The sequence below is a fragment of the Ochotona curzoniae genome, unplaced genomic scaffold, assembly GCF_017591425.1.
Source record: "Ochotona curzoniae isolate NIBS_2020 unplaced genomic scaffold, NIBS_Ocur_1.0 patch413, whole genome shotgun sequence".
NCBI lineage: Eukaryota > Metazoa > Chordata > Mammalia > Lagomorpha > Ochotonidae > Ochotona > Ochotona curzoniae.
The window spans coordinates 1-105,209 of NW_024466988.1; the positions used below are offsets into that span (position 1 = coordinate 1).

General features: G+C 52.2%; 1 protein-coding gene across 8 annotated transcripts; it reads right to left on the minus strand.

Annotated features, from left to right (window-relative positions):
* Nucleotides 1-10,773: 10,773 nt before the first annotated feature.
* LOC121167650 (regulator of G-protein signaling 3-like) lies at nucleotides 10,774-95,085 on the minus strand. Of its 8 annotated transcripts, XM_040997189.1 has the most exons (16): nucleotides 95,032-95,085; nucleotides 91,427-91,508; nucleotides 90,492-90,597; nucleotides 89,421-89,772; nucleotides 88,586-88,628; nucleotides 83,864-84,060; nucleotides 81,271-81,354; nucleotides 74,720-74,831; nucleotides 68,831-68,874; nucleotides 63,208-63,330; nucleotides 21,494-22,468; nucleotides 14,855-14,904; nucleotides 12,631-12,732; nucleotides 12,258-12,319; nucleotides 11,604-11,770; nucleotides 10,774-10,987 (listed from the first exon to the last, which is right to left on the minus strand). In XM_040997189.1, the coding sequence occupies exons 1-16, from the start codon at nucleotides 95,083-95,085 to the stop codon at nucleotides 10,802-10,804; spliced, it is 2,739 nt and encodes a 912-aa protein (XP_040853123.1). In that variant the 3' UTR covers nucleotides 10,774-10,801. The 8 variants fall into 8 exon arrangements, with proteins under 8 accessions (XP_040853123.1, XP_040853125.1, XP_040853124.1 ...); XM_040997196.1 differs by lacking the exons at nucleotides 10,774-10,987; nucleotides 11,604-11,770; nucleotides 12,258-12,319; ... (1 more) ...; nucleotides 14,855-14,904; nucleotides 21,494-22,468 and adding an exon at nucleotides 59,069-59,399 and having other exon boundaries at nucleotides 83,864-84,054; XM_040997195.1 differs by lacking the exons at nucleotides 10,774-10,987; nucleotides 11,604-11,770; nucleotides 12,258-12,319; ... (1 more) ...; nucleotides 14,855-14,904; nucleotides 21,494-22,468 and adding an exon at nucleotides 59,069-59,399.
* Between the last annotated feature and the right edge of the window lie 10,124 nt (nucleotides 95,086-105,209).

Consider the following 105,209-nt stretch of genomic DNA (forward strand, 5'->3'; position numbering starts at 1 on the left):
CCTCCTGTTGCCCCAGGCAAGACGGGAAGGCACTCCCTGTTGACTACTAGGCAACCTTGTTAGGCTACCTGTGGGTTTCTGATGAGCCTAGTGGGGGACAGGGAGGTGCCTGCCAGCAGAGTCCCCATGCGTGCCACCTCTGTCACCTGCTCAGGCTCAGCCCTGGGGGAATAAGAGCTGGGACTAAGTGACCGGGATGACAAACAAGGACTGCTTGGCGCCCCTCTGGGCCGCTGTTCCGGGTCAGAGGTGGCCTGGACCCGGCGGCGAGCCGGCCGCCAGCAGCTGTTTTTGTTTACCTTCTCCTGGGCGAAGGCCGCAAGGCCTTGTGAGCCGCAGCTGGTTTTGATTGCACCAAGGCTGAAAAAAGCTCTGAGCATATTTTTAGAGAGCAGAAGGGGAAAAAAAGAGTATTTTCTTCTCTGACCCAAGACAAGAGCTTGCTCCAATTTTCCATCTGCTCTCCTGCTGGGTGGAACCGGCGGGAATTCTCTGGGCAGGAGGAGGATCCTTAGGAAGAGCAGCTATGAGCTCATGGATGGGACCAAGCCAGCAGGCCAAGCTGTGTGCCTGCCGTCCGCCCACCCTCACCGACACACAGGTACACACATGTATATGCACAGATGTACACATGTGTTAGTGTGCACGCATGTACGTGCATACATAAGTACATGTGCATACATACACGCGTGCACACTCACACAGGGTTCCAGACAGTGGTGGAATAAGAGGGACTTGGAGCCGCTGGTGACTCAAAGTGCCATGGAAAGGGGGCTGGGCAGGTGGCCTGAGCTAGTGATCTCCACGGAGGCCTGTGTGTGCAGCAGTCCCACTGGGTGGCAGGAACATCCGGAACTGAAATGCAGGCCGTGTTGAGTGCCTAGTTCCAGTTGTCTGAGACAACGCCGTGATAAATAAGACTGCATCAACTTCAGCATCGCCAGCTCCTGCAGCTGAAATGCCTTTGACGATGAGAGCATGCTTGCCCGCGGCTGGGGTGTGTGTGCATGTGTGCATGGTATGCATCTCTACGTTATGTGTGTCTACATCGGCTGTGTGCTGTGTGTGGAAGCTGTAGTCGGAGGCAGTCCAGACAGGGGGTATTCCTGAAACTGGCGGCTACTGGGTTGGGAAGAGGGTCTCTACTGCCCTCCTCCTTGCCCCCGCCCACCCTACCCCTGCATCTGTCTTATTAGGGCTGCTTCCCTGGAGCTCCCCAGAGCCATCTGAAAGTAAAGTACCACAGGTGGAAAAGTCAGAGAGAAGAAAGTGATCGTTGTTGAGCCCCAGTCCCCACTGGTCCCTTGATATCAGAACCCATGACCACCTTGACTAACACCCAGTCCTAGCCCCTGCCTTAGCCCGAATGGCCAGCATAGCTTCAGTACACCAAAACAATGGCCCAGCCCAAGAAGTTGAGTCCCGCCCCCTTCTTGAGAGCTAGGTTTTTAGGGTTTTAAGATTTATTTTATTTTTATTGGAAAGGCAGATATACAGAGAAGAGACGGGAAGATCTTCCGTCCGATGATTCACTCCCCAGGCAGCTGCAACGGCTGGAGCTCAGCTAATCTGAAGCCAGGAGCCTCTTCCGGGTCTCCCACGCAGGCGCAGGGTCCCAAAGCTTTGGGCCATACTCAACTGCTTTCCCGGGCCACAAGCAGGGAGCGGGAAGGGAAGTGGGGCTGCTGGGATTAGAACCGGCGCCCATATGGGATCCCGGGCATGCAAGGCAAGGACCTTAACCACTGCGCCATCACGCTGGGCCAGGTTTTTAGGATTTTTAAAAAGGGCCCACATTTATGGTCTTTCCAGGCACTGGGCCTTGGGCATATCTTCTTCCCTCCTCAGCTTCTTACTCTGTAAAATGAACTACCAGGGGCAGGTTTTGTGGACTAAGCCATTGCCTGCAGTGTCGGCACCTTATATGGGGCCTGGATTGAGTGCCAGATGCTTCACTTACTGTCCAGCTCCCCGAGGAAACAACGTAGGACGGTCCAAGTGCTAGGGACCCTGCACCCACCCAGGTGTCAAGCTCTGGCTTCAGCGTGGCCCAGTCCTGTACCTTGTGACCATTTGGAGGGTGAAAATATCTCTCCCTCCCTCTGTCTTTCTGTAATTGCCTTTCAAATGAATAAGTGAGTGAATGAATGAATGAATAAATAAATAAATCTTGAACAAAAAGGGGGCCCATCAGCCACAGCCTCCTGGGATGGTTGGGAGGCCCGAGTGGCAGGCATATTTGGCATAGGCACAGGGGTGGCACTAGCTCAGCGTGTGTCCTGTTCCCGTCCTGAGTTGTCCGGTCAGCCACAAGTTGCCCACAGGGCCTGACTGGTGCGAAGGTCCCTGCTCTCCGGCCTCGCAGAAGCTAAAAGGAGAAAGAAACAGTTCTTGGAATACCGCCATTGAATCCTTCCAAGAACAGGCCAGGAGTCATGCTGCCATGTGACCTGCACCATCTGCGAGGCCTAGAGGGGCACCCAGCCCTGGGCACCAGAGCTGCATAACACGTACGCAGGTCCTCCCTGCTGCCGTTCACTCGACCTGTCACCCACCAGAAGTCCTCATTCTGCGCTGGCATTCTGCCTCCGGCCAGTCCTCCTGCACCCTTCCGCCTGCCCCTGTCCCTCAGGGCCACCTGTTCATGTTACCCACAGGAAGGGCTGAATTTGGAGTCTGGCACCCAGGAAATAACCTTGTAGGCCATGACTCAAGCAACCGCCTGCCTTCCTGGGACGTATGCTTGGAATGCCACTCTCCTTTTCTGGCAAGCTGACTCACTTCAAGATGCACCCTGGGTGTTTTTTATGGTATTTATTTGTAAAGCAGCATGAAAAGAGATCTTCCACCCCCTGGTTCACTGCTTGAAGGTACAGTGATTAGAGCTGGGCCAGGCTGAAGTCTCCCAGGTGGTAGCAGGGCTCACGTCCTTGAGGTCTCACCTGCTGTCACCATTAGCAGGAGGCTGGAGTCAGATATGAAGGCAGGACTTAACCTTGGGCACTCTGACACGGGACGTGAGCTTCCCAAGCAGCACCCAACACCAGCCCAGAAAGTCATTTCCTGCTGGGGAAGCCCTAGTGGGCCAGGGGAATGGGGAGTCGACGGGACTCAGGGGTCGGAAGCTGCTGCTTCTCCATGGCTGCCAGGGCTTGCGGGCCTCTCTCCCATGACACAGTGAATTCCAGGATGGCACAGGGGCAGAGTCGAACTTCCCTCCCTCAGAGCCTGGAACCCACCACCAGGCCCCAAGCGTTTCCTGCAGAACCACTTATCCAAACGCAAGCTGTTTTTGAGTTGCTACACGCTGGGATGTGGAGAGACCCAAAGGGCATGCTTTCCTCTCCCTCAGCACTCTAGCTGTCAGAAACATGTCCGGTTTAGGGCTGCACCTGCAAAATGACACTAGACCCTGAGAAAAAGCACTTGTGGCCCACTGTACAGATGAGTTAACTGAGGCTCAGGGAAGCCAAGTGATTTGCCCAAGGCTGTCCATGGAGTCGGAGCAGCCCGGGGAGAAGAGACTGAAGCCCACAGCTGACAGGAGGGCTTCCTGAGAAAGGGAGAGAGGAAAGGCTGGGATTGGAGAGCTGGAGACAGAGCCCCTGAGTTTGAACTTGACTCCTCTTACCATGCATGAGCAGCTGTGGTTAGCAAAGGCCCTGAGAGAGTGAAGTCGGTAGGCAGGGCTGAGCAGAGCCCACTAGGAGACCTTCTGTCCCATGTCCCAGCAGCCCAGCACCTGCTCCACAGGAAGTCTGACAAGGCCAGGAAGGAAGCCTTGCCTGCCTCTGCCCACCCACCCCCACCACAGGTCGCCTGCCCCCTGCGGGGCTGCACAGGGCACGCTGAATAAAGCTCAATGGCTCATTGTTCTTCTCCAGGACCAAGGGGGCCTGGCCTGCTGGGAACTAGCAACTAAAAATAGCCCTGCCAGCCAGGCAGGCAGGCAGTATGTTGGGCCAGCTGCTTATCTCCCCCGAGGGTCAAATGCTGTTGGGCTCTCCCTGGCCACCACTCTGGACGTAGTCCAGCTGGACCACATCCCGGATCGCCCGGATCAGAGAACCAAAGTCAAAGATTGAGTGGAAAATCCAATGCCGGCTCTAAGTCCCTTGGTGCAGACTTCTATGTGTGGCAGAGTTCAGGGGTCAGAGGTGAGCCAGGCCCAGCCTGTTGTGGGTTCTGAGAAAGGGCCGGGAAGAACAAGCTGAAACTGGCTGGGTGTAGGAACAGGGAAAGGCATTCCAAGTGGCAGGAACATGGCCATGGAGGGCTGATGGGAGAGAGCCTGTGGAGTCTACTGGGGCAAGCAGGAGGAAGGGCTGGAGAGGAAGGCTCAGCGGAGCAAGACTTTCTGTGGACGCTAGAGGCCAAGCTGGCCTGAGGCAGACTCCACAAAACACCGTAGCTTCCAATGCACTCCATTACAGCACAATCACAGCCTGCAGGAGACTGGCATGGGCAGGAAGACCTGTTCTAGGGACACTCCTGTAGGAGTTAAGATCTGGCCACTTGGGAAATGCAAATTAACACTTGCGTGAATATCACCACTCACCTATTAGAACAGCAAAAATAAAACAGCAATAATACAAGCTGGCAAGGCCATGGTGAATGATCTCTCATAGTCGCCACTCTGGAAAAGAATCCAGTTATTTCTTAAACAGCTAAACATCCTGTCACCAGGCAGTTGTGTTCCTGAATATTTCTGCCAGAGAAATCCAAAAAAAGCATCCATAATAAACTCTCGACACAATTGTTCACAGCACCTTCAAACACAAGGAAGCAAACCAGCAACAGCCTTCACAGATCATTCACTAAGCCACTGCTGCATCTACATACTACAGAATAAAACTAAACACAACCAGGAACGAAAAGGATGAAACTATTGATGCACAGGTCAGCTTGGGTAGATCTGAAGGGCATTATACTGAATGGAAAAAACACAATGTCAAAACATGTTTTGAATGATTCTATTTATAAAACGTTCTGGAAATGGCAAAATTATATAGGCCAATCACAGATTAGTGGTTACTCTGGTAGGAGTGGGTGCGGCTATAAAAGGATCCTGAGGAAGACCTTTGTGGCAATGGAATTGTTCTGTATCTTAATTGCGGTGGTGGTTACACAAATCCGCACAGGCACTCAAATGACACAGATCTCTACACAAACACTGTAGCCATATCCATGTCCACTGTTGAGATGGTACTGTAATTACATGAGATGCACTGGTTGGGAGGTGTAGCCTTTTTGTACTATCTTTGTAATTGCCTGTGAATATATCCTTATTTCAAAATGTCAAAATTAAAAACCAAACCACATCTGGATGGCAATGAGAATCTTTCCCAGGTTTAGGGAGGATCCCACAGAGCACAGCTAGACCCAGGTCACAAGGCGAAGCCAGGTCCAATCTTGCTCCTCCTGCATCAGCGGACTCCAGCTTGGGTTAAGGAGTCTTTGCCGAGCTTGGAAGGTTTGCTTGCAGGCTTCATTTAGCTGGAGCTGATTGACATAGCCACTGCCCATCTCCTTCCCCACAGCCGCTGTCAGTTATGGGTGGCATGGAAGTGACCGTTGTTATCCTGCCACAGCAGTGCTTCAGAGAAATACCTAGATGGCCAAGGGTCCAACAAAGGTCCAAGTTGACAACAGAACCAGGTTGGAGGCTGGCTCTTTTTGCTATTTGCAACTGTAGATCCCATCTTCTTTCTCCTCCTAGGGAGGTTGCAAGACAAGCTCAGGCCCCTCAGCCCTCCACCCCTCCTCCCACACCAGGGCTGCCCCAGCTCCTGTGGACTCAGCGTGCTTGCAGGCAGGGAAGGTGTGGACTTTACCCCAAAGGCAATAGCCCGGAAGCTGGGCTCCAGCCTGGCAGAGAGATGAAGAACTACAGTGTCCCAGCATCGGGAGCCCTGTGAGTCAGGGCAAGTGGTAAACAGATCAAGCATCGCAGTCCTCACACACACACATGCACATGTGTACACATGTACACACACAACACACATGCAGAGACATCTTGGCCCAGGGCCCAGCCCTCCCCGCTCTACCAGCTGCACCTGTTCTGGAGGGCAGACAGGGGTGGCTTCATCCAGTGCAGTTGCTTGGGGCAGGGCCTGACCTCTCCTCCTGGGTGGCCCCAGGGGGCAGCCACCAACCTCAGTGCTGTGCCAAAAGGAGGGGGTGACAGTCACAAGAATCATGATGGCGCCACCCACAAATGGGCTAATTACTCTCATCCTACAGCCCAGACAATGAAGGCTGGCTCGGTCAAAACTGGCCACAGCACTCTGCTCTGGATTGGGTCAGCTTGTTCCTTCAGCCTCTTTCTCCCACCTTTCTTAGCATTCAAAATACTCGCTGTGGATGGTTTCAGAGAGGCTGGGCTGTGGCTGCCTGGGAGTGCAGGCCGAGGTCCCAAGGCTGGCTCAATCAGCTGTGAGTTGAAAATGAGCCCTATTTCTCCTGCTGGGCTGTGGAGGGAGAAGGTGAGGAAGATGGGAAAGCTTGAGGCATACACCGCTTCCTTCCCCCAACCCTCGCCATGCCCTCATGTTCCTCTGACCCCCGAAGACCCTCAACATCCCCCTGCCATGCCTGCATTCCCTACCCCAGGAAGCCGCACCAAGTGGCAGTGGCCCAGAGTGCCTCCTCCCCCTCCGGTCTGCCTATCCCAGCCAGGGAGGGGGACCACAGCGCCACATGTCCCGCAGATGTCACCAACTGTAAGAGAAACAACAGCACATCAGGGTCCCCATGCCTAAAGATTCCTAGGGAGAGGCGGGGTGTCACCCCAAAACTTGGAGGAGCAGAGAAGGACAGCATGGAAGGACCCAGGATGGAAATACAGAAAAAGGGTCCAGCAGGTGTAAGGACAGCGAGGCAGGGGTGGGAGGTCTTGTAGGTATTTGTGAAGGTGAATGGAGCAGGGGGACAGGGGTGGAGATACAGGGCCATGGCAGGCGGTGTCCTCAGTGGGACACCTGCCAAGGTCCCTGTTGACCTACCTCTATTCTCTAACCCCACCCCCACACCAGGACCCTAACTTCAGACAGTGAGAGCTTTAGCATCCCAGAGAGCTCCCTACACTCCTGGGAGGAGAATGAGATCTCTATCCTGGAAGGAATACAAGCAGAAACCTGTATAGTGGCTGGAACATTGGCAGCCAGAGGGTCCTTTTTCAGGCTGGAGACACTAAGAAACCAGGGCCATGCTCAGCCAGGCCATGGGGACAGCTGGTACACCGCAGGAAGGGCCCAGAACCCTCACCAGGTGCCAAGCTACAATAGTGGTGCCTAATCCCCTCCCACTGGTACCCAAGTACCCTTTTCCATCCTCGCCCACCTGACCACTGCTCCGGCCATGCCAAGCCTGGGCAGCCAAGCCAGAACAGGCCCTTTCTGATTTCACTCCATGGAATAGGTGACTAGAAAAATGAGAATTGAGTCTTAAGACTAAGGCTCCCATCCACACTGCCTGAGCCCCTCACCCTGCGACCCCACGTTAGACTACTGTTAGCAACAGTCACCATATACCAGGCACTGAACTAATCTTGCCAGACACATGGTCTCTTTGTCATGGTTACTCGGGGCAGGTACCTGTATGCAACATTCAAGGAGAGCAGGAGATGTGATTTAAACAAGGACTGAGCCCCAGAGCCTGACTTCAAAGCCTGGGGGGTGAGCCTCTCACCTCTGCATACCATGTTGCATGCCCAGCCTCTGCCTGCCTTCCCATCCTTGGGACAGGGACCTCCTTGGCCTTCTCAGCCCCACGGACCCAGGTTAACTAGTTGGGATTTGCATGCCAGAGACCAAGCAGCCTGCTCCTTGCTTCAAGTGGAAGAGAATGGAGGACAGCCCTGGCAGCTCAGAGTGGAGCCTGGGGGATGTGCCACAGTCACTGGGGAGGCTGGGAAGAAGGACCCTAGTGCCTATTCCAAGGCTGGACCCGGCAGCCACTCTGCCCAACCAGTGCTGCTCCAAGACCAGGGGCACCAGGCTGTGAGTAATGGAAACCACACAGTGAGGCTTTCCAAAATGGGAATTCCATCTGCCTGACTTTGCACTCCTGGACTTTGGTTTCCATGGCAACTTGGGGGGCCTGAAGGTGGAGGGCCTGGCCCAAGGCTGAATCCTTGGAAGCTAGAGAGAATGAATGATGACTCTCCCTGTAGGCCTAGCGGTTTCCCCAGGCAGAAGATGCCACAGAATAGGCATGGGCCTGGGAAGTCCCGGGATTCCAAGCCGGCTCTGCCTCTGGCCACCTCGCAGGGTGACAGCACATGACATCGCGGTCCTCTCGGGACCTCAGTCTCCTGTGCTGACGAGTCCTCAAGTCTCAGGGCCAAAGGTGCCTTGCTCTAGATGAAGAGGACAACTCCACTCCCTGTCTTTCTGCCCTTGGGGATGTCTGTCAAGCTCCAGGGCCCAGTGGAACAGTCACTTTGAGGCTCACAATACCCACCAGGCCTTGGGCTTGCTGGCCTGGCACAGGCCCTGGGGCCCTGAGAAGAAATCCCAGAACCCCTCCAGCAGGAGCTCTCACTCCCATGCTAGGGGAGAAGCTGCCAAGAAAAATGTATGGAGGCCCCTTCTGCAGACGGGCTCATGCGGGGGTCTGCTCATCGTGAACTCTTGTTAAGGATGTTGTCCCCGGTTTTGCAGACTCAGAGAGGGGCAGTGATGTGCCAATGTGGCAGAGTAAGCTAGTGGCCCAGGCAAGACTCAAAGCAGGTCTGCAGTACCCTGACAGGCGAAGGAGTCACCTGACTGCCACTGCTTGGTATGGGCTAACCATGGAGGGAGTCAGCAAGCAGGGATGAGAGCTGTCTGCGGGGCAGGTGGGCATGCAGCAAGTGCTTCTGAAGCAGGGCTCTCAAGCGAGGAGACAGGGAGGACAGTCCCCAGGGTCTGCTCTGGGAGCAGGAGCAAGGACTGTCAAGCTCCTACAACACAGAACGCTCAGCCCCTGGCTCTCCTGTCAGCCTCTAGAGACCACTCTTTGTGATCCTGTCACTGCGCAGAGGAGCAGGCAGGTACCCAACTCGGGGGTATGGGCAGGGGAAGAGCAGCAGGGCATCCATGTCTTCCACATTTCCAAGGGCCCAGCAGGTGGACCTGAGCCCAGGACCCTGGTAGGGAATAAGATGCGCACAGACAGTGCCCAGACCTTCCTGCACAGCCTCCAACCACAGCTCTAAGTCAGCCTGACAGAATTGGTCTCCATACCAGGCCCTGGAAGGCTGGATGTGTGGGCATCTGGAGCCGGATTGGCATCTGCATGGCCTGGGTTCTGGACCCTCTTCTGTCCTCTTGTAGAGGAGGAGTCTGAGTTTGTCCCCTCCTCCCTCAGCCCCTGGAAATGTGCCCTGGAGTCAGGCCTTTCCCAGATTTGCATCTCCTGTTTCGTTAGACAAGAGGAGAAGCAAAATCACAATGGCAGAAATACTGGAGTCCCTGTAAGTCCCAGCTCCTATCCCCCCCATCAGCATGAGCAACATCTCTGTGTTCAAATCTCCGCAAGTCTGCCTGAGATTTTTGCCCTTGTCTACCTCCACAGATTACCCCAGCACCACCTGCAAGTGGCTTTGGAAAGCAGGCAGAGATGCACACAAAAAGCTGCCAAAGGCTGCTGGGATAGCCAGGGGCATGGCCAGGCTGGGCTCTATCCTATGGTTGGCAGAGCATACGCATTGTGGCACTGAACCCAGCCCAGCCACCTGTTGATTAGGTGACCCTGGAAAATGACCTGTGCCTCATTCTGCTCATCTATGAAATGGGGATTGCGCCTCTCCCTACCCCCAGTACCAACAGGTGGGTTGAGTTTGGCACAGAGCCCCGTGTGGAAGAGGCAGCTAGAGAGCTGTTCCCACGGCTGCACCTAGCGCCAGATGGGAACATAAGCAGCGAGGAACAGCTGATCTGTGGAGTTCACCTGTAGCTGTTCTTCCCCTGCCCCCCAGAAGGTTCCAGACCAGGAACATACAGGAAGGGTCGAGATCAAGAAGTAACACAGGCCTTTTATTTGCTCCAGTACTTGGTTACTGTGCGACCCGAGGGTGCCATGCTTGCCCAGAGCCGCTGAGCAATACCCCACTGTCCAGGGGTGCCAGGTGTCCCAAGCAGGAGCTCAGCCCGTGCAGATGCCCCTCCAGGCCTCATCAGTCTAGAAGGCCCAGCTGCCACCACTGGTGCCGGATACCAGCAAATGCCCTGAAACTGGAAACTGGCAGCCACCTGGCAAGCCAGGTGGCTTTTCACAAGGCATTGGTTAAAATATTGCACTTGGAAATGAGGGGGAAAATTGATGTGGCAAGGGCTTCCTAGCACAGGAGGACAAGGCCAAGCATCCAGCTACTGTTTAAATAAATAGAACTCAAGGCAGGGAGTTGGGCTGCCGAGCGCCGGCCATCCCCTGTGGGTCCCAAAACCCGAGCCCCGGCCTCCTGCCCATTCAGCCAGCTCTCTGAGGAACTTGGTCAATGCAGTCTCCACAGTCTCTGCAGCCGGGAGCAGCTGCTCCAGATCTGGTTTAGCCTGGGGCTTCCGGCCAACCTGGCCAGGGCCCCTGGACCCCCTCGTACCAGGGCAGTGGGGAACCCAGTTGGGCCAGTCCCTCTACTCTTCCAGCGGCCTGGGTCTCCCTAGATCCAGGCCTTGCAACCAAGTGTCCATCTGTCCTTCAGGAGACAGCCTCAGCCTCAGGGGGCTTCCTCGTCCCCTCTGTCGCAGGGGGAAGGAAGGCAGGTGGGTGCAGGGCTCAGCCTGCCTGGTATGTAGGTTGCGTTCCATCCCGGTGGTCCCTAAAGTGGGGGACTCATTTTCTTCTGGTTTATGAGGTCCAGGTAAAGATCGGAGCGGAGGAAGCGAGGGTAGGAGTCCTTTTCCATGAGCCCAAAGATGCGCTTCTGGGCCAGGTCGAAGCAGCCCCGTGTGACACTCTGCAGGTTGTCCTTCGTGTGTTCCCGTGTGTAAGAGTCCAGGTTGACCTGCACAGGCAGAGGGGATGGGGTCAGGACTGTGACTCAGGCACTGCAGTCCTGGGGGCTGGTGCAGCCTCTCGCCTCCCGGCCTTGCCCTGCCACCTCGCCCCAGTTAGTGCCACCTGCAGGTTAGAGTCCCGGCTCCACCCCTTCCTGTCTCAAGGTGGCAGACTTCCCAGAGCCTGGAAACAACCAGCTGGGGTCTGGCTGCCCAGGGCTTTCCCAGCCCAGCAGTGCAGCTGCTGGTTTCAGGACCCTAAAGAGATTAGTGCAAAGCACTGGGCCTCGGCTGTCTGTGCGAGCCAGAAATGACCACACACCTCCCAGGGCTGTGAAAACCCAGGCTTCCCAATTTGCTGCTACAACCAGGGACTCGGAACACCACAAAACCAATTAGGTATGTTGTCACTGCCCCTAGCCCCGAAGGAATATAGCAAGGGCCTTACCCCTGATAGTGCCCCCTCGCCTCCCACCACCACCACCACCCCGAGTGACCAGCATCGGGGAGTCCCTCTGCCTCTTGCCCACCCTCTCCCCTTCTGAGTCGCTGGCTACCTCCCTTTGGCTGGGGCTCCACTGGTCAGTGGTGACTTGGAGGTAAGGGGCCCCCCTAGAGCCCTACCTCTTTGCACGCCTGGATGGCGATATATTCTGCAAAGATCTTCTTGGCTTTGGCTGCCATCTTGGACTGTGACTTGACCTTCTTGAAGTCCTCGCAGGCCAGCCAGAACTCCAGGTTCTCCTCGCTGAACTCCGTGCGAAGGAAGGCTTGGAAAACTGCTAACCCATCTGTGAGGAGAAGCCCAGCCCTGGGTAAGAGGTGTGGCCAGTCCCACCTGCCCTTAGCCCCTGCCCCCGGGGAAGAGCACAGGTGGAGAAGCAGTTAGACTATCGTGGCCCTGTGCTGGCCTCATTAGAGGACCGTGTGCGCCTCAGTATCCCAGGTGTCTCTTAAGAGTCCTGCAAAGGGCAGACAATAGGCACCCTGGGTTGGCTGCATGCCCTCAGTATGGGGAAATGTTTACTGCTATTCTGGGCCTGAACACACAGGTCCCAAATGGCCTCCAGCAAGCAAGGCCACCCCCACGGACAGCAAGGGGCTAGCAGCAGCCAGCCGCAAGGCCAGAGCAAGGGTATGTGGCCAGGGGCAGCAACACCTGCCTGGGCAGCAAAGAGGCAAGGCAGCCAGTGCTGGGCCACTCTATAGATCCGGACAGGAAGAAAAAAGAGCGAGCCCAGAACCCAGAGAGAAAACCAGCCAGGCCACCCCACTTACATTTGTGAAGTAGCAGCTTCTCCAAGGACTCGCTCCACTTGAGGGCTTCCTCTGAGGTGGGCCTGAGGGTGAGGGGATTCCATGAAGCAGGGGGCACTTACAGCCTTTTGTTAGCTGCCTGGGGTGGGGATGGGGGAGCACGGGCCGGGGGAAGTCCACATCCTTCATGGGGTGCTCACCACCTCCAGCCCCACCTGTGCCCTGGACCCTGGGGACTGGGCATGCTCCCTCAAGCCTCCAACTCTCCAAAGTGGAACCCAGCACATGCGGGGAGCCCCTTCTTTGTAGCCCAAGTGCCCAGCCCTGCTGCTCTTCAGGCGGGGGGGAGGAGGGGGGAGAGCAGGAAGGTCCCGGGGAGCCAGTGAGGACATACTTGAAAGACTTCATCATTTTGTCTGCTTTGCCCGCTGGCTGGGCCCCAGGCGACTCATTCCGCCTTCTGAAGATGCCCAGCTTGGTCTTCATGTCCTTGGCTCTGGGGGCAAAAGCAGAGAAAGCGCTTGGTGAGCCTGGCACCCCAGGCGGGGCGGGGGTGGAGAAGGGGGCCAAGGGCAGGGACCAGCCACCTACTCCTTCATGGTGTGTCGCCTCTGCAAGTTCCCGTTGCGGGTGAGGTACATGCCCCGCAGCATCTCTGTAGGGCCCCCAGCTTTGGGCCCCAGGACAGCTTGTCGGGAGCACCCCCTCTGGCTCCTGCTCCCCAGCCCGCTGTCTGAGCGGGTAGCTAGCGGTGTAAGTTGCGGTCTTGCAGACGCACGCTGGGAGCCTGCTCCGATGACTGGACTCCCAGGCAGGCTGGCTGGCTGGGGCCGGGACTCAGACGGGAGGAGCCAGGAAATGGGAGGGACCAGGAGGGGGAACCAAGAGGCAGCTGTGAAAGGGGCATGTGTCTGCACAGGACGGCTTCTGGGCCCCGCCTCCGGCCCCTAGCCAGACCCAGTTATTTGTCACCAGCCTCCATGGTTTCCATGGCAGCTGGCAATGGCGGGGGGTGGACAAGAGGAAGGGGGAGGGAAAAATAAAGTCAGCAAATTGCTGGGAGGGAGCAGAGGCTCTGCCCACCGGAGGGGGGCGGAGGAATGGACCAGCTATTTTTAACCAAGAACCATTTTTAGCCAGGCCACTCCCATTGCAGACAGCAGATTGCAGCTGCAGGGAAGCTGCCAGCGAGGAAGGGGTTAAATGCCCCAGACTCCAGTCACTGTCCCCCTGCAGTGGACACCGCCTAGAGGACACTCTGCTGGTAGTGGATAACTGTCTCTGAATCCTCAATCTACCACAGGTCTTCAAACTGTCAGGAGTTTTTAAGTTTGGATAATTTCCCAAAGCCAAATCCCATCCAGTTGCAAAGAACGTCACTCGAAAGTTTAATTACTTCATTTAGAACACATGTTTGGTTCGATGATTTTTGAATCAGAATAAATCGAATGAAGCATTTTAATAAATACGGTTTTTACTTTTTGTCTCCATTTGACAAAAGGTGGAAAATGCCAATGGAAACTGAGTTTAAACCGAAAATTCATTATTGAATCACAAGGCTAAGTGCCAAAGAATTTAGATCATGAACCCTTCAAATGCGTTGTGTATGCTTGTAGCTTTTGTAATTCGGAAGCCAATGACACTTCAAACAACACCAGCACCCCAGGGACACCTTATATAAGGGAAGTGGTACCAGTAGGACAAAGAGGAGGAGGAGGGAGAGGCTAGTTTCAATTCCAGCTCCAGCAGTTCCCTTGCTGTGTGTCCTTTGTCAGGCACCCTAACCTCTCTGTTTAGCTTGCTTGGCTGTCAAGCAGGGAAGCAAGTGGCACCATCTGTTGGGGCTGTTGCCAGGACTCAAGGAAAAAGCTCACATCAAAAAGCTTTCAGGCAGAGCCCAGCGCCCTAGCCTGGTGGCTAAATCTTCACCTTGTATGTGCCGGGATGCCATATGGGTGCCAGTTCGTGGGAAGAGGATCCCAGTGAACATCTGAGAAGCACTGACTCAATCTCTGTATTTTGGTGGGTACTGCGGGCTTCTAGACGCTCCCTGGAGGGCCTCGGGGCTGGGGCTATGAGAGGGCCTGAGGAGTACTCCCAAAACCTTGCTCCTGAGCACCTGCAACAAACCTCTAAAAGCATAACAAGACCTGAGCTGGACCAGAAGGGCTAGCAGCTGGGCTGGGCTAGTAGTAGCTGGGCTAGCAGCGCCCCCTTCTGGCCATATGCAAAACAGTTTGCACTCAAGAGCTCAAGAGCTCCAGGGGAAAGGAAAACTTCTAGAATAGTCAATGGAGTGTGTGTGTGTGGGGGGGGTGCTTTCTCAAGTCCTTGCCGGGCCCAAAAGCTGGGCGGGCGCCAGAGCAATCTGGCGAGTTGCCTGTGGTGCAGTGTGGCTTCCAGGCACTGAACCAGCAACTTGCATCTCTCAGAATGCTCAGGGGCCCAACAACCCCACCCTGGGGCCACTGTCTAATCTCGGTCCCAGTGTCTGGGGCTGCACAGCCCTTCTCCCTGCCAGTGTCCCTGGAGAAGAGAGAAGCCCTCGGACAGGGAAAGAGGGTGTTGGGAGCCTCCCCAATCACCAGCAGAGGGCACCATGCATCTGTCCAACGTACAGGTTTTTGCTTTTTCTCTTCCTGGAGGCTTCGTCGTCATCCCCACTCATCTGCAGAGAGAAGATAGACATGTGCAGTGAGCGGGAGGGCCTGGAACCCGACCACAAGAGGCACAGGGGCCATACTGCTCCTGCAGCCAGCCAGGTGCTCAGAGAATCCACCCTGGAAAGGACAAGTGAGGGAGGAAGACCCACCACTGGGAACCAGCCTCCAGCCTCAGGGGACCTCCTCAAGACCCATCTAGGACCCTGGCCTGTGGGGCAGAAGCCATGTGGCACAGCACTGTCATGCATCGGCAGTGGCAGCAGCAGGCAGGACGTCTGGACAGTCACTGTCCCTCTGCCTCTATTCCTTAACTTCTAAAAATGCAGTTAAGATGATTCACTTGGGGCTCAGGGCAGGACGTGCATCCTTCCATGGGTGGAGAGCACCTCTCCTGCCTTCATACTTCACACTTTGCATGGATCCCCAGTACCCTGTGGACAACAGCTAGACTCCATGCAATGACAGTGCATGCCATCTGAAGGTCTGGGGGAAAAAAAGGGCCAGGTTTCAAAATATCTATTTGTTTACTTGTCTTAAGCAGGTGGAGATGACAAAGAGGCCACCCATCTATTGCTTTACTCCCCAAATGCCCAGGATCTGGGAATCTCAATCCGGGGAGCCCCCATGGGTGGCAGAGAACTTGAACCCTTAAGCCATCATTGCGGCCACCCAGGGTATACATCAACGGGAAGCTTGGACTCGAACCCAGCACTCCAACATGGGATGCAGTCATCCAAAGCCGCAGCTTAAACACAAGGACAGATGCCCATCCCAGAAAGTTCCATTTACAAGTGTTCCAAGTCCCTCTGCTCTCTGCAGACAGCCGGCCCCTAGGCGCTCTCTGCAGCCCAGCCCAGCCCCTGGGCTTTCCCTGTAGTGGGTCTCTAAGTCCTGCAACCTGACCCAGCTCAACCTGACCCAGCTTGCAGCCCCACGGCAGACTTCCTCCACGCCTTCCAACCTAACAATGCCTTCAGGGGCCAACGGGAACTGCTCCTCTAGGTGCTTTCTGTGGCTCTCTTCCTCCCTTTGCTCCTAAGGACCCAACTTCAAGTAATACCTAGGCTTAGGGTGAGCAGTGCAAATGCCTTCTTCCCTGGAAAGCTCTCCTTGACCCCTGGAACAAAGGTGTGCCCCTTCACCTCTCTTGTGTCCCCACCACACCCACAATGGTTTGTTCCAAATTTGCCTTTGCTACTTGGCTGTGGATCCCCATGGGCAAGGTCTCTGTTGGTCGGCCAACAGTAAGAGTAAGTCAAATGCATTGATGGGCCAGATGCCTGGATTGCGCAGGGGAAGCAGACTTGGAGAGACAAATTATGAGACCACTACACTATTGATACAGAGGGCTGTAACTCCACAGCAGCCCACAGCTTCCACTCCGCCCCCTGCCCTGGCTGTGGTCAGTGCCTGGCTACCCTCTGGAAGAGCAGTCTCTCCTCCAGACCACTCCAATTGCTGCCATATTCTGCAGGCTGGCCCGCCTCCCTGGCTCGGCCTGAGCCCAGACGTCGTCCTCCAGGGCAGACCCAGGGCCCTGGCAATGCTACCCCAGCACAGGAGCCCAGAAAATATGCAGAGATGGTAGAAGATCCTGTGTCCTCAGACAGCACAGAAAGCTACCAGGGTTGGCACGGTTGACTCACCGTGACACCCACGCTCAGCGGACAGCAAGTGGAGCTAGTGGGGCACCCACCCAAGGATGGATAGATGAATGAAAGGACATACATAGAGGTAAATAGACAGATGCATGGTACCTTCTTTCATGGATCCATCTACAGGCCACACCCTGGAATGGGCATAACCCAGGTGCTCAGTCCTAGTAACTCCATTATGTGAAGAGGATCAGAGACGTTAAGTCATGTGGCCAAGGATGCCCAGCAAGGAAGCAACAGAGCAGGACTCCAGGTCTGAAGTCAAGGCCAGTGTTCCTCCACCAGAGGACACTGCTCCTCAGAGACAAGGACAGGGACAGTGTGGACATTTCTAAAGAAAGATTGGAGGATGGGGGCGGGGAAAGTGCCGCTCGCCTGAGAATGCTGCCACAGCGAAGTTATAAACACACATATGTGGACGTGCACATGGAGGCACACACCACCTGGGCGAGGCCTGCTCCAGTGACGCGAGATGTGTCCCAGGCTCTCGGCTTCCGGTTTTGTAGCAACAGCAAAATTCTGGCCATGGCCACCTTCTAAGTTGGGTGAGCGGTGTCCTGCTAGAAGATTCATCAGGATAAAGTCCCAGCCCCTGTGGCCCAGCCCTGTCCTCTGTAAAAGTGTGGTGTCCTTTGTCCAGGCGCCTGCAGCAGCTTAAAACCCCCACCCGTGGGAAAGTGCCTACAGGCACTCGGCTTCCTCCCATTCTAACCTCGGCTTCCGCACTTTATGGGCCCCACACAATGGGCCTGGGGGCCACTCCCGCCCTGCCCACCGGCCCCAGCCTAAGTTCTGCTGGGAAAACGGGCTCTTCCTTCTAAGGTTGGGAGCAGACCATCTTCAGCAGGTCCTGGCCCGAGCTGAAGCAGCCTGGGAGAATAGTCAGGCCGCAGGAATCCCCCCCTCTGGTAGCCAGGGGCGCCTGTGCACCAGGATGATGAGTGACCGAGAGGGAATGACTGAGTCTGGTTCGCAGCCCTAGGGACACGCCAGGTCTGCTAGGAGTTTGTCACCCCAGCCTTAGGAGCCAGAGGTGTTCAAGGTTCTCCCTGCCCATGGCATCTCTGAACATTCTCCTTCCACTGCTCCTCTCACTTGGTGCCCCTGGCTCACTGAAAGGCCATGGAGGGGAGCCCGGAAGCAGCCACCCGCCCCTCTTTAGGCAGAAGGCCCTGGAGCCTGTGGCCTCAGCCAGCACCGCCTCTCCAGGGACCCGGCACTCCTGGCCTCTCAGAATTATGATTAGAATCTTACCGTCATTACAACTATAATTACCACAGTGATGAGGGTGCAGATTCTAAACTGCGCGGCTTGGCATCCTGGCTCGTTCGTTAGCTAATTGCCCTCTGCTCAGCCACATGCCCTCTCTCTCTGTTTCAGTTGGAAATTAAAGCCACTCATGGCTGTGTCCCTGCCCCTGCTGTGCTCTACATATTTGAAGGCACTCGGCAGGTGCTAGCTGTTTCTGTAGTCAGACACTGAGGACTTGCCATATCTCACCTAACCCCTGCCCTCTTCCCCCACTCCACATCTGGGGCCCTGCCTGGATTCTCCCAGCTGGCTTGTGGCAGAGAATTCTGGGTCCCTCTCCAGAGCCGGGCCCTTGTGTGAGTGGGGTCCCAGTCCTCACCTGGCCACAGTGGCCACCAGCCATGCAGCAGCTGTCCTTAAAAGGGCAGACATGGAAGTAACTCCACTCTAGCTTTTAAAAAACCTGATGCTTAAAGGTCTTGAAGGTATTGGGGCTGGAAGGCATTTGGGAGTCCCCTTGTCTGACCCGACTGCCTCCTCCACCATTCCTATTCCCCAACTGTCAGAGTTTCTGGAGGTGGGGGAAGCAGAAAGCACCGCCAGGGAAGGGCTTCACTATTGGAGAATGGCCAGAAAAGACTGGGCTGGAATATTCCATGACAGCAGCCGGGGCCCTCCTGGGTTTCCCTGACTACCCAGCCCGCCCCCCCCCCCCACACTCACATTCTTAGTGCCTCTCCCAGGCTCCCCACCCCCATGCAGACCTGGGATTCCCCCGCTAGCCTCCAGGGGTCTGGCAGCAGGGGGAGCCAGGAGACAACCCAACTCAGCACCAAGGACCAGCCCCGCCTGGATGACTCCTGGTGACCTAGGGGGCTTCCTGGGGTTGAGCTCAGGGGACCGGGCAGAGCAACTCTAAGGCCTGTCTGGTGTCCAACACTCCGACTTGTGACAAGTCACTCAGGATACATAGCTCTGCCCCTGCTGACCGCCCACCCTGGTTCCTTGGCAGCATGAGGTGGGTAGGGCAGAGCCGCGGGGGTGTGCACCAAGTATGGCCAATGTCCAGCTCTGCTCGCTGAGTGGCCAGAGACAATCTTCCTCCCACTGCTGCAGGACCGCTGGTCCCGCCTTGTGACACCGTGCAGGCTGGCAGCTGGGCTGTCACCACGATGGCCCCTGCTCTCCCTGTTCCTCTGCTTCAGCAGCCTGAAGCACTGTGTGCCAGGCGCTGCCACAAACACCCCAGCCACGGCAGGTCACTTCCTTTTCCAGGTAACCTAGGAGGGAGGTACTCTGGCCACACCCTTTTCGCCAGCCAGGTGGCTGAGGCGCGGCGGGGTGTGGGGGGCAGTGGGAAGACACTTGCCCAGGGCCCACTGCTATGTGGGGGAGGCAACAAGGCCAAGAATTTGTCCTGTCCAGGCTTCCTCTGCTCTTGACAAAGGAGTATATCTTGGAGCAGGTGTTGTGGGGCAGGAGTTAAGCTGCCATGTGCAACATCCACATCACACAACAGAGGGTCTGGGATGAAGTGCCCAGCCTGTGTTTCTAATTGAGCTTCCTGCTACTGCCCACTGACAGGTGGCAGTGAAGGTCCAGCATTTGGGCCCCTGTCACCCGCATGGGACACCTGGATGGAGTTCCTGCCTCCTGGCTCGATTGCAGCTCATGTGGACATTGGGAGAATGAAGCAGTCTCCTTTCCTGGTCTCTTCCTTTGTTGCTCTGCCTTTCAAACAGATAAGCTTTTTTAAAAAAAAGTCTGGTTTCCTTGTTTAAAAAAAAAAAAAGGTTTCTTGGTGAAGCTGACAGCTTGGAGGGAGCAGGTGTGAATGACAAGGACTCTGGACCAGGTCAGGGGAAGTCACACAGAAGGGCGGCCGCCACAGAGCTAGAGGCGGCCTCTGAGGTCCCTGCCAGCTTCGCTGGCCACTCATGCCTGAGAAAGGAAGTGGCAGGCCAAGAGGCAGCAGGGGGGATGGGGGAGGGAGGGCGGTGGGAAGCTCGGTGGCCCAAAGGAGGAAGCGGAGACAGGAGGGGGCCCACTACTCTCCCAGGAGGCAGAAATATCTGTCCCAGAAACAAGAGCTGGGGAACTACACAGCAGTGCAACGGTGAATATGTGTAGACGTAGACTAGCAAGGGGCCGAGGCAGGGGAACAGAACTGTTGGAGTCCTGGGGTGGGGAGAGAGCCCTGGAGGCTCAAAGTAGGGTGGGGCCCTGGCCACAGCCACTTTCTAGAGGGCAGTGAAGCTGAGGCCTTGCCTGGCAGAAGGTTCCTGACTCCTCTGTAGCACCTGCCTCAAATGATGGCCTCAGAGGTGGCATTGAAATTTCACAGCCCCTTTCAGGAGCAGGTGTCCTCCCAAATGCCATGTCCGCCCCACTACTTGGTGGCTAAGACACCACAAAGGCTGCTCAGCCATGTTCCCACCCAGCAGGAAGTATGCCAGCACCAGGCCTGGAGCAAGGAATGGCAGCAGTGGCAAGGGTGGGTGTGGGAGTAGTGCTGGGCTTCTGCCATACCTGCTCTTTAGGGGGCTAGCACCTGCCTCAGCCTGTCTACTGTCAAACCTTCAAGGCCGCATGGCTGCGCAGCATTGGAGTAGGGGGCTGTCCCCTGGGCCCAGAACTTCTGATTGCTAGAGGGAGCTGCACCTGCTGGGCCCAACACCTTCATCAGCTCTGGCCTCACAACAGGTGTTCCAATACACACCTTGCCCCGGCCACCCTGCTGATGTAAGAGCAGGACCCACTCTGCCCCAGAGGGCCTGTGCCAGCATCCCTAACACTGACGGGCACCAGCCTCTTCCCACTTGTCCTCAACCATCCAGGGACACGAGTGCTGGTAACCCTCCCCTCTGCAGTCCCCTTTCCCAGGAAAGGCACCTAAGAAGCTAAGAAAGATGAGAAACTCGCCCAACACCACAGGGCTTAGTAAGGGATGGAGCCCACACTCCAAGCGGCTGGTGGGCTGCAGACCCCCACCGCTGCTCCCCAGCCACATAGCGCGCAGGCTCGGATCAGCCTCACACATTCCATGGCCTCTGATGCACAGGGCCTGGCACCCAGCAGGAAGGCCATCAACAGGCATCTATTTATAAAGACCTGCCCCAGGCACACAGCATGGCAGTGGCTAGGAGCTCTAGCTCTGGAACCAGATGCCGACTCCACAGCTCAGATTTATAAACTGTAACCAGGCTGGACAGAGTAAGGCAATCTCCCTGTACCTAAGTTTCCTTATTTGTTTTTTAAAAAAAAAGGCAAAGAAAAACTCTATAGCATGGGCTGCTGTGAAAATGAGTGGACAGAGTGCTTAGAAGGAACACCTGCCACTCTCCTTGCTATTGGCTGATGGGATTTTAGACTGGTTGGCCTGAACCAGAGCTAAACTGCAACTTAAAAAAAAAAATTTCCTCAGCTATTTTAAAATCCAAATGTGTGGTATCCTTGGCTAGGTCACACCTGTTCTGCTTTCTGTGGGGACCAGCAGTGGGATAGAGGCAAAACACACCATCTAGAATCCTAAAATGGTGGGTTTAAATCCAGGCTTTGCCCCCTTGGTCCCTCTAAACCTTGTTTTTTTCCTCCATCCAATGGGAAGAAGCTTCCTTGGTGAGGGGTTGGAAGGTACAGACCCCACAATCCTGGGCCCCTTGGCGTCCCTGTATCCCAGCCTTCTTACCTTCCTGTGCCCGGTGAAGAAGAGGGACAGATGGTGCATGGAACCACCATTGCGACCCAGCTCCTTCTTGAGGGTGCGGGGTGAAGGGATGGCCCAGGAGGACGTGGTGCCCTCACCATCCGAGCAGTGCAGGGTGGTGTCAGAGGAGAAGCAAGCCCCGCGAGCCTCCTGCAGCAGACTGCCCTCGCTGTGCGTCCGGCGCCGCAGCGAGTTCTGCACCCGCAGCGAGAGGCCACCCTCGGCACCCTGGCCCGTCTCGATCATGCTGCTGCGCTTGGTCCCGCTGCGTTCCCCGTAGTTGTCATCGCTGGTGTCCTCTTCCTCGTCCTCCTCACCCTCCTCGCCTTCCTCTCCATCTTCCACCTCCTCTGCATCCTCCTCCTCATCTGAGCTGCCCCCTTCGGCCCCTGCCCCCTGGCTGTAGGCGCTATCTAGCCGGACCTCCGGGATCACGAAGGCGGGCCTGGAGGTGGCAGGCGGGGTCCCAGGGGCTGCTGGTGGGTCCCCAGTGGCAGCTGCGACAGTGGCAGTGCTGGTGCTAGGGGTCTCCTCAGCAGGAGTCTCAGCAACTAGTGGGGCAAGGCTGGGAGGTGGGTCTTGGGGTGCAAGGTCCTGGGCAGGGGCTTCCTGGATTGCAGGGGCAGCTTTGCTGAGCAGAGGGTCCGGGCTGGGAGGAGGCTCCTGACCAACAGTCAGGTCATGGAGGGTTGTGGGGTCCTGGGCTGGCGGGGTGTCCTTGCTTGGTGAGATTTCCTGGCCCGGAGAGGGTTCTGTGCAGGTGGGTATGTCTCCGCTGGATGGGGACTCTGGACCAGGAGCAGGTGTCTGCCCCACAGATGGGTCCTGGCTGAGGGCTTGGTCTGGCTCCAGAGGAGGTTCCTGGCCATCCTCGCTGGGTGGGGAGGCCTCAGCAGCCGGCCCCTTGCCTTCAGCTGAGGACATCTCCCTCTTCGCATCTGCTTCTGCCTCAAACATCTGGGAAACAAAGCACACAAGAGAGGCTTAGAACCAAAAGTCCCCCCCGACAACGCTGCCTCCCTCTCCATCCCCACCCACCTCTCCCCTGCCCCGCACACGTGTAGTGACATCACAGCGGCCTGTAGGGAATCCTGCAGCCTCCACACCTGGAAGCCCATACCCCTTGGAAACACAAAGTCCTTGCAGCTCAGGTCAGCTCTATCAGCACCACAGTGACCACTTGGGGAAGGAGAGATTGTGGAACCTGCCAGATGGCCTGCTCCTGCTGTAGGTGCCAGGGAACCAGGAAGGAGGGACATGGCTGTTCCCGTTTTACAGAGAAGAGGACAGGGGTAACACTCTCTCTCTGAGTGAGAGAAGCCAGGCAGCTGGGAACCAGACGCAAACCAAACCTCCAGCCGGGACGTCACAAAGGGGCCGAGTCTCGAGCCCAGCCAAACGGAGTGTCTCCCAAACCAAGGTTTAAAAAAACTCCCGGTGAGTCACTCAAGAAAGAATTCACTCTAAATGTCAACTGTCTTTTTTTTTTTTTTTTCTGAGACTGGAAACTGGAATGAAACCAGAACTTTAAAATCCTGCCCACACCTGGACTAACCTAGACGTCACAGACACATGGAACCTCCCCCTGTAGGATCATCCACCCACGCATTTCTAAACTGTTTGGGGGAAAACTTCAAGAATTCTACAAAAAAAGCAAAGCATTTCCTGCTTCCCCACAGTCCTGGTGGCCCGGTGGGGAAGGTAGTGGTGGTATGGGAGGGGGTTGCAGGCTCCCAGTGGCAGGTTTTACTTATGGAAGAAACCCAGGGTCGCCCCCAACCCCATCACAGTGGAAGGCCCTGGGACAGTGGAGCCAACACTACTCGGAGCCCTAAAGGACTTTCCATCCTTCAGGAAGATGCAGCCACTTGGAACTAATGGTGGGGAAGAGCTACACACACTTCTGAGAAGTGATGCATGGGGGTGTGACCTGTGTGTGCAGAGATAAACACACACACACGCACTTGAAGTACATGCAGAATACAGGTCAAGAGCTCCTGCTTGTGGAGACTAGGCACATCCACTTGATGGATGGGAAAACTGAGCCCCCTCCTACCCCAGCAGTGACTTAGCCACCCTGAGGTCAAAAGGCCATGCCGGAAGCTGAGGTCGTTGAGGAGCCTGAAGCCGCAGCCAGGCCTCACAGCTGGGAGTAGGTGACCCAGCCGAGTGGTTCAGGGCAGATGGAGGGTGCTATGCACATGTCGGGGGCCACCCTGGCACCTGGGAACCCCAGGGCAGATGTGAAACAGCGTGGGTAGGAGCCAAGGCCCAGGAGTGTGAAAGTGAAAGTGGAGCTGGGCCAAGGAGGAAGTGCTGGAAGCCCCAGACCTCAGACAGCTGGGCTCCTGAACGACCTGGCCGAGGTCAGCAAGGACACATGCTGGGCTCTGGTTCCCAGGCTCGAGACAAGTGCCCACTGACCCTGTGGCTCTCCAGCTCTGGGCCTCCCCCTGTAACTGGGAGGGGATCACCAAGGAAAGCCTCAGACCCCCGTAATCACAGACCTGAAACATGAGCAGCATAGATGGGGAGGCCAGGGTCCTGAGCGGCCCAGGGACCAGCGGGGCTGGGTGGAGCCAGTCATTAACCCTCCTGGCCTCAAAGTCTCCACCTCCAAAATGGGACAATACAAAGCTCTTAGAAGTGACAGTGGTGGAGGTGACAGCCACAGCCATGTTAAAAATGGATGCTAGAGAGATGCTCTGAAGTGGTGAAAGACCTCAAATCGTGGCACATCTTCCCCATACCCCTCACCCCCACCGGAAGCAACACTGTGCTAAACTCCCAGGCTCACAGACTGTCATGCCTAATGCAGAGTCCTCAGCTGGAACTGCAGGCCTGGGCTCCAGTACCCTTGGGATGCTCTCAGGTGGGGAGAGACCACCCCCTCACCCCCACTGAACAGGTAGGAAGATGGACAGCCCACTTGGCTGGCGACCCAGGGATCTGCCCAAAACTGCCCAGTGCAGTGAGTCCACGGGCTGATCGGGCTGATCGGATCTCAGGCCCTGAGGTCAGGTAAGTCCTGCCGCTTGCCCACCACACCCTCTGCCTCCAACCCCAACCCTGCGAATGGAGAGCATTCTCCCCTCCCCAGTAAACTCAACCAGCCCTGCAGCCAGCTCCCCAACAGGGCAGATCCCCACCTGCCTGCAGAAGGACAGAAGGAAGTCAGCCGCAGCTGGGCACCCAGGAGGCCTGAAACAAACTGACTTGGGGAACACACTGCAAGGGGAGCAGGCCACATTTCCCCTTTCCTGGGCAGTGAGGGTGGGGCCCAGGCCCCTCCCAGCAGCCCTCTTAGCCCCCCGGGGAAAGTGCAGTGCAGCCCCAAAACCAGAAATGCAAGTCAGCCTGCCTGGGCCAACCCTGCCCCAAAGGCAGCCAAACCAAACAGCCAGGAGAGGAAGTGCTGCTCAGCAGGTACCTCCCCCACCTCCCCCCACCCCGCTCCCACACGCAGACCCAGAAACCACCAGACCTGCAGGGCTGTCTGGGTGCCCAGCTGCATCGGGCTGCACAAGTGGAGTTTGGCCCCAAATAGGACCACTTTCTGGCTCTGCAACTCCAATGGGGTCTCCTGGCTTCCTCATCCGGAGCACAGCCCAGGGAGAGCACACCAGACTCCCAGGATGTGGTACCACAATGGTTGTTGGGAGTCTTATTAGGAGTGGGGACACTGAGGCCCCAGGCAGGTGGTGGGGAGTGGGAGGAGGTAGATTACCTAAGAAAGCAGAGGCTACTGCAGGAGTCAGATGCATTCTCCTCTCCCATCCCCAGGGACCTTTGACCCTCAAGCATAGGGGAACTGGAGCAGGCCACCAGCACCGCACAGCCCTCATCATGAGAATTAGAGCATGGGATCCCAGGTATGGCAGTGTGAGCAGCAGCTACCCTGGCAGATGTTGGGAAGCCAGTGCTAGAAGAGGAACAGCAGAGCCAGGGGTACCAAGTGCAGGGGAGAGATGAGGGTGAGGTTCCAGAATCATGGCAAGTATGGACTGGGCAACAGGAACAGAATAGGAGTTGTGCTATGGCAAGTCTGCCAAGAGCTGGACACATGGGGCAGTGGGGTGAGGGTCATTGGGGTGTGTGTATGTATATACGCGTGCACATGCTCATGCAGATTCGGTCATTCGCAGGCCCCAAGGCAGGCACTGGTGTCACGCACAATCTATACCCTAGGTTAAGAACAAAGATTAGATGACTGGTCTGCAGGTGGGCTCTGGTGGAAGTGGTGCTGACAGTGAGGGCACCCAGCTGAGCTGCAGCTGCCATAGGCTGGGGTCGCAAGCATTTAGCCAGAACATTTCGGGGAGAGGCCAGCCTGCTACCCCAAGAATGCCGCCACTGCTACCACCCACCCTCCCTCGCCCTTCACTTGTTTGGCTTGGCGGGAGCGGGGTTAATGTTGTGCAGGTCTCGCCTGCTGGAAGCACACAGGAAATGAACCAGGCCCTCTAAGTGGAGCTGCTGTTTAGGATCTAATCAAATCCTCTCCCAAATCCAATCCAGAGCTCAGCACTGGCTAGGGCAGGCTGGAACGACCGATGCCCAGAGTTTGCGTTCCTACCAGCTGGGATCCTGCACCCCGATTCAGAGGTGCCGGTGGGTGCTGGAAATGACTTGCCCAGTGTCACACAGGCAGCAACTGTGCGGTGCTGGCCCTGCTGGCTGCTACAACAACCTGCAGCTCTCTCTCTTCGTCTGATGATTCATCAGCTGCATTGCTGGTGCCGGCTTTAGCCTCAGTATCTGCCCTCCAGAACCACTTCCTGCACCAGGGGCAGGGATGGAGATGGCGGGGCAGGGGTCAACCAGGGTTTGCAGGTTTCAGGGTGGCCCTTGGCCCCTGGGGATTCTACAGAAAGATTACAGGACATAGAGCCAGGAAGCCAGGCTGGTAGTTCACCTGGCATTTGCTTGTTTGTAGATCACTTGGCTATTTCCTGCCAAGAAGACACCTCCTGCTCAGCAGGACCAGTAAAGCAGAGAACCAAGCCTGCAAGGGGCAGGTATGTGCTTTGTGGACAAGAAAGCCACTTGAGAAAGTGGCAAGGCACTCCTGGCTGGTGCTCGGCCTCCAAGCTCCACTTCTATGCTCAGGGTTGTTCCTTGCAGCTTAGGGCATGCTGGGTCACCAGCTTCTGGGCCCTGGCTCCATGTTGACTTCCAGGAAGTCAGCCTCCCTGGCCCAGCCTCCACCCAGCTCTCCTCCAGCCTCGGCCACCACCTTAGAGACCTACTAGACTGATGTCTTTCCTGCCTCCCACCCCAACAGCACAGTTAGAGCAGAGTCTGGGAAGGTGCAGGGCTCTGGCACCAAGCCCACTTCACACTTATGGGCCGGAGGGGCCGGGGCTTAACCTTCGGTGCCTACTTTCCTTAGCGCTAACATGGGATGGACAACACCCCCCTCAGAGTTTATTAAAGGAACAAAGGAGCTAGGGTACATTCGGAGCTCTGCAGTGCTGGCACCTGTAAGCATGCATGGCCAACCTGGTACATCTTGGCTTTAACATCTCCCTGGTTTCCTCTGACCCATCTGCTGACCCCTGCCCTCTGTCACAGGCTTTACAGCCTGCCCTTCAAGACCTGCTCCAGACACCTCCCACCTCACCCCTGCATGCACCTATCCCAGTCTACTGACACCCTCTGCATCATCTAGCTGTGGGTCCCTCCAGTCTCCACTGCCAGCCAGCTCCAGCAGACAAGCATTCACTCAGCAAATCTTCACAGAATAGCCATGTACCCCAACAATGTCCTAGGCTTAGCGGGTGCTGCAGGAAATAGGAAAGACAGGATCCCTGCCTGCATGTTGCCTACAGGATGGAAGGAACGAACACACTTGAATCAAGTTGCCACCCACATAAGTGATGGGGTGAATACAAACCATGATCTCTAACGTCAAGGAAACCCCAAGATGCTGTGAGACAGAAAGGGTGGCATGTGTTGGGAACAGCCACCATGTGGAACAACACAGACACTGAAACAACAGACTCCCTGGCCATGGAGGGCACACGGGGGCAGCACAGACAAATGCCCCATACCAGGAAGGGACATGAGCGTGCGGGTGGAATGGACAGCACAGAGCTGGATATACCTGCTAGGTGTTCCCTTAGTACTCTCATTCCTGTGTCCGATGCCTCCATGGTCGCCCAAGCCTGGCACTGGTGTTTCATTCTCTCTTCCTCTCCCTTGGCCACCGAAGCCCTGGTCCATCACCAAATCCTCCTCATTGGCCACTGTAAAGTCGTAGGCACTCCCCTGCTGACCAGGCTGAATGTGCTGGGGGACAGAGTCTACGCCAGAACTCTGTATTCTCTGCTGTATTTCCAGAACACCTCTAGAAATCAAAATGAACTGAGCCCTCTCATCAAGTTCACTGCCACAACTGCCCTGCAGATGATCCTCCTCTCCCATTCAGACGACACTGATCCCCTTGGGCTGGTCCAAACCCACCCTAGTGGTTCTCTATGCAATGCCAGTGTCAGGAGAAGCTTCCAACTGCAAACCTGATCACTCCCATGCCTTAGACCTGGATATGCCTCCCGGTATGTTGGGTCAAAAGCAAATCCGGCATCCCTGGGAAACTCCTGGTGGGTCCATCTCTCTCTCCAGCTTCACATCTGACTACTCTTCTCCTTTAGTATTTGATGAGGTATAAATGGATGAATAAATGAGCAATTCAGCAAATATCAAACAATTCCCTGGACTTCCCCTTCTCAAAACGTAGCCTGTGAACCATGAGTGCAGTCTCCGCAGACAGTTGGACAAAACACAGACTCTCAAACTACACTTACCAGAGCAGAAACTGCACTTCCACAAGAAACTGGATAATTCTAGGGAGCATGCAGGTAACCATGGCCTGCGAAAGGGAGGTGATAACACCCAAGGTCACGCAACAGGATCACAACTAGAATGCTGCCCAGGACCCAGACGGGGCTATCTCCCCTCATACACACTACACCCTCTGTACCAGGAAGCTCACACATACAAGAGGCACCACCTTAGGGCAGGATGGAGCACCACAGGGCCCTCCTCATTCCTGCTCCCAATAAACAGAGGCCTGGCTGCAGGAGTAGAGGGAGGACAGATGAGGGGGTGATATAACCACAGGCCAAAACTTTGTCCCCCTAAAGCATTTCCCAGCTCCTAGGTCTATCGGGGTCTCACTGTACCACACTGGGTAGGACTGTACAACATTCTGTTGAAAGCAATCCCAACACCCAGTGAGATCTCCTGCCCTAGTTCAAAAAGTGTGGGGAGAAGGCAACACTTTGGGTGGCAGAATCCTAGAAGTGAGGTGACAGGAGGTCCCTCTTAGAACCCACTTCCCTCACCCACCCCCGTTCTCATCCCTGCCACCTGACAAGTCCAGGCCAGAAGGACTGGCCCCTGGAGGCCCGCTGGAGATACCTCATTACTCAGTAGGGGGCCCCCAAGGCCAGGGTTCTGGGAACATGCAGCCCCTGCCAGGTCCCTTCTCCCAAGGTCTTGATCAACAGGTCTTTAATGGTGTTGAAGAGGCCAAGAGAGCAGTTTCACAATCGAGGCCCACACCACACAGCACCCAAAGACCCTTCTTCTCCAGCTCTTTTGTCTGAAACACAGTAAGGTCACAGCAGGGGTGTGTGCAACCTCTGCCTTGGATAACTGATGTTTCATCAGGCTCCTGGGCCTCTCCTGCCCCAGGATTGAGTGATTGGCTCAGGCACCAGTTCACATGTAGGCTCCACCCTATGCCCCTCTTAACCTCCTCCACTGCCTGGCCCAGACACACCCACTTCCTGCTTGATGCCTCTCCCACCCTCACCCCACCCTGTGAGCCCTATTGAGCTGCTCCCTCTAGGACCCTACTGGAGGGCTCTGCCTTCTCCTGCAGCCCTGGTTTGCAGTGCTCCTGGGGTCCTGGAGGCAGGCCCTGCCTTAACTCTCAGGACTGTATGCAGAATTACTCGTATTGTCTATGGGGTTCCAGCCACAGACTCGGGCCTGTGCCAGGTGCTGAGGCCAAAGAGCAGCAGGGCACATTCCCTACCTGGAAGGCACCAAGGGAACAACGTGCAGGAAAATGGCCAGGCCCCTCTCACACACCAGGGGCCACCAGAAGCACGGAGGCAGCAGGAAAAGAGGTTCTTGCAGGGAGGGAGAGAGGTTAGGCAGGTGATGGGACAGGACACTGCAGGCTGCAGGGATATGGGAGAGCAGACAGGTGCTTCGGGCAGCAGGAGTATGGGTAGGTTATGGAATGTGAACTCTACCCTGAAAGCTGTGATTACTTAGTGCCTCAGGGCCAGGAAAGGTGGTTCTGGGGATGGCCAAGACACTCAAAGTTGGGAGCAGGGGCAGGGGGGCAACTAACTGTGCACCTCCTACACACCCAGCTTGACACAGGACGTGAAAAAGCTCTGGGATACGCATATTGTGGAAAAAAATGAAACCACATGAGTTTCAAAGATAAACTTATGCTTTAATTTCATTTTCTACAAATGTTCTGAAGTTCCCTTGTATGCGCTCTCACTTCTGACTACCCTGGGAGGGTTAGGATTACCAGTTCCATTTTGCAAATAAGGAAACTGGGGTCCAGAGAGGTTAAGTAACTGATGCAAAACTGAAAACCAAAGAAACAGAGGAAACTATGTCAGGGGTGAGGGAGCGGCAAGACAGGGACCTATCCTAAGCCTGCCCAGGGCCACAAGCACAGGGCAGCCAGGGCTACAGAGGAAGCAAAGAGCTAGCACATCGTGGGAGCATCCTATGGGTGCTCACAGGTACAGGCAGGAAACAGCTGGGGAAGCAGAGATGTTAGGGAAATGAGATGGTGCAGGCGCATGCACACTGGGAATAAGGAGTCAGTACTGAAACCAGCCACAGTTGGGCCAGACTCCAAAGCCTTGCTCTTGCCACTAGCCCAGAGCCTCCTTCCCTGCCTTCCTCACTTTCTTTCTCCCTCCATTGGTCCTTCAAAACACCTGAGCACCTCCCTGGAGCAGGCACTGAGCCAGACACTGCAGACTGCTAAGCAGCAGCGGGCAGCCGCAGGTGCAGGGATCCTGCTCTTACTCCAAAGGGCTGGAGATCAGGTGGCAGGAAACTGGTTCACCAAACTTCAGCCACCTGGCAGCTCTCCCAAACTGTCCCTACCATGGAACACTTTCAGGAGGAGAGGAGCAGAGCACGGGACTTCTCTGTAATGTTCCAAAGGAGGCTGACCAAGCAGAACGCTCTGCTGTGCTGGGAACATACTAGGGAAGATCCCAGGGTTCCTCCATGAGTGACCACTGGAGTAGCCATATAGACACAGGATCTGGCACAGTCCTATGGGTGAAGGTCACCATCTGAGGCCCCAGCCACACTGCTGCCTTCACTGCCTCCCTAAGCAGACACACCTGTCTGCTGAGGCTGGTACTGGGCTTGGGTGTGGCTGGGTTCACTCCAGCTCATCCTCCTGCCATCTCTCTGTCATGGGATCTCCTGGCACCCTGCTGGGTCCTGCTGACCATATCCAGTTCTAAAACCCTCCCATCCCTCCAGGGCAATGTCAGCCCCTTGCTGACCTTTCCATTGCTGTTTCTCCTCTTCTCCCTCCAACCAGTCTGACCCATCTGTAGTTCTCCAAATATACTCACCTCTCAGGTTTACCTGTGCTCTTGCTGTCCTACCTTCCCAGAACACCCTCCTCCTTCTCCTCCTCCTCCCTCCAGCTCCCTGGAGAGCCCCTGTCCTCAGTCTTCAGATCTCCAGCTCACCTACCAGTGCACTTGCCCTTTGTCCTTACCCTACAGTGAGAAAGGATGACCTTTTTAATCAATTGACCGCCCAGCCAAACAAAATGAGTCTTGGCCTCTATATCACACCATGCACAAACTCTATTTCAAGTGTATTTTATATCTAAATATGCAACACAAAACAATAACACTTCCAGGAGGTAACATAAGAGAATACACCTTGATAGCCTTGAAGTAGGCAAAGAAATGAGACTCAGTAAACACTCTCTGTAAAAGAAAAAATTAACAAATTGGATTGCCTGAAAATTAAGAACTCCGGTTCTTCAAATATTATCTGGAAAGAATGAAAAGGCAATCCCAGAGAGAGAGAAGACATTTGCAATGTTTATCCAACAATGAACACATATCCAGAATATTTTTACACTTCTACAAATCAATCAGAAAAAAGAATGTTCAGTAAGAATATGGAAAAGATTCTAACAGGCACTTTGCACAAAAAAGATCTTTCAAAGGCCAATCAACATATGAAAAGGTACTCAACCTCATTAGTCATCAAAGAAATGCAGCTTGAAGCCACAATCAGATATCATGGTATCTAATGTCATTAATGTTGGTAAGAACTCAGGGCATCCGGCACTCCAGCACAAGGCTCCAAAGAGGGTGGACTGGTGTCACACTTCGGAAAATTATATGATGGTATCTACTATGGCTAATTATATACAACCTTATGACTCAGCAGTTGCAAACCTTGGGTATTTACCCAACAGAAAGCACATGCAGTAAATCAAAAGACTCAGGCAGGAATGTTCACAGCAGCACCACTCATTACAGCCTTGCACTGGAAACAACCCAAACACTCACCAACATAGAACGGTAGAATAAACACTGTGGCATGGTCACACAATGAAATATCATACAGCAATGAGAACAAGCAAAACAAAACTGGGTGCAATCACACTGATGAATCTCACTGTCAAAATGCTGACAAATAGAAGTCACCAGAAAACATAACACACACACACACACACCTCTCTCTCTCTCTCTCTCTCTCTCTCTCTCTCTCTCTCTCTCTCTCTCAGGAACAGGTACAGTGGTACTCAGGTTAAACTGCAGTATGAGATGCCTCCATCCCATATAGGTGTGCCTGTAATTAAGTCTTGCATCAATTTCTGATCCAGCTTCCTGGTAGTACACCTGGGAGGCAAGAGATGATGGTTCAAGTACCTAGGACCGTGTCACCCACGTGGGAGACCTGGACAGAGGTCCTGGCTCCTGACTTCAGCTTAACCCAGCCTGGCTGTTGGCAGGCATTGCAGCAATGGACCAACAGATGGAAAATTTCTTGTTTTCACTCATTTTCTTCAAATCTTTCAAATAAACAATTTAAAAAAATTTTTAAATAACCCATATTCAGTGGTTCTGTTTATACAAAGAAAGGCAACGTTAATCAATGCAAGAATCAAGACAGAAGTAACCTTTGAGGTTTTTGGAATACTAAAAAGTTTTATTATAATTACTTGTTTTTATTTTGAAAGGTAGAAAAACAGAAATAGAAAATCTTCCATCTGCTGGTTCACCCCTCCACCCCAAATACTCACAGCAGCCAGGGCTACAGCAGGCCTATTATGCCAGGATCCCAGAACTCATCCAGGTTTCCTATGTGGGTAGCAGGGACCCAAGAATTTGACCCTTCCTCATTGCTATCACCAAGGGTGTGCATTCACAGGAAGCTGGGCTTGGAAGCAGAGCTGGGGCTTGTGCTTGTTTCACCTCTTTACCTGGATGGAGTTACTTAGGTACCTGAGTTTGCTGAAAATCCCGCAGCTGTGCTGCCTTTCCTGACACTCCTGAATATGCACTAGACTTCTATTTGAAAACTGATTCGAAAGACACATGGAAATCTCACCCCAGTAGCTCCTCCGGCATTCCCTGGGCTGAGGCAGTGGCTCTTTGCTACACCTTTCCTGCACACCTTTCACAGCTTGCAAGAAGCACACTAACTCCCATTTGCCAAACATCCTCTCTGTGTCAGACTCTGAGCCAAATACTTCCCTGATGTCATCACGCTCAGCAGTCTCCAGTGAAGCTAGGTGCTAGCCTAGGTCTTCCCACCGCTTTACTGCTTGCAGGACCTGGGGCCAATGTGCACAGAGCATGTCTCTGTACTTTACACATACCATCTCATTGAACTGCAGGGACTTGGATTACTGCCCTTGGAAATAGAGGCAGCAGACTAGAGTATCTTATTTAGGGAGCTGCTGTACAGTAAGAGCCCATGTCCCTATACAGCACATCAAATGGCTTCCCTAGACAAGGAGGCACATGTGGCTACGCACACACACAAATGATTTCTATGCCCAGGCAGGTGGACATGTCTGCACCTCAGATACATAAACCAGAACCGAGACCTGCTCCTTTAACTTGCATTTGTGTACACAACCAGGTTCAACCCCACTTCCTCCAGGAAGTTTTCCTGTGGCACCTGGACTCCTTCGAATGCTTCCCTCCCCAAGGTTCCCACAGCCAAGCAGTGCCTGTGTGTCAAAGCTGTATGACTTCTGTCTATTACCTGCCCATCACTGACACTGAGGACCAGAGCTTTAGAGACTGGTACTGGTAAACAAACGGCACACAGTAGATGTTTAACACATACGGAAGGAAGGCAGGGAGGGAGCTGGAGAGCACAGTTATTGAGCTGCCACTGGCTTCAACTGGAAACTCCACTCAAGGTCTGCACCGTTCAACACTGCTCCAACCAAGCCACTGTCCCCTGGCTCCTCCAGCCTCTCTCAGCATTTCCACTGTGGCTCTGTGTGGCTCCTTCTCTGCCTCTGCCCATGTCCCCCCACCATCTGTGAGCCTGTGCCCTGTGTCCTAGGTTCTGCTATTAGCCTGAAGCCAACCCTACCAAGAGGTGACAGATGTCACAGTAAACTCTGACTAGGGGGTGAAAAGCATGGCCCGGTTCCAAATAACTTGCTCCTTGTCCTACCTTTCTAAGTAGGGAACCACAGGCAGTTCTCCGGGCCATATAGCCAGGTGCAGGCAGGCTGACCCATGGTAAGCAGAAGAGGGGAGGAGCCCTGGGCCCTCTGGAGAAGAGGGCACACCTAACAGCCATCCACACATCTGTAGGGATGATCTAGGCCCACTGCCAGAAGCAAGGGAAGTATCCTGGGACTGGCTTTCCTCTCCTTTGTGCCTAGAAACTGACCTTCCAAGTGGCCCGTGGCCTCAGCACCCCACCACCAAGCCCTGCCCTTACCCCAACCCCATTCCTGGACTTCTGGGTGCAAGTGGTTGTGCAGGGAAGGCAGCGGCTCACTGGGACTGGGCCCAGCTGGCCTGCTATGAATGCCTCCAGCCTCTCCGGGCTTAGGGGGCTGAGCTGTAAGCAGCCTTGTTTATCCCTGGGAGGAATGATGGTTTTTCCCTGAGCAATGACATCTTGGAAACGGCCTGGCTCCATAAACAACAACAAACTTCCCAGCCCAGGCTTGGGCTGCGAGTTGCATGAGATGGCTTTTAACCAGAGGCGTTTGAGCCACAGGTTGGGGGACTATTTCCTTGCAAAGTTAGACCCTAGCCTTGAACCTGACTTCTGGAACTCAGGAATTGGAAGGGGTATACAAAGAATCAGAGTCGAAAGGCTGGAAGAGACTTGGTCCAGTCCCTGGTTGCTGCTAGGAAGAAATTGATCCAAAGAGGGCAATTTGTCTGAGATCATCCAGTGACGAGAGGCCGGAAGACGCCTTGGTCTAGCATACACCATCACTTCCAGAGAACAGCAAGGACTTAGTAAGTAAACCCAAGGGTCTGGAAAGGAAAGTGTCACCAGGGAGCCCCTGGATCGACCCTTCTAAGGCATCCAATGGTTGCACAAGCGGAGGGGGGTGGGAAGGAAGACCCAAGCTGCAGGACTTGTCGCTGCCTTGCTGCTGAGTTGCACATAGGCTCAGGCAAGTCCTCCTGTGCCTTACCCTTTTCTCCATCTACCATCCCCAGGACCTTAGAGACCAAATGGGAAACTGGGACTTGGTTGGCACGGCCATTCCCCCTTCAGCTGTGCCTCCTCTGGGCAAGTGGGACACACCACCAGCTGAGAATCAGTCCCTACTAAATCAAGCCTGAAGGAGTTTCAGGAGCTCAGCTCCAAGCCCCAGGAATCTGTGCAAAGGACCGCAAGCACTGCCTTGGAATCAGACAGAGCTCTACTGTCCACGGCCCTGGCTAGGTGTGGACACCATCCAGCCCAAAATGGCCCTAAGTCAGCTTCCCTACGGCTTCAGTCAGGCTCAAATTCCCTTCATCCAGCTCCCATTGAAACCAGCCTCAGCCCTCTGGGTAAAACCCTGACCTATAGAGACCAGGTCCCCTCCTTTTTAAAAAGAGCTGCTCACCAGGCCTTCTGGTTGTCAATGCCCACTCTCTTACCAGGCACAGAGCCAGGAGATGGGCAGGCAGAGCTAACTGGCCAGGGCAATTCAACACCTCTCTCCACCCATGCCTTGGGACCTAAGTCAGGCTATGGGGACTCAGGCTCAGATCCTGCCTAAACACTACACAAAGCAAGCACATGTGTGGACTTCTGCCACCAAAGCTTGTACTTCTTAGTTTGGGCTGTGGAAGTTGGATGGGGTTAAAGCCTGCAGGGCAGAAAGGAGAAAGGCTTCCCACCAAATGGAAGGGGGGGGGCGGTGGCAAAGGGTTGGGAGATGCAGCAACATCACAAATACCAAGAACTCGTGGGTGATCTTGGGGCCCAGAGAGCCCGAAGACTTCCACCAAGGGGTCACTTGCCTCCGCAGCCTCCATTCTCACCAGCTGCCTGCATCTTGGATGCTGAGTTGGCCCTGGAGCAAGTCTTGCTAGAGAAAACTTGGCTCCTGGGAGGGCCCGCCCTGGGCTAAGCCTTGCCACATGCCAGGGCTGGGGAAGAGGGGAGGTGCCCCTTGGCTGGGCACAGAGGACTCCAGGGGCCCTGGTGGAAACTTTGACAATGGCTGCAATGCTCTGGCTGAGATCCCATGGGCACTGGTGGGGCAGGTCTCTACAGCTCCCTGCTTCCGGAGGTGTGCATACGCCAGCCATCACAAGGGAGGTGGGGAGATCTCCCGGCCAGAAGACCCAGGGACTGCAGGATGTGGGAAGTTAGAGAGTTGCCAGGGGTAGGGGGGCTTGGTAGTCCTACACCAAGTGAAGTATTTCAAGTCGGGAGTCCCATCTTCCAAGCTGAGTTAGCTAGTGCAGGTCAGGGTTATGGCTTCCATGTGACCTGTGTTCATGGTGGCTGAGGCAGAAGTTTTCTGTCTTGATCCTGGCTCAGCCATAGAACTACTGTTGAAACTGACAAGCCATCCCCTCCCTAGGCACAGGTTCTCCCTGGACACCTTGGGACAAGAGTGGGGACATGGGCCCTTCACACTGAGAGCAGCACAGGTTTCCGTTCACTCTCAGCAGCTAGCTCTGTGAATGAATGGGTTCTCTAACCACTACCCATCTACCCTCCTTCTCTACTCTCTGCCAGAGCCAGGGAAGCAGGTGCAGGTCCTACCCCAAGGGCCCTTGAGCCCAGGAGGCAAAACATCATCACTTGTGCTTGCCCTGGACATTTCTGCAGAAGCCAAATCCCAGAGATCAGGGGTGACCACCCCAAGACCCGAGACTGGAGACCACCAGTGGAGCTAAGCAAGAGCTGCTGTCCTCAAGCGCCTGGTAGGCGGCCAACATCCCTGACACAATAGCCAACACTGCTGGCTGAGAGCTCTCTCCCCACGCAGTGTCCCGACTTCATGGTCACCAAACATTTCTCTTCTCTCCCGCAAAAAAAAGCCAACTGGCAAACTGAGGAGTGGGGAGTAGCAGTGCCCCTAGCCCTGCAGGGACCCAACACATGGACACACAGACACACAGCTATCTTTACGGAACACAACTGGCTTGCTTGCAACATCCCTATCAATGGCTGCCCTGGGAAAGAAACAAAAGGAGCAAGGGCATGAAGTAGCTAGCACAAGATCGCCCTGCCCGCCCCCACCCCTCAAACACACCCCTGCCTCCAAGGCACCTACCAAGCACCAGCCAGCAGAGACTAAGACGACTCCTGCTGCTGCCACCACCGCCTACCAGCCAGTCCGCCGGGTCTCCACCCGGCTCCTCCCGCGGCCGGGCGGCTGTGGCTGTGGCAGCTCCTGGCGGCCAGCAGTGTCAAGCTCCTTTGTGTCAGCAGGGCTATTTATGGACTCACCCAAGTTCCCGAGGGGAGCGATACCTGCCGGGGAAAGCAGAACCCAGTGGCCAGGTTCCACCTCCTACATTTAGGTAGCATTTTCAAAACCCTTGCATCACCCGTCCCTCCTCCCACTTGTCCTCCGCCTCCTTCTCGCCTTCCTCTTCCTCCTCCTCCTTCTCCAGGGCCCTTCCCAAACACACACCCTGTCCAGCCGGCGGCCGCCACTCTGAAGAAAAGCTGAGCTTCTTTCTTCCATCAAAGACAAAACTCCGCGGCTTCCCACACCACTTTCAAATGGGCGACTGAGTCTGGGATGTCTCTGCGCGCTGTGCACGAGTCCTCGCCGAGCCTGTCCTTCTGCCGCGGGGACCCAGCTGGCACCCCGGGGTACACGCTCACAAGTTCACAGACGCCGGCTCCCCTGCTGCCCGGCCCCAGTGCCCAAGCTGCCCCCCGGAGTGCCGCCTGGGAGGGCGAGGCATCCCTCCGCTGCCGGCGGCACCCCCCTGGCACCGGGATCGGATCGGGAGCCGGCTCCGCCCCGCGCACAGCACAGCCTGAGGGCTCCCGGGCTGGGGCAGCCCGCAAAGCCGCCTGCCGCTCCCTGGCAGGACTCAGCCAATCACCGAGACTTCCCTGGCACACCCCCACCCCCACGCTGCTCTGTCCCAGAGGGTGACTGCAAGTGAACCCAGGGGCCTGGAGCCCTCAGAGCTGACCACCTCGCGGGTGGGGTGGAGTGGCGGCTTCAGTACCCTCCTGGCAGCATCCCCAGCACAGCTGGCTAAGCGTTTTTTAAGTGCCTTTGTAAGCTAAACTCCATGATGCACAGAGCTTAAGATAGGCTGACCATGGTTGAAGAAGATGGTCCAATCCAGGGACCATACCAGGAAGCGAGGGTCCCCAGTTGTAACTCCAGCTCAGCACTGAGTGTCACTGAGCAACGTCCCTGCCCTTCACCGAGCCTCAGTTTCCATGCCTGTAGAATGGGCCTGAACCCCCTGAACTGCCCACCTGTGGGATGGATGGAGGATTTAGTGAGCCAGCTTTTGGCTACCCCTTTTTGGACAGGAGCGCTGAGCCAGGTTTTGCTCCCAAAGCTTTGCCTGCAGTAATTCATTTAATGCTGCTCGGTGTGGTGTGCAGCAGGACTATTATCACCCTGTTTACAGACACGGGACCTGCAGAGGGTGGGTGGCGCCCATGGTCGCGAGCCAAATGGCTATGAAGCCAGGATGGAAGAGCGATCAGTCTAGCTCCGAGCCCATTGTTCCCTGGCGAGAACCAAGCAGTCCACTGCCACAAAGCTGTTCTTTAATGCCATGAACACTGCTCCTGGAGCCCAGGTGGAGGGGGTTGTGCCCGTCCCAGGGCAAGTGGTCCCTTCAGTGGCAGGCACAGAGGAACCCCCTCTCCTGTCCTCAGCCACTTTTTCCTGAGGTAGCCCCAGCACCTCCGTGCCCATCTCCTCCCGAGTCTGAGTCCCTTCTTACCTCATGCTCTATTCCCACCTCTCCCATCTCTCATTCTACACAACTGTCTGCACACATACTGGTTCAAGAAAACACCCTTTGCTGGAGCAACTTGGCACCAATAAGCTCCCAGGGGCGTTTCACTGCATCAGGGGCAGGGCAAGGGGAGGATACAGCCACACCAGCCTGGACAGAGCCCAGGAAGGTTCCAGACTGGGAGACTGTCACCCAGTGGACTCTTGGGGAACTAGGAGGTAGGTCTCAGAAGATGGCCGATTCCTGGGGGGGAGAGGCTGGTTCCCAGGATGGCCTTGCTGGAGCCTGGGAGGAATTCCGAGGCAGGGGAGCCTGCACACAGGGCTCCCTGCTTCCATAGGTCTCCACCTGCTTTCTGATGATCTCCTGGCTCAGGAGTGGCTAGTCCATGCCCAGGCCCTGTGCTGGGTCCCTGGGGATGGGATGATGGAGAAGACAGACCCAGGCCCTATGCTCCTGCAGCTGGTCGCCCAGTGAGGAGGGCACAGACAGCAGCCACATGGTCCCACCAACAAGCCCACAATGAGACTGTGCTGTGATGAACAGAGCAGCTCTGCCAAGCCGGGGCGCTGGGTCCAGGACACTTTCATCAGAGCCCTGGATCACAGCACCAAGGAGAGACGGCCAAGCAGCTCCAGGACCCAAACCAGGGGCTTGCCAGACCAGACTGGCCAGGGCAGTCCTAGGGCAGCTACTCTTCTTTCTGTCCATGCAGTGGCCTTCCCAGAATACAACCTGAGGTGACATAGGGGTGTTATGGTTGCCAGGCTGTCTCTCTGGAGATCTTTCACTCCTATCTCCTCATTTATAGCCAGTGAAACGAAAGCCCAGAAAGCGAGCATGATTCTCAAGAGGCAGAACAACTGGTTAGCACGACTGAGAGCAGCCACTACTTGGTCCCACCTCTTATGTCTCATACTTAGATAAACGACAGTGCTATTCAGTACAGGAGAAATGACAACCCACAGGACAGTGAAATATTGGTGGCCTGCAGGCCCAAGGGGTCAATACCCTTGGATACTCAGGGCCCAAAGCCCAGGTGTTGATGTACCGGTTCTAGTTACCCAAACCTAACCCTCAATGACAGTATGATCGCACATCCCAATTATGAAGTTCTCATAACTTGTTTAGATTACAACTCCTAATATCCCTGTTTCACAGATAAACAGAGGCCATGAGAGATTATGAGCCCCTCTCAGGATTACCTTCAAGCCAGTGTAGACCTACAGATGGAGCCGGGTCCACTTTCTACTATGTGTACACTACTCAGTCCTCACCAGGCAGCCTGAGAAGCTGGACGTCTCTGCAGCCCAAGTACCAGCAAACTCCCCACCTCAGCAGGCAGCAGCACCCAGGACAGGGTCCACCTCCCATGGGACAATACCTTCAGGCAGGGCCCAAGGCTCCAGAGAGGCCGCCTAGGGAGATGCAGCCCAGGTGCTAGTCCTACCTCTCCCCTGCAGCTCACATCTTCCTTTCCTGTCTCCATTCTGTTAAGCCCAATGCACCAACAGCCCTACATACAGGAGCCCACTTCCTTTCCCTGTGCAGACTCTCTCTGGCGGAAGTGAAGTCCCGGCAATGTCCCTCACACAGAGAACAGGGCACCTGCCAGGGGTTGTTCATTCAGTCTCCCCATCCTAGAAAGTGACAGTGCCAATGGTACAGTATGGAAGTTGTGGAGAGGGTTGGTGCAGGAATAAGAACATGAGAGGGACTAAGAGCATCCCCTCTGCGCTGCCAGCAGCTGCTTAGGCCTTCATTAAGTCTGGACACCCCAGCCTGTGTCAGGTGACACACTAGCCTCCCCTCTACAGAGCCCTGCCCCCAGACTGCTGCTTCAGAAAGTCAAACGTCTGGGCTGCTCTGAAACTCCCTGGAAGTATCTGTGCATATGCTCCATGGTCCGAAGCTTTGAACCTGTTAGCCTGCCGAGGCCTGGGGGTCCCCTGGCTGCATCTATAAAGACCCTCCGCTCTGCAGAGTCAGCCAGGAAACCTGGTCATTTTGATGCCCGCTGAGTTCCTACTTAGCCAGGAGATACGGGTATAGGGTTGGCAGGGAAAGAGCTTGCTTCTAGGATGAGATGCAAAGGTGGGCATAGCAGATGTGGGTGCTGATGCTGCACAGAGGTTGTCTGGCCATGCTTTAGCCTCAGATTCTAACACTGGGATACATCCTACTATGGCTAGTTACAAGTGGGAATCTAACTATTCCTGGTAGCATGTGCTTTGTCCTGAGGTTACCATCCTAAGTGATCGGGTAGCTCTAGATACGAGTTCACAGAGAATTTTGGTTCTAGCATGCAGAATCTAGGCTAATTCCCTTCTCTCCTTGGCCTCTTGACATGGAGTAGAGACCCAGAGTCTCAGCAGTGGTCATTCTCATTTCCCTCTCAGGTCTCCTGCTACAGTGATCAGCTGTGTCAGTGGTACTCAGAAACAGCCCAGAAAGTCAGAGTGAATGACTATGGGCAAGTCAGTCTCTGAGTCTGTTTCCTCTCCTTCACTGAGCCCTGGCAGGGACTAAATGAGGTTTTGTATGTGGACTGCATGGCACACAGTAAGTGCCTGATAGATGAGCACTGCCATCATTGTCGGTGTGTTATTACTATAGCACTATTGATGGACAGAATTAACCTCGAAAGCGTTGGTGTGAGCAGGAAAGATAGGCATCGTAACACCTGCTGATGGCCTAACACACGCCTGGTGTGTACTGAGAGCTGGTGATTACTGATGTTCCTGCTTTGGCATGGCTTGCATCCCCCGGGGGTTTGTACACTGGAAGTTTAGTTTTCAGTGTGGAAAGGCTGGTAGATGGTGGAGCCTTTAAGATGCAGGGCCTAGAGCAACATAATTGGGTCACTGGGGGCACTGCCCTGGGAAGTAATAAGCCTAGTTCTCGTGGGACGCTGGCTAGGTCTCACAAGCAGGTTGTTATAAAAGAGTAAGACTGGGTCCTCTCTGCTCCCTGACTCCCCCTCATGGGATCGCTCCCTCCCCCACTCCGAAGCTCCCACCACTATGTCTGCTATGAAGTCACTCAAACTGAGCAAGTGCCTGTGCCATGCCCTAGACCCTTTGAGACTGTGAGCTAAATAAGCCTCATTTCCTTATGAATTGTCCAATCTTAGGTATTCTATTACAGTAAGGGGAAGAGGACTAATACAATGACCACTTACTGAGCTATAGGGTGTTATCAGTTTGCCCATGTCATTGATCATGAAACTAAACTTGGCAGAGCAGAGGCCTTCTTTAACCCCAGGACTTAAGTTCTTAACTGTATGTTCGCCCCCTAGGCACGCTTCCTAAATGTCTCTTCCTTTGCCATTAATCTCTTCATCAGCAACAACGGATAGTAAAGGACAATTCTCAGCTTGTCAGTAGGAACCGTAGTAAGAACCATAGCGAAGAGAAGCCCTCATACAACGGATGCCAGGATACCAAATCTCCCCATTGGAGCTGGTCCCGAGACCTATAGTTAACTGGCTTCTGTCCCCAGCCCGGGGCACACTTTGTGGTCACCTCAGTAGTATCAGCCTGACCTTGGGCAGTTACAGCAGCACAGAACGACCAGGAGTCATGACCATCTCCCTTCCTGGCGCTAGCCCAACCAGCCACATGCAGGCCTGAAACTTAAAGCTTTTGGGAGCAATCCTCAACCCACTTTGTTCTTGCCAGCTTGAGGGCCAGGCCATGTACTGACAAGTTGAGTTCCTGGAAAGTGTGGAGCATCCATGCCCTCCCCTGGGGCCGTCCCTGCTTGGACTGTTGGTCTTGAGTTCAGGTTGTAACCAGAGGATCAGGCTGGGGGTGAGGGGTAGGGGAGGAAGTAGATGCAAACACTACCACTGTATCCCATGATTCCTAGGGCTAAGCCAAGCCCTTCTCAGAGCCTTAGTGTCCCCATCTGCAAAACCTGCACACTGTAGGACTTGATCTATTCAAAACATAGTCTGCAGAACGGTGAGGGTTCATGAGCTGCTTTGTACTGTTCCGCAATGAGATAAGTAGCAAAACTGAAACTGGCTAGGAACTTGCATGATACATTCCAGAGATTTGTGGACTGGAGCAGCTGATGGCAAACTGTAACAATCGCATACAATGTGAGTTCTAAAGCACAGACCCTTCTCTACAGGCGGTTCACAAGGCCTGATTTCAACGCTCAGGTTTCTGTAAGGTTTCACTGACTTGGACTCTATCATGCTGCTTCACGATGCTACCACCTACAGTAAACCCATGATCTGGCCACCCACACGGTTCCTCCTCCACTGCTCCTGGCTCAGACAGTGGCAATACCATGCTCCTGTTTGCCTAAGCCTGACTCCTGAATGTCATCCCTCTCCCAAACACACCCCAGCTGATTACCCATCAGGCTCTGTCAATCCCTACCCCTCCACATCATGTAGCTCTTGCATGCCTCTCCCTCAATCCCTAGCAACTTTACCATAGCCCACATCACCCTCCCTGGCTGATGGTAACAGCTCCAAACTTGTCCAGTTTCTTACCTTGCCCTCCTCCACAAGGCCAGTGGGAGTTCTCTACCTCTCAAATCCAGCAAGGCAGCTCCCATGGCTGAGTACTGGTAAAGGTCAAAATCTGTGTCCCACCTAGCTCGATTTCTACAGCAGAAGGCCCTGAACACTTCTCCAGCATCATCTTGGGCTTCATCTACTTTGTTTATTCTAACTACCTATGCTGATCTGCTTCCAAGTCCTCATCTAGAACAATCCTTCTGATGCCTCACATTACCTCAGAATCTTCCCTAACGTCCCTGACCAAGTCTTTTCCAATAGGTGCTCTCGTTGACCCCTTCACAACTGTCCTGGAGTCGTTCCATGCTGCTCATTGTGTGTCTGTGTCTGTCCTCCAGTGTTCTTCCCCTACAGCAGACTGTTAGGGGATGAGGGGCACATGGACTGGTCAAGCATGCCATCTGAAGAAAAATGTTTCCCTTGTTCATCTCACACCAGGTGATTCACCAGGATCTGGCCCAGCTCCCACAAGGATGGGCATGTGACCTAAGTCTCAGGTGACCAGTTGAGCCCACTTCTCTGTCTTCAGTGATTGAGATGGGTATGTGATCCAACTTGGGCCACGGAACTCGGGCAAGGGACTACTACTAAAATGAGCAATCATTATCTCAGAGCTGACACTTTCGGCAGCTCTACAGCCGCCACCGAGGGGGTGAGTCAACACATAAGTAGGCATGACCAAGAGATGAAGAGGATGAGCCCAGTTCTCGATGCTGTTGCTCAATGGCCTGAATCCAAAGATGCCTCAAGACTACCTTTCATCATTCAAAGAAGTTCACGTATGGGCTGAGCTCATTTGAGTTGGGTTCTTACTATGGATAACCAGGAGATTCCTGATTAAGTCAGCAGTACTTAGCACTTTAGGCCCTCTAAAAGTATTTGTTCATTCGTGAAATCATTTAACAAACATTCAGCAGTGAGAGGGTGACCTGGTTTGTGCCATAGGAAAAGTCACGTGGGCTGCTGTTCAGAAAGGAAACTAAAGGGACAGGATTGGGAACAGGGAGAGCCACAGGAGCCACAGGAAAAAGTTCCAGGGATAGAGAGGAGGCCTGAGACAGATGGAAAGGGCAGGAAGGGGAAGGTAGATCCTTGATTCTAAAGTCACAGAAAAACCTTTGATTGCTGCCCTTTGCTGGCCCTCAGCATCACCACCTATGGCAACTCTATAATTGTAGCACTCTCAAGTTTGCTCCACCCCAGCTGTCAACACTCTGTGTTGCCCCTACAGAGTGTCAAGGTCAGGGCTAAGGCTGGCCCTGGGGTGGACACCACAGGACAGGAGTATACTGTGGTTGCTATGAACACAAGCTCTTGGGCCTGTTTCTGGGTTTGGATTGTGGCTATTCCTCCTAGCAATAAGACCCAGTTCAATCTACCTGATTCTCTGTTCCTTTGCTTCCTCATGTACAAAATGGAGATAGCAATACTAATGTTGGGCCAATTTCACAGCAGAAGGAAAGCAAATTCCATAAATGTTAGGTGTCATTATTACTCATAATAAAAATCCCTCAAAGGGGGGAACATCAACAATCCCAAAAAATGAATAGAAAATCTCCCTGGACTAAAAGAACACTTGACTCTTGTGACTGAAAGGGTTCACCTAGTCAGTGCGAAGGGAAATTACCCAACTAGAAGCAACCAGAAGCAATCTTATAAACTTCCTGAATTCCAAAGATTGGAAAGAGAGCTTGGTTGGTGCCATGCAGAAAAGCCAGAGAATCAGGTTAACATGCCCTTCTGACAACACTCAATGCAAGCAGAGTGCAGAGCATGGCTACTGGGTTTTCTGAGAGAAGGACTATTAGCCTAGAATTCACCATTGCAAGCAAATCATGACTTGAGCAAGAGAACAGGTATTTCACATTTCACAGGTATTTTCATTATTAACCTAGAACTCACTATTGCAAGCAAATCATGACTTGAGCAAGAAGACAGAATTAAGGGGGCCTAAGGAGGTTTTCGGGGGGGGATGGTCTCAAGAAAGCTCTCCAGACAAAAGTGAATCGAAATCAAGAAGTCAAGTGAGATGATACGGTGCTCAAAAGAGGGGAGCAAGCAATGAAGCCAGAAACGCAGACTTTATTACTGACAACTGGAACTGGAAGCAAAATGTAACTTTAAGTTGATTGACTCTTGGGTGATTCTTGGACTAGAACTAGTGTCTAAAAATAGTAACAATCACAAGGCAGCATTCCAGACAATTTCAGGTACGGGAGAAAGCAGGGCTGACAGGTAGCAGGAGGTGGGACAAAAGATTACAGATCCATTGTAAAGCTCAGACTGAGATTCACGTGTAAAAGAGCTACACATTGCTTACGCATTTCACGCAGCTACAGTCATGAAGTCTCAGTCTGATGTAGGATTAGATGAATTAGTGATGAAGACTAGAAAATTCAAACCCACCTAGATCTGAGAAGCTGACCTACATATATGCACATATATATGCTTATTGTGTGTATATGTATGTATATACATATATATGTATATATATAAAAGAAGGGACAGCTCAAAACACAGGGTTGGGCCTGCAATAGTGGGGTAAGCCACCACCTGCAACAGTAACACCCCAAGTCCCGGATGCTGCAGGTCCAGCTCCCAGCTAACACATCTGGGAAGGCACGGGAAGATGATCCTAGTATTTGGACACCTGACACCCACATGCCACAGCAGGATAGAGTTCCAGGTTTCTGGCTTTGGCCTGATCTATGCTGCGTTATATAAGCATTTGGGGAATGAAGTAGATGCAAGATTTTTTAAAACTTCTCCCTCTCTATATCACTCTGCATTTCGAACAAATAAAATAAATCTCTTGAAGAAAAATCAGGATTGGGGCTAGCATCCCCTAAGGGCACTGGTTCATGTCCCACTGCTCTACTTCCCTTCCAGTTCCCTGTTAATGGCCTGGGAAAAGCAGTGAAGGATGCTACAAATGTTTGGACTAATGTGGGAGATCAGAAAGAAGCTCCTGGATACTGGTCCAGTCCAGGACTTATGATGGCCTCCTAAGGAGTGAATCAGAGAATGGAAGATTCTCTCTCCCTCTCTGTAACTAACTTTGAGTGAAAAAAAAAAATCCTTAAAAACATGGTTGGAAAAATTGTTAAGGGGATGGCAATAATGAGATTTCCATCTGACACCAGGCACTAAGTTAATTGCAGAGAAATTGAAAATTTAAAAAATGTAAAAAATAAGAGTTAAAGTACATAAACAAGATATAAGAGAATATTCCTTATAGTCTCAGTCAGAAAGGTCTTAATATAATCCCACTCCCCAAGAGACTTGATTACAAAAAATATTCATTTTCTAACAAATGTTAAATTTTTGAATGATAAAAATATTATAAATGAAATAAGACATGATAAAATGGGAAAATGTATAACTTACAGAATTAACTGCTTGCTATTTCAATCACATAAAAATAGCTTACAAATCTGATAAAACCCAAATAAAATAGTGGCAAATGACATAAACTAATCAGCCAAAGAAGAAATATTTATCATCAATAAATGTAAAAAGTCCATCGTCATTAGCAAATAAATGTGAGCTGAGATGGAACAGAGTTTTTTACTTCCTACACCAACAATGGAAAGAGCAACAACATCCAAAATACTAATGAGATGGGGTGGGGAAATAGGTACCCTCACTGACTGTCAGTAGGAAGCAAGATTACACGCAGCCTGAATCTGCCTGCCCCTGTTTGCTCATCTACGGAATGGGTGGATTAGCCTCTAAACAGAAGGACACCACTGTCGGAGCACTTGGGCAGCCTGTGTCATCCTCCATTCCATCGACAAACGCAGCAAGAAGGAACACACGGAACATTCCGGGGCCATTTGTTCCAGAAGCATTGTTCAGACAATCAAAGCCTGAGGAATGGCTTAATTGTGTATCAATAAATTAAATAAACTATGGCCTGCTGGCTACTCAAAAAAGAAATAATTTTAGGTAATAATGTAAAACATTTCTAGAATCCAGTTTCACTGATGAGTCACAGAAATTTATGCATAATGTGGTATTACTTAGTAAATCTATGCTTGTGGATGGCAAAAGATTTGAAGGGACCACACCAGAGAGCACTTGGAGAGTAACACTGATGGTGACAGAGTTGGGGGGATGGTATGTTTCTTTTATCTGGTTCAGTAATATTTAGGATTTTTTTGGCACAAATGTTGCACAATTATCAGTTACAGAACATATACAAATACTAAATAAATCAATCGACATTCCCACTTGTAGTATAAATCAAAGCTAAAATTTAGGAATCAGCAGTGCGGTATGGCAGGTTAAGCTGCCACATGCAATAGCATGCCACATAACAGCCCCAGTTAGAATCCTGGACATTTGGCTTCTGATCCAGCCTCCTGCTATTATTTTGGGCAAGGCAGCAGCAAAAGACCCAAGTACTTAGGCTCTTGCTAAGCCACATGGGAGATCCCCAAAGTCCTGGCTTAGGTGGGTCTAAACCTGACTTTTGCAGCCATTTGGGGAGTGAACCAGCAGATGGAAGATCCTCACCCCTTCTCTGTCACTGTGCTTTCCAAAATAAGTGGATATTTAAAAAATTTCAATCTCATACAAATCTTAACCAAAACTATACATGCCTTCTATGAAACTTTTTTCCCACACCTTTCCGGAAGAATCTTCAGATGTACACAAATGAAGAAACATAATTTTATTCCCAGATGAGAAGAGAGTAATTAGCAGTTTTATAATCCCCTTTCTGGTGTGTGTGTGTGTGTGTGTGTGTTGTGTAGAATAAACTTTCACAAACTGCTTTTGTTTCACTTTATTTGAAAGAGACCGAAGCTAAGAAAACAGGCACAGAGATCTTCCATCCACTGATTCATTGCTGAAATACACTCAACAGCCAGGGCTGGGTCAGGCCCTAGCCAGGACAGCCCGGAACTCAATCCAGGTTTCCCAGTTGGGCAGCAGGGCCCCAAGTGCTTGCATGACCATCCACCACCTCACAAGGCGTGCATTAGAAGGATGCTGGACTTGGAAATGGGCTTTCTAGTATAGGATGACAGTCTCCCAAGTGATATCTCACCACTGTGCCAAACATCTGCTCCTACACATAATCCAATCAAGTGATGATACAAATCTCCATGAGATTTTTGAGAAGGGATAGGAAGATGATGGTAACTGAATTATAATATTCAGGGGCAGACATTTGGGCTGGCAGCTAAGAGACCAGTTAAGGCATTCATAACTCATATTGATAGTCCTGGGTTCCGTTTCTAGCACTGGTTCCTGACCCCCAACTTTCTATTAATGTTAGCCCTGGGAGATGGAGGTCAAAGCTTAAGTGTCTGGGTTCCTCCCCCACTTTGTGGAAAACCTTGAGTGAGTGCCCAGCTCCCAGCTTTATCCTGCCTTATTCCTGATCCTTGCAGGCATCTGTGGGGTCAGACGGCAGAAGGGAACAGGATCATGTTCGTTCTCTCTCTTTAACGTTGTCTTCCTCTCCAATAAGTAAGTTTTAAAATAATTTGGGGTCATTGCCTTGGCCTGCAGCTCCAGCATCCCATATGGCTGCTGGTTTGAGTCCTGGCTGCACCACTTTTGATACAGTTCCTTACTAATGTGCCTGGAAAAGTAGCAGAATATGATTCAAGTGCCAGGCCCTTGCATCCATGTGGAAAACCCAGAAGAAGTGCCAGGCCCCTGCACTGCTGCCATTTGGGGAGTGAACCAGTGGGCAGAAGATCTCTCTTTCTCGCTCGCTCTCTCCCCATTCTGTAAATCTGCTTTTCAAATAAAAATAAATTTTTAAATAACTTTAAAATATACTAATTTTATTTAGAAGTATAAATATGTGAGAATGGGAGAGACAATGTATAAAAATATGAAGGTAGTTATCCTAATATTATAAACAAGCTTTGGAGAAAAATAACTGGGGAAAAATGAATGAATTCCTTTTTATATTATATATATTAAAGGAAAGCCCATGTAAATTGAAATGTTAATAAGACCATGAAGCCCAAGTAGAAAAATGTAACTATTCCATAATCTCTGGTCAAAGGTAAAGCATATCTTTAAATGCACAGATAGGAGATAAAGGACAATGCCACTTCTGTCTTTAACCGTTTCCATCCCTGCAGAGTGATGGGCTATCCACGTTGGACTTGTAAAGTTCTTTGTTATAGAGGAGTACTGAACCTGAGATTAAAGTAACTAGCAATTTTTTTAAAATAGAAAGAAAAACACATTGAGATACTATTTTACACCCACCAATATGGCTACCATCTTCAAAATACACCCTCAAAACTACTGTGCGTTAGCCAAGACGTAGAGAAACTGAAACTGTACAACCAGGTGGGTGCTTCCTCAACAAGTTAAACATGGTCCCCATTTGATCCGGTATGCCACTCCTTGGTACACACCCAAATGAAATGAAAAACACACATGCACACAAAAGCAACAACAGCAGCGTGATCCATACCAGTCAGACAGCAGGAACAACCTACATGTCCACCAACTGGACAAAAGGTAGGCCCTCCAAGCGATAGTATATTGTTTCACCAGAAAAATGAATTGGGCAGCTATACATGCTCCAACATGAGTAAACATAAAAACATCATACTAAAAAAAATCATCCTAAATGAAAGCCTATTTGGTCACAAAAGACTAAATACTATGATTCTGTTGATATGAAATATCAAATATATGCAAACTGAAAGAAAGTGGACTGAGGAGTAAGAGGAGAGACTTGGCAAAAATTTTTGAGGTCACGGGAATGTTCTAACACAGTCCATGGTGATGGCAGTAGAAGTCTGAATACACCAGAAACTACTGAATTGTACATTCAACTGGGTGAACTGTTTGGCATTTGAACTATATCTCAAAAAAGCTGAAACTACAACAATTTGCAGATATGATGACCTATAAATCAGAAAAGAGATGTGACTTAAATAGTAAAAGGACCCAGCACAATAGCCTAGTGGCTACAATCCTGGCTTTGCATGTGCCGGGATCCCATGTTGGTGCTAGTTTGTGTCCTGGCTGCTCCACTTCCCATCCAGCTCCCTGCTTGTGACCTGAGAAAGCAGTTGAAGGATGGCCCAAAGTCTTGGGACCCTGCACCTTTGTAGGAGACCCAGAAGAAGCTCCTGGCTCCTAGTTTTGGATGGGCTCAGCCCTGGCTGTTATGGCTACTTGGGGTGTGAACCTACATACAGAGGGAAGATCTTTCTGTATCTCTTTCTCTCTGTATATCCACCTTCAAATAAAAATAATTTTTCTTAAAGTAGTAAAAACAAAAGGGTAACAGACCAATTTCTTTATGTAAGGAGTCTGCTTTGTTTTTCACTATTTGAATTAAAAACAAATCCAACAGGAAAAAGAGCCAAAGATTTGAATGAACTACTTCCACAATAGGTGATGCAAGAGAAGAAAAGGCATATAAATAAATGTTTAATGTCTCCAGTAACCAAAAAGAGGAACCTATCAAAAATGTAGCAATACCCAGTGTTACTGAGGGTACAAGCTAACAGGCATTCTCTGACGCAGATTAAGGGCTGTTCCAGGAGGCAGAAATTTTGGTGCCAAGAAGGACAAGTTCCTGAAAAAGCAGGAAGAATAGCCAATCAAAAGTGAGAGCAGAAATTGACAGAGTAACTTGGAAGTGTAATTTGGCAACAGGATTAAGAATCTACTTCATAAATATATTCATACTCTTTGACTCAGTAATTCTACCACCAGGAACTTACTCTGACAAAACATTCATTCAACAAATAATTGTTGAGGATCCAACATGCAGTAGTTAATAAACTGAATGCTCGGGATACCATAATGTAAGCAGTTTCCAGAAAGAGCCTGGAAAGTATATATTTTGTATGGTAACAAACTTCACAGCTTTTATAGCTCAACAACTTTTTGTTCCATTTTTTTAAAAAACATGTTTACTTATTTGAGATGCAGAATTACAGAGAAAGAGAGAGGAGGAGAGACAAAAAGAAAGATTTTCCATCTGCTGTTTTGCTCCCCAAAAAGCCACAAGGATTGTACCTGGTTGAAGTCTAGAGCCAGGAGCTTCACCTGGGTCTCCCATTTGAGTGCAAGGGATCAAGCACTTGGGCCATCCTGTTGTTCTCCCAGGTGCATTAACGGAGCTGGAGCAGAAGTGGAGCAGCTGGCTTGAACAGATGCCTACATGGAACCCCAGTACTGCAGGTAGTGGCTTTACTTGGTGTACCACAAGACTCGCCCCTCCGTCGCTGTCATGAATTTTTGAAGTTCTCACATGTATCTACAAAGATTTTGTTTTTAATCTCAGCTGGCTTTTTATATATATTTCTTTTTTTAAAGACTTATTTACTTTTATGGGAAAGGCAAATTTTACTGAGGAGAGGAAAAGATCTTCCATCCACTTGTTCACTCCCCAAGTAGCCACTGAGCTAATTCAAAGCCAGGAGCCAGGCGCTCTTCCCGGTCTCCCACGCAAGTGCAGGGTCCCAAGGCTTCGGGACGTCCTTGACTGCTTTCCCAGACCACAAGCAGGGAGCTGGATGGGAAATGGAGCAGTCCCATATGGAATACAAACCAGCACCAATATGGGATCCCGGCGCATTCAGGGCAAGGACTTTAGATACCAGAATACTGTACATTTCTTTTTTATGAAATAAGAAATTGAAACTACCTGAACATTGAACTACCTGTAAGTTGTTGAAAGAATAGTTGAGAGAGGAACATAGATAACTCTGAAGGCACTCGCAATGATAATGTAGAATAATACTCTCTGCCATGGAAACACGGATACATTCTACGCTACAGAATGGAAAGACACACCTGTCACCTCAGTTTGCAAATAACAGAGATGTACTCAAAAGGTCAACTTTGGTTATCATGTGGGTGCTGGAACTGCATTTCCTCCTTCTGGGTCATCTGCAGTAAATGTTTTCTTCTAACAAACATCAGTTATCTGAATTACTTTGGTAACAACACAGCAGACAAGTCAACTGTGTTGAGTGGAAGCATGAGGAAGGGCATTATAGAGTCAAGTGTGTTTTTTGAGCCGCTGGAGATAGGGACCACTACCATGCACACTGCATACACCAAAACCTTTGATCTCAAATACTCTCAATGAGCAGGTGTCCTTTCTCCATTTTATAGACATTAGGTGACTTTACAACTAATCCATGGCCGGTGGGAAGCAGAGCTGGGATTTGAACCCTGGTCTTTTGGTCTCTAGACCTGAAGGCTCCTTAGATGTCTATGCTTGTTCTGAGGAATGACAGAAATTTATTCAACCATGAGGCCCTCTGTCTTCCAAGTCCACCCTGGCCTTCCTTTGTCCTCCCTCCCCAGAGGTTCTGTAGGAAGTGACAGGAAAACAAGTCAGCAAGGGACGGGGCGCCAGCTGAGGAGGCATAGTGCTGAAGGTCAGCTGGCTCGGGTCAGGGCTCAGGGTCGGCTAGCCGGGACTCCTTGCCAGGCAGGACTGCTCGCCTGTCTGGCGACTCTCCGGAAGCCCAGCCTCACTCAGCTCCAGGGGTTCCCAGGCCCAGTGTGCCCTGAGGCCAGAGAGGAAGGCTTCCCAGGACTGCAGCCCCAGGTGAATCCTACACTGGCTGTGCCCCCACCTCCCGTGCCTCCCAGCCAGCCCCTTTCCTCTGGTGTCTGAATCCTGAGCTTCCTCAAATATGAGACCCAGTAGGAAGACGGGGCGAGGCGTCCCCACCCTGCTCTCCAAGGAGCCCTCTGCTCTTCCCCTCCGCCCCTGCCCATTGCTATTTTTAGAACACTCTTCACTCCAGGTACAACACAGCCGCTCCATTCATTCCGCTCCAGCGAGAATGAGCCAGGAATTTAGACAAGACAAGCCAGCTGACAAGGAGACAACCTCACTCCATTAGCCGGGCTGATCCCTCACTCTTTCCATTATAGCCCCAAGTGGTGACTTACATTTCCTCAGGACAACACAAGGAGTTGCTGAGCGAGTTCCTCTCCCTGCCCCCAACCACGCAGAATCTCCAGCAGTCAGCAGCTCTGTACCCACCACCAGGTTCCTGCCTCACTCTTGGCTATGGCATCTAGCAATGGGCTTGTAAATTGTTAATTAGCTGAGCTACCGCATTTTGGCTCCTCATTCAAAGACTCTAGGCTTTTACCAAAGTTCCACACACCCATCCAGACAGACACTGTCTCCTCTGTTATTGCATCTGTGTTGGGTTGGGCTCCTCAAGTCCACCTGAGAGTTGGTTTCAGCAGGTGTCAGAAGACATTCTGCCACCAAACCATGATGTGACGAGGGGCAGCCCACTTCCTAGGCTAGCTAACCAAATCCCTGGTGTTCTCTCCCCCAAGGAACAGCTACAGCAGTGAAATTAAACCTAGATGTAAAATCACTAACACTTGATAAAACACCAGAAACTAAAGGCACAGCATATAGATGATGTCAAATTCCACCTGGAAGTTATCCTGATGCCATTGTTGTGCCAATTTTTGAAATCCCCAGATAATCATCAAGTCTGAAGTCGGTGCTAAGGCAAAAAGGTGGTTTATTCAGGTTAGCCTAGGTAACCCAGCCACCTCCCCCAGCCCAGCATGGCTGGGCGGGGGAGGGGCAGCCGCAGCCGAGGCTGCAAGGATCCACAAGGAGGACAAAAGAAGCGCGAGCCAGAAGAGCGAAGGGAGCCCAAGCCCCCCAGTTCTTATACATTTCAGGCTATTAATTATACAGTCATGATTTAGCAGGCTTCTATTGGTGGGTTTGAAACAAGCAACTTTCAAAAAATCGATGAGCTATTGGGCTGTGAATTTTATCAAATACCAGGTACCTCCGTCTGCCTACGTGACCTGCCAGGTGTCCTGCCGGGTGTCACGTAGACTATCAGGCCTGAGGTTCACACAGCCCCCAGCCAAGCCATTAAGGCAGAATCACAAAAGGCAGAAAACGCCTAGGTTCTTCACCATGTCCTAGGAAGGCTAAAGAACATGCAGTAGTTACATGTCACAGGTGAGGCTCAAATGGAACAGGGCAGTGTGTGTCAATCTGCCTGAGCAGAAAGGAAGGCGGATGAGGAAGACCTTGGGTTGGAGAGCTCCTTGGGCCAGTCTCCCAGGGGTAGCCTGGTAAAATGCACCTTAGGGTGGGGAGGAGACAAAAAAAATGCTTGCAATTCAAGTGCTTCTGATGAGAGCCCCTTCCTGTCAGACAGCCTGTGTGGTCCTATGTGCTGTGAGTTCATGGTAAACATAAGCCTAGTACAGTGACTGCACTGATCCCCATCCAGGCACTCATGTTTCAGTGTGAAGACTAAAGTGTTCGTTGTGGTTTTTTCCTTCCTTTAGCCTGAGGCTTTGAACTCCGCCTGCTCTACCCTCTGCCATCCCTCATGAAATGGTTTCAGTGAACTATGTACACAATGAAGACCCAAACCATTGTTTGCCCTCTGTCAGGGTCCTCACCCTTCCTGCGACATCTTTACTGTGATAGTCTAATATTTTGTCATCAGACAAATCCTAGAGAACATCTGGATTCAACTCCCTTGTTTTTGGTGACGAAGAAATATGATGACCAGAGATGTGAAGTCACTTGTCTGAGGTCATGCAGTAAGAACCCGCAGAAGCAAAATCTGAGCCAAGATCAGAACATAACTCTGGTTTTCTCTGAGGGCAAGTGGTTACGTGGCAGGGGCGCCTCGTAGCCCAGGGAAGAGAACCAAGGAGCAATTCTGAGCAGACACCCTTCATTTCCATGGATGCGCAGTGTCACTGTGAAGGTATGGTGGTACCCTGAAGTGAACCTTCCCAAACCACTTCCTCCTCTCAACAGCAAAACACTGTAAGCCAAAGGGAGCCAGGAGAGCCGGGGCTACAGTTCTGGTTCTGGCCTGCAATGCTGGCCAGCCTCTTTTCCTTTTTAGTCTGTTTCCTCATCTATACAGTAAAACACAGATGAGGGGAGCTGAAGTGGATGGTTCTATTGAACTGTACAGTATCCATTGCACTACCTGCCTTAGATCAGGCAACAACAGAAGAAAAGAGAAATAAAACATGACCTCCACCTGTTCCCAAGGAGCTCAGAGTCTCACAGATGAGATCTAGCTGCCCAACGCTCTGCTTAGGATGAACAGAGTGACCTGGGCATGCAAAGATGGGAGCAATGGCTAACGACACATGCCTGAGAAAGGCATCTCTGAGCAGGGGCTGCAACCTGAAGCTTAAGGACTGCATGGACTGCATCCAGCAGGGGCAGCCAAGAGGGGAGGCAGTGTAAAGCAGAGACAGCAGCCTAAACAGAAACATGCATTGCTACTTTACACTCAGAAAAAAGTCCCAGAGTTATGAGTGTCAAACAGGGACAGCCTGCAGAGCCACACTGATACCTGGGCTTTCGTCTGAGGGCCACAGTCTCCCAAGACAGCCTTTCTGTAGAGGTGTGACCGCCCAGCCTCCCAGACCTTGCCATCTTGGTTGCAGAATAACCAGAAGCAGGTGCTCTGGGCATGGGCCCACTAGTGCCTGCTTCAGGGAGCTTAATCTTGTCTTTCATATCAGACTGTGGGGAAATCTTGTGCAAAATTATTCACCTTTTTAGCCTGTACCATATCTTAGGAAAACAAATTCTGGAAGTTTTGTCTCTACTGGATAGAAAACAAACACATAGCATCTGGTTTTATTTGTCCTACAAGTATCCCTCTATAGTTGAATGGGCTTCTGACAGACCAGGTATACCCTTCCTGCCTCTTCCCAGTTCCTCTGACTTCCACCCCTAAAAGATCAACCTAAACCATTGCCTTTTCTAGATGGGACGGTTTAAGGCCTTGACCTGGAATAACCCACTGACCAAGGCTGCTGAGGACCAAGCGGGGGTCATGCCAGACAGTGGGGAAAGGAAGTACCCAGGGGCCACTTCCAAAGCCCATGTGCTCACAGTGGGACTGCCCCATGGTGTGAAACCGCCTGCACCGCCCCTATGCAAAACCCTATAAGTGTGCCTTGATGTCGTGCATAACAAGGGTTTTGGTGGCAGAATTTGTGAAAAAAAAAAAAAAGAAATTCAAAGAACAAAACAAACACAAGACATACACCAACAAAACGTCATTAAGGATTCACGATGTTGTCTCAACTCCCACAGGCCAGAGGATCCAGGCCAGCGGAGACCCTGGCGTCATGATCTCCAGGGAAGATGAGAATTTTGAAAGGCCCAAGACAGAAGAAAGTACAAAAATGGGAGCTCAGGAGGTGTGGGGGAGCGAAAAGGATCACTTTGTATTCAAATTGCACAGATGGCCTTTTCAACAATACACGCTTGTGCTCCCATCCTCCCCGCTCCCGCCTGCCCAAGACACCAAACCGAGACAATTGGCCCATCAGGAAAGAGGCCATTGTGTGCTTCTTGGAGTGATTTATGTGGCGGGGAGGGGCTGGGCTGGGCTTCCCGTGATTATGACTCTCAGAGGCAATCGCCAATGCTTGTTCATCATTCCGGCCGGTCGACCGGGATGGACTAGGATGCTGCAGAGCAGTGGCCACCAGGTCGTATTTCATCTCCTCGAGCCAGTGCAGCCAAATTAAGTGCTTCATTGATTGGCGAGGCTGAGCAGCAGTGTGCTGTGGCTCACCACAGGCAATGGGGAGGGGTAGAAGCCTGGGGCCCACCAGAAGGCCCAATCCGGACCCTCACAGCAGGTGCAGCAGAACAATCCAGGAGAAGGTCTGATTCCTGCATCTGCACATCGCTCCAAGTCTCCACTGCTTTGTGGCCACAGCTGCTGTCCTAAGCCCCCTGTCTGGTGGCCAGAGGTATGTCACCAGGCCCGGGAGAGACAAGCTTGCTGTCTTCCCAGACAGGCAATTCTCCTGTGCCTCACATTCTCCCCACCCCCCCTTTAATGTCATTTTGTACGGGAATCAAATGAAATCAAAGCACAGCTCACTGTCTGTGAGGCCCCGGCTGCTCAGTCACTCAGAACTCAGCCTGCGGGCTAAGCCCTGGCTGCCAGAGACACTGTGTCAGGCAGCCTGATCCCTGGGTGGGAGCATCATCCTATCACAGACCAACTCACCTGCCCCATATGAGACAGCTGATTGTATGTGCCTAATTTTTCCTGGGTTGGGAGGGGGTCAGTGGCTGGCCAGGGGGCATATTCTAAGCCAGGCTTTAAATTTTACTGTCCCAGTGGCCACAGCAGCTCAATGAGGTCACAGGGGACCCAGGCTTTATCCTCTAAAGTCTTGCATGACACAGTATAGTATCTGAGCTCAGGGCACTCTCTCTGACCTCCTTCTCTTCCAATGCAAGTGACGCCGGCCTATAGACAGGCTTTGTGCACAAGCCACATCTCTGGGACCTGTGGCCTTAGGCTTCCCTTACTCTAGGTCTTGACAGAAAATGGCGTGGGAGCTACTGCAGCAGGCAGTGAGCGTGCTGGGCTCTGGTCACTGCTCCCATAGTGGAGCAATCTCTACCAAGGTGGCTGCATCATACCTAGGCCTGGTCCCTGAGTCTCTGGGACTTCCCAAGAAGTAAACTGAGTCCAGGACACTGGGTTCCAGCTTCCGCTGAGCACTCAGCCTAGGATGAAGGGAAAGCCCAGGCAACCTCTGCTGTTGAAGTTTGGGGCAGGGATGGGGGGCCAAGCAGAGCACTGGCTGCTCTCAACTCCCACAGACATTCCCAGAACCCAGAGCGGGGTTCTGTACACAAGGTGCCACTGAGAACATAAGAGGTGGTGGAGCATGAGGATTGGTGGGAAGGCTAGGAACCAGCTTTTCTCATCCCCCATCCTAGTCTTCACACACCTGCTGCCCACCCACCAGCCACCAGGAGCTCGGGCATCCCTCCCCAGTCTCACACGCATATGGACCCCCTCCTGTCAACAACAGGATCCTTGGAGAAGCCACTACAGACTCAGTGTCACTATCTGGTGTTGTACTGCCTCTTTCTGCTCCTCTCCAAGCTCTGGCACCCTGGCCTACTCACCACACTCTCTCATCCTGGGACCTCCCATGTCTGACCTTCTACCTGGAACATTCTTTCCCAAGTCTTGACTGGTTCACTCCTTTCCAGCCAGGACTGGTCAAAGTTCTATCATTCCTCTGTTTCACCCCCATGCACAGCCATCCTTTCTGCTGAAAGAAATTGCTACTTTCCCAGATTATCACCGCTGGCAACCGTGGAGACGTGTGTGTGTGTATGTGTGTGTCTGTGCATGTGCACACATGTGTATGGAGCTGTTGGTGACCCGTTTCCCGCATGCTTACTCCCTGCTACAACAGGAACATGATGAGAGCACAAGGCTTGTCCATTTTGTTCTCTGCAGTTCCCCAGCACAGAGCCTGGTACAAATGAGACACTCTTCCCCTCCCCACTCCAAATCCGCTAAATGAACCAGTCAAGGTGTCTGCAGGAAAAATGAGCCAGTGGCTGGAGATGTCTTCAGACAGCAAGAGATCACAGCGTCGTTCTCCATTGGGATGATCTCAGCCAGTCTCTCCTGTGGGCCCCAGAGTGAGTGCTAGAGCCACTGCTGGAGGCCCAGACGCCCTTTGACCTGTTTGTGCGTGGAGGGAACAAGCTTCAGAGCCTTTTCCATCAGCAACTTCCTGTGGCCAGTTTGCGCAGGCCCATGGGCCTCTCTCATCACTGCGGTCCTTCCGCTGCCAATCCACACACACCCTTGGAACCACTCTCTTCAGATGGCCCTAGGCCCACCATTTTGGTCCTCCATTTTGGATCCAGTTGAGGTGAGGTTACTGTGTAGTAAGGGAGGCCCAAGAAAGGGTTAAGTCGCTGGCAGCACAGTTCCGCCCTTGGGCTTGCTCAGCCAATCAGAGTCTGTCCTGATGAGGTAAAGCTTCTATCCTGGGTAGCATTGGCGGAGGTGCCCAGCCCCATCTCCTGCTGGAGAGAGCCGTAAGGGTGGAGTTTCTGTGGAACCAGACAGAACTGGAATTAGCTTGCTGTCTACTCAGGCCATGGATGCCTGACTTCAGGACCTGCCTCTGTTCCTCACCAAGTCACTTGGACAGACCTTGGCATCCCCAGGCCAGGTTCTAACTGCCCTAAGCAGTTGATGAGATGGCACGCACCCACCTCTGTATCCCATCTAGGAGAGGTCTGACAGCCAAAGCTGATTCTGGAGGTCCCCATCTCCCCGCCTGGGCCCTGGAATATGGCAGGCGGCTATGGTGAGGTGCCACGGAGCGGCTGGTCCCAAGTGCTCAGAGTGGCGGCGTCAGCTTCCAGGAGGAGCAGGGCTGGCAGATGGCTCCTCTTACGGACATCCCTTAGAATCAGCTAACACCAGCGGCTGGTCAGCAGAGATCTTCTCGCAGGCCACTGGGCCCAGCACTTTGAGTTTACGCCTCCCTGTTCATCCAACCATTTGACTGATGCAGAAACTGAGTTGAAGAGGCCAGGCAGCTCTCTGGGGTCTCCTACTGCTCACCACGTTAGTTGGAGCAGTCTGTTGTCACTACACTATGACCTCCAGAGGGAGGAGTGCACCAGATTCCTTTGAGCGTACCCACTGCTCATACCTGAGAACTCAGTGGCCAAACACTTCCTCTCAGCTGGCTGGCCTGTCCAGTGCCAACACCCAGCTGGGCCACCCCTCTCACCCGCACCTGCCTGCATGGCTTTTAATGCTTGGATCTTCATTCCAGTGCCCCCGCCACTTCTCTCCAGTCAGGAGACATCAATAAGGACAGGAACTAGGCTTTGCTCATCTCTGCGATCCCAGAGGGCCTGGCATCTGGCACAGAGAAGGCATTTATTTTGTGTATATCACTGATAACCAAGATAGAGTCGCCCTGCCTCTCCCTCCTGGTTTTGAACCCCAGCAGCCGCAGGTGGGAGCAGTTCAGTCACTCCAGATTGGAAGCATCACAGAAGGCCCCATGCAGTGCGTGTACTACGAGCCTCAGGCAGCCAGAGAAAGGGAGAAGGTCTCCAGGGACAGGTAGTGAAGCAAGACTAAAGTCTGCGTTCAGAAGAGATGGATGGGGTGCCGGGCAAGAGAGGAAGTGGGAGGAATCTACAGGCAAAGAGTGAGCAAGAGACAGACAATGGACTCCCCTCCCCAAAGAAGTATCATGGGACTGTGGCCTGGCCCACTGGGACCCCCCACACTTGCCAGACCACAGAATCCTGTTCCTGCCCCTGCCTGCCTCTGGAAGCAGAACAGAGCTGGTCCAAAGGGCAGCAGATTTCACAGGCAGCCAAATCCAGCAGAAGTCTTCGGGGCACAGATTTCCCCATAGAGACAGAATGAGCTCAGGGTCCTCAGCTCCCCAGATAAACACATCACAGCATCTGAAGAGCCCCCGCCCCCGCCCCCAGCATGTCGTTCCTCCCCTGAGTGAGTGGCTGCTTACATTCACAGCAAAAAGTGCACTGATGACTTTTTTTATGCATTTGGGAAGCGCTTTCCATTCCCTGAGGTATTTGAAGAACTTGCCATCCCAAGGCGTCAGCAAGCACTGTGGATAGGACAGGGACACAGGCTGGGGGCGGGGGGGTGGCAGATTCGGGAATTGCCTTTCCAGAGGAAGAAATTTGATGGGGTGGAGGGAGTGTTGGTTTCACTTTCCTTTGTTTAGTAGAAGGCAAAGATTCAGAAAAGGCATCAAAGGATGCACTTCTTAGTCTCCAAAGGCATCAGCAAGCAGGGTGAGTTGTACTCAGAAAGCAAGAAGCAGTTTCTGAGGTCTTCTTGGCCCTACCTCTCCTCCCCTGGGGAACAGCCACATTAGTGGAAAAGCTGCAATGCTGCCCTGGGTCACTCAGGTTGCAGGGAACTAACAGACCTGAGCACAGGTGGGTGATGGGCTGCGCCAGCTGGACAGCCACCTGGACCCCATTACCAAGGTCAGGGAAGCCGTCTGGCACTCTTTAGGGCTGGAGAAAGTTCTGTCTGCCGTAAATTTAATCTGGAAGTATTCTGTGCATGGCTCAAAGAACCAATTCGCTGAGACCCAGAGGCGATACCACAGTTCTCAATAGCCAGACCCCTCTTCTTTTCCCTTCTGCCCCGTGCACAGCTTCCCCATGACACTCAACATCCAAACAGCTTTGGCATGAATTATGTTCCACCTGCTGCCTGCCCATGATGCCAACAGCCCATGCCAGGCCCAAACTAGCTGCAGACACTCACCATTCTGCCCAAAGGCAAAGGAGGGGGTGGTTTCTCTGAGCACTGACACACCTCTGTCAGGCACATTCTAGAGTCAGCAAACTCTGATGTTGGGCATAAAGACCTCTCTCCCTCGGAGGAGGAAGTTAGTACAAAGCAAAGAAAGGTGGAGGCACAAGTTCAGCCACTCAACATTTGCCTCATCATGCTCCGCCCATCCTCACTCCACACTCCGCCGGGTAAACAGGGCGTGGCCTGGATTCCCAGCCCAGACTGACAGGAGAGGGCAGGCTATAGCAACCATGATAACAGGTCTCCCCTCAAAGACAAACCTGATACTGGAGCGAGTGTCGCACCATCGGGAGCAGGGACGGGACAGTGCCCTCCCTACAACTCTGGTTAGGCGTGTGCCTGTGCAGTTCCATGTCAGCTGCAAACCCCCATCAACCCTCTAGGGGAGGAACCTCATGTGACTGATAGGGGACATCAAAGTACAGAGCCATGAGCAACTTGCCCAAGGTCATGGTGAAGGCTGAACATGTCCCAGGACCCACACTCTGTCCGATGTCTTCCTCCCATCAAAGTTGATCTTACCCCTGCCTGGAGTCAAATAGCATCACATCTCTGATGACACAACTCTTTGGTAACCCTGCCCACCAGCCACTGTCCAGCACCCTTCTCCCCAGCTCTCGCCACAGGGGCCACTCCTCACTCCCACCCCCACCCCGGCGAGGAAGCAGCAAGGCCAGAGTTTCCAGCTGCTCCTTACACTTGTCCCTCCACTTCTGGCCAGGTCTAGCAGAGCAACTGCACCAAACAACTATGCAGCTAGTTGGACCCCAAACTTCCAACGGTCAAACTCAGTCCCCAAATGGCCTGTGCTTTGAGTAACAGAAGGGACATGAGGGTCTCAACAATGGGGGATGAGAACTCTGCTTTGTTTCTGTCATCAGCAGGGATCAAAGGAAAAAGCTCTGGTCCTGCTCCCATCACATTATCCAATCCCCCAGCCCACCCCCTACTCTGGACCGGATGAGTAGGTCTGGTCCAGATCAGCCTCCCCAGAGGGACTGGTCATCTCCCAGGCTCCAGCTGGCTGGTCCTCAGGCCCAGCGGTGGATATGCAGCTCCTCTGGCTCTGGCCTAGATCAAATTCTAACAGCTTCTGCTGCAAACATCCCCTCAATTATGTCTGCCTCGGGCCAGCATTAAACACCAGCACACTGCCCTTCCCCCACACCCCGGGCAGGGCCTGCCCCCTGGCAGAGGGGACCGTATGCCAGACAACAGCAGGGAGGCCAGCCCAAATTAAACCCCGCCACGGGCAAACCAAAAGAAGAGCTGAGAACTGGCGGAGTCATGTGCTCAGTTTGTCTCTAATGTTCTGCTGGAGCAACGTTAAACCCACTTGAAGGACCCAATGAAAAGCCAAGGACGGAGACATTCAAACACAGGCCCTCCTCTCACCAGGAGCTCATTGCCCAGCTCCAAGTTCCAGCCAAACTCAGGCTAGCCCCGAACTCAACTTGGAGGTCCAAGGGTGGAGGGTGGCCCTAGGGGAAGTCAGGCAGCCAGGGCTGCAGCTGCAAACAAGGCCCTTACCTTGCTCTCCAGGGGCGAGGCAGCCAGCTGTTGCTGCTTGGCGATGTTCTCTGCCAGGCACCAGCACACTCTCTTCTTCTGCTCCTGTGAGTGTGCCTCCAAAGTGAATAAGCACTCTGCCTTCTGACGTCAAGGAAAACAGAGAAAGGGACGGGTCAGGGCTGCTCTCTGATCGGGGGGCTCCAAGGCCCAAGCCCCACCCTGGGCTCCCAAGGGTGAGGCTGCTGTGAGGAAGTGAGCTCCCACTAAAAGCTACAAATGTACACTAATCCCCAGTGACACTGGGAAGTGGGGCTGGGGGCAGCTGGTGAGCTATTGGCCTGTGGGGGAGGGGAGAGGAGGGACACAGTAGCTCCCAACATAGGGGAGGCCTGTGGGGAGCCGCAGGACAATGATGGGGTTGAGACTAGACAGGGCAGCAGGCAGCCTGGGTAGTGTGTGGGGAATGAAGAGTACAACAGCTCCAGGCTGCTACTCTGTGCATCCTGGATCTCCCTCCAGCATGCTCTTCCGATTGCCAAGTCCAAGTCCACCAGAACCCAAACAGTCAGTCACTGGAGTCCCTGGGGGTCGCCCATAACCTGAAATCCCATGCCCCAATGTAGCACGTGATCTAGGGGTCAGCAATACTTATTCAGCCCCACTGAGGCAGCCATATCTCTGGCACAGCTGTCATTCAAATTTCACCAAGTACCATAAACCGCTTCTGGGAAGGCCTTTGCTGTCCAGGCCTCATGTCATGCATAGCAGGGAATGGCCTCTGTAAACTCTGGCTACCTGAAGGAACTTCCAGGAGGTTGAATTTAGCCCAGCTTTGGTACAAGCACCATGGAACTACAGGGATTCAGGGAGTTGCCATGAAATAGTATGTGCTGGGGGCAGAGTGGGGCGGTGCCACCATCTAGGGTTACCACCCACTACCATCACTTTCTAACTCCAAGGGAATTTGGACTGGCGCCTCCCCTCCTCCATAGCAGCAATTAGATGGACTGAGCCAGAGAGCTTGGAGCTTAAGCCATTTAGAACAGAAAAAAAGAGCGCTCCCACCCAGTCCTTCCTCATCTCGCAGCTGGACAGGCCTGGTTTAGTGCCACTCTGCCATTTTCCTGGCTCAGGAGAGTAGTGAGCTTTCTGTAAAATGGGACAATGACACCACCTACTTCATAGAGCACCTGGGAGGGCAAGCGGTGAGGACAACCCAGGCCACATCACACAGTAGCTGGTGTTGTTAACTAACTGTTCACTAGGCACACAGTGCTGGACCCCAACTCTGGATCAGGAACTGGCCTAGGTGCTAGAGATGAGGAGGTTAACAAAACACAGCCCTTACCCTGGAGTTGGGAGTGTTGGGGGGGGGGGGGGGCGGTAGGGAGGGATTGTCAAACTGCTAAAGAAACAAATAAGCAATATAATGATAAGCTATGAAACGGTATGAAGCTCGGAAAGTGAGAGACCACACTTAAGCAAGGTGGTCAGAAAAGTCTCACCTTAGAAGGAAGTGACACCAGAGCCAAGGGCTGATGAACAGGAAGAAGTCAGCCAGCAGAACACTAGAGGAACTTAGGCCTAGTGGAAGCCCTGAGGCAGGGATGGCTATTGCTATCACCTTATGTCATCTGGGAACTTTCCCACCCTTCCCTGGAGTCCACCTCCCATGCCAAGTGTCCCCAATGCCAGCCATTCCTCTCCTGCTTTAAGTCCTTGGACGGACACTCATCCTCCTGAAAGCAGGCAAGGAGAGGGAAGACAGCCCTGGCTGCCGGACTTAGGGAGCTGGGCAGTGCACTGGACAGTACTGAAGCTTCTGCTTCACCACCTGCTCCTGCTGCTTTCAGGACCTTCCAGCCCAATGCAGGGTGAGGATGGTGACACACCCAACAAAGAACCCAAGGTTCCCCTGGGAGAAAGGGGTAGGGGAGACCCAGACCAGGGGCCCTCTGCTGCTTGCCTTGTCCTGGTCCACTGCAAAAGGAGGTGTGAGTGAGGGCTACAGTCCCTTCCAGCTGGCCAAGGGTCCTCCTCAGAGCAGGCCCCAGCCTCAGCACTCTAGCCCTGCTTTTATCTAACCATTTGGACTCTGGCAAATTCCTCCCCCTCCCTCAGCTTCCATATCCTATTCTCTGTTTGAAGCAGGAATTCCACCATCATACCAATTCCTGATAGATAATTATGAATTTTCAAATTTCCCATTCATGATGACCTGTGGATCTTGGAACTCCACAAAGAGGCATGAAGGCACAGGTTGTTGTTCCCATATTCCAGAAGAGAAAAACCAAAGGTCAGAGTGACTAAGGGCCTCCCAGCATCTAACAGCCTTGAAGCCTTGGAGTGGCAGACTTGAAGCCTTGGAGCAAAGCCTGCAGAATTTCCCTCCCTAACCTGGAGAGGCTACTGCACTGCTGGCTGGTGAGACTGCTCCCCTGGCAAAGAGACCCTAGAGATAGGCAGACTGCAAACTTTCAGAAGAGACTCTAGACCACTGGGCCTGGGAGACCTGTGGGGTTTGTGGCAGCTTTCTAGACAGCCGTGCCCTGCTCTAACCTCCCTAGAGAAGTATAATGACCTCATGGTAAGAGGGCTGCCCAGCCCTGGCTCTCAAACTTTCCACCTGGTGCCCAAACAGGGCAAAACACTAGGCCAGCACTCCAACAAACTGGCAAGAGAGCAGCTGTGATCATCCCCATCCTATGAACACCTGCAAGACCGTCACCTGCTCCCTACCCCTCAGGGAAGCCATGTGTCTCTCTCTGGCCCAGCAGGCAAATGAGCTGCACTAGGATCTCGTGTCCAAAGTACTAGCACAGAAGTTCCTTTAGAATCTTGGAAAAGTCATGCTTCCCCAGCTGCAGAAGTGACCAAAGTGCCTTTCTCAGGAACAGCATGTTGGGCGGGGCTCCCTGGCCCTGAGAGCTTGAAGACAAAAACCTTCAACACTAGAAGCCCCAAAAAGTTTCTGAAGCAAAACCTGGGCCTGGCCCAGGCTGTCATAAATGGGCAACTCTGCAGGGGGCTGGCCTTGAGGCACTGAGTCAACTCCCACCAGTGACTAAGTTCCCCTCTCTCGAAATCTGTCTATACTGGAGCCTTCATTGCCTGGTGGTGGTTCCCTGACAGCAAAACTGTCTCTGAGTCCAGGGTGTGATCCAACCCCATGCCAGCTCTCCATGTGCCCACAATCCCAGGTTCCAGGGCATCACCCAGAAGCTTCCCTGCAGTGCGACCCAGCACATGGACATCCCTAAATCCAGCCAGATACTCAGCTCCATCTGGCCTCCTTAAGACCCCATCTTGTCTTACCTCCTTCCGTGCAAGTTGACTTTGTTTTTGTAAAATAGCAAATACATAAAACAAAAACACCTGCAGCTACAGCTTAAAATCTGTCCATGTACACTGATAGAACTCTACGACATGGGAGAATGTTTTAACAGATCTATGTACGGCTGCACCCATTTTTCAACTGAAAATACTAAGACACAGAGAGTAAGTTGTCAGTCCAAGTCTAGAAGAGTAGATTCAGGGTTTATCTCTTGTATGCCCGAGCCCATCTGAATATGCACGTCACAAAGAAGGCGAACAGTTCCTCCCGGCTTTCATTTAAGAAAATCAATAAGGCAGTGGTGATGTTTCTAATGGAGAGAAAATGAATATAAAAAGCTCTTCCCCTCATTATGAATCTGAAAATAATGATAGCTAACATTATTGAGCACTCACTGTGTGCCAGGCTCTGTGCTAAGTGCTCATTGAATCTCATTTAATCATTACAACCCGGCAAGGTGGGCCTCATCGGCCTCCTGTCCGATACTACATAGCTTGCTCCAAATCACTCAGGAAATGGCAGAGCCAAGGCTCAGACTTAGGTCCAAGGTCATGATTCTAGGCTAGGAAATGGTCCCTAACCAACATGCCCATTGACTCAATGCCTCTGGTGCTCTGCAACCCGTCATGGGCCCATCTGCTCCCAGAGATTGTAGGGGCATATTTTTAGGCACTAGAGACCCAGAGCCAAGTACTGCAGAGGATAATTATCTGCATGATCTTAGAGCCAGAGAATGATCAGAGAAAATACCTTGGCAATTAACACTTTCTCCATATGGAGTGGGAAAGCATTCCCCAAATCCCAACCCTCTTCTGGTGTCTTCTCTGAGCTGACCCACACACCAGAAGTTCCAATCAAGATGCGAGTTTGGATGCTCCACAGAATCCAAAACCACCCATGTCAAGAAGGTCCCAGGCCACAGAGCAAGCAGGCATGCATCTCCCCTGCATTACAGAATGCTTCTCATGAACAACAACCCATGAAGAAGAGAGGCTTGTAGCTTCCCGTGAACTTCAATACCACAGTCGCCAGGTCAGATCACCTAGCAGGGTACTGAACTAGGACTCCTGTCATCAATCTTCACAGGACTAGAAGGTCACAGACCTTTGTGGAACACAAGCACGTTCTTCTCCAGACAAAACAAACCCAACCTGCAGAGAGCTCTCTGGCCATTAAGGAACTTAGAGCTTCATGGCAGGGAGTGAAGCTGGAGGAAGAGCCAGCCTAGGCTTCTTTCTGTTGCACTCTGCTCTCTTGGCTCCACAGGACTCAACACACTTCCAACACTGAAGGGATTCCACCTGCCCCCTCTGTGCCCCAGTGGGATGTAATTGCCACAAGAGAGGACACCCAATGCTTCCTTGGCCTTCAGATCTCGAGTTCCAGGCAGCCACAGTCCCACATACGTACTACCTTTGATGCTAATTTCTCATTAACTGTCTTTTCTCTCCAGATCCATTCAAGGACTCAGTTAAGGATTTGCACCTCTCATCTCATCCAGGAATGCTTGCCAATCACCAACACAAACAAATTCTTCCACTAAGGTGTGTATTCCTCTTGTTCAGTCAGTATAGATCCCACCCCAATCCCTAAGATATGACCAGTATAGACTTTCCCACAAGACAGATTCCCAGGTCTGTTGGAAGGCAGAAATGAGCCTGCTAAATCCTGCTGGGGAGAGATCCTACCCTGCTCCTAACACCACAGAGACAAGATTAGGGATAGTAAATGCCCAGAAGACAGAAAAGGCTACAGATGGCAGAGTGGCTCTCACGTTCTTTATTACCGAGGGCCTCTTAGGTTAAACCCCAGTTTAATATTTATCCACCAAGCCTTATCAAGCAGATCGGTCATCTGTCTGGCTTCATCCTGCAAAGGCACAGCACTGCCCAGCCTCGGGATTGAGATAAACAGGACAGTAATCACACCCATGGGGTTTCACTCAAGCCTTCTGGAATACCTATAAGACCCTATGAGACGGGTCACAGAGGGTACTTCCTGGGAAAAGAGAAAGAAGAGGCACCAGAATCAGGGCAACACCCGAGGAAAATGAGAGCAGGTGACTTGGGCTGTGCCCTCTCCAACTTCTGTGGGGACTCAGTCATGAATCCTCCAGCACTGCTCAGGGGTCACTCCCAGAGCTTCCTAGCCCATGGCTCTTTCAGACACCAGAGAGGTGGGGATGCTATTCCCCTTCTAACTGTGGGGCTCTCTGCATGTCTCCCTGGTGGGAGGGCTGGCATCAGGGAAGCCAGCCCACCACCAGACCACAGACCTCTGCCCTTCAAAGCAAAGGGAAGGACTCACCTCTGCAAGATATAGCACGCAGAATTTCAGGTCCCCAGAAGAGCCTTGAAGAAAACAGAAGGGAAGACATACGTTAGCTGTGGCCGGAGTGTCTCAGCAGCTGGCTCAGGCACAGTCACCAAAGCATTTGGAAAGAGTGCACGGTGCTTTCTCGGAAGCAGAGGCAGAAAAGAGGAGGGCCCGGGCAACAGGGAAGTCTCTGGAGGAAAGCCCACTAGCAAGGAGCCAGGGTGCTGTTCAGCAGCAAGGCATTCGCCTGCTGGTCAGCCTGACCCTCAATGTTGAAATCCCACCCCAAAACAGGAAGCTGGGAGCATCCTCCAGGCATCAAAAAGCACAGGCAGGAGCTGTCAGGTGCTCCCAGCTTCCCCTGTGTGGGCTGTGCAGGGGCCATGGGCTAGGTGGAATCCAGAGTCGGCCTCAGTCCCTCACCTTGGTCTAGGATCTCAAATTTAACAGGCAGCAAGCTGTCTCCCCTGAGAAGACAGCTGTTCCCGCTCCTACCCGATCACCACACCCAGCAGAGTTGCAGGCGGAACAAAGGCTCAGAAGTACCAGGGCATACAGTTAAATCCTCCTGCCAGGGAAGGCATCATGAAGGAAGCCTTTGAGTTAGAACTGGAGACAGGAAGAAATGGCACTGCGAGAGGCAGTCTGGGCAAAGGCGTGGAGTCCCTGAAGCTATCTGTCTCCTAAAGGGAACTGAGTGCAGTAAAGTCCTGCCGCCGCCTCCTCCAGGACACCTGCCCCAACCACCACAGCCAGCCTCAGGACTCAGTGGTCACTTGTTGCAGCCCACACCTAGGATGGTTTGGAACTCCCTGTACTTCACAAGTGACCTCCCGGAATAGGCTGTCAGTACAAGTGTGAGCCGCGGTGTCTCCAGTACTACAGAGCCTGTGCCCCCTGCTGCTCCAAGCACTCCCAAGGAGAAGCCCCACCCTCCCCCCCTACACACCAGGAAGGCAGCCAATCAGCATCCAACCAGGCCCAGCTCCAGCATGTAACTTGCCCCAGGTAGTGAGAATATTACTTTTATTTTTTTTTTAAAGTTTACAGAGACAGATACAGCTTCCATCCACTGGTTCAGGCTCCAAAATGACCCCAGCTGGGCCAGATTAAAGTCTGAAGACTAAAACTATCCAGGTCTCCCACATGAGTGGCAGAGGCCCAAATACTTCTATTGCATTCCCAGGCATAGCAGGGAGCTGGATTGGAAGTGGAGCAGCCAGGAATTGAACTGACTCCTATATAGGATAGTGTGTCATAGGTGGTTGCTTAACAATGCTGGCCCCAAGAACTAAGATGTAAACCTGGGCAGCCTCCAGAGACCTGACCCTAAACCACTACATGCCATCCTTCATTTGCCCATCATGTTAGTGCTCCGCAGTGCCTCTGTCCTATCAAGTCACCAGGCCTAGTGCTGGGCCTAAGGTAGATGCTCTCAACAGGTTGTTGAAGCAAAGAAGTGGTTATAAAACCAAGCCATGTCTTTAGGAGCAGGCAGCAAGATGGAATCAGAGTGTGGGTCAGGCCAACACCCTGAAAAGCTGGGAGTGAGGGCTCTGGTGTGAGTGCAGACTGGGTCCCAGGGCAGCTAGTTCACCAGCAGCTCCCTAGATAAAAATAATCCTGTGCAGGGCAGGGGGTGGGGAGAGGCAGGGCTACCAGCCAAAGCTCAACGTCAACAGCTGGCAAGTTGATGGGGGCTTGCTTTGGGCAGAGGGAGAACCAGTCTTTCCAACTCTCCCCTCGGAGACAGGTATTTGGATGGAGAAATGCCATGATGTTTGAACAAACTGCAGTCTCTGGGATCTGCCGGGTCTGGTGCTGCTGAGGGTGGAACACCAGAAGAGGTGGTTGCTTTCCTGTTAACAGATGCACTGGGTTGCTTGCTGACCTTTCCACAAGCAGACCCTGGTGCCAAGAGACAGCCAACAGGCCTATGGGGGGCAACAGACAGAACGTCTGTTCGAAAAGCTGGCAATGACACAAGAGAACACTCCAGGAGGCCTGAGAAAGCTCAGGAGATGAGCCTCAAGGAGACATGTGGCCAAGGTCAGGGGAACACATGCTGGGACACACTTCCCTGTGCTGGGGAGGCCAGACTGATGCCCTGGCAGAAAGAGACAGACAGCCGGCTCCCTCCTGGCCTGACCACCCTGCATTACTGCAGTTGCTCACTGAGATCTGCTCCCTGTCACAGCTCACGCTGCCAGCACTCTGAGAGACGGATGGAATGGGGGCAGTGCTCAGCACGGCTCAGAGCCACATAAAGAACCAAGGGAGCCACAGCTGTGCAGGAGCGGGTTGTCAGGGCTTGACCCAGCAGGGTCTCTCCGGCTGGCTGGAGGAGAGGACTACGATGTCACACCCCTCCACGTTTTCCTTTCAACTCTCTAAATGCTGGGCCAACAGGGAACCACATGGCCTTTGAGTGTGTCTCATGTCCCACCACGGCAGGCAGGAACATCATCATGGGGAGGGGGCAGGAGCCCTGAAATGACCCTCTGTCACTTCCACAGAGTCCTCTGTGATTGGATCGGAGAGTCCAATCTCCACCACTCACGTGACCCTCTCCTCTTCGATTCTCCAGATCCAAAGACAAGCCCAGCAGGACAAAGTAACTTGACCAAGGCTGGGGTTTGAACTCAGGCGGTGGCCTCCTAAGCCTGTGGAAAACCACAGCCTCACCTCCGCCCCCGCAGCCCCACCATGGGTTTTCCACGAGACCCTGCACTCCAGAGGGGAAGGCATCTCTGACTGGCTCCTTCCCCAGACGCCCACACAGAGCCAACATAGAATGGTCTCAGATTCAAACTCCAAACATTCCTGCGGTGGCGACCTGTGCAGCTAGGTTTTCAATACTGGGTGCCTGGCTCCCCAGGGCGAATGCTGGGCCAAGGATCAAGCCCCCATCAACTTGCCAGCTGTTAATGTTAAGCTTTGGCTGGTAGCCCTGCCCCTCCCCACCCCCCGCCCCGCACAGGATTATTTTTATCTAGGGAGCTGCTGGTGAACTAGCTGCCCTGGGACCCAGTCTGCACTCACACCAGGGCCCTCACTCCCAGCTTTTCAGGGTGTTGGCCTGACCCACACTCTCTGATTCCATCTTGCTGCCTGCTCCTTAAGACTAGAGCCTGTCAGGAAGACACGCTGTGGGCGTGATGTTGCCACCTGGGAGGCAGAGATACAAAGAGAAACAAAGCCAGCAGGTGGGCAGCGGGGGCAGGAAGAGGCCACAGTGGGCCCGGCCAGCAGGAGAGGCCCTGACTGTGAGCACCAGCTCTCTGCCTGTTCCTATCCCATTCCCCGCAGGCCAGCTGAAGGCTGGGCAGGAGGAGGGCAGGCAGAATTTCAGTGATCTCCCAGAAGGAAGTGTGCACCCCCCCCCTCCGACAACCATCTCACCCCTTTCTATTCTGGGCTGTGACAGCATTTCCCTGTGGTCATTCATTCACTCGTGCAACAAATGTTCATGGAGCACCCATGATGTTCGGTGTCCCGTGCTAGGCCTGGCTGTGTGCATGGCCTCAGGAGTTAAAGATTCTTCAGATGTTATACAGGGAGTCCTTGGTCCCTGGGGCAGAGCGGCTCCCTGCTCCCAGGGACCAGTCCTGAGCCAGTGCCAACTACCAGCAGGTCAGGCCAGAACCATCCTTGCGCACCATGACATTCATGTCAGATTTCAAAGAGACAAACCAGAAACCAGTTTCCTGCCATGAGCAATGTTAATGAGACAATCCTGCTCACAGGGAGTCCAGCTGAGGCCTCTTTCCCAGCTTCTAAAGCCTGACTCAGGCCCTTGCTGCTATGGTGAATCTCCAGGGCCTGGGGAAGCAGCCAGGAAACTGAGCACCAGACTCAGGACAATGAGTTCTGAGGTTTCAACTACGGCTGCAGGAGGAAGCCCTGGACTTCCGGGAACCTCGGAACCTACAAGCTGGCCTTGGGGGAGGGGTGGGTGAAAGTTTCAGAGATGGCTGGGACCTGCCTTAAGCATTGCTGTGTCCTTAATGCTTTCTTCTCAGCAGCCCCAGGGATTCCTGAAGATCACCTGAAGCCCGTTCAGAGCAGGAGCACACAGCTCTCCCACATCACCCCAACAGGCTCCACTGGCCTTCTTTCTCAGCTCTGACATGGACAAGTGTGGCCAGCGCCAGCCCTGCTCAAGTGGGCCCACCAAGGGCAGGGCGAGGATGTGGTCTCTAGCCCGAGGACACTGCACATGCAGGCAGCCGGCCATGGTCACCCTCAGCTCAGCATTGCGATTAACAGTTGCATCCCTTCCCTCAACTTTAAGTCTTGGATCTTGGAGCTCTGGGAGGGAATATCCAAACAGGTCCTAGTCTGGGCCTGGGCAGTGAAGACAGGAAGGTACAGACACTGCTGGGCTCTTGGGGGTCGGGGGGGAGTTCTCTGTTATCTTTCGGGGGTTTTGTCTGGGAGGTGTCAGAGCTGGCCCCAACCTTCTTTCCCCATCAGACAAGCTTAAGCCTGGAAGAGGGAAGGAGCAAGGGTGGCTGTCTGGCTGCTCAGCAGCAAGGCCAAGGCCAGACTTCCCACCCAATGGCTGCTGCAGGTCTGCCACTGCCCTCTCCATTCCCCAGCCTTCCCTTCCACCTGGAAATGCAGCCTTCTTTCCCCTCCCTTCTTTACAGCAGGAAGCAAACAGTTCTGGACTTGGGCCCATACCTGGCAGAGGGCCCAGACCCTTGCACAGAGCAAAGGTCCAGCTTTTGGAGTGACACACTATCCATGTCCCCTGACCCCCAGGCAGTGCTCCTCACATTTTGGGCTAGGCTATATGAGCTGGGGACAGGGAGCTGGCAGCAGAGCTGATACTTTGTACCTGGGCACAAACGTACATGTAGGGGGAGAGGGGAGAGAAGAGCATGGAGGGAGCTGGGTGCCAGACAGCAGCAGGTGAGCACCCAAATGGCCAAGGGCAGAGTTGCTGGACCTCAAGCCTGTCTCCCTCTGGCTGGTCCAGGGGAGCTTCCCAGGATAGCAACTCAGGGGACTGCTTGTCTTTACTGCCCCACAGCCAGGTGAGCCTGCCTGCCTGCCTGTCAGGAGCCACCCTTGTCAGTGGTGCGGCAGGAGAAAGCCAGAGCCGGAGAAGGAAAAGTTCAGAGCCCCTTCCTGCCTTCCTGTGCAGAGACGGTGAGAGCTGTTCTCCCACAGACTGCTTCCAGGGAAGGAGTGGCCGGCCCTGTGTGCAGTGTGGCTTTGCAAACAGTCAGGAAGTTTTCCCAGAGCAAAACCCGCCCAAGCAGAATTCTTTTGCTAGGTCACATTTTCCTCCCTGCCTCTGTCCCCCTGAGCTCAAACAGGTCTGTTGTTGTTTTTATAATCTGGGAGAGGAAATAGAGCCCTTTGCAGCGGAGACCTCAGGCGCCAAACCAAGCCACGCCACAGATACTCGCAGCTGGTTTCCCGACCAGCCAGCTTGAAGTGAGGAGATGTGATGCAAAGTTAGGGCTAGCAATTCACGCCACACTCCCACAAGCCACACAGCTGGAGGCAGAAGGGGCAATAGGCCCCTTCCACAAGATGATTGGCAACAAGCACTTATTGGGCACCCTTGGGGGGGCCAGCCCTTTGGATATATGCCCTTATTGGATCTTCACAATCTTCTAAGATGCTATTGTAAATCCCCCACTCACACAGAGGAAACAGAGAGGCTAAGTCACTTGCCTCCAAGGTCATCTGTTCATGAGAGGCTGGGTTAAGATACGGGCACAGGTCTGTGTGAGGACAAAGTTCTTCCCACGCACTTGCTCCGGAGGATAAACATGTCCCTGGAAAGCTCAGGGCACAGCCTAGAATGGAATGCCAGTGCTGAGCCAGCCACTTGCAGCCTGTTCCCAGAGGGGCACCTCTCACCTTCCTGCAGCTTCACGCTCTGGAGGTAGAGGGGGTTCCTCAGGACGTTGCAGCGACCTGGCTCGTCCTCCTTCGTGAAGAGCAGCAGGTCCGAGTAGGCAAACAGGGTCACCTGTGCCGGGAGACGACAAACAGAACTGATTGCTCCGACTGTGCCCTGGACACGGGAACCACAGCCCCCCGGACAGTAACAGAGGGCATGCCTTGGCATCTGGGGCAGAACAAGAGCAACCCGGATCTGTGCAAAGAGCTGCCTGCAGTGGAGACAGCCCCCCACAACCGCCACTTTCCTACGTTTCCACTCCTCAGAGTAGGAGAAATGGAACAGGGCACAAAGAGGGACTTTCGTGCCCCATGGCAGACCTACCCTGAAGGTTCCTCTGGAGTACAAGGTCCCCAGCCCACCTCTGTGATCAAATGACTACCTCCTGCTGGGTCCTAGGTCCTTCTCGCCAAAGTCTTCTGGAAACTCAAGTCAGGCATCGTGCACAGGGAGGTTCTATTTCCAAAGCCCTTGTGAAAAACTCTAGCTGCATTCATCAGAAATCTGTTCAAGCAAAAGCCAGTTCCTCATCCTCCACTATAGATATGTACATGCCTTTTATCTCCTTTATGTATTTTTTGCTCCAAAAAAAAAAAAACAAAGCAGAAGACTATTTTTAGACATTGTAGGTAAACCAACAGGCACGCCCAGCATATTTCTAGGCTAAAAAAAAAAAAATCCACTTGATCCCCTAATGCCACTGAGGATTACACTGTTCTTTGTTGTGTAAATCCTACCATGGCCTTTCAGCAAAAGCAATAAAATCCAATTTTAGATTCCCCCAAAGAAAACAAAATATTAATTATTTGAACTCCTATTTGGGATGTAAAAACCTGACACTCCATCTCTTATTTAGTAAAACGAATTGCCAGAGTACTCGGGACATACGCACGGGGACAGCGAGAGTATGTTGGATTATTGCTTAAGTGTAAGGAGTCAACATGCGGACATTTAGCTATAAAATTGTGAAAGACGACCCCAAAGTTCACTTGTAAGACCCTATCCTGCAAGAACAAATGAATGTGTGGATAGCAATATGCAAGGACGTTCTTGACAATACTCTGGCATTTGAAAGATGAAAACAATGTAAAAAGAGGACAGATAAAATAAGTTATGTCACCTTCATGTGGCAGAACTGTTATGACTATTAAGAGAATAAAGTAGAACTCTGTAGGCAAAAATAGAAATCTATCAGAAAATAGTACATGGTGCAGAAATACCTAGAGTGTGATCCACTTTTGTAAAACAAAACCATAAATCTCTCTAGTAAATTATTTTTAATTAACTATATTTAGTTTAATTTGTAAGGCAGAGAGATATAGACAGGCCGAGAGATCTTCTAACTTTCATTTCACTACTCAAATATCCACATTGGCCAGGCGTGGGCCAGGAAGACGTCAAGAGACCAGAGGTCAGTCTGGGTTGCCTGTAAGAGTAGTATGTACGCAAGTACTTGAACCATCACATGCTGCCTTCCAGGATGCATCAGCAGGATTTGAACTCTGGCACTCCAATGTGGGATGTGGGTTTCTCAAGGAGCATTTTAATCTAGGCACCTCACCCCTACAGATCTTTATTTAAAATTTTTTTTTATTTTTACTTGAAAGACAGATTTATATAGAGAAAAAGAAAGACATATCTTTCATTTGCTGATTCACTCCCCAAAAGATTACAATGGCCAGAGCTATACCAGTCTGAAACAAGGATCCAGGAGCTTCTTTCAGATCTCCCGCATGGCTGCAGGGGCCTAAGGACTTAGGCCATCCTCTGTTGATTTCCCAGTATATTTGCAGTGAGCTGTGTTGGAAGTGGAGCAGCCAGGACTCAAACAGTTGTCTACACGAGATGTATTCACCAAAGGTGGAGGCTTAACCTATAAATACACCATGGCATTGGCCTCTCTAAGGATCCGAGAATACTCATTACACTCCTTATGCTCTGGGAGAGTGGGATTTTACTTTACACATTTGTGCTCAATTTCCATTGTTTTGCAATGAGACTGTTATTATTGTAATTTCAAAATATCTTATATTCCAAGAACCACTTGGCTTTCTGAAAGTAACATAAGGGCATAGGAAATCTGGGCCACACACACAATAGGGGACAGATGTCATCAAGCTAGAGGTTGGCAGTAGCTCTGGCTTCTCCAGTGGAGCCCAATCATGGAGGATGCAGAGCCATGGGTTGATAGGGACCGCACCATGGAGGACTGGATAGATCAGAGAGGCTGAGTGGCCTATCCATGGCTCCTCAGCCTGGGCTGGCAGACCCTGTAATTATCCTGCTTTTGAGCATCAAAGAATCCAAAAAGGGATTCCAAACAGAACAAAAGGAGACAAAACAATATGAAAGTAGTTAAAGGAAGGGGGAAAAACAAGAGATAAGAGTTCATAAGCATGTGAGGGGTTGGCTGTCTGAGGCATGAACTTCAAAGTGCAAGCTAAGCAACAAGGCTCTAAATTAGTTACAACCCTCACAAGGGCAATCCGGCAGTCATCTCTGGACCCTTAGGAAAGCCAACAGAGGAAGCACTGGAGAAGACAACCAGCGTAGGCAAAAGATGGCCCAGACCCAGGAAAGGCTGGATGGAAGGAGCCTAGGCCAGGTGAAAACAGCCCCAGGCCATGCTGGGCCACAGAGTCCCAGAGTTGAGAATATGGTCTAGACAGGAAGTGATTAAGGCATGAATGAAAAATTTCCCCAAAGGGTCAGGTCAGGGAAAGGACAGAACTGGCACACAGCTGCAGGCAAGGCAGAGGGCAAACATGCCAGGGAGGGCATGTGGCCCCCCTCCCACGTCACCAGCATCCTGCTGGCTTGACTCCAGCCGCATTCACAGCAGCCCACAGCAGAGTAATGCAATCTCCACGGTCCAGTTACCTGCTAGCTCCCCTGCCCAGTCCATGGCAGTCACAGGTGTCTTCACATTTACTCCAACGATGCACCTGTTTTCCCAAAGGGCCAGGCATTGCTGGGATCGCCTGGTTGCCAAAATCGTCACAAACTGGGAGGTGATTTCTCCTAAGCTGCCATAACTATACCTTCGCCTGGGAATCCAGCCTAAGGGCAGGGTTTGCAGAAAAAAACCTTGGTGCCTTGGTTAATGGGTAAGCTGAAGGAGTCAGGATGTAATGTAAGGGTGTGTCTGCCTTGTGCTTCACAATATTCCTGGAACCTGGCTCCATGGCACATGCGCAGTAATTATAGTTGGAAGGTTTCAATGAGGCTGCTCTGAAGTGCTCGTTGGTCCGATCTCAGGACACATTAAGGGTGTGATTTTTAGTGCAGGGTGTGATAAGGGCAGTTCATGGTGTGGGACTGGATCAGCTCACAGACATTAACAAATCTGAGCCTGCTGAGAGAAGAGATAAGACAAAGAAGCAAGGGAAAAGAATAATCCAGAAAGATACTCATTGTGCATAAAGATACTTTCTACAATTTCAAGCTTCCATTCCCCAGGAATGCTTCCCGTACAAATTCAAAAGCTGACCAAGAACTCTGTAGCTGCAAAGTTACAGGGAAGCAACTGGAAGAAACCATTCTGGAGGGCCCAGCCAACACAGAGGCTCAATGGATTTATCCAAATCTTTGTTGAGTCGGTTTGTATTCTTGGCCTCCATAACGTAATAAGGCACCAAGGGTCACATCCTTAACTACTGTCACAGTGCAAGAGGAAGGAATGTATTTTACTTGTTAAATTGCTTGCTTCGGGTCTCGTGCAATAGCCAAGTGGCTACAATCCTCGCCTTGCATCCTCCAGGATCCCATGTGGGCACCAGTTCGTATCCCAACTGCTCCACTTTCCATCCAGCTTCTTGCTTGTGGCCTGGGAAAGCAGTCAAGGATGGCCCAAAGCCTGGGACCCTGCATCTGTGTGGGAGACCTGGAAGAAGCTCCTGGCTCCTGACTTCGGATCGGCTCAGCTCCGGCCGTTGTGGCCACTTGGGGAGTGAACCAGCAGACGGAAGATCTTTGTCTCTCCTCCTCTCTGTAAATCTGACTTTCCAATGAAAATAAATAAATCTATTTAAAAGATCGCTTCCTTCAATCTTCAGGGGGGTGGGTGGATGTTCTGAGTTTTAAGGCTCCAAAGGTGTATAAGGCAAAGGTTCCTCTGAATGGCTTGAGCTTGGACTAATTGGCTCGTTTTTAAAGTCCCGCCAGAGGCAGAATGAGATCCCAGGAAGCAGTGTTGAGCCACAGACTGGGATAGGAATTCCTGGCTCCAGCCTTCCCTAGCCTTGAAACATACAGTTTCCAGGGAATCTCATTGCAGCCTCAGTTTCCACAACCACAGAGTGGGAACACTCAACTTATGGGATCTACTTCCCTGTGTGTCTACAGGGAAGACACACTAGAACAACTCCAATAGGCTAGAGGTCAGCCCTGTAGCACAATGGATTGAGTTGATACTTGCCACACCATCCTGTATCAGAGTGCTGGTTTGAGTCCCCACTGCTCTGCTTCCCATCAAACTCCCTGCAAATGCTCCTGTCTGACAAAACAGCAAAAGATGGCCTAAGTCCTTGGGCCCCAGCCACCTGTGTGGGAGACTCAGATGGAGATCCAGGCTGCTGCCTTCAGTCTGGCCCAGTGCCAGTTGCTCTAGTCATTTGGAAAGTGAGTCAGCAGATGGAAGATCTCTTTCTGTTCCCTACCCGTCCCCAATACCTCTCTCCGGGATTCTGCCTTTCAAATAAACAAACAAGGCATAAAAAATTTTTGCAGGTTTGAAGGTAAGCAAAATGTAAAAGAGAAAATCTAGACATGTGTAAGGGTATATCAGAATGGAATTCAAACATAATTAAAAGATAAGTTTATTTCATGTGTAGCCTTTATAAAACATGTATTTTTCTTCAACCTTTTGAAGAGCTCTCAGAAGCATGGAATCCAGAACATTTTAGCAGAACACATTTAGCTTTTAATTTCACTTTCCGCGAACTTTTTTCATAATATCCTTTCATTATTTTTATTTTTTCAGATTCATTTCTCTATTAGTTGAAAGGTATATTTACAGAGAGAAACATACTCTATTTACTGGTTCACTATCAAAATGGTCCCAATAGCCATGATTGGGCCAGACCAAAGTCAAGAACCAGTAGCTTCCTCTAGGTCTCCCATGTTGATACAGTGGCCTAACCACTTGGGCTTTCTTCTACTGTCTTCCCAGGCATAGTACAAGGGAGTTCAATAGAAAGTAGAGCAGCTAGAACCCAAACCGATACTCAAGTGGAATGTTGCATTAGTGTGCAGCGCCTTTATCCACCACACCACAATGCTGGCTCCTTCCTTGTCTACGTTTTGAAGTGGCTGCCCTTTCCAACTGCCTTCCTCTCGCCCTCATGATTTTATGCCTCACCCTCTGACCCTTGCACTCCTGATACAACCACATGCATTTTCATCACACACAGCTCCAAGGGACTCTTGGTTGCTAAAACCTAGCTCCAACCCCTGACGAGCAAGGCAGTTCAGAGGAGATGCTCAGAAAGCTGGCAAACAACACCAGTGTGGCAGAAATGAGTGTGCAGCTTCCTCAGGGAGCTCCCTGACAAAAACCATGCCCGTTTGAAACCTCTGAACTCTGGTCTGCCTGATTAGATAACACAATGGCTTTTGCGCAAACACAGTGCCCCAAGATGCTTAAGCTGGTAAGTCAGCCAACCTCAGATTCTGCTCTCGCTGCCTTGAACACACACACACATATCCACTGCAAAGATGGGAAGACGGAGGGAGTGGGAAGAAATCATATTGTGAGAATGGTAGCAGAGCTGGGGTAAATCTGGGCTTCCTGCTTCCGTATTTTCTGAGCTGTCCACTACCCCAGGCCACGCTTGAACTTGGCAAAGCCAGTTCTGCATGAGGACATAACTGCCAGAATCCCTCTACCCTCACCTGGCCACATTCCAGGTCACCCATTTTTCTTACCAAACAGCTCAAAATGCAGGGGCTGAGCTTTTCCGGGGGCACTTGGGGGATTGTGTGGGTAAGTGAGCTTCTACAACGAGCACTAAGCAGGCTGAGCATCCAGGAAGCACGGCCCCACCCCCACCCCCAAGCCCCATTGGTCTGGCTAGGAGAAATCATGGACTCATATCAGCAGGGGATTTGGGATTTGGGTTAATAGAGAATCAGAAAACTTGCATCATCAACATGTCCCTAAAACATCTTTCTGGCTAACTGCTTTCGTCTTCTCCCCTCCAAAGCCACTCATCACAGTGTGGCACAGGTGTGTGCACCTTTCAGGAAGCAGGGACTAACTAGGGGCTAGGGAGACCTCCCAACCAGCCAAGGACTGAACAGCTCTGACAGGAGCTGAGCTCACCATCACCAAAAATATATGAGAAAGAGCAGGTTAGCCATTTGGTAAGGGTGAGGCAGGGGATGGGGGACAGGGAGACTCGCCAGGCCTCCTATAGCCTGAGATGGTTCAATTGCAAAACTGTCAGGAAGGGAGAAGGGTGAGAGGCCCCAAAGTCAGCCTCCCCAGGCAAACGAGTGTGAGTCTTACCTGAGCAGCCTTGTTCCTCCCCTCGTACAATAGGAGTTCCTCCGACAGCAGAAGTGTCCGGGCTGGGTTGCAGAGATCTAGAGGCTGAAAGCAAGACAAGGCCTGAGCCGAGTGGGTTCAGAGAGCCTGGCAGGGCTGAGGCAGGGCAGGGTGGTGACCTGCCAAGTCCCAATCCTGGAGAGGCCTCTGACAGCCAGAGAGGGGACTGTCAGCCAGCGGCCCACAGACCCACGTGTCCCCTGCCCCCTCAAATGCAAGCTGGAAACGGAAGGACATGCTCCAGTCTGTTGTGGAACTGTGGCTACCACCTTCCCCACCAACACTCACGTGACAGCCACACTTTCAGGCAGGAAGTCACCGGCTGAGGCCCTCTGCAGACCTCCTCTGAACTCCCTGCTTCCTGACACTGAGTTCCCAGTCTCCCCTCCACCTCTACTTCTCCATCATCTTATTCTTGCCTCCCAGGCAGGTCCCAGCCATCAGACCCTAGAAGTATCCTGGGTACCACATGCCAAGAGATTTGGTCACTTGGGTCCCTTCCAGGCCAGGCCCTGTTCTGTATTCATTACCCACTTGAGCCACGTAACTCCTTCTCAGCCACCAGTTCCCAGGTGACCAAGTCTCCCCCAAACCTCTCACCTGCCTCCCATTTGGCCCCGGAAGGAGCTCCCTAAGTCCTGAGTTCCCTGGCAGGCCCTGCTCTACCCAGCAGACCAGGGCCTTGTGGACATCTATTTATAACATGCCTTGCAAGGGCTGGAAGGAAGATAATGAAACAAACAGCAAGTGCACGCAACAACCCAAATGAAGCTCATAAATCACATGAAGCACGAGTAGCAGCAGCTAAAAACCAGACATGGGATGGTTTTATTAAACCATATTTAGCAAGAGGCCACACCAAATGTATGTGAAGCATATGTCAATAGCCAACAAAAGAAAAACAAGGAGATGTTGGCCGTCAGGACAGCGAAGGACACAGGATAAGCAGCAGAGACACACAGGCTTCTAAAATGGCAGTCCCAGTCTATCTCCTCATCTTAGCAGACACCTTACTCATCAGATCAGACATTTAAGCGTCAGACATCATTTTTAGCTTTTGTATTTCACAATTTTAAAAGTTTAACTTTGAAAAACTAACTTTTAATTGTTTATTTAAAAAAAAAAAAGAAGCTTGGGTGACACTCAACTGGCTAATCCTCCACCTCCTGTATGGGTGTCAGTTAGTGTCTCAGTTGCTCCACTTCCAATCCAGCTCCCTGCTGGTGGCCTGAGAAAGCAGTAGAGAATGGCCCACAACCTTGTGACCCTGAACCTACCTGGGAGACCTGGAAAAAGCTCCTGGCTCCAGGCTTCAGATCAGCCCAGCTTGGGCCACAGCGACCAATTCAGGAATGAACCAGCAAATGAAAACTCTTTCTCTCTGCCTCTCCTTCTCTCTATAAATCTACCTTTCCAATACAAATAACTAAATCTTCTTTAAAAATCAAAAACAAAATAAAATAATAGCTTCCTGGGAGGGCAAGGCCGTTATGTTACATCCTAAGAAAGAGAGGCAACCCAGAGACTGGTAGAAGCCAGGCTGTGCCCAGAAAGCTGTGCAAGAGATGCATTTGTGTCCCAGTGATGCATCCAACAAACCACAGTGTGAGTTCTAGATGCACAGGACAAATGACAGGCCCTGGGGTAGGCAGCTGCCAAGACCAGAGTAGGAAGCATGGTGAGAAATGAAGCTGTTGGGACTGCATCCTCTTGGAGGTGCTGAAAAGAGGCTAAACGAATAGAATCTTCCCAAACAAGGCTGTGATCAAGTGTGTAAAAAGCCTTTAAGGATGTTTATGACCAATGACCCAGCCATGTGGCTTCTAGGAATACTCTTCCAAAGAAAATAATCAGAGGTAATGCATGTGCAAGGATTTTCATCAGAGAGTTATCCACAATAGACGAAGGATAGACACTCAGAAGTGTCTGAATGGAGAACTCATGAAATGAAGGCGGCACAGCCATAGCACGGAAGAATGTGCAGCCAGCAGAAAACAACCCAAGGAATGATGTGCAGCCTTAGCAGGGTTCATGCTTTAATGTGTGTATTAACAGGGCAACAGGATATGAAATGTAATCTGTTCGGTTCTTTTAAATGTGTATTTGAATACAGAAGAGACACCTACTGTTACCACTAGTTTTACCAGAATGACAGAGTAGTAATGAGAAGGAGAAGGAAACAGGGAGGAAGAGAAAGAAAAATGCTCTGGAAAGCTCTGGGCCACCAGGGCGCACTGGCACACAGGTTTGCTGAGATCAAGGAGACCTGATAAGAGATCAGACCTCTGGGCTCTCCCTGGACCATTTCCAAACAAGAAACAGTTGCAGGCAGACAGCAGGACCCTGTCAAGCAAGCACTGCACATCACCCAGACTGGCAAGCAGGCACTGCACATCATCCAGATGGTGACAGTACCTGCCTACCTTCCTTACCCCTCACATTTCCCCATGCATCCTTCTGGAACTCTCTGCTCCCTCGGAGAAACCCCAGGACACTGAGCATCTGAAGCCATTTCTCCTCTCCAAGGGGAGCTTGGGGCTAGCTACAGGCTTACCTGAACAAAGACAGGGAACACCAGGACCTTGGGGGCCAGGGTGACGTAGGTGCCGTAGCTGGAGTGCGGGACATGTGGCCTCAGGACCGGGCAGTTCTGATAGTTTCCATGGCCCTTCATGGTCTGCACTGTCTTCATCAGCCGGGACTTCTTCCCCAGGCCTGTGGAGGACTTTGCTTTGCTAGGATTGCCTGATTCTGTGAAACAGAGGGGGTTGGAATCATGAGGTAACTTATCACCCTTGCAACGCTCTGTAGGAGCTGGGAATGGGGACTACTCCTGTTTCCTGAGCATCTACTTTGTGTCAGACCCCATGGAAAGTGCTGAGACTGTACAGAGGCTCCAGGCAGGTCTCAGGCCTCCAGGAATTGTTCCACATTCTAGTGAGAAACATAGGCAAGTAAACAGAGAACTCCAGGCAGGGTCAGAGCTGGGACCCACTGACTGTGACAGAGGCATCAGTGAGCCAAGCCAGGAATCAGACCTGTCAGTGTGTGCCCTCTCCCCCGACCTCCATACAAATCAAGAAACTGCTCATATTTGGGGGGAAAAAATCCTGATCTTACCTCTCTGGGTCCATAGGCCCTATAGACCAGTCAATGGCAGGAATACCGCTGGCCCTTGTACCATCCCCCATCCCCACTACTCCCCACACAGGTGGCTCTGCTGTCTTGGCCACAGACTGGGCTCTGTATTGGAAGCAGAGACAATGGGCTTCCCCACAACTATCAGAGCCTGTCCTTCACTAAACAAGGGTGCTGGAGGAACCTGGCTCACCCTGGCCAATCCCAAATCAGGAACAAGTGGTCCTTGCTGCCCCAGTTCCCAGGCAAGAGCACAAGCTCTGAGGTCAGATGGCCACGTGCAAATCCTGTTTCCCCAACACTGGGGTGCTGTGGGGAGTAAACGAGATGCTTCCCTAGAACTACAGTGCCTGTGTGGGCAGTAAAAATTCACTCCTAACACGTGCTTGTGATTCTTTCACTCAGAAAAGCCAAGATCAGAAATGAGGTATCCCACAGGATTCTGGGAGTCTCAGGCTTCATGGTGCCTGGGAGATACTTCAGCTTGGTCAGCAACTCCTCAACTCACAGATGATTCAAACCATAAAGAGGGAACAAGGGACAGAGAGAGAAGCAAGGTCACCTTCAGGAAAGAGAGTCCCAGTTTGAGGGCTTGGGGGTTCTCTTCAAGGGAACTTGTGAACACACGACTGAGCCCACCAGAGGTCTGTGTATCTCCCGAGCCTCCTCCTGCCACCCCCAGCCCAGGCAGCTATCAGGTAAACAAGTGGCTCTGTACATCTCAGGGGAGCCCCCCACCAACGCATGGCCTATAACCCTAAGGAGAAAAACGTAGTTCAAAGGGTTTCACAATCGCTCCCTCCTCCCACCTGGTGCCCATTCTTACCAACAAGATGAGGAAAACAAGCTTAAGGCCCCCAGTAAGAGACCACCGATCACAGTCAAACCTGGGGGCCAGCACTCAAACTGTGATCACTCAAACCACTTCCTGCCCCTTCTGAGAGCCACCCAGACAAGAGCAGGAAGCCTGGCTGGGGCAGAAGCAAGGAAGAGACCCCACAGCTCCCTGCCTGGGTTGGCCCCAGAGTGGACTGTGCTGCCAGGTCCTCTGCAGAGAAGCCCTCCCAGGTGTCAAGATCTGGGCTGGTTCAGGGCAAGGACACTGACTTCCTCAGTCAGGGGCTGGCTGAGCAGCCCGGAGCAGGCTGTCGCCCCTGCAGTCGGAGCTTGCTCCACTACCAAGTGGAGCTCACATACATGCTGCCCCTAGAGCCCATAGGAAGCTCGCATGAGGGACCTGATGGGAAAGATCTAGTCAAGTGGGCCTGAGTGTGAATGGGTAAGACATTACTGCAAAGCCCATCATTGGGTAACCAACTCCTCGGGTCGAGACACAGACGAAATTAAGGCTGAGCCTCACACCATGCAAGGCACTGGGGCAAAACTAAAGAAAGGTATCATTGGCAGGAGCCAAATCCTGGGCCTTAGCCCCCTGTTTCAGACTTAAAAGAATTCATATCGTTGCTGCCACAGTCCAGCTGCCTAGGGCTATCACAGAATCTTCACCTTGAGTTTGTGACTTCCACAAAGTCATTTGGCCAGCAAGTGACACAAAGATGGACCATCCCATGTGGCAGTTAAGTTCATCTCCACAACCCTAAGAAATAATAAGTGGGCCTGGTCCTGCCAACCTAGCCTTAAAGTATGCTTTTCTTAGAGCAATCCCAGATTGCAACCCAGCTACTGAGTTCTGTGACCTCTTTTACTTTCTACTTGTGACCTCTAAGGATATCTGGCCCAAACCCTGATAACACCCCCTGCTCCTCTAACACCTGCTTCACTGGGCAAAAACAGTTGGGAGGTGGCTTTGGCCATAGCTTCCAAGGCAAGCCCCAGCAGCCATCCCACCATGTCAGGGATGAATCTGAGGCTAGGCTGCCTCCATAGGGCAGGGGACAATACCAAGGGTACCAGGAACCCTGGGAAACTTGTGAACCACAGAAAGGCAGGTGCTCCTGGCCCCAGAAGGACGTCAGACCCTGGTCTACTCAGAATGACTCTACCCTCCCTTCTGAAAGGCAATCTGCAGCCCAGCTCAGGGGAAGCAGGCACCAAAAAGCTGCTCTCTGGTGATATCCTTAACCTCTACACAACCCCAAGTGTGTGAAGGCAGCCTTGTACCATGAATTTCACCCCTCCCTCTGAACCCTACAACTGGGAACTATGAAAGTTTGCACCCTGGAAAATAGCATAAATATGCTTGTGTAGCAAAGGATTATTGTTATGAAGAATGCATGAAGTAAAATCAAGATCCTAATGCAAGATATTCAGAAAGTCCCTGTTGTTACTGATATCCTCATCTTTTCCCTACTTGTCCTTTTCCCCAACAGCATATCTGACTGTGTCCTTCTTGGTTCACCAAGTATTAGATTCTCAGGGTGCAGAATGAAAACAAGCATGCAGAACTGGGAGCACTTCAGGGACTCAGAGACATCCCCAGGCACAGAGGGACTCAATCCCTGACCACCTAGTATGTACAAACTGCAGGTAACACTCCCAGCCTTCTCTCTTCCTCTGTCACCCAGCTTTAAGCCCTTAGAGGTAACTAGAATGTTTCTCCTTTGGTCAGTCATTCCACCAGAATTCTACCGAGCATTTGTTGTCTGCCATGCCCTAGGTACAACACTGGACACACAGGCCCAAGCCCTGCCCTTAATGAAGTCACCACTTAGCAGCGGCACCTCCACTCAAACCTAATGTGCTGACTAAAAGCTTTTTAAAAACTCATTGTTGATTCACTGTCAAATTCCTCCCAGGTGGAATGAAGATCCATTTCCTATAGACCAGACCAAATGCTCTAGAGAGAAAGAAGGCACCTTCCATCAGTGCCTGAGCCTCATGGGGTCGGAGCTCTCCAACAGGTGCAAGGAGGGCCTAAAACAAGATGCAGCCAACTCCATCACTAAAACTGACAGCTGAGAGGCAGGTGTCCGATGCAATGGTGGTGAAGACGCCACTTGGGATGCCCATGTCCCATGTCAGAGTGCCTGCTTCAGCTTAGCTCTGTTACCAATCCAGCTTCCTACAGATATGCACCCTTGGATGTCTGTACGGATGTGCCAGACTTGGACCGAGTTCTGGGCTCCTGGTTTGCTCTGGCTGCTGTGCTGTAGCATTTGGCGAGTGAAGCAGCAGGTAGAAGCTATTTCTCTCTGTGTGTCTTTCACAGAGAGTGAAAATAGATAAATAAACATATTCTAAAAGATTGAAATCTCAAGTTTCCTGGGAGAAGGAGCAAGGTTGTGAGTTTTTTGGGGTCTTCTTGTTTGTTTGTTTTTAAAAATGATTTCTTTTATGTACTTGAAAGGTAGGAGAGAGAGAGAGATTGATTTTCCATTTGCTGCCTCATTCCCCAAATGGCCATAAAGAAAGGGCCAGGGCTGGACTAGCTCAAAACAAGGAGCCAGGAGCTTCCTCCAGACCTCCCCTACACAAGTGCAGGAGCCCAAGCACCAGGGTCCATTTTCTGCTGCCTTCCTAGGCACACTAGTAGGGGGCTGGATCAGAAATGGAGCAACCAAAATTCAAACTGGCACACATATGGGATGCTGGCATTGCAGACAAAGGCCTTACCCACTGGGCCACAATGCCAGTCCCAACATACAGGTTTGAGCCCAGCATCTGGATTCAAAGGCCAGAGAAGAATCCACCAAGTAGCAGACACAGCTGCACACTTCAAATGTGGATGCTCGGTGAGGCCTCTCCACCTACAGGTTTGAGCCCAGCCTGGTTCTCTTTCATCCTCCCAGGAGCAGCAGAGGCTTAGTAAGGGGACATGATTTGCTTGAAGCCACTTTGTTCAAACTCAGAATTCCATGATTCCTTTCTACACAGGCCCAGCCATGCTGCCTACAGCACCTTACACTCTGATCACTCAGTAAAATTAGATGAGGCTCAACCAAGCACCCTAGTCCTGAACACTGTCCCTCACCTCACCCTCTGGTAAGATCTCACCTCTGCTTTCTCAGTTCTGACCTCAGGGGGAAAAAAAGATACACTGCTTCAGAGCATGAGAGAACTTACTAATAAGGAAAGAATCTGGGGACCCAGGACTCTGAGCTCAGAGGAGGAGGCAAGGCCAGCCAAGACACCAAAGGCCTTTGACCTTGAAGGACATGGCCACAGAGAATAGACTCACCTTCTTCTGGAATGGTGTCCTCCTGATACACAGGTCGCAGCAGCTGCAAGGAGGAGACACAAGAACCACCTAAGCCACCAGGAACAGAGCAGCACCTGGGGTACAAAGTGAGCAGCCAGCACATGGCAGGGGAGTGGGGAAGGAAAGATGACAACAGCAGCTCGCACAGCACCAAGGACCAGTGTGTTACAAGTCCTGGAAGGCTTTCTGTGGTGCCAAGTAAGGTCTCAAGCAAGTGCCTGACTTCCTTGGCAGCTGCTAGGACCACAATATATATCACGGAACCTTGAAACAGTAGGTTGGTTGGAACTACTGTGCCCTCAAGGAAGTTGGGAAGATGCCACCTTCCTTACTGCAGGACACCCTCAGAGCCCCAGGAGCTAACAGATGTTGGAAGTCTCCCAGGACAGGAAGAGCAGAGACTCCAAACTTAGTTGACCTCAGGACACATTCCCAGGATGTCTCACGGTACTAATGTTTTGGGGTACTGCACTTCACAGTCCTACCACAAATGCAAGCAGTGTCTGCCTTCACACTTCCAATGACAGGTGCCCAGCAGATCCCAAGATGGCCCATTCCAGCATAGGGAAGTGCAGGCTGTGTGTCACTGGAAATCTTGCACACTGTGTGCCCTCCCTAGTCCTGGAGCTGTGCCTCAACCCATCTCCATTCTCTGCTATGACACCTTCACCAAGACCAGAGCTAGCACCTGCCCTTATCCTCGTTCAACACTCCAACACCCCACAGGCTCCTCACAGCCCGGTTCTGAGTCTTAGGTTCCTTGGCCTCCCATGGTAACCCAAAGCCTTCACCTCCTGCCACCAGCTGTCCATACCTGGCTCCCAGGGTTCAGCGGTGCCAGGATGATGTAGTTTGGGTCTGTGGGGGCAGTGGCACGGGACAGCGCAGGCAGGGTGTGCTGGCCCCTATGCTTGGTCACCTCAGTGTAGCGCTCCCAGCCGCCCAATAGCAGCCCGTCGGAGCTGTCACACACCAGGTGGCAGCTGTGGCGCTGCTCAGGCCGTGCCTGGACTCCATGGGTGCAGTTCTTCTCCCGCTTGTTAGGGGGTGACTGGAGGTCAAGTGCTGACTTGCAGGAGGCACGCCGCAGGACCCCACCATCTGGCCCTGGCTTGATCTGGGGCACCATGCGCCACACAAGCAGGATAATCTCACTGGGGCAGCTCCTGGAAGTTGGGTGTCAGGGAGAGAGTAGTACAGAGAATTTGAGCCTAGGGAAGACCAAAGTCAGCCAGGGCAAGGACCCACAGGTTAGAGAGCAAAGGCAGGGGAAGCAGACCCAGGGAGAAAACTCCAGTGTCGAGGTGGGGGAGGGATTCAATGGCCATTTTAAGCAGAGCCAGCAAAGAGATCTCCTAGGTCAACTCTGACTGCCAGTGGCCGAGAACACTGAGGCCGAGTCCAAGATCAACAGGAAAGAACACTGTGCTCAACCCATGATGTCTGTCATGAACAAGCAGTATTGTAGTAAGAGCAGGCAAGTAACCTCTATGCTGCTCTTATCTAGTTATTCTAAAAGCAAATCAAAACAGGAGGCTTTTGGATTTCATCCCAGAGAGCCCAAAATGTAAAGGGTTCAAGCATTGGAATGGGCAACTATGTACTAAAAGCATTTATAACATCTCCATGCCCTACACAACAACAGGCTTAGCTCACGGGGAGCAGAAGAAAGTAGAAAGCCCAAAATGCTCTGAGTCTGAACCCTCCATTTTCAAGCCAAGAAATGGATTCCCTGAGGAGCAAAGTGAATTGCTCATGTCTGGGCAAGGGCAGGGCAGTCAGAGCAGGGTGGGTGAGGCAGTGTGCCTGGGCTATGGACAGTTGTGGAGGGGGTCTTGGGGTAGAAGGTGACCCATCAGCCCAAAGACCCTGCTGCCTCTGTCACCGGATCTCATGCGCCAGCTCCACACATTTCCAATGTTCCACCGGCCTCTCGTTCAGCTGCAGCACGGTGTCCAGCTGCTGTAGTCCTGCCCGCTCCGCTGGGCCTCCTGTGCAGACAAGGAAAACCCACTGAGGGGCTCCAGAAGCCCAGGAGACCCTGAAAGGGCTTTGGAGTGCTTTGCTTCTACAGGGATGTTGGACAACACCTGCCCTTTTCCTCTGAGTTTCTTTGTGAAATGAAGAGCTGAATGGGGGGAGTGTTGAGGGGAAGCTTTGAAGGGTGGCCCTGGGGTTCCTTATCTTGCCCCTCCTGCCTCAAGTCTCTGCTCCCTGATCACCTTGTGCCACCCAGGCCCCACCCAAGGGCCTCCCATCTCCCTGGGAACCCTGTCCTGCAGACCCTAACCCATGCCTTCAACATGGATTACTGAGCACCAGCCTTCTCTCATTCCTGAACCATCCCCAAACCCTGAGCCCTGGCTTCTGCCCATAAGAGGCACATTGTGTAGGGAAAGGGAAAATAGTTTATTTGCCAAACACAGGAAAGGATGACTGTGTTCAAGTGTTTAGCAGGCTTACAGTTGGATAAAATACCAATTTCAAAATGAGTTAATGAATGACTCTCATTTTCCCATGCAGCCACTCCAGAAAATACAGACTTAGGTGTCGTTCAAACAATTGGGAACCAAAATATAAAAGCATGTTTTCATTTTGATAATTAAAAAAAAGGTGGCATATTTTTATAAACCTCAGCTTCATCTATGGTTAGTTAAAAATATTATCTTTCCACTGTGACAGTCTGGGCATTGCACTCCAGCATGAGCCTCCTTGCACTCCATTCTCTGTGTGTGTGCAAAGCCCAAGTACCTCGCAGGCAATTGCAGCAGGCAACACTCCCTCCCTCCCCAAATGCACATACATCAGGCTCTTACTTACCAGAATCCACGGCCTGGACACGGACTGGAGAGTCACAGCAGATGGTGAAGCCGAAACCGTCCTTCCCCCTAGGGATGGTAATCTAGAACATAGCCCTCCCGGTCAATCCCAGAAGTGTGCCAGGCCGGAAGCCAGGCCCAGCACTCAGAGCAATGGTCCTCTCCAAGAGGACCAGAGCCGAGAAGCAGCCAGTCCACTACCCACATTTTCTTCCTCCTTTGCCACAGCGACCACTGGGGTGTTGGCACAGGGCTAGATCGGTGCTAATGACCATAAGTCATAATCAATGTGATTGCAGCAACTCCCACACTGAGCATACAAGGGAGGGAAACCAGGCTAGAGCTCAATCTAAGGTTCAGAGGAAGAGGCCTGGGGTCCTTGATGTAACCCACAGCCAGGACCTCAAGGCACCCTGGCGTGCCAGATGAGGGCACAAACAGGCTTCCCGGCTAACCTAGCCACTGAACTCACTGTGCTTGCTGAGGCCTGCATAGCAGGTGCATGACTCCCTGCTTTCAGAAGCCCCAGGAAAGGGTGCTGCCACTGGGATATTCTTTTCAAACCAACGCACAACAATTGAACTCCTCCTGTATGCCAGTTTGTGTTTAGGGACAACAGCGGGAGGGTGGTCTTGGCCTCTGGCTTCCATTGCGGGGTGGAGGGGGTGGGACAAGGACATACAAGTCTCCCTAGAGAAGTGCAGGGTGTGATAACCAGCAGAGCAAAGACCTGAGGGCTGTGCTGTGAGGCATCCAGTGGGCTCTGGCTTCGGATGCCACCCTAAGTGCAAGGCAGGGCCATGTACAAGGCCAAGTTAGCCAGAGCAGCCTGGATGCTGTCCACCCAGCAAGCTGCCAGCAAGATCCCACCTAGCACTGATCCCAGTGAGCTGCTAAAGGAGTGTAAGTCAAACAGGCTTTGGAGTGGCAAAGAAACTTGCTGCAAATGGGACTTAAGGTGCCCCAGAGGGGCATAGCCAAAGGTGTCCCAGGCATATTGAGGAAGAATCTGGCTCACAGACCCAGAAACAGTCAGCACTTCAAGGTGGGCATGTGTATTCACCTGCCAGCTGTCCCAATGTTGGTTAGGGTTAGGGTTAGGGTTAGGCGTGAAGAAGGAGAATGAGAGGGGGAGTGCCCGGGGGGACCAGTGTCCCTGGAAGCTGCTGAGGCTCTGCTTCCCACCAGCCCTGGGCCTGGATTCAAAGCGAGTTTGTAAAACAGGAAATCTGACAGACAAGGGGAAGGGGGAGGGGGCAGGAAAATACCCCCATTCCCATAAGAATTCTGGGAAAACACGCAGCCAAGTCAGGAAGAGGGAAAAAAAATGGAAAGAAAGAAAAACAAAGCTGAGGTGGCCATGGCAAAGCTGGAGGAAAGGATAGCCCGGCGTTGCCAGGCCACCTTAGGCTGAGGGACACAACTGGAGCCAGGAGCACTCCATGGGACAGCAGGCATTTGGGGGACCTCACAAGCCACCCCTCACCACAAAACCTCTCTAGAACTTTCCAGTCCTCCTGGCGAACCAGACGGCCATAGTTCCTCTCACCTGGAAAGCAGGCCCAGTACCCCAGGTTCTAGCTTGCCAAGTTTTTGGATGGTGGTAACCCCAAATTTGAGGAAGAGGAGAGTGTGTTTGTGAGATGGTCTCACCTGGGCCCTTGTCCCCCGGAGTTCCCAATGCTATCCAGCTGGGAGCGAGGCAGGGAGGGGAGGCAGGGTCCTGAAGCAAATTCACCTGCTGGCTCAGTGGGAGGGCGTGGGAGGGAGTGGCCTGGCGTGGAGTATGCATCAGTGGTGCAGAGCATTTACAGCGTCTCACACTTGACAGCCTGGGCTGCACTGCGGAACTCAGGGCAATGTGGCTTTACTCAACCCTTTTTGCAGAGAGGGACCCTAAAGCCTGGATGAGGCAACACTCAGGCTCTCCTCGGCCCCCTCTGTGACCTCGGGCCTCAAGCCAGATCCTGACTCCGGGACGTCTTGTCACAGGCTGTGACTCCTGTCACAGGCTGTCTTTCCTGGGGGTGGTTCTTGCTCTTTCCTGTTCAAGCAGGAATGGTCACTGCTACAGGTCTTAGCCATGCCGGGAGCTTACTTCTGCCCAGCCACTGAACCACTACGGCTCCTGCCGTCATTTACTGGATGCTTCCTAGACATGAACCACGTGCCCCTTCATGCAAACAGCCACTCACACTCACCAAACCCCACCCGGGACCGCACAGCTCCTGTTCAGTGACCAGGAGACTGAAGCTCTGAGAGGTAACACAGCTTGCGAGCTGGCAGAGTGGGGTTTACGGCTGTGTCTGTGAGCCCTGACCAAGCCACAATTCACACAAGGCCCTCTCAGACTGCCAGAGCACCCCTGGCTTCTGGCCCATGATCCTGAGCGAATCAAGGACTTCTTGACATCCCAGCCCATGCTGTGGCTACTCCTCGTCTCTGCCCCCTGACCGTCATGTGACAGGAGCCTTTCTGTCTGGCTGCAGGAGAATGGGAATACAGGCCAGGGCCAGCTACTAGGGAATTCTGGGATCCTGTGTGCTACCTCACACAAAAGTCCAGCCTGGCCATTAACACCAACAGAGGCATTTGTTGCTGTTTTTAAAATAAGAACTGAGCCCAGTGCAATGGTCTAGTAGCTAAATCCTTGCTTTTCATCTGCCAGGATTGCATATGGATGCCAGTCTGTGTCCTGGCTGCTCCACTTTTCACCCCGCTCACTGCTTGTGGCCTGGGAAAGCAGTAGAAGGCAGCCCAAGGCCTTGGGACCCTACACCTAAGTGGGAGACCTGGAAAAGACTCCTAGCCCCTGGTTCCTGGCTTCAGATCAGCTCAGCTCCAGCCATTGCGGCCACTTGGGAAGCAAACCAATAACAGAAGATCTTTCTGTCTTTCCTCTCAGTATATCTGACTTTCCAATAAAAATAATTAAATCTTTAAAAAAGATAAATAAAATAAAAGCTAATTTCTGAGTTCCCTTCTGATTTGGATGCTTCCTAAATCTAGATAGTTCTTGTCTTCACCCTCCCTGCCCATTCCTTTCAGTAAAATCAGAATACTTCATCAGAGTTCCAGAAGAGGCTCAGGAGCTTAAAAGGGTGAACATTCCACACTCCACCACACTTTCCAAGACTGGAGGCTAAGGGGCACAGAACTAGAGACATCCCCAGGCACCTCAAGGCACCTGGGACATGGGAAGCGAGGTCCCCAAATATGGGAACATCCCACCTTTTTTACAAGTAAACAGCAACTTGCACAACCGAGCCATCACTGCTGAGCCATCACATGGGGGCCAATTCAACCACAATACAGTCCCTCACACATACCCCACTGCCCACACTCCTCCCCGGACCAAAAACCAACAGATCAGCCCAATAATCTCCCCAGGTCACAAGGCACAGTGCCAAGTCTCATCTGCCCTGCAAGTGTGGCAGTGAGTAACAGGCCAAGTCTTGAGCCTAGCACCTGCCTCCAGTCTCAACCACCACCCTCCCAAATCAGGTCAAAATGAACCTTCCGAGAGAGAGAGGTCCTGCTCCAGTGAGTCCCTACAGTTGGGCCCCAACAGCTCCCACACCATCTCCACCCCGACCAAGTACCCACCTGGCGGTAACGGCGCTCTGAGCACACCTTGCAGAGCCCATTGAAGCGGTTCATGGCTGCGGGTCCTGCCTCGGCTGCCGCCCCATGCAAAGCCAACTCTCCCCCCAGCAGCGGGAGCCCGCTCTGCGCCCGTCAGCCTGGCATGACCGCCCTGGGAAGCCCGCCCCACAAAAGAATGGCAGGAAATCACCTCTCACCTCCCCAGGCCCCGTCTGCGCTGTGTGCCGCAGCATGATAAGCCTGAAGGCTTCCTGAATCCTCGAGTAACAAGGAAGGGGGAGAGTTTAATATGAAAATTCCTGTCAACTCGTTAGTATTCCCTGGGCCTGGCGGGGAGAGGGCGCCTTTGTTCTGGCTGCATTCCCCACCAACCAGCCACTTGGCGAGTCCAGTGTTCTCATAGACAGCCTTGCCCACAGGAGAGCTCAGGCAGAGAACGCATCCAACAGGCTCTCCAACCACAGCACCACCTGCCCCCAAGTCCCAGGGTCCCAAGTACAAGCCCAGGGGACTCTCTCAGCCTAAGGGATCCAGGAGATATCTGGGAGGGTTGTCCCCTGAACAGCCCCTCTGAGGCAGAACCCTCTGAGGACCTGCCTTTCTGCTATCCACTCAAGCTACCCTCAAGTCTGTTTCCTTGCCTATAGAAGGGATTAAGTGATGTGGGAACCGTGGGTCCCAATGTGACATTTCTAGGTCATTAGATGAGCCAGTATCCTTGTCTCACCCATGAAAATGGTCACACAAAAAGCTAGTGGCCAGGCAGGGACCAGAACCCAGGTTCTGCATCCCGTCTAGCACCCCTTATCACCTCAGAGCACAGCCTGCAAAAGTACAAGGTGAGCCCAGTCCCCTCTGCTGGGCTGACTCTAGGGAAGCCCCATCCAACCACTTACATCCCCACTGAGAGTAGCTATCCCTTGGTCCAGCCCAGCCTGGGATGCTGAGCAAGCATCAGTATCCCATACCCCACCCACTCAGTTTCTGGGCCTGAATCTCTCTTCCTCAGTGTAAGAGCTGAACAGGTGACCTGGAGGTCTCTCCTCTGGCCCCAACCATATCTGACAATTTGGCCCTCTTGGCTAAGTCCTGGACACAGCTCTGGTGTGCAAGCCCACTGCCCCCAGGGACAGTGTCCCAGGGGCTAGGAGCTAGGTGCAGAGGCCAGCACAAAGCAGGACTTTCTCAAGCTGCCACAAAACCCACAGTGCTGATGCCCATGGGCTCCCTGGGTCCTCCCTTTCTCTGCTCAGCAGGTGCAAATGGAGGGGAGAAGCCTCAGCAGCTCCCATTTGAAGCCAGAGGAAAGCCTTTAAGTTCCACACAAAGCCATACATAGCAGACCCACAAACTACTCTCACATTACGCTGCCCACAACTAGGCCTATGCACAAGAAAACCTGAAATGAATTAAATACTTAAAATGATGCTCAATTCCTTGGTCACCTTAGCCACATTTCAAGCATTCAACAGCCATGGGCAGAGATTACACCATCATAAACTGTGTGTTCCATACAGAGTAGGACTTGGCCATGCTCATGGCTATGTCCCAGCACCCAGAACAGAGCCTGGCCCAGTGGCTGGCGGCACTAAATGGGAGAATGAAGGAAAGACCTGAGTCCATGAAAAGAAAAATGCACTGTAGAGGGCAATGCCTAACATATTCATATGGAAGACATCAACACCATTCTGCCCCGACCCAGGCCACAGGCAGGAGGCAGTGTGGCACCATACCTTTGGAGGTCCTCAGAGCCTGCCTCTACCACCTGCTGGCTGAGAGGCAGCACAGGCTGAATCTTCAGTAAGATAGGGCACTGCCTCAGAGAGGGTAGGAGAGGGATGGGTAATGCCAACACCTGGGAAGGAGCGGCTGTTTAGACACTGAGCATGCACTAAAGAGTGGGAGAAAACCGCAGGTTTCCACTGTGCCCTGCGAGGAGAAGAAAGGAAATCTGGCACTTTCTCCCAAACCTCTGGGGAATGTTCCTCTCCTCATTCAAAGCCCTAATGGAGAACTCAACAACCTCAGGTCCAAAGTCGCAGCTGTTCCCTATCCCCACGTGGGCACAGTTTGAAAGGGTGACCTGGGGCACAGCGGCATGGCCTAGTGGCTAAAGTCCTTACTTTGAATGCCCTGGGATCCCATATGGGCGCCGGTTCTAATCCCAGCAGCTCCACTTCCCATCCAGCTCCCTGCTTGTGGCCTGGGAAAGCAGTCGAGGATGGCCCAAAGCCTTGGGACTCTGCATCCATGTGGGATACCCAGAAGAAGTTCCTGGATCCTGGCTTTGGATCGGCATAGCATCGGCTGTTGCACTCAGGGAGTGAATCATTGGACGGAAGATCTTCCTCTCTGTCTCTCCTCCTCTCTGTATCTGACTTTCCAATAAATAAATAAATCTTTAAAAAAAAAAAAGAAAGAAAGATAGAAAGGGTGACCTGGCCACTGGGTCAGGGGAAGCCATGGACCAGGGCAGAGGGTAGACTTGGCTTCTGGGGGCCCACAGGCAGTAAGATGCAGATGCATCCATCTCCAGTGGTAGAGGCCTGGCCATCTCACCACCATGGCCATAATCGTGAGTAACTCAAGAAAAGCATAGCACTTCGTCTAGTACACCTGATAAGAGTTAAAGAATAATGTCTTCTGAACATAAGGCTTGCTGCACTCCGAGTACAAGCTGCTAAGCCCTCTTAGGGTCTCCCTGGCGTGAGAACTGACAAGGGGAAGATCAGAGCCTGCCCCCTGGAGCATTGCTCAGGGTCCCCAGCCCCACCAGAGCCTGCCCCCACCTACCTTGAATTTCTCTCCAGTCTCAGTGTCCCCACATCCTGGCACTCTCAGCAGAGGGTCTGAAACATGACAGAGCAGAGTCACAACAGTTCTGCAAGCATGCAAGGGTCTGTTGTACATACCACTCTCAAGAAGAGGCCGGGTAACAGGTCTGTGTGGCTATTTGGATCATCCCTGGCCTCTGGACCACAGAGGCACCTGGAGTTTGGGCCATTTGGGGACTGGGCCATGTGTGGGAAGGACAGAAGTGGAGGCTTAGCAGGGTCTAGACACCCTGTTTCCACAGGTCAGCAAGGCATCCCAGAGGAGGATTTCATGACCAGGAACCCCATGAGAGATCATCCATGAGCTGCCACGAACCTGCAGAGGGGTGAGCTGAACCACCTGGGTCAGGTTCAGCAGTCCACCCAGACAAGTACAGGCATCAAGGGGCAGGAGCCTGCGTACTGCAAGGGCACATGACGGGTTTCAGGACTCGGGATGACACAAGCCACAGAACAAAGAGAGGGCAAGAGGAAGCACAGGCAAGGGGTACTGCCAGGGTTGCGCTCACACCTTTTAGGGGCCGCAGCCGCCGCCTGGCCACCTTCAGGTGCTTGGTGCGGCCCAGGTCCTCCCCGAGAAGGTAGTACCAGCCACTGACCTCCTGTTCCAAGAGAAGAATGACACACCCAAATGAAGGAAGCAGAGGTGCTGGTCAGGCAGCCACCCTCTGCCCCAAAGTCACCCTTGAACAGCCTCCTCTGAAAGACACAGACACTCTACCCACCCTGCCCCGCAGCTATCATATGGACCTCCCTCCAGGAAGCCTTCACTGATGCCCTGGGCAGAGTCTCCTGGCCTCTCATTCTTGAAAGATACCCATCTCTTTTCCTGCCTGGTATACAGGAGAAGCTCAGCAAATGCATGATTCAGAACAGAAAGCAAGGAATGGGAGCAGGATGGAGAGGATGGAGGCATCCTCAAGGCGCCAGCACAGTCTCCTCAGGGAATGAACTCAAGGCCATGATCAAGACACGGTCACTACGGCCCCCATTAGGGACATAGGGCTTTAAGCCATCCATCCTCAACTTTTCCAGGACACAGAGCAGACCAGCAGGACATTTCTGGCAAAAGGAGTACCTCCCACCCATGTTCCAAAGCTTACAGCTTTTGGGATACAGTGCAGAGCAGAGGAAGACCAGGGACTCACGGCCCAAAAGCAGAGGTTTCTGTATCCCAGAGTCCTCACTCACCCTGAAGGAAATTCCACACAGAGCATGTGCTGTTTACCCCATCCCTCAGCACCTGCTAGACCCACAATGTCAGGCATGGTGGATACACCAAGAGGATCCTCTAGAGCAGGCCACAAGGAAAACCTGGCCCTGATTATCCAGGGTAGCCCAGGATTGCTAGGCCTCAAGTAACCTGCCAAGATCCTCAATAGCAGGCACCAGACTCAAGACCTTGTGGATGCTTAACAACTGCTCTCTGGCAAGACAAATTAGAAGCAGACCCAAATCCTCAGCTAGTCCTGTGATGAATAATACAGTTATTCAGGCCTCTAAACCACTGCCTCTGTAGGGCACCATCTCACAGACAGATGCCCTTGCCCGTCCCAGTTCTGGCTCAGGTGGGGTGAGGCTACCAGCAGTACCCCAGTACACACCTTGTCTGGAGTCAGAAGAGACTTCACCCCGAAGCTCATGCAGCCGATGAATTCGCTGTGTCTGGGAGAATGAGAGGCTTGAGTCAACACCTTTTTGTGGGTTTACCTTGGGACATCCATTGTCAAGCAACCTGGGCTTGCTTGCCTGTTATACCAGCTTATAAAGCACTTGCCCATGTACCATTTTACTTGCTCCTTCTGACTTGGAGAGGTGGGCTGCAGAAGAGTTATTAATTCCTTTTACAGAAGAAAATGGAGCTCAGAGTTGATTCCCAGCCCTGGGTCACAGAATTAGCTAGCAGTCTGGTCCAGCAGAGTCCTGACCATCCCAGGCCTTGGCGCCATACTTCCTCTACCAACTACAACCATTCAGAACCACCTGATTTTAGGAAGAACCCGAAGACCAGTCCCCATGACAAGTTTCCCCTCCCACATCTGTTGGTGATGCTTAACCTAAGAGAAAAGCTATGGGACCACAAGCTCGAGGAGCTCAATCCCAGGTCGAGGCAGGACCCAAGCAGACACAAAAACATCACTGAGAGCAACCAGACCCGACTGCCAGCAAGACAAGTAGCCACAAGCCAGGGCCAGGCCCCTGGCAATGTCAGACTATGGTGAGTCAGACTTTGGTTCAGAGGGATTCAAAGTCCTTGAAGAATGTCCACTGTGGACCCTTACCACACAGCAGTCAGGCAGATAAGTGCTTGGCAGCTTTTGATAATGATGAATATTATAAGAAGAATAAAATACAAAAAAATATAATATTCCTATCATTAAAGAAAGGGAGAAAGAAATCCACAAAGATATTAACAGTGTTTTTAACAGGTTTGATTGTTAAGGATTTTTCTGTTATCTGAGTTTTCACAGTCTGCAAACTTTTGCAAGGAACAGCACTACTTTTGCCATCATAGAAAGAAAAGCCACTCTAAGTGTATTTCTGAGTACTCTACTATACCACATCCTGCTCTGTCTCAACAGTGGGGTTCTAAAATGGTTTCTTTTTCTGTCCTCCTTCTCTCCTGCTGCATCCCCAACTCCAACTTTTTCATAGATTACCTTAATAAGTTTTCTTCAAGAATATCAGAGAATTTAGACAGCAGTATGACTTGACTGGTCATACCTGGTGAGTTTCAAGGATTCCCCACAGGTTAAAGATTTGGCCTCTCATTGCAAGCTATCTCTTGAATGCCAGGGATGGAACAGACCGCCTGCAGAGGCAACATAGTCCTTGCAGTTGTGCCTCCCAGTAACCTTGGTCTTCAGGGGCCGGAGCCAGCGCCATCTCCTAGCCAGGAGTACACCCCAGAACCAGTTAAAGAGCCTAGCCCGCATCTGGGCTTCAGGGCTTATGCCTTGAGGATCCAAATCCAGGTGGCCCAAGGTGGAGTCCAGACAGTGAGAAAGCCTTCCAGAGATCCTGCCTGGTCCCCACCCATGCCCACCGCAGTCAGAGCCCCAAGGTCTAGCAGGCCTCTATAAATACACATTGTTTGGATTCTCCGGAAAGGGTGGCCACTTGCCACCCGACAGTCCAAAGAAAACAAAATCCGCTTCTCAAAGACAGCCAAGCCAAGTGAGGGGTGGGGATGCTGAATGCTGGGAGATGGGTCCTAAAGACAGGTCCACCTGCTCACAGACCCATATTCAGCCTTGGCCATGATCCGAGGCCTTCACACCAGCCTGCTCTCACCAGCAGCTCCCACACACTCCTCCGTCTGCTCCCATCCTCCATCACCATAGTCATAAACTCCTCAAAGAAAACAGTAAAGAGACCCCAATAAAGTGACTCTTCCACATCCCCTGAGCCAGCTCGTTGCCAGAAGCAGCCCCTGCTCCCTCCTTCCTGGCTAGTGGTCAGATCAGCACTGAGGAGGCAGTGGCAGGCACATCAACAGAACAGACGCTGGTCACAGTGCCAGGCCAGGAAAACCCGAGTGCGACTTGGCCAGCATCCTCACCCCAACGTAACTGTGTTTGTACAACCTGGTTGGCATGGCAGCTGGTAAGCTGATGCCCGCAGCATCTTAATACGCACCTCCCTTTCACATCACAAAGGCTGAAACTTTGCAAGCTGGTGCATTAGCTACAATAATGCCACCTCTCCCTGCTTTCAGTAAGTGAACTTTCACTCCCAGGTGTTTAGAGAATGCTAAATGGTTAGTACCCTCCCGCTGGGCTTTGCTTCTTGCTAAGGGACCTCCAAAGATTTCGCACAGTAAACTGTTGCAATTAATGTCCGCAGGTGGGAACTCTCACTAAGTGTTTGCCAATGAGCTGCCACTTCTGTCTGCTTTGGTTTGGAGGCAGAAAGACTTCTTTTACAAGCATCCTGCACATGTGGCAATAGACCAGGGAGCTTATAAACTTACCCTGCAGACTGCCTGAGGTTTCATTAGGCACCCAATCTCAGAAATCAAGCCTTGGTTACTTCTGACTGCCCGTGTCTGAGTTTATGAGGCTCTGGGCATTCAGTGAAAGCTTGACAAATGGATGAATCCATCACGCCTGTAGTTGGCAGGCACTGGGCACACAGCCGCAACATTAAGGAAACAAGACAAACATGCAAGGATTTAAATAGCATCTCCAGACAGCAACACAGCGGATGTCACAGGACAGGGTGAGATTGACAGATGAACAGTGCCAGCAACGCGTTCTGAAGGCTTGGGAGGTGAGATGCAAGGCTGAGATGCTTCAAGAAGACCTATCAGGACTCAGCCAGAGCAGAGGAGAGGAAGAGCATCTCACGCAGGGGTCATGCCAGGTGGGAAGGGTCAGAGCTAATTCATGGAGTACACACAGGATGCAGGATTCAGTTTGCATGGCAGCAGAGTGGGAGACCCTCTGTAAGATGAAAACGCTTAACTTCTGAAGGAGTGAGCTTTCCTTTTCTGAGGAGCTCAAACGACTTCTGCTACAGGATAACACTATTCAATTTCTATTTTTCACTTTTTAAAAAAATCACTTCTTTGTGGTGAAAGTCAGAATTCTAGAAAGAACGGAAGGAGACACAGAGATATCTTCCACCGGCTGGCTCACTTCCAGATGGCTGCCAGCAGGGCCAGGCCCAAAAGGAGACAGGCGCTTCATTGGGTCTCCCACACAGACGGTAAGGGCCCAAAGCACAGGGGCCATTTTTTGTTGCTTTTCCCAGATCATGAGCAGGAAGCTGGATTGGAAATGGAGCAGTAAGGACATGAACCAGCACCCATATGGAATGCCAGCGTCACAGGTGGTAGCTTCACACACCCCATCACAACACCCACCCCATAATTTATTTTTGCTTTTATGGATTAAATTGAATATGTTTTCCCTTGCACCTCTTGCCTTAGGCTCAGTACTCAGCACTGGTCACAAGCTTTCTGACACTAGACCACTATTCTTGGCATGAGATCTTGCTTCTAAGGCAGATTAAAGGAGATAATATACTCGTAGTGCCCCAACAGTACAAGGCACATAATTATATGACCATCTGTAAGTGTAACTTCTATTAACATACAATTTTATGCTCCTAGAATGGGTATCTGACCTGATATTTAAAACATCTATGTCCAAATTGGAGCATGAGGGTTCAATTCCTGGCTACAGCTGACCTCGGCTCCCTGCTAAGCACACCCTAGGAAGTAGCAAGTGCTGGCTTAAGTACCTAGACCCCAGCTACCCACATGGGATACCTGGATTGAGTCCCAGGTTCTGGATTCAGTCTGGCCCTGCCCCATTTACTACAGCCATTTGCAGAGTGAGTCAGTGAACAGAAGTCTCTCGCTCTCTCTCCCTCAAATACATAACTATTTTTAAAACAAAATAAAATACAAAAAAGCTCTGGGGACAGCATAGTGGCTCAACAAGCTAATCCTCTGCCTGTGAGTGATGACACTCCATATGAGCTCCTATCCTGGGTGCCCTACTTCCAATTGAGCTCCCTGCCTAAGGACTAGGGAAGCACTGGTGGATGGTTCAAGGCCTTGGGGCCCTGTCCCCACATAGGAGGCATGGAAGAAGCTCATAGCTGCTGGCTCCAGGCTCCCGGTTTCATGTCAATCCAGCTCCGGCCACTGTGGCCATTTGGGAAATGAACCTTTTCATCTCTTGGTCTTGCTTCTCTCTGTAAATCTGCCTTTTAAAAACAAAAAAGCTCAAAGTAAATGGAAGTAAAAACTAAGTCTACTTTAGTGTGAAAGTGCTTTGAACTCCTGGGGCCTTGAGGCTGAAACAAACTTTGAAGATCACCATGCTTTGCAGTTGAGGAAACTGAAGCACAGAGTGGGGAAAGCACCCAATTCAGCACAAAGCCAGACCCTCCTGCTCCGAGGCCCAGTTCTCCTCAGCTCCTGCTGGGATCCCCAGGCTAGGCAGAAACCTTCCAGCCCTCATGGGGATGCCCTTGTGGAACAACTCATCTACCTAGTGCAAGCTCACGCTGTTACTGGAGGCATCACAAGGACTGTCTCTACTACTTGCAGGGAGCAACCGCCACCTGAGTGGGTGGCTGGGGACTTCTTCAAAACTGCGCTGTACATGCTGCTGGATGTATCCTGAGGCCAGAAGGGCAAGTGCCATGACACAGAAAGGGTTGGCTTTACAGTCCCTAATCACAAGACAGTCCAGTGTCACAGGCAATGAGGGCACACACTCGGCACCAGGCAGCTTGGATCCACATCTTGCCATACTGAACCTTTTGCTGTGTTACTCTGGCAAGTCAACATACCTTCTCTGTCTCTGCTTCCCCACCTGTTAATGAGCAACGGTGGTAAAACTCACTTCACATTGCAAGGATGAAATCAAATGACACATAGCACAAGCTGAGATGAATGACCACACACTGCGTGCTTGTCAAATACAAGCTAGTGTGAAACCTCAAGCAAGTTCTGCAGCCTCCGTAAGCCTCCATTTCTTTTCCCTGATGAGAAGGCCAACACTGATGCCCACCCCCTAGCACTGATAGGAAAATTAAATGAGATCATGCATGCAAAGTATTTGGCACACATAATAGCTCAGTAACTGCTCTTTCTTCCTTCCTTCCAGAACCATCCTTCACGTCCATCCTTCAGAGAACAGCTTGATTTGACATCTGGCACAGCTCAGGTTTCCTGCCGGCACTAGGTCTGCCCCCTCAAGCTAAAGAGACCCACTTGCTCAGACAAGGGTCGATGAAGGAGAAAGTGTGCAGAAAGTACTGGAGGCTGAGCCGGCCTCCTGAGTGCTGACAGCCCCAGGCAGGGCCATCTGTTCCAAAGGCGGGCCAGTTTGGGCCTGGTCTGTCCCTCCTGAGCCTTGGGGCTGGGACTGTGACCACAGACTTGACTGTTTTGTTTAATAAAGAACCTCACTTTCCCAAAATAGGCAACAAGTAGAGACACTGCCCCAGTCATGCCACCTCACAGGGGGCTGACTCACTTTCCCCAGCTTCACTTTCTTTTCCAAAAACGTGACCCACATTCCTGGCTCTTTCTCTGGCAGGCAGTAGCTCTGCCCCCTTGCTCTGCTCTGGCAGAGGGGATGGTCACCCACGCCATGAGGCTGACTCCTCCCTCAGGTTGGGGTCTGCCTCCGGCATCTGCCACAGGCCATGCTTCCACCCAGTGGGCCTGTGGCTGTGTCTGCCAGGGACACACCTGCTGTCACCTGACCCTTCAGTGACAGGCTCTGTGACGTTGGCCCTTGACAATCAGTGCTTTTCCTGGGCAGTCCTGCCTGCTTGCATTCTCGCCCTCTGCTGTTGTGGGCATGTCTCCCATGGCCC

Excerpts from the sequence above, each read along its gene's own strand:
- LOC121167650 (XM_040997189.1), bottom strand. The coding sequence starts at position 95,085 with ATGAACCGCTTCAATGGGCTCTGCAAGGTGTGCTCAGAGCGCCGTTAC. Across the intron at positions 74,832-81,270 it reads GGAGGAACAAGGCTGCTCAG|GTGACCCTGTTTGCCTACTC; the intron begins GTAAGACTCACA and ends CTCCCGGCACAG. Across the intron at positions 63,331-68,830 it reads GCGTGCTATATCTTGCAGAG|AAGGCAGAGTGCTTATTCAC; the intron begins GTGAGTCCTTCC and ends CCTTGACGTCAG.